This window comes from Amblyomma americanum, chromosome 6 (assembly GCF_052857255.1).
Source record: "Amblyomma americanum isolate KBUSLIRL-KWMA chromosome 6, ASM5285725v1, whole genome shotgun sequence".
NCBI lineage: Eukaryota > Metazoa > Arthropoda > Arachnida > Ixodida > Ixodidae > Amblyomma > Amblyomma americanum.
This window is the reverse complement of record NC_135502.1, coordinates 114,874,354-114,996,249: the sequence shown is the minus strand read 5'-3', so window position 1 is coordinate 114,996,249 and position 121,896 is coordinate 114,874,354. Positions and strand designations below refer to the sequence as shown.

Here is a 121,896-nt window from a genome sequence, read left to right as displayed (position 1 = left end):
GGATGCCTTTACGACTACATTAATGCAACTGGAAGGTTACCGTGTTCATTCCATTCAAAACTCTTCCGCATGTCTAAAGCTATGTATTTTTAGTTCCTTGTGCTTCAAAATTGTCATATTTTTATTTTCATTCTATTATTTTTTTCAATTTTAATTCATTTCACTATTCTAATTCTCCGGCTCATGCCTTCCTTTTTCTTGTATTTGCCGATGTGATTTTCATTGGAATTACCCCCAAACCTTGATCAAACCCTCCGCGTGGATATGTGCCATGTTTACTGCGGTCAACAACAACAAGATATTAACCAATGGTAGTTGGTTGCCATCCTTTTCTGACGGTATCCGCGTAGTCGAGGACTCCGTTGGCGGTCGCTATCCTGCGCGCTGACTCTATGAGCCGCTGCTGGCCTTGTGGGTCTGTGCTGGACAGAGCAGCCTCTCAAGGAGAGAACGTGTGGTGAAGGATAGATGGATGGTGCCCCAGTGGGTCGGGATCAACATTGGCCCGGGTCGACACACGCCGTGGCGCAGACAGAGACTTTTTTGGGGCCCTTTCTTAGTCGATGGCACTGTAGTCTTCGGCGTAGGATGTCGCACCATAAGCCTGCCGTGTCGATCTTGGGGCCAACCAGAATGTTATCCAAGTGTTCAGAAACCATGTGCTCTAGGAAGTGGGCGTTATCAAGAAGGGGGAATTTGTGGCCAATGCAGGCCCGTGGGCTTGGTCCATGGACGATTAGAGGAGGTGACCGTTTTGTTTGGGATGGGCAGAAGGAGAAACAGAGGTTGCAGCGCCGCTATTGCTCTCACTTCTTCACCGCGGTAAGGGGCAGATATCTGGTAGCTTTATATTCGCTTTTGTTGAGCATGCACGCTTATTTGTTCCGCTCACACTGAGAAGGCGTAATTTGCAAGGAACTTCATCTCTGGGAGGCACGATTGTTTCCTCTCAAAGAATACTAAAGTGGCCAAGATTACGTACCGTGGCCCAGATTGCATAGTCAGGGCCGGATCAGACACGAGTCGACTGGAGACGAACTAATGGTGAATTCCAGTCGCATGCCTTGAGCGGTCTGCACGCTCTGTGACAGAGCGCCTGAATCCGGCGCAGAGCGCGCGACCTGAAATTGCGATTGGAGTACACTTGCTCTGGCCAGAGCATGTAGGTGGCGCTTGCGAACTGCTGGCGGAAGTACCCGTCATTCCTTGCGCTTGCCCGCGCTTTTCGCGCGCGTCGTCGTCTGCTTTTCGAGCGTAGCTGCAAGAGAGATGGAGGCGACGCCTGAAGTTTATGCTGTGCTGTCAGCCATGTTTGCACTGCCGAGCGCGGACACGCACGGTAAGAGTTCTTTGACACTCTTATTGTACAAAACAGTCGTGGTTCACCATTTTCAGTGTTCCTGAGCAGAGCTGTAACTGCACGATTTTGAGTTTGTGATAAGATCCATGCACATTGCATGTTTTTACGAGTAGTTTACTCGTCGTCATTCAGTCCACTACCTCATTTGTATCAGGAAGTCGTACTACGGCTTCATTAAAATCGCGTTGTACATTTCAGCTCACGAAAGCAGCTGTAGTGAGGGCGACAAAAGAGAAAGGCTTCCCAGACAAGGTAATTTCGGCGCGCTTTTTTAATCAATGAAACAATATACGCAGTTAAGTTTGCAAATACACTCTTGCTTTGTATGAGAAATATAAGTGTATTGAATTCTTCACAGAAGCGCTGGGGGAAGTAAAAAAATACAGTAATCGCGGTGAGTACACACACATTATTTCGCACGAAAAGAAAAGGCTACAAAGCGTTTCCTAATTACCCTCGCAACCTGTCCTTGGAAGCCGATCCGGCTCTTTTAGGAAAGGTTTCAAAACATGTATATCCTGGTGCCGCTTTCTTTTATTTCGTTCCTTTTAACTGTCTAGCTTGCATTGTTTTATTGGTTCTTGCGGTTAAGCCGCACTCTTTCCGTGCAGCATTCGTACAAAGGTGATTCGTTCGTTTCGGGTAAGTGAAAATATACGCACAGACTTTACCAACTAATTTAATCAGTGTATTTTAGACCTAACAAAACTCGAGATTGAGCTGTAAAAAAAAAAACTGGGAGGTGCAATATCCCGGCCCGAAGCGACACATAGGCTATGACGGACGCATAGTGCAGGGCTCCGAATTAATTTAGACCACTTGGCGTTCTGTAACGTGCGCTGACACCGCACAGCACACAGGCGTTTTTGCATTTCGCCTTCATCAGAATGCGAGGCTGGGATAGAGCTCGTGACCTTGGGATCAGTAGCTGTAAGGCCGCGCTTCATCGACGCGTAAATGTTTTGTGTTATTCCTTTGGCTTGCGGTCACTGAGGACCTGCAGCCTACGCGGAGAGCCCTCAGTGAAGCTCCGAGCTCCCCACCACCCGCGTGTACCCTCCCCCCCCTCCCCCCGCAAACAGTAACAAAGGCGCAGGAGTCACTGTCCGCTTGACAGCACCGCTGTGACGGCCGAAGGCTGCTGGCTTTGTTAAGCGCACCAAGAAAGCACGCGAGGCGCACACAATGAGCACATGGCGCCGCTTGGTCTTAGGCAGCATTCCCACGGAAATATGCAAACCGCCTCGCATTCCGCGATGGGTCTTTTTTTTTTTTTTGCGGGCAGTCTCGATGACGCGGAAACGTCGCGGGCCTCCGCCATTCACATTCCTGCTACGAGCCAGTGGGTGTTAGTCGTCCCGCCAATTAGTTGAAAAAAAAAACAACTTGTCATCCTTCTAGAGGCGACGCGAGGGTGCGGCAGGGAAGGGGAAAGGGAAAGCATCACACGATAAGGGTGAGAACTCCCGCGGGGAGAGGGTTTTAAAACTGCTTTCGTTATGTGTTTCTTTTTCTTTTTAACCGAGCCCTGGGCTCAAAGCTGGGCCCAACCTTCAGGGGCTGTGGCTGCCTTCATTGGTTATCGAAGCTTAGGGTGGGCCTCGAAATATGACCGCCCTATAACTTCTTTGTTTGCAAAAGCTTTAAAATTCCATGTAAAATCATTGGAGAGCAGTCCTGGCTAGTTGAGCTAGAGGCTCCGTGCAGTGGCACGCAAATCTACAGACCTAGACTTTAACCTCGGGTCGTTAAGTAAGGTCTTGTAGAGAGTTTTTCCTTGTGTGACTCAGCTCCTGTAACTAACAGTTTGCCCTTGTACATGCTGTAAATACATTTTCTCTTTGTCTCTATCATCTTGCATCAATCGTCGTCTGCTCCTTCAACACCGACGAATTCACGTTTGGAGAGGCCCTGAGCCACTCCGAAGAAACGCAATGAACCATCTTGAATTTACTGTAGCACACCGGCAAAGGCACTCGGTCACTGAGAGAGAAATGGCAAGCAAGACAGCTCGTTAAGGCGCCGTCTCGCAGGCGAGAAGTGGGGATACATCCCCCCCACCCCCCCACCCACCTTTTTTTTTTGGTATCGGTTACTTGGGGGCAGTTTTCTCTCTTGCTTGCAGGGCTAACGACACGGTTCAGACGGAGAGGCCCGGGCACATTGTCAAATAAACCGCAAACTCCTGACCGGGGGGCAGCGAGAGCGCTTTAGGACCAGGGTGTGCCATTCTCGCACCCTCTGCTTGGCACGGATGTCCGCGTTTTTGCTTTGTTTGCTCTTTCCCTCTTGGTGACGGCATACTAGATTTCAGCCTTCCAGGAACAGACGCGGCCATAAAAAAAAAATGGCATTATTGAAACGCATGCTTGGAGTTCAGGAGGAAGACATATAGGGAAGGGAAATAAAATTTTTGTAAAAAGAAGTAGAGAGTGTTACGATGCATGATACAAAAGTTGCTGCCTTTGATCAAATTGAAAATCGAAGACGCTATGTACGAATGAAAATCTTTTAATGGGCGTCTAAAATGCTTTTACACGAAAAAAAATCTAAAAAAGTGCATTAACTGCGCTTTTATACCGATGAGTCCACTTTTATCTTGGCGTTTGGGCTAGATTAGGACATCTTGTTCTCGGCATGCAGCGCCTCACTTTCTGCCTCATCAGTTCTTCGAAGACTTTCTCGCGCTTAAGTTCTCTTAACTTGCGTAAGGCCGTTTCTTCAGCACTTTCCTCTTCGCTGTCAGCATCATATGCTGCGCGCATCCACTGCACATACGCGGGAAAGTCTTTTGGCTCATGTGGCAGTATGTCTCCAGAGTCAATGCGCAAGTTATGGAGGATGCAGCACATCGTAATGAATTTCTTCAGCCAGCTCACAGTGCGAAGCTCCAGATAAATTAATTGCCGGAATCGTTTTTTTAGAATTCCGAAAGCATTTTCAATTAGAACCCTGGTTGCTGAAGACTTGGCGTTAAAATCCCTGTGCTGCTTCGAAAGTCCCCCATCATCGCGGAATGGTGTCAGCAAGTACTGACGTACCGGGTATGCTGCGTCCCCCAAAACATGATACTTGCCCGCTAGACATACTGCCGGCAGCTTTCTGAGGAACGTAGATTTTCTGAACACCCTCAAGTCATGGGTATTGCTAGAACAACCCACACAAGTGTCAACAAACCGACGCTTGTTGTCGCAGACTGCCTGCAGCGTCAGCGATAACGGCCGATTCACACGACGGACTGTTCGCCCGCGGCCCGCGCATCACGTGTTCGTGCGTCACCAAATCGAGAGGCGTGCTGTCGGCCCGCGGACTGGACAACCGAGAAAGTTCAAGCGCCCAAAGGGCAATGGTGCAGCACGCAAGCGAAGCAGCGCGACTCAGTGGAGCCCTGGACTAGGGGCCGAACCCTCCTTTGAAGGTCAAGAGTCTGCAGCGATGCAGACTAAAACCGAACGCTAAACACTTAATGGACCAAATAAAGTTTTTTCTTTCTCTCTCAAGTGCCTCTACCCTCGCGGGAATTAGCGGCGGCCCGCGAAGTAGCGCGCGGCAGCTCTGGCAACCACCGCTCTTGCCATGATTTCGGCTGCCGCATTTCGCTGAGTGGCGTTGAGCTGACGCGCTGTTTTCACAAGCTGCACTGCGTTCGCTACCATGACAAATTGATCGACTCGGCTTGCAAGACGACCCAGGCCACTGAGGAATTGGACGACCTGCGCCATTCAATCGCAGTCATGGGTCGGGAGGAAAAACTAGTTTGACCAGCGTTTCCAAACGCTTTAAAATAATATGGAAACATTGGTTCACCCAGCGCGTCGTCTGCTCTTTTGGTCCGTCGCATCCGCTTGACGTCATCGGATCGCAGGCCAGTTTTTAGTGGCGCATGAACACGTGATGCGCGGGCCGCGGGCGAACGGACCGTCGTGTGAATCGGCCATAAGTGGTGGTGCCTGTTGCAGTAGGTTGCTGCTACTTTGTTGCTGGGGCACTGAATTTCAACGCAAGACCCATCCAGACAGCCGACTACGCCGGGAACTCACGAAACCTGCGCAAAAATGGAGTAAATGACAGAAGTTTCGACTGAACTAAACGCAAACAAAAATGCAAAAAGGGCATGATTAGTCATGTAGCGCCTTTTATACAATAGCACACAGGAAATACCACACCAAACGAATAACAGCTGCAGAGAACAACGCAACTGCTATCCATTGTTATGCCCGCTCCCCTCCCACTTTCTTAATTGTATAAGCAGGCCTTCGTAAGACCCCCTTCTTTTAATAATGAATTACTACGGTTCATGCAGTACGTACTACTGACATATATATGTGAAGGAAGCCAACAGTCACCGTAACCAAGGTGCATAGGGGAATGTTTTTATTAATTTTTTTTTAATTTGTGGTGCTGACCAATGAGAGAATAATACGTCAATTAATCTGTTGTAAAGGAAATTAATTATAAACCAGTAGAAATATATCAAGAGGAAAAACCGGGAACCAAACAAAGCAAGCAGAACTTGAAGCAACAACATCATTTTGAAAATATGCCCATCACTGACCTTCTCAAAGTCTTGCGACAGTTTGTTGAGGTCGGAGGGGAAAGTTATCACAGTTGGTCCCAACGTTAGTATGTAGTCCGCCACCCTAACTTGCATTCGGTGCACAGAGCTTTCTGCAACGTCAAAAAGTGTTGGTACTTCCCTCATGGATGTTCTGTTTGCTGCATACCTGCGCAGTAATAAAAAAAAACCGATTGGAAAGAAAACAATCAAATGTACCTCCGATCCGTCCTTGTCGTTCATGCGCTACAACTTGCAACCATGAACCAGCAATTGCGAATATCAACGTTAGTGCAGTATGAACGGATGTACGAAATATCCCCGTTACTTTAATTTCGCTCATCGTTGAATGCGCATTGGAAGCATCCAAAAATATGCACAAAGCAAACGGGAACAATTAACTCACCAAATGAAGCACAGCATGTGCACTTCACTTGACTTTGCTGGCACGCCGGCCTGGGTGGGTGATGGGCAGAAGACGGAAGTGGCAAAACCAGCAGTTAGCCAGGAAACAACCGATAGTGGCGATCTGAAGTGCCTCCGGAACTGTAATTTTGCATAATAACGAAACAGTTACACATCATTCTTCTTAAAAGGTAGCATTCAATTATTCATGCGGTATATGGCCTACCCCTACCGGTGAATACTTAGGCACAACGTCTTCAATGAATCCGGTAGCTTTCGGACGTTTCTCGGAAATGCTAAATGTGTGCTGGAAAGCGGCCTTGCAGGCGAAGGTTTCCGTATCACTTTCCCAGCTGGAATCTTCAAAAGAAGAATCTGCACTGCTAATGCTCTCCGGCTATGTACATTGCGGTGTAACCTTTGCAACAAACATGAAAACAAAGCACGAAGAAAGATGCAAACTACAAAATAAGCCAGCAAGTCAGTGGTAAAAAAGCTGCTATTTACGGTGTGGTCTAACATTTAAAGCAAAGTACTGTACGGCAAGTTCACACCAGCCACAGTCTTGCTGTCATAACCGTCGTCTAAATCATCCGGCTCGTTTAGCCAGCGGAGGTAGATACGCAGTCGCATGACAACAAAACGGCACATCAGTTTTCTCATAACGCTTGGGTGGTCAGCGAACTCACTAGGTGGCAGAGAAACTGATCGCTCAATAAGGCTCGTCAATGTATTGATTGGGTGAGCCAAATGACAAATATCATTTTCCTCTGAAAATTTCTTAGACACATTCACAGGAAGAAACAAAGCGCAGTACCGTATGGCTTACATACCCCAAATTTTTAGAACCTTGATTGTACTACTTGAGCTGCACAAGAGCATGCTCATCGGAAGCGTCATCAGCAATGAGGGTCTCAGTACAGGAAGAGCATGGTTGGTTAGTAGAGATATAAGACTTCACCAAATACCTGCCAAGTGCGCAATGATGTCATTTTCTACAAGAGACAATGGCTCGCCCTCTGTGAATTCATCATTGTACGAGGGTTCTTGAAATTCTTTCTGCACTTCTTGAATCTCTGCACAGAAGAAATCTACTAAGTAGTTGCTGTCGTCATCGTCATAACCAGAGTTCTTAGGTGGCCCCGCCGCGGTGGCTCAGTGGTTAGGGCGCTCGACTACTGATCCGGAGTTCCCGGGTTCGAACCCGACCGCGGCGGCTGCGTTTTTATGGAGGAAAAACGCTAAGGCGCCCGTGTGCTGTGCGATGTCAGTGCACGTTAAAGATCCCCAGGTGGTCGAAATTATTCCGGAGCCCTCCACTACGGCACCTATTCTTCCTTTCCTCTTTCACTCCCTCCCTTATCCCTTCCCTTACGGCGCGGTTCAGGTGTCCAACGATATATGAGACAGATAGTGCGCCATTTCCTTTCCCGAAAAAACCAATTATTATTATTATTATTACCTTGAAGAACTGGCTGACACAGTTCTGAGCGCATCTTTGACATCATATGCACTGGGCACGGGAGAAATCATCCGGAAAACCGAAAACAAGCTTTCCAGGTAATCTTGGGCCAATCGTCCTGTCAAGAAGAATGCGTAGAAACATTTCTTTAACATAAATTCATGCAGTTGAAGCACTGCAGCAGTGGACATTAGCACCCCTGCTTGGCATGGTTTTCAGACCTTTTTGATGTCAATGCCTAAGCTCTCAATGACTTCAACAGCGAGTTCCAGCGTTGCAATAGCCTCTTCATATTTACTTTCATTTAATAAGCTCAGAGCAACAACAGGGTACCGTGCAGTCATGTCTGTGTACCATTTGAAAATGGCTTCACAAACCCAGGCTGTTGTTCCAGCCTCGGGCGGCAGCTTCGTGCGCTCTACAAAGTACCTTATAGCTGCAGGTGCTTCCCGGAATAACTGAACAGCTACCCCTACCTTCATCTTCGTGAAGTGGCCGTTTGAAATGTGCACGGTACTCAGGTTAGGTGCCACCTTCAGTTGTTCTGTGCCCATCTTTAGGACTGCTTCTATGTACTCAATCGACTCATCACTGCTTCGTAAATTTTACTTTGCCACTGTTTCTTCACTAAGTTTCATGGGACCTTTTTGCACGAGGTGCCCTCTAATATTTTTTAGTACATGTGAAGGATCCTGACATGGAATTGTCGCATGGGTGGGGAATAGTGCATGTAGTGACAGAGTAGCGAAGCTTGACAGGTTTAAGCTCCGCCACATCGCACGGTTGGAGCTCGCCATGTCGCATGTCACGCACAGCACACGCAAAAAAATGTCTACACACAGGTTGATTAAGTGGAAGACAAAGTCTCTCAGCTTCTCTCCATTGACAAAAGCACATGTGTAGTGATAAGCAATGACCTGCTTCCAGCGTGTGTTTAGGCCTCCAACTATAAAGACGAGTACATGGCTTGCTGCTCGGTCGGTTTCAGGGAGCGTCACCTTGCCAAGGAAGCCGTCACAACTGCGGTCAAGCTGACACCCTTCCGAATATCCATTTCATCAAGAAATATGACACAGTCTTTTTCAATGTTTGACATTGCCGCCACTTTCACTTTCATCATATTTACTATATCAATCAAAACGCCGGGCTTAAATGACAGGTGCTGCAGTCGTCTGCAGAGTGTTGTTCGTGAGGGAAGAGAGTTGCCCTGTTCTAAAGGTAAGTCGTAGCCTGCAGAGCCACAAGCAAATTTGAGCTGCAGCGCTTTCTTTGTGGTTTCTGCACTCCATGTACTACCTTTCCGGCTCTTTCTCTTCAAGTCAGCCTTCTGGTTCTCGTTCAAGAAATCCAAATTTTTGTTCAGCGCAGAGAGATCTTTTCTAGCAGCTTTGTTTTTCTGGCAGCAGTCTTCAACTTCTTTTTTGCTGTCGACAAGTTTTCATGCAAATCAGTGTTTTTCTTTGTCGGATGTTGCAGAGCCTTTCGTAGCTCACATGCAAAGAGCGAGGAAATACCTTCATTGCTCTCATGCTCGACTGCACTTTCTTCGAAACAATAGGTACTGTCTCGACTCAGTTCTGCGGAGTGTTCTTGGTCAGCGCCTGTAGCAACCCGCCCTTTTCATATTCCTGTGCTGCCACCTCGCGTACAACGCTGGAAGCTCGCTGGAATGGTACTGTGCGCCCAACCCGGCCGGACTTAGTGCCGCTGCGGAGCACGTTTTGTTGGAATCTGTCGACGATGGCGTGTCCTGGGTAGCACCTGGAGGATTTCTAGGGTTGACTGATGGCTTGGTGCGAAGTCCGAAGCAGGCGGCTGCGCCCACCGAAGAGCAAATTCTTCAGTATCTCCGGTCAACCGACATGCGATGCGAACGCCAGCTGAACAAGGGCTGCCGCTTCAGAGATCAAGGCTACATTCGGAACGTAATGTTCAATGAAATATCCCCGATCAGTGAGGTTGGTGTTTTCCGCTGTGCATGCCTGCCATCCATTAAAAGGTGGATACTACATCGTGCACACCGTAGCACAGAAAACTACTGGGGACAACAGTTTTCACAAGCAATCGTTGTGCTCAAGCGCTGCCGAATACCTACACGAGCTATAAAAGCACAAGCGTACTCGCAAGCTCTGCTAGAATTTCACTTTATTTTCCCACAGCACACCGCTGCATAGGTTAAACAAGCATGCGCGTCCAGAAAGACAAGCGCGAGGGGGCGCACATTGAGTTATTCCGGCGATACCACGCAGCGCTCTTCATCATGGATATGATGCGAGCACACGCATAACGCACCTTCTTCTTCTTCTGCCTCTTAATACATGGCACATACCCACACCGGGGGATTGGCCCGGGTGTAGTGGCATAAACAAGGGAATTTCAATAGGAGATTATGACAAAATTCTAGCACCATGCGTGAATGCTCTCGTAGCTTCTTTTTCTTTGTCCGCTCCATCGCGCGTTGAAAGCGGCTCACAGCACTTGCCCATTCGGCCTTCTTGCTTGAGAAAGCAAAAAGCGTCGGAACGAAGTCTAAATGCCGCGGTGACATTCGAGGCCTTCCTGGCCATGAATAAAAGAATTCGTGATAGACTGCACACGCATTTAAACGCAGTACCTCGTCCGTACCTGTCACAAAGTGATTCTCGCACAGTCTAATTGATCTGCTTGACGGTGCCCAAGGGCGGCCACGATCGTCGAGCCGGCGAACTGCTTTTATCCACGCTTCGCGTCGAAGGCGGTCCCGGGAAGCGTTCGGAAAGCGAAAAAATCCGAGTTTGCTTCCCTTTACATATTCGGCATTGCAGCCGTATGTAACACATGTCGTATGCATCACCAAATGCGTCGCGCTGAACGCCCGACGGCTGCAGTAACGCACCCCGCGTAAGGAGCCGGTTTGTTTACACTTACACGGCCGGTCTCGAGTGGAGCGCGCGACCCTTCCAATATGTTTCGCGACACCGCCGCCAGGGGATGGGCGCATGCGCAGTAGTGTCGTGAAAAAGGCGGACTGTTGAGGACGATTTGATGCCTTCCGCGCCAGCAGGTCCACATTCGGCAGGCCGTCTCGTAGGCAGTTTCCTTCGCTTAGGTTGAGCTGAATTAATAATAACAATAAAAAAGACGTCTCAATGCTTATTGAAATAACTGCAAGTCGCGTAAAAAATGCGCTCCAGTATAATTATTACTCACGTCTGAAGTCAAACAGCCTGGGCAGAGCTGTAGACTTTAACAGGCGGCGTCCATCCTGTCGATTTCTCTCAAACTGGTCCTCTTCAAAGTGGAGCTAATAAATAAATAAAACACCGAATGTGATTATCCACGTTTGTTTGGACTGATACAAAAATACTTGTAAATATAACCAGTTATTTAACGGGCTTAACACAAAAAGTTCAGAAAAAATGTTGCTGTATTACCAAACCTCGCACGTTTCCAAACAACGCACAGGCTCCGACGGACGCCGAGCCAGAAAGCTCAGGAAAAATTCCACCCATAATATGCGTTAGCTGCACGTTTACATGAGCACATCGTGCTAACGCATTTAGCTCTGTCACAGAATAGTAACCACAATCGGGTATGAACATGCAACGATAAGGTCTGCTTACGAACAGCGTAGCGCAAATATGCCCTGCGACCATAACATCGGCTACGTCGCTTTCGAATAGTACGAGGCAATTATATACCAATAAAAAAAAATCCTGTATGCACTTTGACATGAGAGCCGCAGTATATCTACTGAGACCTCGGGGAAAACCGCAGGGCTTCGATTTTTTGCTGGCGTTAAAGTATTCCGCGAATAAAAAACATCCTCGTGCGACTCTATAACCTGGGCACTACTCGCACAGAGAAGCGAGGTTCAAAACGAAAAATACGCTCGCGCCCGTACGTATGCGCGTACCTATACGCTGCCTACGCAGCAGCGGCGTAGACGTACACGTTTGCTTTAATTGCAAAATACGGGTCGATAAGACCGAACTGTTTCGCAACTCACCTCGCAGATATATGAGCTGTCAGTCACGCTCCACCGATCCCGCTTTACTTGAGCTTCGCATTTCCTTCTCCGCTCCGAGTCCCGGGGGAAGCGAAAACAACGCAGGCCTTTACGTGTTGACCCGGAGCACATTGGCACACAACCGCCCGTCATGATGGCTCAGTGGACTTGACAAGCTCATCAATCATGCGGTCGAGCACTCTCGAACAAGTGAAACCACCAGCGAGTAATCCGCAGCCACTGTGCCTGGAACAACGCAAGCACAGCTGCTTGCACCGAGCAACAGCGCCCGCTCGCTGTGATTCAAAATGGTGTCGCAGCGGGAAAAGGCGGCGTGGGTGCGGTCAAAGGATGGCACCACCCTTAACGGCGGCGCTGGCATCGAGGCACCCTATCTGCTACGAAGCGCGGAGAGGAGCCGGTGCGGCGGACGCGACAAGCCGCCGGAAATGGAGGGTGCGGCTTGCTCCGCTGAAAAAGAACTTCACGCAAACTTCCAGTCAACTCCGCGGAGCAGTCCGGACTGCTCCACGGAGCAATCTCGGCTCGGCAACCGCTCCCTGTCGACGATTGGAAGACGCGATCCGTGGCTCAGATCTGCGTTTGGAATACAGTTGCTCCGAAAAGAGCAGAAAACGTTGCTCCCGAAGCGCTCCAACTCTGCGTTTGGAAGTCACCATAAGGCGGAAGCCAATGGATGCTGGAGGAGACTGAACAAATTATTCTACATATTTGCAGCTTAGACAGCAGTACCTCGGGAACACATCATCTTTCCATCAAGCATCGCTGGTGTTCCCCAGATCCCTGACTGGGCAATAATGCTCTGTGAAAGCTTCCCAATCAGGTGAACGGTTGTGGACACTGGGGTGCCACCCATGGCAGAAGACGGTGCTTTCGCAGGAGACGGTACTTTCGCAGCTCGGTCGATGGCGAAGGGAAAAGACCGATCACCGAATACTGTTCTTCGGAAATGACGTGGGAACGAAATTTCAACCGGTCGCCTTTCATGAAGGGAAGATCAGCCACCTCGTCCTACCTCGCAGGATATTGGAAACAGAAGATCTCTGCCATTTGATGCCGCCGCTGCCGCCGCTTTCACCGCCAGCACTCTTTGCCGCCTTGTTGCGAGAATTTTTTTTTTCAGGCTCTAGTTCGCCTTTCTGAACACCGCCAGTAGAGGGGGGAGGCCCCCGCTTTCAGGGGTTCGCGCTGCGTCGTCACGCGTCTGATTATCGGCATCATTGCCAGCTCACGGGCCCCGTGATCTGGCCGGCGTTGTGAGTAGCACGATCACAACGTTACCGGGACACTGGAGTTATCACTTAACCTCGGCAGCGTTGTAAAATCCACCAAGAAGCATAGTAGTTCCTTGACTTTGAGCGAAATTTCCTAACTGCTTTAAGGCAATGTTTTCTTTTTCACGCTGTTTCTTTCTCGTAACGAAAGCTTGCAGAACGTATTCAGAGCATCGAAAACGTGCCTACTGCTACCATTGACAATGCCTGATCTCTTCTCACAAACGCACGACCACTTGGGCTTCATAAAAAGGAAGCTATTTTCCTGCGCACTACTCTTCGCTAGTGGGAGTGACTTGCTAATAATTAAACGATCCTCAGAAGAGTCATTTTCCAAGCAGCAACTTCTCGTGCCTCTTCCTGGAGGCAACCATATTGTTTATACAAAGCGGTTCGTTCTTCACACTCATGTAGGCCGTGTTACTTTTTACTGCAAATTCACGTTTGGTTACCTTTTTAGTTCAGCTCTCGATTTCCCAGGAGCGAGCTGATTTTGCCAATACGTTTTCTCCCATCGCCTCTTAAAATGTAAAGCTAGTGATGGAGTATCCAGAAACTCAGAGGATGGGAAATGACCCAGCCTTAGTGAAATTATATACGTCGGTTTAGCATGGCGGAAGTTCGCATCCATCTTGCTGAGCAAAGCAGAGCTCACTTCTTCTAGGCCGACCTTTCTAAGAAACGCTGCCACTACGGCGATTCTGAATCCGAGAAAGTGGAAATGCCTTCAAACTCTCCTACGTACTATTTTCCTTCCATCTGGCGGTTGTGCTCGTATGAGCACAATGACCACGTGACGGTCTCAATCGCAACCCCTCCCCTTCGGGTGACAAAGGGTAAAATACTCAAATGGCTAGCGCACCCATCGGCAGTCCTGAAGGCTTGCGAATAACTGTTTCCATTCTTCATAGCGCCATATTTGTGCGAAAGAATGACTTTCCAGCATGCGCATTCTTGTCTAAAGTCCTTTCCCTTTTATATTCCTCTCTTCCCTTTCTCTCAATGCAGGGTAGCCAACAGGAACATCCTTGCCTCTTCCTCTCTCTCGCTCTGAAGGTTGCTTCTTCCGAGAAGAACTGGCAGTTGTGCAAAATTTCCTTCAAGAAACGCAGCGACTCCGACTGTAATTATTTTTTTCTTCTTTTTTCCGCTCTCAGTCAGTACGAAATTAAAACATTACAGGCATTGTATACTATTATGCACATTAAGCCATTGTGTCGCAGCGGTGGCTGAGTGGTTATGGCGCTCGACTGCTGGCCCGAAATACGCGGGTTCGATCCCGGCCGCGGCGGTCGAATTTCGATAGAGGTGGAATTCTAGAGGCCCGTGTACTGTGCGATGTCAGTGCACGTTAAAGAGCCCCAGGTGGTCGAAATTTCCGGAGTCCTTCACTACGGCGTCCCTCATAGCCTGAGTCGCTTTGGGACGTTAAACCCCCATAAACCAAACCAACCAAGTCATTGTCCCGTCTTCGATCTCCAAGTTAACAGGACCCCAGCCTTTGCGTCTTCCAATCGGTCAGCCTATACACTATTACTACTCCTTTTCAAACCAGAACGTTCCTGTATCCAGGAATTAACCGCCAGTGTCTTGGCCACTTCCCCGTAGCGGGCATGTGCCAGCTTTATTTGAGACCAACCAACCGACCGACCGACCGACCGACCGACCGACCGACTGATCAGCCAGGTTACGTGATACCTTACTAAATACCACTGATTACCACCACTTAGCATATAATTGGAACATCCGTTCGTGTAAAATCAGCCTGTGTGATGTATCAATGACGCGGTTGCGGTGCAGGATTTCCAGTTTAAATTTATACCTATGCAGGTGTGGGTCGACACCGACAAACCTATAGATATGTGGCGCATGCGGGGAAGTTGTATCTGTAGACCATTTCTCTTCTACTGGCCAAAGTGTGCAGATCAGCGAAAGATTTACCTGGAGGTCCCTCTCTCCAGGTTAGGGCTCCCGCTATGTCTGCCAGTGTTATTTCGTTCGGTACGAGCGCCAAGGGTTTGCACTGGGTTCAATTTGTGGGATTCTCCATGATTACATAATTTCAACTGGTAGGTTGATTTGCTAACTCTTCTAAAATTCTTTGAGCTCTTTTTTCACCAAAATGCTGTCTGCTATTTTACTTTAAATATTCTTCTGTAGTTTTTTACTGATACTTCTTTTTTTCAAAATTCAAGCTTGGTGCTAAAATTTTGCCGTAACCTCCTATAGAAATTTCTTTCTTTATGCCACTATACCTTGGCCAATCCCCCCATGTAGGTATGTGCTATGTTTTAAGAGGAAGAAGAAGAAGAAGACCACTCGTGGAGGCGCGCGCTTGGTCCGCGAGGAAGTGATCTTCCGCAGCTCTGTTCCGCTGGTCCCCACTCCTGCTGCTGTTATCTCCTAAAGGATGATTCTCGATCGCTACTGCAGGGTTCTTCCAGTCTTCTGCTGCATCTTCTTGCAAGCGGCTGTCCAGGGTACGTCGTCGATCTGCAGCTACGTCTGCCAGTTCTTTCCTGAACTTGATTCTTCTTTGCCAACCCGTGCCTGATTAATAGACTCAGTTACTTCTCAGCGTTCCCTCGCACGAGCGCACAACAACAACGAGCTCCCACGCGCAGTCATCAATTGGAATGACACTAAATTCTGCTCCGGTCTTCTCTGTCGCCAAGTTCCCCGAGAGGTCTTCAGCACTTGACCATATGCTAAAAAATAGGTCAAAGGTGAAATGTAACTCACTGCTACTGGCTCCACAAAATGGTGTAGCGGTCGGATTTGGACACGAGCGCAGAACCATGCAACAGGCACCCAGATATTGTCTGTCCTTGAGTTAAGAGCGAAATCACTATTGCACAGCTGAGCGTCAGTTGCCATATGGAGCGGACATTCCATACGTCGCCCACCGTGTTGAAAGGTAAACTGCTTCGATGTGGCGCGCCTCGGTCACGCTGAAAATACCTTTTCGCGTCTATTCGAGCCTGTTACATGCATAGCGAGTACAGCTGTACGGCAGCGAACGCTTGGCCGCACACGCAGCCCGAAGGCTCAACTCGTTCGTGCGCCACTTCGAGCCTCTGTCGTACGAGCCACGTCGAGTGCACAGGGACCACGTGCGCTTCAAGCGCTCCCTGGGCCAAAGCCAGCAACAGCAGCACCACCACCAGCAGCAGCAGCAGCAGCCAGGCCACGTCTACGTGCGCTTCCAGGGCTTCGACAGGCAAGTCCGGGATGCACCCGCTCACTCGGTTGATACTGTAGAAACCGAACAGTCACGTTCTCGCTCATGCTACATCGCAATCAAGAACATTTATAACACGCGCAACACTTCCTGCAGCCCACTTTGCTATTTATTCACTCCTGATCGAGTCGCCTCTTGACCGTTGTCTTTTTCAACCTGCGCCAGAGTTAGTTCAACTTACTGCTACGGTTGAAGAAAGCCGTGCGCCAGTTAACACGAAACGGGAGCCGTTGCTCACATATGTTGCCCTTGCGACGGGTCCAGATGCATGATGCAGGCTTCGCCGCGAATGAGCCATAAAGCCTAATATACTATGCAACAGCATGAAATGCTTTTGTAATAAACTGGCGTTCGCGTGCAATACTGAAATATTCTGTTATGACCTCTCTAGGTGCAGTCAGTGCATAGTGCGCGCTTTTGTCGGGGGTTCACGCAAGATCACAGGTGATGCAGTGCTGGCGAGACGGAAAGGCGAAAAACTCCACCCGCACGTAGGCGCTAGATTTTTCTCTTCAGAATTTATACTCTCTCCCACCAGCCGCTTGCAGCGCTTTGAAGGCCGCGCTCATCTGAGCCAGTCCGAAAGGCGTGCGCTGTAAAACGTGTTACTCCTAATCCCCCAACCCGCCACAGGTGGCTCCATCACTGGGAAAGAAATAGCTCTAGTGTTCACTGCTGCGCACAGGAGACCCGGCAGACGCCAGGCCGTTTCGGCAGACGCCATGTTTACGAATGGCAGCGAACCACGTCTCAGCAGGTCTTCGCAATGCTGTTACTTTAGTGCTAATTTAACGAGCGAATGAAGCACTCGCAGTACTTTCGAAATCCCATCCTGAACTACTTTTTCAATTCGTGAAATGTATAAAAAATAGTGGCAACACTGCTAAAATATTTGACGGACTCTGTTGTCTTCCTTGGCCCTGATAGAACAGGAAAGCACCGCCTTTCTCTGTGCTGCAAACATCTTGTAAGATGAAGCATAAGCCCTACTCACTACTCGTTCAAAAGTTGACGTGTAGACCGCCAATCAGTGCTCAAGAGGTGGCGACAGTGCCACGGAGACACCGTGGGGAGATTCACTACATTTCCCTTATTCCCCCATTTTTCTGGAACCATAAGAAGAAATGCATGTTTTTGACCATGATAACTTGTGGTGAGAATGTTCGCTTCAGTGCATGACGCTTATTACCTGCAGCAGTTGCTCAGAGTTGACATTCAGAGCCGAACCTGAGGCCGCGGCAGCCGCGTTTTGATGGACGCAAAATGCAAAATCACCTGTGTGACGGACGACATGTCAATGCGCGTTAAAGAATCCTGCGAGGTGTAAACTAATCAGGAGCCATCCAATACAGCTTCCCTCATATCCCATGTGCAGTTTCACTGGGTTAGAACTACGTCCGCTATTGTAAAATCAGCCATATACCGCTGCAATGGCAACAAACAGTTTTAGATTCAAGTACGTAGAACCTTCCCGTACTATTGGCGTAAAATGAAACGCGAACAGCGGAGCGCCTGGCAAACCGCCTAGTTTAAGCCGTCTGCCTGTCGTAGTCTAAGATAGGCGCACTCACCTGGTCTGCGATAGTTTCGCTCCTGTTTTCTTTGACGTTCTTCTTCTCGCTTTGCCGCTGGAGCACCAAATTCATGCTTTCCAGCAATCATCGCGGTTTAGCTGGCGGCAGCGGCTGTGGCACGCGTGGTTGAAGCGAGCGCTCTTAGCTTCCTTGCGTGAAGCGCTTTGATTTTGCTTCTAGCGTCACTGTGTTGTCAGCGTTTGGTTGCCATGCCAGCAGTTAAAATGCCCGATAGGGTTGCGGTCTGTGCGAAATGCGAATGTGGCGCTCCAGTGGCGAAGCGAAAAGCGAACGTGAAAGAAAACAAAATATTGAAAACAGGATGAGTGCGCCTATCTTGGATTACGACGGGCAGACGGCGTAAACTATATAGACCGTTTGTCACGCGCTCCGCTGTTCCCATTTAATTTGACGCAGATAGTACGTAGAGCTCTTACGGGTGACCAGTGCGCATGCGCAGAACGCCAAGGGTCTGCGTGAGTCTCGCGGACGTACGTGAGATTCGGATTTTTACGTTCCGGTCTTTGCGTTGCTTGCGTATACCTAGCGTTGACAACATGTCGGAGCCCTGCCCGCACGCTTCACAGCGATAACAGCTTCCCTCGACGCTAATCCCTAAACACGATATTGCGTCCTAAACTGTTGTATTCGCCTTCAGTTTGCCCATTCTTACCCTGGCAAAAAGTTTGAAAGTGACAAATACTACGTTTTTCAGGTAGAAGGGCGATTTTTCATCTGTTAAGCCTGACAAAGTAGCGTTTGTTGTCGTCATATCAATGCTCCGACGAGTTTTTACTGGCTTGGGTTTGACTCGTCTTGTATTAGAGTGGCTACAGCAGTGTCTGTATCTGCTAGTAGATGGAGCTAGGAACAACGCGCGGCGTGCGTCACGTACGTGCAGCTGCAAGTATAAGGGTTTCAAACGACATGCGCGAAGGCTATAAAGACTTCTCACGTTTGCGTACGTGAACTCTGTACGTAACTGAAACTAACACGGCCTAATTGTTATATGTACGTAGTGTTGCTTCCGTGGCTTTCGTTCTGTGGCGCTGGCATTTTAAGCAGCGTCGCCGACCTGTACTTGTTCGGCACCGTACGTGATGTCTTCGCCATTTTCTGCATTGCAACATCGCGACAGACAGCAGACAACCTATCTATCTCTGTTCGGTTCTGCAGTGTCCTATAGTTTCTAACGTGCAGCAGTTTTCCTTTGCAGACTGTTCCACCTCAAGTTGAAGCCGGACACGTCCGTATTCCACAAGGACCTCGTGGTCGAGACTACGAGGTTCGGTCGCGTCAAGCCGGACATCGGCCACATCTACAGCGGCAAACTTATCGGTAACAAGCATAACCGCCTATTGTTTCATTACGTTCGCAGTCTTCGTAGTTGCTTTCTGTGGCACGCACGATGAAGGTGACTTTGCAAAGTCGCTGCGGTCCTACGTTGTGAACTCTGCTGATTTTTCACACGAGAAGAGTTTAAAGCTTAACTGAAGATATATTGCCACTACTTTTATATTTCTGTGTTAGCTGCAAAGGTGCAGCGCTGCCCCTCTGTACTGTACAGACACAACAGTAGCATGCACTAAAAATAACCCAGCCTGCCCCAGGCATATCCAAAAACAGGGGTGACTGAAATGGTTCTTAAGAAGAAATTACGACGATTTCGTCCCAGTAATGCACCAGCACCCGCTGAACAGAATATGGCTGCTGTGATTGAAGCTGGCATGATGCACAACTCTGATAAGGAACAATTATAATGTGTACTCCAACACCGTCGGCCCTTGGAAGTGTTACTTTGCAGGCGGTATTCACGGACTCTTATCAGTCATGTGACCTAGCATCGAGTTCCCAGAACCTGCAGTTTTGACCAAAGCCGAAGATTCCGTAGAGTCTCAAAACGAAGAGAGCAACATGAACACCATACACCTCTCATCGTCGTGTAGTGTCTCATCGGCGCGTCGTGTATAGTGTCGCATTGCACCTGCGTAGTTAAGGCTATCGTCTCAAAGGAAACCTAGTTTCGAAACAGGGGCCCTCATCATTCAGCAAGTCCAATGTCTTGCCTCGCTCTTATCGCAGCACTTGTTGCAATTTGTCTAGGGCACACAAAATTCCAACTCAGAGGACACAAAACAATTTTTGCGCCGGCCTTAAAACGAACATGCAGCTCCGCCAGAATACCGCCCAAGGGGCTTGCTTCTAAGCTCTTTAGCGGGGATCCTTAGCATATCTAGCAGTCCAAAGTTTGGGAGGATTGAGGACGCGAAGCCATTTCTCTTTCTAGAGGTTACGGTCGCTGAGAATGCATAACGAGGCATACACAGGCGTCACAAGCAAACCCCTCGGGCCGTATACTTTTGACGGGGGGTTCCTTTCAGCGTCAGGTTGGCTGCGCGATCGAAAAATAAACAGGCTTGGAGAAGTCAGATTCGGCCGCAGGCCTGGCGCCTAACCGCGTCTTGAATACTATAGTATACTGTATGCGCCTCGAGCTATATTGGTTCTTACAGCATAAATTTGAGCAGATGCCGTACGAATGACCTGATGTTTGGCTTATGAGAACATGCTAATTACCAAAGACCTTACAGGGACTCCCGATTCGCGGCTCATGATGTTTCGTCCCGCGCTGATTATTGTGCATCATGTGCGACATATCGTGGCGCGAGCGCTATAATACCGAAATTCGTCCTTTATTCTTCATAGACGCTGGTTGCTTAATAACGCAGCCTCTCACACTCATTTATCTGATTTTCAAACTGTACTTCCGCTACACCTCGGTTCCATAAATGATCGTAGTATTTTTTAACGCAGTGCTGTTCACATGAACTGAAATCTGCATATATGATGTGTAACTGATTAAATGCCGCTTCTGTGTATTTTAGTGCTTAAACTATGACCGCGTTCTGATGTATATTTTTTTATCTGCCACACCCTGTTAATGATATCTTTCCTGTCTGCCTAAAATGTGCCTAACATTCGGCCAGAGCTGCACTCGTCTAGGCAGCGCGAAGTTCTTGAGCAAACAAGTTGACAGTTTTATCGATGGTTTACTATGCCTTTATTCCCTGTAGTCCACTCCAGCTTTCACATTACTTCCAACTTTGCACTTTTCCCAAGCATTGCATAAATCATTCTGAATTTTTAGCAGGCATTCTACTAGACCCCATGCCTTGTTAGTTTTGGCTGCAGGTTTTACGCACACTTACCATTAACGCATATAGAAGACCTGACTTGACTGTTACCATCCTTCTTAGCGCTTTTTGGCCACAGGAGCCTTTGTGGCAAAGAATCCATTATCACAACCATTTTGCTGCTCGCTAGCCCCACACTTCCCCTCACACCTGCAGTGGATTTTTGTGCCTTTAAGATACTTAAATGGTCATCCCGGGCCATGGCCATTCGCGCAGGCGAGCCTTCGAGCCGTGTGTTTGGCGCCCTGCACGACGGCGTGTTCGAAGGGTCCATCCAGTCTCGCGGCGACCGCTTCTACGTGGAAGCGGCGCACAAGTTTTTCGCGCGGCCCACTCCTTTCCACTCAGTGATGTACGCCGCCGGGGACGTGCAGATGCCTGGAGGACCCAACGGTTGGTGCGGCGTCCGCGGGGAGGCCGCGCGCTGGATGCAACAGCTGGTTGCTGCCATCAAGCGCCCTGACCCTCCTCCCCGGGTGAGAGCATTGCTCCCGTGCGCCACACTGGAGTGTAGTGTATCAAAGGGACACTAAATAGAAACGTCGAACTAAACACGACGGATAGATTATTACTCTGGAACACTACCAACGTTTTTATGCGCTGAAAGGCGCGGCTGCGTTACTGAGACAACCGCAAATGAAAGTTCCTGAAGTCTTCCACATTCAAAGCGCCCGCGAAAAAACTGGAGGAGACACTTAAGCTCCATCTTAAGGGTATGACGCGATGGCGATAATGGGTTAATGCCCGTATATGCGGAAATGGCATTGTGCGGAAATGGGAAATTGAAAGCGGAATGGGAAATTGGAAATGGAATGAGAGTATGGAGGCCGAGGGTTCAGGACCGGGGAAACGCGGCTGGCATCTTCGGAACTGATTGAGCACACCGGTTTCAGACCCAGATTCGCGAATTCTTGCCGGACGACGGCTTGAATAAGGAAGACTGAAGTTGCCTGGTCGAGTGCCAGAGGCAGAAAAGCAGCAGGTGACATCGTCTCCATTTCGCGACCCACAATACGCTTCAGGCTCTCTGATGTTGGCGGGGTGCAAGGTGGGGCCGGGTCAACGCACGGTGACGTTGCAGCTGTATTCGGCAGCCGCGTGAACTAGTGGGTGATGCGGCGGCTCTTCGCTTGTTCTAAACAGCGGCATTCCTGAATGATCCCATCAACCATCGCACAGTTCTTATGAACAAGGAGGTTAAAGGCGTCATCCGCAATTCCTTTAAGGACGTGACCCACTTTGTCACTCTCGGACATCGTGACGTCGACTTGCAAGCACAGCGCTAACACGTCCTGGACACATCCTGGATGCACGATACGTAAGACTCCGTGGATGTCCGCACGCGGCAGACGAGCTCCTGTTTAGCAGCAAGCTGTCGGCCCATCGGCTTACCGAACAGGTCAGGGAGCTTTTGCTTGCAAGTCTCCCAACTGGTGAGGTCGTCCTCATGGGTCTCGAACCACACCCGCGCTGTGCCCTTGAGGTAGAAGATCACGTTGGCCAGCTTAAGGGCAGGATCCCGCCCGTCATGTGTGCTGACGCGCTCGTACATCGCGAGCCAGACCTCCACGTCAACACCGTCTGCTCCGCAGAAGACCCCGGGGTCGCGTGGGTAAGCTATGATGAAAGGGGGGGGGGGGGGGGGGCGGCAGGCGCCGGGGTGTCATCCCGTTCTAATGGCATATCGGAACAACTTGAAAGAAGGAGTCCGCTGCGGTGTTCCGTCTTGGCTGTTGCGGTACCCAGCAACTCCACCAATATTGTAACGGGTAGAAATATATATTTACAGAAGGGGATTAATATATACAGAAAGAGAGAGCAGAGGAGCCATAGAATAAGATCCAGCTTCCGAGTACACTTCGTCCTCCTCGGACACCCCACCCCAAAGAACCATGCGTCGTCATTATCTTTGTCCAAGCCTACGGCCGTAACAATACTTTATATTCGTAGACCGCTAGGAGGCTTCATACCAGTCTTCGTTCAGTGGTTTAGGCGATGCTCACTTACACGGCAGGTGGCTGTTTCAAACACAGCTACTGGTGGCGCTTGAGAGGCCCAGTTCTTCTCGACACACCTCTGGTGACTAATCATTAATTTGCACCTGCCATAATGGGCACTTAGTTAACAATTCATTACCCCGTCACGGCAGGTAGTTTGGGATGACTCGCATGGTCACGTGACTGAGGTGGTCTGCTTTTAGCTCACGACGCCGACAACGGCAACGCCGGGTTTCTTCCTGAACGGAACCCTAAAATTTTTCGGGTTAAAATGAGCTGCCATGACGTCATTTTTATCAGAATCACTTACAAATACCGGAAACGCGGCCAGAAACCGAACAAGCCCGCCGGTCCCAAGACAGGTTGAGTCGGCCTTCACGGCTGCGAGATGCAAGTGCAGGCCGTCTCAGCCGCCCCGCCCCATTTACCCCTACCCCCTCCGAAAGGCAGATGCTTTCCGCTGCATCGAATGAGCGCCTGCTGTCTGGTTGCAACGCGTGCGCATGGTTGAAACAGGCTCCATGGAGGCGAAAGAAACCACGTGAAGTTACCGATGGCAGCCGCAGACGCCAGACACACTGCCGATTGCGCTCAAGCACGTATAGACATTGGCAACGGTGGCGCGGGCGTATGGCCATCGGCGCGTTGTGCGCCGTTGTGAAGATAGGCGTAACTTCAAGGGATCCTCAAAAGTTTTCGAGCAGCAGTCGCGCTCTAACGTATTTCATTCAACATCATATCTGAGTGAGAAACTACATGCCTAGTTGCTCATCGAACGGCGCACTGTGCTGTCGATTATAGCCTTTTTATTGGCGAACTACGCAGAAAGCATGATCGTAGACGACCCTTTTCCCAGGATGGCGCTGTGTCTAAGAAGTAGTCATATATCGCAACATAAAGCGCCGAAGAAAAGATTGCAATGTGGGCTGTTTGAGGCATATGGGCAGCAGTTATACCTTCGACGCCAGTCAACGCAGCACTAAAGCTTCTAACATTCAGATGCGATGAATTGTGGCACCCCCACCGGACGGCTTCTTAAGCGCTGTCGTGTGAACACCTGCGCGTCGCTATTGGCCGATATGCCGACGGCTGCGAAGCGCTCCTCTCGTTTCGCACTCGGCTGTCGATCTTTGCCAGAGGGGCCGAAAGCCGCCGCCATATTTTAAACTTAACTGTGGGAGGAGCCTGCCAGTAAGTTCTCGTAGAGATACACCCGGATACAACTCAAGAACGAAGTGGCAAATGCCCCATGCAGGATGCGCTCCAACCCAATATGTGTGCTCAGAAGCACGGGGGGGGGGGGGGGGGGATGACATCCTTTTACAGTAATTTGCCGTTTCGTTCTTGCTTTCTATCCAACTGTAGAAAAGGTGAGAAATGGAGATACAGCGCGATCTCCCACTGTTCACAGACCACCTGCCCCGTGAATCGTGAACAGGTCGATAAATAGGTTAAGGGACGAATTTGCAGGCCCCGCGGACGAGGCGTCGCGGTGCGCGTCTCGAGCGCTGGATCGGCCGGCGGCCCCTGGCGCAAGAAGGTGATGCCGAGCAGGACTACTACAACGGCGAGGAGGAGGAGGAGAGCCACGGCGTCGACGGGACCGACCGCGAGGGCCGCCGTCGACAGGGCGGCCGCCGGCGGCGCACGTACCGCGTGTGCGGCCTGTTCATCGCCATCGACCACCTGCTGTACGCCAAGTTCAGCGAACGGGACAACGACGCCGTGCGCACGCGCGAACGCCTCGCCACGCTCATCGCGGGCCACGTGGCGCGAGCCTCCGAGGTCTACCGGCGCACCAACTTCGGGGGAATCGAGGACGTCAGCTTCAACGTGCACAAAATCAAGGTGCAGTACACAGGGCCCGCCTTCTTGACCGAACAGGCAGGGTCAGCGAAGCACGTACTCATGCAGCGCACCTATATTTCGAAGTTTTGGGTGTAAACGTGATTGCATGCAGGGTACGAGCTGTATTCAACACATTCACTGCGTCGTGGGTCATGAGGGCAGGTTACGTCAATTATCTATGCTGTGCAGCCTTGAACACTGGGTCACATAATGAAACCATTGGTCAGATTTTGTTGCGAGGTCAAGGAGGAGGACCTCAATATAAAATCTGTCCCACGGCCTCATCGTGGGACCCAGTATTCGTGGCCGCACAGCAAAAAAAAAAATTGAAAGAATGACGAGACTCACCGGTGACCCACGACGCAGTTTCAGGCGCACTATTTAACTCAAGGTAAAACGAGGTATAAAGATAGTGGGGACAGACAGGTATACCCGAACCATGTGCAAGCCGACTATCCTTCGTCGTGATCTGCTTGTAATGGATGCCTGCGTAACCTTCTGGTCAAGTACGCGTCCAAGGACAACTATGGGCACTACAATAAAACAAAGGCTTCTGCCATATTCCTTCAATTAACCCTATACCCTGCCTGATCTTTCTAGCTGCAAATTCGGTCCTTTGTACGTACGTCACGCATGCTCTTAGGCGAGTTTAATGAAAGCATTTCGGGCTCGGCAGTAAGTTTGGACGGAGCCCTGAACTTCCGCGACTGCGAGGGCTGGAAAGTGTAAACGACGACGCCTCGTGAATAAACGTGACAGAGGAATAACCTGAAATAGACGTTAACTTGTTTCATCCCGAAATGGACTTTTGATATTCTTCTGAAGACAGGCGGTCGCCCGAATTGCTTTTTAGCATGCTGCCAGGGCCACAATATATTTTTATACCCTAGGCCGGACACACGAGCGTCGCTGCTGTGATTTGCCTCATGTTTGTGCTTCTTTATTGGCGCCTACTCTATCCCTGGCGCCTTTTTGTGATATAAACGAAGCTTATGTTGAAAAGTGGCGTCTCCTTCGCGTCGGCGAATCAAGAGGCTAAATAGCAGCCGCCCCCTTGTCCGCACGCAGTCCTAAAATACCTACTAGAGGTCCGTTTACGACTACCGTAATAACGAAACCATTCAGAAGGCATGAGTCAAAATAACGGCGTCAGTGTTCGCCGACAGATCTCATTCGTGAAGCTTGGGCCCCATATGTTTTATTTCTGCATGCATATTAACGGCGTCCAATGAGCTGTCACGATCACTGAGCGCAATTTCCTGCATCTGATTATTTCAACGCGAATATGCGCTGATTTAAAAGGCATTAAAATATATTGAGGTGTTTTCCACTCACCTTTCAGAGTATGGGCACTTTAAGCCTCAATATTTTAGCAGGGCAAATAGAAAAATTACGATTTAGCGTGGTTAGGCCTGATGCGAGTTGGGTGTGCCAGCACTTCGGATATGACTTCGGTCCGAGGCTCGGTTTAAGACGGCAATGCTATTGCAGTGTGTTCTGGATCCATTGCATACGGACAGAACTTGATGAAGACTGCGTAAAAAGCAGAGCATCGGAGACTAGCAGATAAACACGCAAGATGTTCGGCTGCGGCGATGACGCAGAGGCATTATGTCGTGGCCTGCGAAGCATATCTGTTCGCGCCGCCGCGGATTCGAAAGCCACTGGCGGCCGTAGTGTTTTTTTTTTTTCACTTTAAAGTTTTTGCATAGTGGCCATTAAGCATGCTGGCAGGTTGTCCACAACCCAGTGGGCAGGTGGCAACCTGCCAGAGGCTTCGGACAAACACCAGCGAAATTGAAGATTGGTGGTTTTATAGCGCTCTAAAAGAATGTCGCATCCTTGGTACGGACGCCGCAGTCTTGCTACCAGAGGGACTGACTGCACCATTTTCTAAACCCCTACAGATTAACGATACGAAAAGCTGTTCAGCCGGTAGCAACCCCTTCTGCGAGGCGAACATGGACCCCACCCTGTTTCTGCTGATGACGGCTAAGTCCGCAAACTTCGACGAATACTGCCTCGCTTACACGTGGACCTACCGAGACTTCGACGACGGCGTCCTCGGGCTGGCCTACGTGGGAAACGCGTCGGGTGAGCGGAGTCCCGCGCGGGAAAGAAGTCCCGCCTCCTTATGGGGCCTTCAGTCGAAGCCACATTTGCACCAGCGACGCATTTTGTTAGAGACAATCTTCTTTTCTTTCACTCTGATGGTACCCGCGCGGCTCGGAGTCACCAAGCGCTAGAATTCAGAAGACGTCAGTGGCATGAAAGCACCACTGTGAATGAGAGCGGAGGCTAGAATAATGAAGCAAAAATTGTCCAATAAACCATTACAGTACAATTAGATGTCGTTACGCGCTGCCTATATGACTGGGGCGGTCCGTTTTGAATCACGTATTTGAACTTTTTTTCACCGATAAATGGGGTTCAGCAGGATTTTTCTCGGCAAAATCTCCTCCTCTCCTCCGCTTCCCCACAAACACGCCCCTGTCTGCGCGACATGATTGATTGGGTCCAAACGGCCGCTACTGCTGTGTGAACTGATGAAGGGCGGTAATTTTGGCCTGTTGGTTCATCACAGAAGAGGAAAATATGCAGCGCAAGAAACGCATGGACGACAAAAGAAAAGTAAGCGCTTGTGTTTGTCTTTCTTCGGTCGTCCATGACTTTTTTGCGCTGCATATTTTCCTCTTCTGCTGTGTGAACAAAAGCAGTTGGCTGGGACACGCCAGGCGGCACTCATAGCGTTTTCTCACTAGCAGGTCTCGAAGTCTGCGTATTTTAGTTCTTTCATGCTAACGGGCACGCATCTCGTTTCGCCACATTTAGATGCACTATGGAAAGGCATCGCGTCATTTACTATGTATACGACTCGGTGTATCTCTGATAAAGACGTAAGTCGAAGCCAAAGCCTAATAGCACCAGGAGGACGTCCCCATTTGCTCATGACATTTACTCACACAAGAGGACGAGTAAGCGAGTTGCATGTGTGACATCGACGCTGTTGCAGTGTGCGACCCATTTCAGCAGTATTGGTATTCTTGCCGCCGAATACCCATCGGTTCGCAACGGGTACAATCTTTCCCCTGGCCTGACGTTGAGCTCATGGGGGTGAATTGATCAGAGAAAGGGGACTTTGACCCCTCCTTGTGTAAAGGAAAATGCCTTGTGTCATGGCACTCTTTGGCTGCAGAGTTGTCCTTGCGGCATTAAAATTCATCATCATAATCAAAAGTACTGGCCATCAGTAACCGTTGTGTTGTGCGCGCATCAGAAATCATGGACAGTTGTAGGCCCCGTAGTGAGAAACTATTAATTTATTCAAACGACCAACTTTTTACACGGGCATCGAGACCATGAGGTTAATATTAGAGTGTTTTAGTTTCACGTACGTAGAGGGTTCACGTACGCAAACGTGAGAAGTCTACGTAGCCTGCACGCAGGTCGTTTGAAACCCTTATAGTTACACGTACGCGAAACACGCCGCGCGTTACGCCTAGCGCCATCTACTAAGAAACACAGACACTGGTTGTAGCGTAAATCATCCCAGACAAGTCTTTAAGCCAAGCCATTCATAGCGAGACCGTTGCTATGACGACAACCAACGCTACTTCGTCAGGCTTAACAGCTGAAAAATCGCCCCTCTGTCTGAAAAACAAAAGCTATTTGTCGCTTGAAACCTTATGCGAGGGTAAGAATGGGCAAATCGAAGGCGAATACAACAGTTTAGAACACAATATCACCTCGAGGGATTAGCGACGAAGCTGCTATCGCTGTGAAGCGGCGGGCAGGGCGCCGCCATGTTTGTCACCGCTACGTACGCAAGCGACGCAAAGACCGCAACGTAAAAAACCGAATCTCACGTACGTACGTGAGACTCGCGCATACCCTTTGCGTTCTGCGCATGCGCACTGGTCACCCGTAAGAGCTCTACGTACGTGAAGCCTCTACGTACGTGAAACTAAAACTCTCTATTGTACCTAAATGGTTATAATATTCACACCAGCGGTCTACAGAATCCCTTGTGAAACAAAATACTGCCCGTCATTTGACCGATTGATTGGCATTAAATGTAAATAGTTAAATTTGACCATGAGTAATCTGCATATAATTGGATCAGTCAGTCAAGTTAGCGTTCGCCGCAGTGTGAATGTTGCCCCACGAACCCTTCCAGCAAGCATGTTGGGAGTGTGCGACAAGAACCGGCTGGCACCGGAGGACCCGTCAAAACCTCAGCACGGCCTGTCCCGCCTCAGCTTCAACACGGGCATGATAACGTTCATCAACTACGGCCAGTACGTGTCCCAGGCGGCCAGCGAGATCACGCTGTGCCACGAGATAGGCCACAACTTCGGGTCACCCGTGAGTATGTCAACCCGCAACGATTAGGCATTAGCGACAGCACATACCGCATTTGCAGCAACCTTGAGCCTCTAGGCAACCTTCGTGTTCAGCTTTGCCCACTTAATTACCACTGCGCCATTTCTGATCGCTCAGTTTGGCGGCACGAAATAAAATACGGAAGAGCGGCATTATCGACTGTTCAGGTCACGACATCGTCCTGTGCAGTTGCATTGGATAGGAAGGCTACTTCACTTAGATACGTTGAAGATTAATGTCCACACCAGAGGTCTACGCAATCCTTTGGGAAACAAAATGGCGCTTTCCAACCGAGCAGTGATTGTCACCACACAACAGCAGGCATGGGAACGACGACAACCAATAAAATCTGCCCGCCACCGCAGTTTAGTGGCGCCTTCTTCCTGATGGTGCGGGAACCCTCTTTTGTGGGGTGGTTTACGGGAAATTTCGGTTGCGAAGTGATGTTATACAGTTGCACTGCTTTGAAATAGCATATTTTTTTTCAACTTGAAGGCGCATACGATGCACGATGCGACGATGGCAGTCACAATGCTGAAAACCAACAGCTGAAGTTTCGCAAAATGTATGTGCATCGAGATCTTTCGTACCAGGAACGCCTAATTTCTCAGCCCAGGCCAGACATCTCACGTCGTCATACGCGAAGTGTGTGTCCACTAGATGTTCTTTAACCTTGGGAACCTTAGGCTGTAAGGTTGATGAGGCAAAACATCCGCCCTCATATCGCAGCGGCGATCTAGATTCTGCTAGTCCTCATGCCGTGAGTGGCATGGCTGTGCTTTTTCTCAGCTATCTGTTTCCACCTCAGCCACGTTCCACGTCGAACATGCCGTCCATTAATACGCACCACGCCTGCCGCTGTGGTTTGGTATGCCTCTGATGGACACTGCGAATGTTACTGTCCAGCACAGAGCTCTTTGATCACACTTGTTGCGATCACACAGGTCCCATGTACATAAATGCGGTGGTGTCCAGCAGATTGCCGTGGAATCCTGCAGGGTTCAAACTCCCCGGCGCTTTTCCGAACTTGAATATAGAAAATAAATGAAAGTTCCAGAGCCCCACCGATGATAGGCAGCCCTACTCATACGCGGCGCCATTGCCACTTAACCACTGCGAAGTGGCCCCAGGGAACAGCCGGGTTTCGAAACACAGTTTCAAGACTGGTGTGATGAAGTACCTGTGGTAGAGGGAAATCGATGGGCCTTCGAATGCCATAGAGGGAGAGAGCCGCCGTCGTATACCTCGGCTGGCAGCGTCATATGCAGCGTATAGAGAGGACGTGCGCTTTGGACGAGGGAAGCTCGCTGGATAAATTCTACGGTTCCGATCCTCGTTTCCAACTGCACGGCGCTGCAGCACGACCAGCCGGACAGCAGCCCCTGCGTGCCGGGCAAAAAGAAGGGCGGCAACTACATCATGTACCCCCAGGCGAGCCAGGGCACCGAGCCCAACAACCGCGACTTCTCCAACTGCAGCATCGGCAACATCACCGAAGTCATTAAGCCCATGGTGAACGGACAGTCGAGTCGCGAGAACTGCTTCGAAGGCAAGTCACCTCAACGGCTGCCCACTCTTGTTTTGGATGGGCCGACGTCCTTAAAAAATGAAATGGTTCGCTGGGTTACTTGGTGATCTGTGTTTCATAAGGAACAGCGAGCCAAGCTGTGGTCAAGAAAGGGCATAGTGACGAAGAGCTTGTCAGGTCTACTACTTGTCTCTTGTTCTCTTTCTCCCTCTTTTAAGAAGTAACCAGGAATTCGCCACAACGCTCTAGGCCACTGGCTTTCCTACCGCATGGCGCATGACAAGAAGCTAAGGGCTTTATTTTTTCTTGCAAAAAGAAAAGTACTCAGCGCAAGCTGGGGTTCGATCAGAGAACCTCTCTATCTCTGTGTGTAACCTTGGACCACTTGACTGCGGGGCGACGTATACGTGCCTGTGGGCGCATTAGCTTATAGCTCCATAACGTGAGATGGGGTAAGCTTGTGGTGAAAATGTGAAATTTGGACAATTTTTCTTTCCGTTCCCAGTCGGAAAAGACAACCGAAAATCATCTGTCGTCACAACAGACCTTTTATGATCTTTTCTGCCCTCAAACGTGCAGTAATAATGGCAAAATATTCGGTGCATTTTAATACGAGTCTGTCGTGTTTTTTACCGCGTTTCGACACACCCAGCATTCAAGAGTGGAAAGCCCACTCCCCGTTCTTTTGCTTAAAGGCAACGGGAAAAAATGATTCGAGCTCTAGAGTGACGTCCAAATCCAGACCACAAGGCACTTAAAGCGCGTTCAGTTGACCCCTAAGCATGCTCACCTCATTTTGTGTGTGACTTTGGAAAGCGCCGGTTCTAGTTTTGACAGCCGTACCCGTACTCGCTGTGCACTGCGGGCTTCAGCTCGGAGCTTCCACCATTCTGGGGGATTTCATATTGCAGGAACACTACTGCCAGCGCGGAGACATTGCTGCATAATTACCCGGGAATCGAGACCAGCACTTCTAGTTGGCTGCTACCAGATAGTGCACGGATTTGAACATTGAAAACATAAAAATTGGTTGGTTTTAAAGGAAATGGCGCAGTAACTGCGTCACATATCTCGGTGGACACCCGGATCTCGCCGTAAGGGGAGGGATAAACGAGGGACTGAGAGAAGAAATGAAGAAAGAGGTGCCGTAGTGGAGGGCTCTTGGATAATTTCGACCACCTGGGGATCTTTAACGTGCACCGACATCGCACAGCACACGGACGCCTTTGCGTTTCACCTCCATCGAAATGAGGCCGCTGCGGCCGGGTTCGAACCCCGTGACGTAGGAAAAGGACAAGGACCGAGCGGCTGCAGAACCATGGAGGAAAAAAAAACTCATGAGGGAGCACGACGCCAAGCGGCCAGCGCCTTGCCAAGCCAAGTGCTCGTGAAGCCGTTCCCTCTCCGTTTTTCGCTCTCCCAATAGGTCTTTTATGTTTAGGTGCTGGTGCATTTTAGTGCGTGGGTGTGCGCGGCCCATGGCGCGGGCATCTACAGCAAAGAGGTTGATCGACAGACAATTTGCTGCGCTGATCTGCGCATGCGCGTGCGCAGCGGGGCTATACATATCTCGCCGCACTCTATCACGTGGCGTGGTGACGGGAGGACAGACTCTCTCCTTTTTTCTTCTTTTTTTACTAGGCTTCAAGGCTATCGCCGAACATTCCCTCCTTTTTTTATCCTGCATGTGCAGAAGAGAACGTGACAGTTCGTTAGGCTTAGCGGTGCTGGCTGAGAGCTCTCCCGAATTTTTGTTAAGGAGTGAAAAACAGAGGTCGCACACTGAACTGTCGCACAGTATCTCACAGAGGCGGCCCTCAAAAGACGGCGTCAGTGTTTTCCGGAGCTAGGAGCGCTTCCCTGTAAATATCTGTGGGCGCTGAGTAGTGCCGCTTCCGCGCAGAGGAGAGTAAGCCCATCTGCGGCAACGAGTTGGTCGAAGGGCGGGAGGCGTGCGACTGCGGCTACACCGAGGCCGACTGCAAGGAGAAGTGCTGCTACGCACGCCACAACGCTGTCCGGGCCGAGGGGTGCACGCTGCAGCCGGGCAAGCAGTGCAGGTGAGGGTCCTTGAAGGGCCGCTAAGGACCACAACACCCAATCTTTTTTTCTTAGTTAAACTCGATTGTTTGGTTCGGTGTTGTCATGTAGGTGTTAACGTTCCAGCAAAAGATGCATTTATAGCTGAGAAAATTTTTTTTAATGAGGTAATTTTTTCGCTCGCCATTGGATTCGAACTCAGGATGCCAACAGAGAAATGGACTCCAAGATCACAGTCTAGAAGTAAATGGCGTTGTAACATAGGCTCAGGGATCCGTACTAAGAATTTGTTTAGCGGTCCACAGACTGCGACATATTTCTAGCGTTAAAATACAAAGGACAAAGAGCAGAAACAAACAGGACAGACGCTGTTTAGCGGTCACCGCAATTCGCCTGCGAAAGCAGCCGTTGGCGCCAATACCTCTGTATAATTTGTGCCGTATCTCTCTTTTTTTTTTTTTTTTTGAACGCGGTAACCTGTAGATATAGGCGAGCTCGAGTTTGTCGCTTTAAAGGTCTGGGGACACCAGATTTTCGTTCCGTGGTTTCTCGTTAAGATTGACGCGAATACATTAGTTAACATAGATCACTACGTCGACCTCTCCTACACACCAGGGTTGATTCGCAATAAACAATTTCTAATTCAGTTTCGTTTCCAATTTGGTTATTTAGGTCTCAGCGACCTAAATGTGGCTGTGACGTCACAAATAAGCTTGATGTCACGGGAAGCACGCAATAACTACGGCATAATCGCTGCTTCGACCGCCTTTTGAGCTCGCTCACGCTAGCCTGTCATAGCGAAGGAAAAAACAGCGATTGTGCCGTAGTTTTAAAGGGATAGCCTTAAGGGTCTTGTTCAGCGGAAAACCCGGCGTCATCATCGTCGTCGGCTACGGCGTCAGCGAAAATTTCCCAGAGAAACAGGTGGCCCATCTGCTACCTATGTCACGTGACCTTGTGATGTCATCACAACCTAGACTGGCCGTGAGAGGTTGCTTGGGAAGAGCAACCTGGGTCTCACAAGCCTCATCGATCATTGTATTCGAAACAGCCGCCTGCCGTGACAGGGGCGCATCGCTTAAACGCTGCACCCCAGCCAGGAGTGGCATGAGAACTCCCCGCAATCTATGAATGTAACACAGTAAATGACCAATCCTGCATATATGAGCATGCAGGCAGAACCTTGGTGGCAGAGAAGGCGTTCTTGAGCAGGAGGAATCTCTAATGCTATCGCTTTGAACACTTAAGGGTAGGTTAAGCGTTATGGGATGGTGAAATAAAGAACAGCGTCCTTGTCTGCGAAGTGACACGAAGAGAGTACCCCCGACCGCTGAAAGGCCCCATTAACGCTATCGCGCCATACTCTCCCTCAACTTTTTGCATGCATCACATGACTGAAAGTCCACGTGTGACGTCATGGTAACCGTTTGTTGTACATGCAAAGCAGCATAACACGGTACAGTGCGTATATATACTTCTGCAGTACTGTCGAGCTCTGTAGGCAAAGTGGAAATTTTGTTACCGCAATGAACAGCGAGCGAAAGAAGACGCATGCATAAATTAATGCATTAGTTAATTTTTTTACTCCCCTAAAGATCCTCTTGCGAGGGTATTACATAAAGGGGGAGGGGTGTAGTACACAGTATCTAACTTCAGGAACTAGAAGCATGTACAGCACGTACGTCCAGAGGAAGACAAGTCCTCTTGTCGAAACGTTGGCAAGCACCTTGAGGCTTTCCCTTCCTGCGTTCACCTTGTGTTGCCAAGAAACCCATCCACCTGTCTTCTCTCTATACCATGGGCTGCAATCAACAGGCTAGTTAAAGCACGGTAACTTAATATACACACCTGCAAATACAAACATGCGAGAGTGGAGTGAGATCATTGTAATATCAATCCAAGGCAGCGAAAAAATAAGGCATACTGAGAGAGTAGTGAAACGGAGTGCGTTTTTAGGCTCGAAAAAGAAACAAGAAGCAATCGTAATATTGCAAAAAAGAAAAAAGCATCAAGAAAAATATTTTAATGCCAAAGTCATCACGTACTAGATCCTGAAATTTCGATGCGTAAAGTTCGATGGCTATGCGAGATGGCAAGTTCCACTCGATGATAGTGCGTGGTAATAATGACTTCGCAAATGCAGACGAACGACACGCGATGCGCTTAACTTTGTGTGCATGGTCGAGAAGCGCAAAGTAGGCTGATTGATGGTGAGTGGAAAAAAATCGTGGTGAAATGATGGTACTTATGGAAGACCGCTAATCGTGAAAGTTATGACAGTGAAAGAAGTCTCCAAATTCGGCGCACTTTTCTAAGACAGTGGCACTGGAAGCATGTTGATAGTCTCAACAAATGAAATGCACAGTACGGTTTTGCAAGGACTCAGTAATATTTCATCATCATCATCATCATCATCATCATCATTTATTGACCCTTCAAGACCCCTTGGTCGCGGGACATTACATAAGGAGGGGGCGTTACATCGCAAGAATACAATAGGTCAAAATCACTACCATGTACATATACTGGTCTGGTAAGCTTGGTCTGGATCCGGAATGGCTGAAGCATATTTAATTTCTCGTATGAGTGTGATGAAAGTAAGTTTTCTTAGGTACGAAGGAGCCTGTTCGAGGTTATGTGCGGAGCTTGATTCATCGTAAAGCGAGAGAACGAAGCTGCGAATGCGGCTGCCCGAGCACTTATCTTCCGGGCACCTACTTCCGCGTCCTACCCAACCGATGAGCCTAGCCGACCGCTTCTGCGGTTTCGAGAACTCGTCGACTATTATTGCAAAGACAGGCATCGCCAGTTCCCTCCACCGGCAAAGGGGCTGTCGAAAGCAGACGAACGCATTCTGCGACATCCACTGACTGGTGTCCCACCATGGCTGCTCGCTATGACCCGAGAGTGAATTCTTTGTGCCCACACTGTGACGAGCTCTGTTCTCTATCCCACATGGTGGGGGCCTGTCAACACAGTCCCCACTTCCCTCCCCACCCCCACTAAAGAGGCTTGGGGACCTTCCTCCTCAAATGCGACGGCACAAGCTGCCCTCTCATGCCGGGCTCGCGAGGAAGCGGGATCCTGCGGCATCCCGGACTAGGGACGCGGACCAAGAAGAGGGCATTCACCAACTGCGCCGGCTAATCCTCTCTATATCCTTAACAAAGCTTTGCTCTCTCTCTCTCTCTCTCTCTCGCGCGCGCTTTGACCGGCGCAGCCAGTGGCTATAGAGTCGACTCTGCACACTTCATGCCAATGCGGCGTTCCTCGAAGATTAGATATCTTTGTCTACATGCCAGGTGAAATTGCAATTATATTCAAATTTTACTCTAATTCATTTGGCCTGTCGCCGGATTCCTAAGCGAGTCATGCTTTCGATGTCGCCCAGTTAGGCCACTCGGCGCTATGGGTAATAAAATAAAGCAGTAGGGTAGAAATAAGAAACTTTTTTTTTGTTATACCTCGTTGGTTTTGACTCAAAGCAAGAAGATCGTTCGAAGAATCCCGGTGGTTTCTGAAATCACCTAAAGCAAGCTGCCGTTACCCAAAAGGTATTCAGGGAGATACTGAATTCCATGGTGTGTGTACAATGAACGATCAGCACGAAAACATACCCAGCAATTCTGGACAAAAGCACTTTTAAGCTGGAAACCATTGATCAACGCAATTTTTTCACATAACGTAAGATTTCAATCTAAAAATCAAGATATCCGCACATCACCCGACGGCAGTCGAATTTTTTTTCCATTAACTTTTTTGTTACCGTCAAAAAGCGTTCCCCGTTGGTTTTCTATGGCAGTGTTAACTCTTCGATGCGATCAATGGAAACAGTTTAAAAGAAAGATGTTACTACTCATCAGGAGAATGGACCATTACCTTTAGTATTTCCATAAAAGTATCTTATGATTTTCCAAATTTCAATAGTTTTATCCGAATGTTGGACATGAAACATGACAAGACGAACCTCAGCGCATTGCGCGCTTTGGTAAGCGAAATCTGTGGCAGGTGTGCCTTTATTGTTGCGATACGGTGTTGATAAAGACATTTCTGTATGCGCATGACAAAGCGAGTCTTAATTCTTGCTGTCACTTCTGCATTCGTTGATTTGTACCTTTACGAATGCACCAAGTGTGGCTGGCGTGTGATAATGACGCACCAAAAAATGTTCACATTTATGTATACATAGCTGCCATTTCCACGCAGCCACGTGTCTTTAGTCGGGCCAACCTGTTAACAAAGCGGCTGAAGATATGTTTGCATGCACCCACCTTCAGGAGCCGCCCGAATCACGTCACTAAATGTGGCGCTCTCACAAGGAAGTGCTAGGCCTGCTACGATACGTAAAATCAATAGAATTTTTACCTCCTGAAAAATGACGAATGTATAAATAATAGCATTGAATATGACGGAATGGTTAGAGAAATATAGCGAAAAAGAATACTGAGCATTATGCCACCTGCCGCCGCCCCGTTTCAAAGGGGACGCTTCTAACATCCATCCATCCATCCGTGTACCCAACCCCCTAGCTCCGAGTGCCCCCACTTTACCAGGAATTCTGTACAGAGCCCAGACAGTGTTGCTTATCTTTGTGGCCTACAGCTCTTCAAAGGCAGCCCACTGGGTCATTCTTTTTCTTTCTTACGTCACGAGTGATGTGAAATCGACATTTTGTTTTATGTTCAAAGCCACGCGCCATGGGATGGCAGCAAAGTGAACTCTCAGCGCTTTTCGCGATTTCCTGGCAATGACTGCAAAGAAACCTTGATGCACATAATTTTGCGAACCATGTGCGTCCGTCCAAAAATGTGTCTATGGGGCGCCGTTAAATCCATACTTGCCTTACCGCCAAGAATTTAGTTCCTGGCAGTTTGTGGGCACAATGTATAATTTGATTATTAGTTAGCTTATAAGCTAACGACTCTCAGTACTGAGTGCTGTGGTTTGATATCGCATTGAGTTTTCTAACCGTAATTACAGCCAGTACACCTGCAACTGCTGGTGTATTCTTTCGAGAAAATTACTATTATAGTTATGGTCCAGTGTCGTTATCAAGCGCAATGTTAAGATTTAATTTCATTTCTTTTACATTTCACAAATTTCATTTTAGTATGCAGTATCTCTTCCTCTCAACTTATTTTGCGTAGAATGTCCCCATGTAGACACCGCTATGCAGCCTCACGTAAGGACCCTCCGTACATCAGCTGATTTCGTAAATAGTTGACCATAATTTTAAAATGCTGTGATATTTCATCATGCGCTGATACTTAATTCTTCGCCAGCATAATGTACAGCTTATTTATTTATTTTATAACCACAAAGACCCCGAAAAAGGGACATTACGTGAGGGGTGGGTTGTACAGAAAAAACAAAAAAGGACCATATTCTGCACGATTCCAACATCAAGGTGCAAAGCACAAATGAAACTTGAAAACAGCTTACAAAATCAAAATTCAAAACGCTCAAATGCTTTCATCGTTTAAAAAGAAAAACAAAACACAAGAATAAAAAGAGTCGCAGAACGACGGGTAAGAATTCCATCATGGATTAGAGAACAATAAAAACCGCATACTAAAACAAAGTACAAATGGTCAACGTTTGGGTGGAAAGGTACAAGAAAACTTAAAATGCGTCTAAATGTTTCAGTACATTTCGAATATAACCACATATTTTATTATTACAGTGCCATTGCGAAAGCCGTTCCAATGTTTTGCTGTTCGGATGAAGAAATGCTTCGCAAATATTTCTGTTTATGGGCAAGAGTGTGACACCTGTTGACTGTTTTTGTGACGAGCTGAAAACAGGAAGTGTTTTTTGAAGGAGGTCTTTGACGGAAGTGAATATTAAAAATAGTGAAAGAGGGCTAAAGTGGCTAGCTTTCGACGGTGCTTTTTATAAGGTTAACTTTGATCGGTTCTTTAGTTCGGTTACAGTAAATATAACCTCAAAGAGGTTTATGCCTTTGAGTCGTTTTGTGGAGCTTCCTAGGACCTCTGGAAGTCCTGAGCTTCGGGTATAGAGAGCATACCGAAGAAGTTGGCGCGGAAAAACGAGGACAAGCGAGACAAACAAAGACGAGCGCTACTCACAACTGAAGGTTTATTCCAGACAATGCTCGAATAAATAGTGATACCAACAAGAACAAAAACAAACAAACGTCATGAACACCACAAGTTACCCCGTGAATCCCAATGATTTGGTTAGGAACAGATACTCCCTATCAGAGAATCGGACGGAAGTCTGACTAATGCACTTATCGCCACAGATGCGCATATGAAAGGCTTCCATGAGCTCCCGCGTGAGTTGCTCCCTGTGCCTGAATAGGATGGTCGTTTTTTCAAAAAGCGGTTTACACTGGATTTTGTTTTCCTTGTCGTTTGTAATGCACGTGCGGCAATGTTTAGGGAGGTAATCAAGAGAATCTCCCCCGAGCAATCTTCGGTGCTCTCCTAATCTCTCGTTCACGCATCGTCCAGTTTGGCCGATGTATAGAGCGCCACACGACAACGGCAATCTGTACACAACCCCCTGGCACAGGTAACGAACGGGGCTTTGTGTTTGATGTTGCATTCATTTCTTGTTTTTCTTGTTTTTCGTACCGTTCTTTCGCCTCCTTCTTCCATCCGTTTGTGCACCTGTGAACAGATTGCTCCCAACTTCCGAGGGGCGGAAAACACAATCGGAATTTGATAACGCCCGGCAACATTTTTCAGTCCATGCGCCAATCTGTGCACATATGGTATGACGGCAAAATTTTTTTGACGCTCTTTTTCCCGGAGTTTAGGTCGCGACCCATCCTTGACCCACCTTACCAATCTTCCACAAGCTTCCACAATTATATGCTGAGGGTACCCGCTTTCTTTCAGCCTCTTCACCTGGGACTCGAAGCTTTCCATGATAGCATGTGAGCAAGACTTGGTGATGGCCGCTTTTAGACAGGAAGTGACTATCCCGTTCTTTATGACTTTGGAGTGACCGGATGAATAATAAAGCAACGCTTTTTTGGCCCTAGGGTGGTATGCCCAACAAACATGTTTGGGGCGAAAATGCAAAGACAGATCTAGGAACTGAAGCCTTCCATCTCTTGGTACTTCTACTGTGAAATTGAGACCAGGGCCGCACTCCTTGAAAAGTTTTAGCACATTGACGACGGTGCGTTGCAGGTTGGGTTCAGAAGACAACACTAAGTAGTCATCAACATACCTACATGCCTTCCAAATTATCCCTCCTGATTTCTTTTCTATGGCTCTGTCCACCTTAGCCAGAAAAATGTTGCTAAGGATAGGGGCTATGCGAGACCCGATACAAACACCAGTTCGCTGTACGAAAAATTTCCCGTTCCACCCTATGACCGTTGATTTGAGATAAAACGTGAGTATCTCCAAAAAAGACCCAACAGATACACCACATCGGGACACGAATGCGGCCTCGTCGTTGTGCTCCATAATGCATTCCTGGACACTTTTTATCATCTCGTTACTTGGCATTGAATAGTACAAGTCCTCAATGTCCACGCTGAAAGAGGTACACTGTCCTGGGTTGCTGTTGCTGAGTAGACTCACCACTGCCTCAGAATTTGCCACCATGAAAGGGTCCTTCTTCAGTATGCATTTCAACCAACTAGCCCAACTTTCCGCTCTCCTAAGGGTATAGAGAGGACACGAGTTTCTCTGAAGTTGAGGGATTTAAAGCGGTGACGACATATAGCGTGTTTCACTGCTGCATGGCCCCAAACCCATGGGCTGGGGGCAGTGCATTTTCTACGGATGACGTCCATGCGTGTGTTTTCACCCTCTCGCCGGTGAATTTCGCATCCTTTCTTTACCGGCTATAGGACTCGGCAAATAACTCCCAAGACCGCATTCATTGTACCGCGTGTCTAGGATCGTCTGACGCTGGCGCGTGTCTGGATTTCCTGTGCAGCCCATCTTCCGGGCCATGTTGCGACAAGAACTGCAAACTGATGCCCTCCAGCACTGTCTGCCACCCAGCCACGGAGTGCCGGGAAGCAGCGTTATGCATGTATCCTTCCTGTTTACTTTATACAATACTCGTACTACTCAGCGACTTATAACACCAAAGATTACCGGCATTGTACCAGTGCAGCGTTTGTGTTTGCGTCTGCCTATAGACATCCCCATACCTTAATTCACCTAAACCCACACATAGCCCTGCCCCCCCCCCGGCCCCAATTATCACAAACGTAAAGACACACACGAAATATACTTATTTTTTTCTTGATCTGTTCGGTCGACTATATGGCACCCGCGGCATCTCCTGGTTGCGTTTCTGCTCTCTAAACACTGATACACTTGTATGGGAGCAAAAAAGAAAGTAAGCTGTCTCTAGTGCACTGCTTTTTATAAAAAGGAGTTACTAGATGACAGCGTACTCCTTTCTGGTTAGAGTGTAGAGTGCTGTTTCTGTTCCGATGCGTTACCAGCTCGACCGTATATACGTGCACATATGTCCACTCTAGTTAACGCCGTTCATTCTGTTTCTAAAGCGTGCGATTAAAACGACGCAGAAATGAGTACGAAAAGCCGCGTTAGCGGCATGTGCCTTTTTTTTCGTTCCTTTCGTGCTGCATTCACCTTAAGTCGTGTCAGAACATGAGTGCAAGAGCAGTACATGCAAGCTATGTACACTCTAAACAGAAAGGAGTTGAAAGGATAGTGAGCTGTCCTTTCTTTCATGAAAGGGAGTATGCTAGAGGACATCTTACTCCCATGTAGCCCTATTCGCGTTTAGAGTGTAGGCTTCCTTGACCCGTGGACGCCCGCAGTAACCAGAACGCCACTTGCCCGCACGGGAAGCCCAAGGCCAACCTGACCTCATGCAACAAGGGTTCCCAGGTGTGCTTGAACGGCGAATGCGAGGGGTCGGCGTGCCTCAAGTACAACATGAACGAGTGCACGCTCACCGGCCCGGAGTATAACCTCGACCAGAAGTGCCTCATAGCGTGCGAGAGCGAAGGTACGGCAACGCACCACGTTTCAAAGGTAAAAGAGCAGCATGGGCGTGCGCCTCGCAATCGGAGCCATATGGCAAAAAGCTGTGGCTTATCAGCATCCCGGCTTTGGAATGAAGGGTATTCACATGACGTCAGCAGACCCTTTTTAGCGCCAGAGGAATACGAGGGATATTTTAAGATTTTTCAGGAACAGATAAAAGACATAACCGAAAAAATGCAAGCATTCTCGGCTGCGCTCAACAGTATCGGGACAAGCCTCGGGGCCAAAATTGTCCGAATAGAGGAATTTTTAAACGAGCAAAATGGCAGGGAAACCCAATCACAGTAATCCCAAGGAAAGCCCGGAGCTTAAAGCTCTGTGGCAGTGGAACTGCAGAGGCTTTGCCAGAAAACGAGCGCTACTGCAACAGTACATAACGATGTGCGGTGTCGAACCCATAGCCGTGGCCCTGCAGGAAACATCGAAAACAGGGGCGACAATAGCCGGCTATAAGTTTTACGGGAACGGGAAGACGGACTCCAGGGTGGCAACTTTGGTTAAAAAGAATCTGGCCGTCATAAAACATGACATAGAGTCCGAAGGACCAGACTCCGTCTTTGTTGAAATAATCACCGGAAGGAGGGAATCTAACAGCATTTTTCTTCTTAACGTTTACAGCAACCCAAGGCAGAAATTCAACTTAGAAGCCACCTTTAAGGAGGCAATCAAAATCGCAGGCAGATGTCTCTTAGTTATTATGGGTGATTTCAACGCGGCCCATCCGGAGTGGGGCTACAAGCAGGCAAATTCCAAGGGTCGGCAATTGCTAGAATGCATTCAAGACCTAGGAATCACACTGCATAACGATCCCTGCAAGCCAACGAGAGAAGGATCAGGAGGAAAGGTGGATACTTCTCTGGACCTCACCCTCAGCAGAAACATTACTAAGGCAACCTGGGCCACCACAGGGCAGAACCTAGGTAGCGACCACATCATCATATCCCTTACTTTAGGAAAGGGCATCGCGGTGAGAAAATATAAGAAGCCAACCATCATGTAGTGGGATAAATTTAGGGCCATAAGAGAAGCAGAACACATGGGCAGCATAACCGACATATGCGAGTGGACCACCCTGCTGAAAAAACACGTAGAGGACACTACAGTTGAGGTAGAGGACAAGGACGCCCCACAAAACGTGGACAGCAGGCTTCTCAGTCTTTTTCGGCAGAAAACGACCCTCGAGGAAAGGAAAAAGAAAAATAAGAACAACAGGCGGATAACGAGGGACCTAAGCTAACTCAACAGGGAAATAGAAAAGCATGCCTTTCAGGTATGCGAGCAAAATTGGCTAAGCGCTTGCGATCAGATGGAAAAGGGAATGAGTCTGACAAAGACGTGGAATATAATCAGACACTTATTGGACCCAGATAAAACCAAATCAGAGGCAAGAGTTAGACAAACGAAAGTCAGGCGCAGTTTCAACGGCACAGATGAAAAACTATGCGAGCGTCTGGCAGAAGTATATATCAACCAGGAACCGGCTGGGCCTCTACCAGAATATGGTGGTGAGGACAACCCGGAGCTGGATGCATCAATCACGGAAGCGGAGGTGCGTGCTGCGTTATGCAATCTAAAAACTAAGTCGGCACCCGGCTCAGATGGCATTGGCAACAAGGTACTTAAAAACCTTGATGATGTATCCGTCACCAACCTCACGGCCTACATTGGGAAAGTATGGGAAACCGGAAATATTCCCAAAGCCTGGAAACAGGCAGAAGTTGTATTTATACCAAAACCGGGGAAACCCGAGGAACTCAATAGTTTGCGACCAATCTCACTTACATCCTGTGTAGGAAAGGTAATGGAGCATGTAGTGCTCAACAGACTTTCCAGGCATATGGAGGACAATAACAAATGGCCACACGAGATGGTTGGCTTCAGACCAGGGTTAAGCACTCAGGATATAATGCTAAGACTATAGCAGGATATAATCAGGAACCGTTCACAAGAGTTGAAAGTTATATTAGGCCTAGACCTAACTAAGGCATTCGATAATGTTAGGCATGAAGCTATACTTAGAAGCATACAGAAGCAAACCTGGGCCTAGGAACATACAACTACATAAAGGACTTTCTCGCCAACAGAGAAGCGATACTGAGGTTTCAGGATGCAAAGTCGGAACCAATAAAGATAGGGGGGTCCGGCACGCCACAAGGGGCAGTACTATCCTCATTTCTTTTCAATATAGCAATGAGAGACTCCCACCCCTGCTCAACAGAATTAGCAACCTCAAATTCAGCTTGTACGCCGATGATATAAATCTTTGGATCAGCGAACCTGGTACGTTCGAAGCCAGAGATAAGCTACAACAGGCTGCGGACATCATTGTTAAATATGCCAAAGAGAGAGGGCTGGCCTGCTCCCCTAACAATCAGAGGTTCTAGTGTACGTCAAAGGAATATACGGACCTAAGCCAGACATCAACATCATAGTTGAGGGCCGCAAGGTTCCCAGAGTTGAGGAAATCAGAATCCTTGGTTTCTTCATCAATTCCAAAGGCTAGAACGCTAGCACAATAAAGAAACTAGAACAGTATACAGATAAGATAGCAGGGTTAATTAGAAGAATAGCTACCAAAGGAAGGGGTTTGAAGGAGCGGAACCTGCTCAGGCTCACGCAGGCTTTCATCACAAGCAGGATCTGCTACGCCACCCCCTTCATGGAACTTAACAAAGGGGAGGTAGACAGACTGAATATAATCATTAGGAAAAGTGTACAAAGAGCCCTAAGTTTACCTGTAAATACATCCACTGAAGAACTATAAAAAATGGGGGTTCATAACACATGGGCGGAGCTTAAGGAAGCAGTTAGAATTTCACAGCTTGAACGACGTAGCAAAACCCGGACAGGCAAGAAAATTATGGAACGGGTGGGGGTTCAGCCTGATAGCAATATAGAAGGCAAGGTAGATATACCTCTCGACATCAGGTCCAAAATAAAAATTCCTCCCATACCGAAAAACATGCACCCTCAGTTCAACAAAGATAGACGAAAACATAGGGCCAAGGCTATGGCAAAAAAGTTCAGAGAGCTGCCTGCAGAGGAGGTAGCATACGTAGACGCTGCTGGGGGTCTGGAGGGGGCTGCGGTTTCGGCCGTTGTAGACGGTCAGGGAAAACCCCTGATCACAGCCTCAGTCAGAACCCAGAACACGGAAACTGCTGAAGAAGTGGCGGTGGCGCTCGCCTTGGCAGGATCTAATGCAGGGTACATTCTTTGCGACAGTAAATCCACTGTCAGAAATTTTAGTAAGGGCTTGGTCTCTTGGGAAGCCAAACGCATTCTGGAAAGCATGCCAAAACATAGGTCTGCTGCACTATTCTGGATACCAGCACATGGAGAAATAGCTGGTAACGAGGCCGCTCATCTGCTAGCCCGAGTAACCTACATCCGGGCAGCAGCGAAGCAACCGGTCTGCACAAATCTTAAGGATGCCCCAATCACGTACAAGGAAATTACGGATGGTTACAAATTAGTAAGAAGAATATACCCTCCTCCAGACGTATCCCTTACTCACAAAGAGGCGTATATCTGGAGGAGGATCCAAGCAGGGGTATACATATCGCCAGTCAAAATTGCTAAGAACCCAGGTGACGAAAAATGTATCGACTGTGGGGAAAGGGGTACACTAAACCACATTACTTGGGAATGTCTTAGCTCACCAGGGGCTAAGGAAGAAATAAATAGTCTTGAAGCCTGGGAGGCGCTGCTGCGGAGCGAGGACCCCAACGCGCAGCGCAAACCCACCCGCGTGGCGGCTGAGGCCGTGAAGCATCAGCTACACCGTCCTCAGCCGACGGCCTCTTCTCCTAATCGGGCTTAGGCTTCGGCCGAGCCTGAGAGGGGGTAGGGAGACCACCATCTGCCGGAAATAAAGTTTTTCTGAACTGAACTGAACGCCAGAGTATGGCGCAAGGGGCGGAACGTTATGGGGACGATGCCGCAGCAACCACCAGACATTGTATCCAGACGTGAGCGATTATTCAAGCACAACTTGAGGAATCATCCGACCGATAGGCGCTCTTCACCTGTTTTCTCTTTATGCTGAGGGTATCTAGAGTTGCAAACGATAACATTCTACTCAAACTCTTCTGACAGCTCACGCCCAGTCGGAATTCTGGTTTGGACGAGTCGGTTCATGCTCTCTGGTTTTTTGTTTTTTTAAGCACGGTGATGTCCTCTCTGAAGCGTTCCTTCTTCGTACGGTCCTTTTGGCGGTGTTCTAGAAAAACCTAAGTAATTGCCACACCATGGCGTTCCCTTCGCGTCAGAGGCTCGATGTGGAGGTTGTTTTGTGCTGTGAGCTTTAGCATACATTGATCAGAACTTGGAATTTGCTCTCAACCGGACAAATAATCTGTTATCGAATTTCTTCAGTTTCGGTTTCAACAGGCGAACTATGGCCGTGGCGTAAAATGGTAGTATAGGTTAGGTGAGCCATGTTAACACTGCAGTATAATCGCTGCTTCTACATTCATTTTCATTCCGGCTCCTGAGCCATGTTTCCATGAGCGCTGTAGTGAACTAAAAACGACGAATCTGCGATTGCATCGCAATTTTTTTACACCTAACGCGGTCCTCAAAGTTGACGTCACAACTAACGTTCGGCCGTTAAAACCTAAATTGATTCTGCACGAGAGAAGAAATTTGAATGAACTATTTACATGTCGCAATAGAATACTATACGTTGACATTCATGTAGACGCCTGTAAATGATGTCTTACGCATCATTACAAGGAAGAAAAAACGCAGCCAAAATTTGGTGTCCATACTCCTTTAAAAACGTCACTATCTTGGTAGCGCTGAGATGCATAGCATAGAGTTTTGCAGAACTCTCTTTCGCCAGTGGATACACCAGGAATTGAACGAGACTCGCGGACGTTGAGGTCGGGAGGTTTATAGCTGAGAAAAACAGGGACAGCGACCCACGTTGTCGCTGAGCCGGATGAAGCTTCGCTGCGCGTTTCGTCAAGCAAGCAACTTCGATTCAAATAGCAGGAGAGAATCTTCGTTTCGTATGCGAAGTGGTTTTTAAGGCGAAAGCCTTTAATGCCTCATATCCGCGGCCACGACACCTGTCCGTACGATGTCACGCTCTTCAGCAAGTCGATAAGAAAAAATCTTTGTACATGATGGGATTCGAACCATCATCCTTCCGTTCCGCAGCTGAGCGTGCTAACGACTACGCTACTTCCTGAAAACGCGTATGTTGTTCTCCTTGTCAAGGATGCTGGAGAGTGTTTGCGGAAAGGCGTCGAATCAGACGGATGCCTCCCAAACGCCCTCCAGTTTTTCCAGGATATAAGATTCACGAACAATTGTGTGCTTAATTAACATCTTATCCCCACATCATTGGCACAAGCAGAAACTCCACGCTAAAGGCTTTCGCCTCACCGCACTTCAGGTCAACAAAGTGCCCCCTGAATTGTTCGTCTTTTCTGGAGCAACGACAACTGTTAGTCGCCGAACACAGGGCAGCGAAGAGACTAACCGCAGCATGAGGCAGCCCTCTGCTAATTTCAACGACTAAATGCTTAGCTCTTAGAGAGACGATCGGAATCGACGAACATCGTTTTAGGCCCCCCTCTACCTATGCTCTTCTATAAGTCAGCAAATTTGATGACATGTTAGCTGCTTATGAAACAGTGGCCCGTGTTCTTTGCGACGTCAGTGCGCGTTAAAGATCCCCAGGTGGTCGAAATTATGCGGAGCCTTCCACTATACGGCGTCCCTCATATATCCAGAGTCGCTTTGGGACGTTAAAACCCGTAAACCAAACCAAACGAAGAAATGAGAAAAACTGCACAGCGATAAGGATGTTCATTGCAAGAGCATAGGCGATATCTTTGCCGAGGCTAAGACCGCTGCTTCAAAAAAGGCTAAAATGCTCAATTGCCTATTCTCAGGCAACATATTATTTTGCAATCGATATTTCACCCGCGATGCAGCAGTGATGAGGGAGATCCAAATGTTCTTATTCACATAGCGCGCCTCGAAGTAGTCTGAAAGTATATCATTCTTTATTGTCTGAAAAGAAGCGGGGCTCTGAAGGAGCAAACGACCGGTCGCCGTCACGGCGTCGTGCATTCGACGCAGCCCGGAGCACTGCAGCATCATCGTGCTCGGCGGAAAGAAGAGGTCACATACCTGCTGCTGCGACGGCGGGGAAAGGCTGCGCCAATACGGTGCCGGGGTGGCACCATGTGAATGTGTCCGCGTGGTCATGGCTGCGCCGGCTATACGAAGCACACGGCTCGATCACATTTTCTGCGTGAAGAACGCCGTTAAACGCGCACCGTCTATATTTTAAAGCTTATCAAAGCCTGCTGCGCACGCGTATAATAAAAAACATAGACACACTACACGAGTACGGTCGATAAATTCCGACTGACCTATATTTAGCTCTTCCATGCTTCATGTACAATCCCCGTGTTCGGAAGGCTGAATCAGTTGTAGCGGTGGTGTAGAGGATAGCAGGCCCCAGTCTGAACGGACGGGACAGCGCTTGGTTCGATTGCAGAAGAGAACGGTTGCACCGCTTCGTTGCTCGCACAGGACGGACAGTTGCTTCCTGACGAATGGCTCGTAAGAGACTAACGGTTCATCTCCTGTACATTTACTCCACAAAAAGACTAATGGTTGTTGCAACGCGGTTCGTCCCCAAAAGGACAAAAAATCTATTGTGCAAGGTACTGCTTTCGAATATTACGCCAAGAACACACCAGTTCGAAGCTCTTGTGCGTCCACGGCCTGGTTCTCAACTTCTCATCTTGCCAGGTAAAGTGCCAGGGGCGTTTAATCCTCCGTGCAAATGGTTCTTTGCAAGCAGTTGCTTAGCAGTGCTGAACCACAGCACTATAGAGACTCATGGAATTATTGTTCACGTTCGAGATATCGACTAAGGCCATACAACCATATTTTGTAGTTGTACGTATCTTTTTTTTTCATATGCAGTGCGAAAGACGGGAGAAGGAAAGACCGCCCTAGTGTACTATCTTCTTCTCTCGTCCGGTAGTGAACGCTATTTGCAAAGATGATGTGCTTTCAGTAACTACGGTTTGTTATGATGCACGATCGGGGTACCCTGTAGAGGAGCATTGAAAACGGCCGTGAGTCCACCCAGCCGCCGTGCGTCGGATGACCACCATCGGGACTTGAATCGGGTCGCGCAGGGCACTGCAAGCCCGCGTGCCATTACCCGGCCTTGAAGTCGCTGTGCGGGGCCAAGATGCAGCCGGGCGCCATGTGCGACGGCACCCGCGGCTACTGCGACGTCTTCCACAAGTGCCGCCGCTCCGACGAGCAGGGCCCGCTCACGAGGCTGGAGCAGGCGCTCTTCGGCGGGAAGACCATCAAGTCCGTCGAGGACTACATCTGGGTTAGCTGGCCCCGCTTTCTTCCCTCGCGGTGCGGCGGACTCCGCCAGAGCTAGGCGCCGAAGCATTCGACTTTCGGAGCAAGTCCGCACTCTAAACAGAAAGGAGTAAAAGCGACGGAGCTGTCCTCTAGCACACATGCTTTTATAAAAGGGTGCGTGCTAGAGGGCAGCTTGCTACCTTTTTTGCTCCCATAAAGGCATATCTGTGTTTATAGTGTAGCATCCGAGGCGCGAATCTCTAATGCAGGCGCGGGCGCGCGTGTTCTTTTTTTTTCCGCGTTTCGTATAAGGTGGAAAGAAATTTCAGGAGAAGAGAAATGGATGCAGATTGCACATACGCTGTGCTCACTAGAGGATTTTCAGCTGCAGGGCGAGAATAATGATGGAACTAAAATCGTTTTCTTCCTAATATTTTCCTGAGTTGCGCAGCGGATTAGTTCCAGCACTAAGACTAGCTTTGTCTTGTGCCTATACACAGCGTAACCTATCTGACACATAGCCTCCTACCCATGAACGCAGATCCCAGAACACTGTTACTTCTCAGCAAAAAGCTCAACGACTGACCAGAACATTCCTATAGAGAATATCTTGATAAGCCATATTCGAAAGAGGACAGGGTTGATAAATAATGTTAATAGGGCCAGGGCTAGTTAAGAACTCCACACTGAACACCCGCGCAGTGCTGGTGCCTCGTCAGGCTTACGATAAGAGGACTTAGTAAGACTTATGCTATGACACTGGTAAGGTCCTTCCAATAGTCGGTGTTTAAGTTACACTTCCGGCGTGGACATCAGGGTGGAGTTATTTTTTAAAACCCCGTGTGGTAATAAGAAACGACAGCCAGCGGAAATAGTTTCACTCGCTCAATCTAAACAGAAAGGAGTACAAATAAAGTAACCTGTCCTCTAATGCACTACCTTTTATAAAAGGGAGTACCCCAGAGGACAGCTTACTTCATTTGTACTCCCATACAGGCGTATAGTGTTTAGAGTGCGGTTCGTGTGGATGCCGTGCATTCCTTTTCCTTGTAACATGGATCGTGTCTAGTCCGGCTGCGATTGGAAACGCGAGAATAGTAGTGACATACAATGTACGCAAGTGTATAGATTGACTGTCCAGAGACTTGCCACCAAAGTAGTACAAATTTATTTCAGGAATATTCCGCATTTATCGCGTTTCCTTTTATATCCAAAATGGAAGAGTGAGGTAGCCTGCACTACAATAGGGACCATACGTGCCAGGAGCCACGGACCGAACTTCATTGAGCATTTTTGTTGTAGCTGCAGTGGTGCGCGTAGGAGAATGTTAATGGCAAGTGTTTCTTATTGAATTCTTTCAAAACCACTGAACACTTGCTCACTACTGATATGCGTCAACGTAGATCACAAAAATAGATAAAACTATGCGATGCTTCATTCCTTATTTTGGTGTTGGTTCTATAAATTCTATAATTATGTGCCGCAGGGTCTCCAATGGTTTTCATCGTTCCGGCCGCAAAAAGTTACACTGCTAACACCGACTCGACCCTGCTGGTGATATTTTAAGTTAGATTTCTCTCAAAACGCCGGACACTCTATGCCTCAGACAAGTGCAACGCTGTAGGCATCGGCATCCATGGACGTATTTCGTAAAGATTATTTTCCTTTTTAATTTCTCCCCTTCTAAGCCATTGATAGCTATCACTTGTGACGCTACTACAGCAATTAAACAATCAACACCATTCCCTGGCTCCGACATAAGACTGCAGGCGACAAACTGTGAGGAAGAAAAAGAATGGATAGGAAAATTGTTTTTATTTATTTATTTATTTATTTATTTATTTATTTATTTATTTATTTATTTGTGTAGTGTAGCCTCATGGGGGCTATTGCAGGAGGGTAGATATAAAATAGATATGAAACGCGTGCACACATACGTTCGTTTTTTCATACATACATACATACATACATACATACATACATACATACATACATACATACATACATACATACATACATACATACATACATACATACATACATACATACATACATACATACATACATACATACATACATACATACATACATACATACATACATACATACATACATACATACATACATACATACATACATACATACATACATACATACATACATACATACATACATACATACATACATACATACATACATACATACATACATACATACATACATACATACATACATACATACATACATACATACATACATACATACATACATACATACATACATACATACATACATACATGCAATGAAAAGGGGAAAAGCAGCTGGGGAGGATCAGGTAACAGCAGATCTGTTGAAGGATGGAGGGGACATCGTGCTAGAAAAACTAGCCACCCTGTATACGCAATGCCTTATGACCTCGACTGTACCAGAAGCTTGGAAGAATGCAAACATTATCTTAATTCATAAGAAGGGAGACGCCAAGGACTTGAAAAATTACAGGCCGATCAGCTTACTATCCGTTGCCTATAAAGTACTTACTAAGGTAATCGCTAATAGAGTCAGGGCAACGTTAGACTTTAATCAACCAAATGATCAGGCAGGCTTTCGTAAAGGATATTCTACAATAGATCATATTCACGCCATCAATCAGGTGATAGAGAAATGCGCAGAATATAACCAACCTCTATATATAGCTTTCATTGATTACGAGAAAGCATTCGACTCAGTGGAAACCTCAGCAGTCATACAGGCATTGCGTAATTAGGGGGTAGAAGAGCCTTATGTCAAAATACTGGAAGATATATATAGCAACTGCACAGCTACTATAGTCCTCCATAAAGTCAGCAATAAAATTCCAATAAGGAAGGGCGCCAGGCAAGGAGACACGATCTCGCCAATGCTGTTCACCGCATGTTTGCAGGAGGTATTTCGAGGCCTGAATTGGGAACAGTTGGGAATAAGAATAAATGGAGAATACCTAAATAATCTGAGATTTGCTGATGACATTGCCTTGCTGAGTCACTCAGGAGGTGAACTGCAAATCATGATCAACGAGTTAGACAGGCAGAGCAGATCGATGGGTCTAAAAATTAACATGCAGAAAACCAAGGTAATGTTCAACAGCCTAGCAAGGGAACAACAGTTCACAATTGGCAGCGAGGGCCTAGAAATTGTGCCGGAATACGTCTACTTAGGGCAGGTAGTGACAGCTGACCGGATCATGAGAGGGAGATAACTAGAAGGATAAGAATGGGGTGGAGCGCATATGGCAAATTCTCGCAGATCATGAGTGGCAGTTTACCAATTTCCCTCAAGAGGAAAGCGTACAACAGCATGATCTTACCGGTACTCACCTACGGGGCAGAAACGTGGAGGCTAACGAAAAGAGTTCAGCTTAAGTTAAGGACAACGCAGCGAGCCATGGAAAGAAAAATGATAGGTGTAACGTTAAGAGATCGGAAGCGGGCAGAGTGGGTGAGGGAACAAACACGGGTTAATGACATCCTAGTCGAAATCAAGAGAAAGAAATGGGCTTGGGCAGGGCATGTAATGCGAAGGCAGGATAACCGCTGGTCTTTAAGGGTAACGGAGTGGGTTCCAAGAGAAAGTAAGCGTAGCAGGGGGCGGCAGAAGGTTAGGTGGGCGGATGAGATTAAGAAGTTTGCAGGCAAAGGGTGGATGCAGCTGGCAAAGGATAGGGTTAATTGGAGAGACATGGGAGAGGCCTTTGCCCTGCAGTGGGTGTAGTAAGGCTGATGATGATGATGACTGTAGAGCGGTTTATTGGCACGTTGGAAGCGCCGGCGACGAAGACTTAGTACACGCAATCGAAGAGCCAGCGAGGCGAGAGACTGGGACACAAGCGGCAACGTTCCAACACGAGCAACCGACGGACATCTATATCTCAGTAAACGATGGCGCAAGCGCTTCGTCGTCGTTGGCGTCGGTGCTGTACCATGTTCTTCGTTCCAATACATACATACATACATACATACATACATACATACATACATACATACATACATACATACATACATACATACATACATACATACATACATACATACATACATACATACATACATACATACATACATACATACATACATACATACATACATACATACATACATACATACATACATACATACATACATACATACATACATACATACATACATACATACATACATACATACATACATACATACATACATACATACATACATATATGCATACATACATTTATTTATTTATTTATTTGTACATACCCTGCAATAGCCCTATTGGGCTATTTCAGGGGTGGGTGTAAACAAAACAACGTAGAGAAATAAGGAGCCCAACAATGGCGAACAGCAGAGACAATGTGAGTAGAGAAAAAAACATATGCAAGAATAGGCAATACTATTCAATAGCCTCTGAAAACAGTTTTAAGGTACGAGAGCGCGTACAACCAGGTAAAGAATTCCAGCATTCGATTACACGCGGAAAGAAACTGCACTTTAAAGTGTTCGTACGGGCTAAATAAGGAGTGATATTTAGGCGGTGGTGACTTCTAGTTTTAGATGGCTTAGCTGGGATTAGATAATCATTTGAAGAGGTCCGGCAAGAAGAGTTAGCAATACAATGCAGAAATTTTAAAGACTCAGCTCTTCGTCGAGCTGAGAGCAGTTGCAGGCCCAGTGATAAAAGTGCTGTTGAAGGCGAGAAATCCCTATCAAACCTGTGGTATATAAAGCGAATGGCTTTTTTCTGGACTGCCTCGATTTGCTTAATTTTGCGTTATTTATGTGGGTTCCAGATAGGAGAGGCGTATTCAAGTAGCGGACGGATGAGCCACTTGTACATTAGTAGTTTAGTATCTCTAGGAGCAGCTTTTATTGCGCGACGCAGGTATCCTAACTTTTTATGAGCCTTTGAGGTTATTAAATCTACATGTTTGGACCATGACATGTTCGGTGTAAAAAGAAGACCAAGGTATTTGTATTCATTCACGCTCTGGATAGGGGTATTGTTTGTTTTGTAAGTAAATACGGAAGGTGCTGTTCTGTTAGTGAAAGTCATAACAACGGTTTTGCGGATGTTAATCATTTTCCATGTGTCGCACCAAGAGCTAAATTCTGAGAATGATTTCTGAAGGTGTAAGTGGTCATCGAGGCATGTAATTTTGTGATATAACACGCAGTCATCAGCATACAGACGTAGGTTAGAGATCTCGAGATGTCACAAGGTAAGTCGTTAATAAAAATCAAGAAAAGCAAGGGATCCAATACAGAACCCTGTGGAAGTCCAGAGGGCACGTCTGCTATTCTATAATTACTTCCGTTTAAAGGCACAAATTGAGAACGATTAGAAAGAAAATTTGAAATCCCGTTGAGAAGGCGAAGGTTGTTCAGGATGGCGTTAAGTTTATACATTAGTTTCGAGTGGATCACTGTATCGCGCGCCTTCGAAAAATCAATGAATATTGCGTCTATTTGATTGTCCGCATAGAGGTTATTGCAAATATCATGAGTGAATTCATTAAGTTGTGTCAAAGTGCAGAAACCGCGTCTGAAGCCATGCTGAGCATTCGTTAATAAATGGTGTGATTCCAAGTATTCCATAATGTGTTCGTAGATGATGTGCTCTAAAATTTTACATGCTTGAGAGGTTAGAGAGATTGGTCTATAATTGGATATTGTTTGCTTGTCACCGCTCTTGAATAAAAGGACAACTTGAGCCATTTTCCAGGATGAAGGAACGGTACAGGAAGCTAGAGACACGCGAAATATGACACCAAGGTATCGACAGGTCCATAATGAGTAGCGTACCAAAAACAAGTTCGGGGTGCCATCAGGTCCAGCAGACTTCTTCGTGTCAAGTTTCAATATTAGGTTCAAAACACCTTCTTCACTAATATTAATAACGTCGATTGGCACGGCACTACGAGCAGTGATGACTGGCTGGATGACATACATACATACATACATACATACATACATACATACATACATACATACATACATACATACATACATACATACATACATACATACATACATACATACATACATACATACATACATACATACATACATACATACATACATACATACATACATACATACATACATACATACATACATACATACATACATACATACATACATACATACATACATACATACATACATACATACATACATACATACATACATACATACATACATACATACATACATACATACATACATACATACATACATACATGCAGTGGCACTACAAGCAGTGATGACTGGCTGGATGACATACATACATACATACATACATACATACATACATACATACATACATACATACATACATACATACATACATACATACATACATACATACATACATACATACATACATACATACATACATACATACATACATACATACATACATACATACATACATACATACATACATACATACATACATACATACAGTGGTGCCTAGAAAAATACGATAAGAATTCACAGGCATCACCGACTCTTGGCAACCAAAAATTGCTGAAATAGAAGAATTTCACCGGGCAAGAAGTTGCAGCCTTAGGTGTCTCGTGGGGAAAATGTATTTATATCACTCAGTGCTTAAGTAAATTTGTGCGAATAGTTACAATGTAGGGCCCCTGTACAACTACTTACACGTGCGGCTATTTACCTCATTTCGGCAAATTCTAAGTCCTATCGCAATTTGCCCCAGAGTTCCGTGATCATACCAGCTGTAAAGCTACCCATAATGTCCATGAATTAAAATCTATTGCTCAAATTTGTGCAAAAATCTAAGATAAGCTAAATGTCGCGTCGCCTGTTCGCAGCAAAAGGACTCTGCACGCGTAACTGACGTGGCGGCGCCCGACAACAAATTAGAAGCAAGCGTAACAGCGTGCGGCAGAAGGTTAGGTGAACGGATGAGATTATGAAGTTTGCAGGCATGTGGTGGGCGCAGCTGGCAAAGGAGAGATTGGCGAAACATGGGAAGGCCTTTGCCCTGCAGTGGGTGTAGTCAGGCTGGTGGTGGTTATGATTATGAAACAGCTGGTAAAAAATCCGCCAGGTCAATCAATCGCTAAGACGGTGAACACATTTCGAAGCTTCTGTAGTCAATAACGACGAAAAGTGGCAGCTTTTATTTGCCGCTGCCACCTTACTCCTAAGACCGCTAACCTCCGCGAAGTGGTCAGGTTTTGAACCGAAGTACCGCGAGGGCTATTGTCAAAGAGCCCCGCGTGATTTCCCATCTGACCCGCGTCCCTTGTGTGCAGGCGCACCCGTTCTTGTCAGCCATCTATCTGCTCGTCTTCGTGGCCCTGATGGCGCTCTTCTTCCGCTGCTTCTCGCTCCACACGCCGAGCAACAACCCGCACAAGCCGCACCGGAAGTTCAGGGAGACCCTGCGGAATCCCAAGAGCTTCTTCGTAAGTGACTCCCCTGAATAGGGTGTGGCAGGGTGCTAATATATATATATATATATATATATATATATATATATATATATATATATATATATATATATATATATATATCAAAAGTGATTTCTGGCAGCTGATTTGGTCAATATAATATAAAATCACCAAAAATTGAAGAAACATAACAGGATTCAATTCACGACGTTTCGGCTGGAGGACCAGCCTTTTTCGCGGGACTCGAAAAAGGCTGGTCCTCCAGCCGAAACGTCGTGAATTAAATCCTGTTATGTTTCTTCAGTTTTTGGTGATTTATATATATATATATATATATATATATATATATATATATATATATATATATATATATCCGAAATGAAAAGACGGTATGTAGCTTATAAGAAGAGGGCACAGGCGAAAAGCACTTTATTGCTAACGTTTCGGTCGGGGTCCGGCCTTCGTCAGAGTGAACAATATCGTTGTTGGCAGGAGGCTTTTAAGGCAGCAACTTTCAGAATATCAAAGCCTTATCGCGACTAGGAACAAAGTACAGAAACCATGTAAATGCGTGGATACAATCAGGAATGACATTGAAAGATACAGAAAACAGCGGTAATTTAAAACGTGGCACACACATGTGGTCAGCAATATTGTTAGCGGGGCAGACAATATAGTACACCAGGTCTTTCGTTTAAACCAGCAGAAACAGTATCAAATTTGTAAATGAGATATGACTCACGGGTTTCTCTATCATGGTGTGTCCTAAAACCTGATTGTAAAATGGTAACTCTTATTTTGACGAATGAGTGACCGAAAATTCTGACGTGTTTAGATAGCGGAAGGTTGGGGAGAGAGGGGCAGTGAGCCCTGTGTTTATTGAAGCGTAAACGGAATGCATTTTCTATTTGCCCTATGTACTGCTTGTTGCACACAGAGCACTCCAAGGGATAGATTACGTTTGAAGTGTCGCAGCAAAAAGTGCCATTAATTCTCATCTGATAGTTAGACGTGGTGCTGGTAACTGTTGCTGAGGTAGTCATATGTGCGCAGATTCTCCATCTTGGCTTATTACATGCTGTGAAATTCCTGAAGAAGTTAGAAAGTCACGTAGATTTTTTGACCGTCTCTAGACTACTCGGGGTGGGTCTGAGAATATCATTTTAAGGCGTTGGCTTTGCCCGATGATGTTATGATGTTTGCGAAAAATGCCAGTGACGTTAGGAATAGAAGCTGAATGAGTCAGAATCAAGTTCGTTTGCTTAACTAAGTCAGGGCTCTTCGGACATGCTGGTCCGCACCTGCAGACGCGTCGTCGATTAGTGAAGCGGGGTACTTTTGTTGCTTTCGCTGTTTGACACGCTGTAGCGCTTTCCCGCACTTAATCAGTCTTGGCGACACGTTTGGCCGCCTTCTCACATTTGTGCGCGGCTACATAAATCTTGCAAGGGTGGTCGAACGGGCTAGTTGGTAATTCATATTTGGAAAAAAACAGCGCACCTTAAGACAATGATTGAGGACTGAGTCCTTGTCTTAAGGTGTGCTGTTCTTTTTCCAAATGCATAAATCTGTCAGTGGCGAAAAAGTCGAGCCTTTCTCTTTGCTAAACCGGTTCAGTTGCCATAGTGGCAGAACCATTGGCTTCAAGTGTTCAGAAGCGCATGCAGATGGAACGGATGAAATTTGAGAGAGACGACGATTTTCAACACGTAGTGCAAGGCTATTGCAGTTAGAACACACACTGCCCAAGATGCTTCCGCTTTGGCAGAGTGCTTCATTAAAAAACGAAGCTGCTGTTTACGCCAGCAATGAAATACATTGAACAGTATCGGCACTTTGGGCGAAGGAACGCCCAGAAAACACGACCCTCTTTAAAGGGTCCTGAAACACCTTCTGAGGAGGGTACATAGACTATAGCTCAATCACTAAATTGCGTTGTCATGAATACGCTAGCCAAATAATGCACTTCTACGCGCAGCAGAGAAATTGCAGCTGCGCTCAAAAGTTGGCAAGCCGTTTCCGGCGACTTTTTCACACTCGCACCCTCCTCCATTTCTCGCCCTTGCGCATATATGTCGTTAAGAGATGGATATCGGTATCGGTAACATTCTTTCAGACTTCACGCAGCTATCATTGCTCCGGCTAATAAGCAGCGTAGCTCAGACTGGTCAGAAAGCTCCTCCTCCTCTTTCTCCAGAAAATTCCGGCGCGCATCGGTAGCCCTTGGTAGGGACAAGTGAGTGAGACCGGCCAACGAGCGCCGTCCAGCAGCGGGCAAAGAGCGACGAGATATTCAAAGGCGCTAAGACGCTGAAGTTTTGACTACAAATAACTCAGCTGTTAATAAATGCATTAAAATATGTTTACTGAGGATATTCCTGAAAGGGCGGCCTTTATTATCACAGGGGTTCCGAAACTTCATTGAGAGCCCGTTTTAGAACCTCTATAGTGACCCGCGACTTAGCAGCGAGGTTCGGCTCCCAGCGTCCTTGCCTTCAAAGCGGCCGCAGCTGTGAGCGGGAGGCCATGCCTACCGCTGTACACTGTCCGAAAGGGGATACCCTGCCAGGAACCCGTACGAGGGCTTAGGGGAGATAGAGAGTTCGGGAGGGAAAAGGGAGGAGTTAATTTGCATTTGTGATCTATGGTGGTGTTCTCGATGTTTCCTGAGGGTTCGGTGATCCGGAGACACGTTGCAGAACAGACCACTTCGAGACACTGTGCACATTTTATTACACGAGGTTGACCGCCAAACACCGGCCTAGCTAAGCGAATTTCCTTTCGGAGTCTTTCCGCGTCTCCTCTCCAAAATCGATCTGCCCAGGTCCGATATGCCTTCCGATCTCTCTTCTTTCGAGCCAAAAAGTCGCCCTTAAATCCATTTGCCCGGCTTTCTGGAGACCTTTTTTAGTAGCCGATACGCAATGCGCTTGTCAGAGCCAATCTCAAGAGTTTTGTCCGAACTGAAGTAGCCAATAGCACGCCGGTGCTCACAGTGTTGTTAACTCGCGAGAACCGGGTGAACTCCATGAAGACATTGCGCATTTCCGTTTTGTTGTTACGGCACACAGATACAAGCACACAAAAACGCCAGTGGAAGCACAAGGAAGGTGAACACAGCCTGAACCGCACGCACTACACTATAGTCGCGCTCCCACCCTTGGCTACCCGTCTTTGGAACATCCGGCCCGTCACGCGGTGTGCCGTCTAAAACGATAACTCAAGCGCGACCCCCTCGAAACCCCAGGGGTCCGCGCGCTGGCTGCGTTTTGAGGCCCGAACGCAACCTAGCAAGGCCACGTCTTTACGCAGCAGGCCATGGTGCAGTCGGCTAACCGCCGTTCTCGCATGCACTTTACCACGTTTGTTTCAAAAACAAACAAATTCGAACGACGCCGGGGTGGCGGCTGGTCTAGAAGCCCCAACAAAGAGCTACAAAGAAAACATAGAAGGGCCAAGCTGCGGATGCTGAGTGTGAGCCGTCCGATGGCCCCCTGAGCAACAGCCCGGGATATTACCATGGGGGTTGAGCTGGCATCGAAAGAAGACTTTCGCAACAATTTCAGAGCTCATTCCCCCGCTATCTCAGTCCCCGCTCGCTGGCTTTAGCAGAATACGGATATACCGAGGGCGTGAAACTTGCAGCAAGGCCGTACTAGCCTGCATTAGTGGTATCGGCGATGAATAAATGTGATTGAAACGTGAATGTGTCTCCATAGCTAGTTTTCACCATCCGCATCTTTTAATCACCTTTTTTTTTCTTTTTGCCCGTCTACCATTCTGACGGGAAAAGGTTCGTAAGTTTTCGAATAAGTTCGCCTCCAGGTTCGGCCTCAGGTTGGCCGCGGAGTCGGGGCGATTTCTGCCTGGATTTGCCAAGAATTGAAGGGAAAAGCATGTCATGCCTAAAACCATAGGAAGAAGTGTGTGTTCACAGGAGACTGATACACACAAGGACGATGCTGGAAACCAACTGGCCCAGAAAATGTCCCCGTAAAAGCCAGGCTTCATCAGCACCCATGTGTGACACCGAAAAAGAAGAAACGTTTTGCGGATGACGTTGAGCATCCGCCCTCTCTCCATGGTTTGGGATTTTGATTTTGCTTGTTTCGTCCTATCACGTGGGTAGGACGCTGGATATAATTACTTACTCTCTTCATGAAAATACTTTTTGGAGCTTAAGCACCCGTTTTTCGGTTGTATCGCTGTTAGACCTCGTCTAGTTCGCCCTGCTTCATTCTAGCAAACAGGCTGTAGCTTTGCCGATGACAGATATCCTCCTTTTTAAACAGCCTCCTCTACCAACAACATATACTGAACAGCAACTCGGGCTTGTTGGTCATTCTTCTTCAAATGACAGCTCAAAATACACAGACGGGACGCAAGAGCAAGAACACGCAACGAGCGCTGCTCTTGTGTCCCGTCTGTGTTTTTTGCTCTGTCACTTGGAAACTTACACTGTCTGGTCTTCTCGTTCGAGCTGTACAGCTTTGGATATACCGCCTATATTTTCTACACTTATTTCCCACATTTTAGCTCTACCTCCGTAGAGCTAGCTGCCACTTTTGCAGGTTTTAGAGGCTTCGCTACCACTAAAACGTAGTGGTAGCTAATATATTAGGGAGAACTTATTTTCTGTATTTAAACGATGATCATTCCATATGCAGGTACCTGCTTTGTCCGTAAACTTCTGAGACATAGTCTATTAAAAAAATGCGTTTAACATTAAAATCTTTCGTGCAGCACCCCTTAGAAATAGTCTCCCTTGCAGTCTATACACAGCTTCCAACGCTTCTTGAGGTCTTGAAATAAGTTGGAAGACGCTTATTTTGGCAGGGCTGTCAGCTCCTTTGTCGTGGCGTCTTGAATGGCCTCCACGCTCCCCATCCAGCGACCTTTTAGGGCTCTCTTCACACGAGGAAACGGGAAAAAAATCGCATGGGGAGAGGTCAGGTGACTATGGCGGATGGAACGTACAGTAATGTTGTGCTTGGTGAGAAACTTTGTCACACTGAGAACAGTGCGCGGCCTTGCGTTATCCTGGAGAAGGCTCTATCGTCCAGATGCCCATAAGTCAGGGCGACGGCATCGCAGTGCATCACGCATGTGTTGGAGCACGCGGATATAAAACTCCCGATTCACCATCTGCCCTTGTGGGACGAACTGATGATGTATGACACCTCTGGAATCGAAAAAAACTATCAGCATCGTCTTTGTTTTGGTATTCTGTCGCCACACCTTCCTCGACGCCGGAGAGTTTGTGGACCGCCATACGGTGCTCTGCCTCTTTGGTTGAGGATCGTGTTGAAAACACCATGTTTCTTCTTCAGCAATGATGCTGTCGACGAAAGCAGCACCCTTCTCTGCCTCGGAGAGCAAATCAGCGCTGACTGATGCCCGCGTGTCCTTCTGGTCCTATGTGAGGGAGTGCGGCACAAGTCCGATGTTCAGCTTTCGTTTCCCCTAGTTCTCACGCAAAATTTGGTGATGGCATATTGTCTTACTAATGCCGAGAGCATCTGATAGCATGCGGACTGTAATGGTGATGTCTTGCTGTAGAAGTTCCCTGATCCGAGCCGCGTTGTTTTCATTCCGTGGGGTCGAAAGGCGCCCCTGCGTTCTGTCGTCTTCCACCGACGCTCTCCCCGAAACGATTCTCTTGTGCCGCTCGAAAACTGACACCCGCGATAATGTCTCGTTGCCGTAAGCGTCACGAAGGAGCTCGAACGTCTGTGTGGATGTCTTGCCAAGCTTCACACAGAATTTTATGCTTACACCCTGTTCGAGGTGGACGTCCATCTCTCCACATTCACTCACAGTGGAATAAGCAGACGACTAGTGAAAACGTATTTTTCTACATGTAGTGTCATCTAGCGGCTGCTACAGCAATTAACATAAATAGGTCAGGTAAGCCCGATAAGATGCCGCTACACATATGCACCAACATTTGGTTTGGGGAATCACTTCTTGAGAAGAAAATAAATCAGTCTCGAAACTTTACGGACAAAGTTTGTATGTGCGAAAACCATACTTTTCCTTCGTTCTAAATACTTCAGCCCCATAAATGGATAACACCAAAATGACACATTTTCAGCTTCTGTGTAGAAGCAAAACAGAATTTGTTTAAGTGTTAACTTACTGCTGTCTTTCATATTGGAGCTGTGCATATACTCATTGGCCTCTGCTGGCCCATCCGGTCCAGGATATGTTCGACGGATGCGTGTTGGATTTATCAAGGGCCCCGGAAATCGGAACTTTGTGCGCAAAAAACAAAAATTCTTCCCTTTTTCCTGCAATCCAGCTGCCTTGTTGCACTAATGAATTAAACTGCTTTCAGCGTGCTCTCCCTTTTTTGGCTTCAGCGCAGTGTGTGGGAGGTAAAGAGACTTGCTTCGCCTATGGCAGCCCCCTCCGGGACTTGATGTCAGCAACTTGCAATCTTTCGACATGTGTCTACGCATGTTTACTGCGATTATTTGTTTTCAATATGCAGCTACCGCGGGCCTGAACTTCGGCAAGGCGACGAGAAGCTCGAGCAGGAGTTGAGCGACCAGCCGAAGATCGTGCGGGCCGTTGCCTCCTCTCAGGGATTCAACGGCCATTTCTATAATAAAGGTTCCATCAATTTGAAATGTCTAAAACTGCTGAGCCACTTGTGTGCTTTGTATTTCTATTGTTAGGGTACCGCTCCTGCAGCGAAACCGCACCGCATCCCCAGTGGTCGTGTCTAGACGCAGGGAACAAGGAGCGGCAGAGGCCTGTCGACTGGCACTATAACTGGACCACTTATCTCACTGCCGTAGGCAGAATAAGAGCCAAAAGGCCAAGAACAAATCAGATAATCGTCGCAGCCACCATAGCGAGAACGGCAACTGCACCCGAGTCTTCCAACCAGAAGTGGGAGCCTCCAAAGCGCGTCAGCTTTGAGCATTGTCTTGGCGACCATGTGGTAGCGACTCATCCATTCGGTTGTTTATAGACTGGCAGGGATTCCAGACTTGCGACACTCTGCCTACTCCAGTCATGGTCGTTACGCAGTTTCTGAGCTGTCTTCGAAGCAGAAAAAAAACGCGGTAACGTACAGCGCCCTATAGATGAGAGTGCCTGGAAAAAAACGAAAAAAGTTAAGGGGAAAACGCTTTTAATTGTTTTATTGCCCAGAAGGAAAAAATGGAGGCGACACTTAAGCTCCGCCTTAAGTGTGTAACACGATAGCGTTGACTGGTTAATGCCCACATATGCAGAATTGGTCATTCACTTATAATTCATAGATCCCTGGCAGTCCTCAGGCCACTCCTGGTGCAGCAGTTCAGCGATGCGCCACCGCCCTGCTACGGCAGGTGCTGCCATCGGCTGGAGATTGGGCGACCCAGGTTGCTCTCTCCGAAAAACCTCTTGCGTCCAATCATTAAGTGCCTCCTGCAATGGTAATTAGTTGGCTCACAATCTGGTGGCCAAGTTGTGACGACGCAACTAGGTCACGTGAGCGGCCAGTTGCTTCAGCCGCTCCGGCTGCGAGGCTTCAAACGGTTAACGCCGACGCCGGACAGTTTTTTCCGACATGGAGGTGCTAACGCTCTAGTGTTAAAGAACTGCCAAAATTTCAGAACCGAGTTGTCTTCACAGTATCTCCTCACTATGCACTGTAGAAGTCGGTCTAAATGAGCTGTTTGGCAGTCTAAAGCATCTGGAACCATCCACATGGTGATAAGGTTTTGGTATAGCAACCAACTGCTGACGTCAGTCCCAGGTGGGCTACTCCGAATTCCTCCATTGTCTGCTTCATGAGAAAAACTGGTCGAAGCTCGGTAACGTGCATATGAACCTACGGGACTGGCTTGCGGAAAAGCGCGCAAGAACTAGTGCACACCAGCCTCAACGTGCATTAAGGCGCCCAAGTAAGCATTTTCTAAGCATGCAGTGGCGAGTCAGGATGATGCATTGCTTTGCGTCGATTAGGCTGTATGTCGTATTTCACCAACTTTTCCTGAAAAGGCTTTGCAGCACCTACGTTTGCACGCAAAAATATGGTCCCTTACTTATTTCTGAGTTACAACGCAAATATGCTAATGAAATGCGTTCTCGTTTATTTAAGAAATGTCGCATTTTTGGGGAAAAAGAAAAAAATGTTTTTTTTTTTTCAGAGCTTGAAAACTTTCCTAAAATTTTGCATCTCTAGCAGCCTCAAAACACGATGCATTGGAAATATTTTGCCGGGGTGCCTGCGTCAACGGCGCAGTACAGGGTGTGCACTGTGCCTTACGCAGCTGCTGAGGTAAAGAAGACGTGTGATCTAAATAATAGAGATTTTTTTTTCCTGTTTGGATCTGCACCAAATCCTGGCCAATCCCCCACCGTGGGTATGTGCCATCGTTTTTGAGGCAACAACAACAATAATGACATCTGTGGTAGAAATCTCTAAGCAATCGTGCAGCTTTACCGAAAACTGCTGTTTTACGTAGCTTAAGCCAGAAGATGTCGCTGTCGCCTTTCACCCGACACCAACGCCCGTTATGTTCTCCCACCTTTCATTCTCCTTCTCAGCTCATCATGGACGGCTATAATTAAACTGAAATAAATGTTTTTGACACCACCGTTATAATCTATAGTACGGACCGGGGCACTTTTCCATTTCTCTCCTTCCATCCTGACATGGCATTTGCCAGCCAACTCCACTATCGCGCTTGTGCGGTGTACACAAGACGACATGTGAAATGATACCAAAGCGGGTGTAAGCACGGGCAGGCCTCCAGTGGGACAGCATTACTGATATGCCAAACTATAGTCAGGTAAAACTCAAGAACGAAGCGGCTGTTCCCCGTCAAAGAACCCCATTCCAGCCAATAGCATCGGCCGATTCTCATGACCTTGCTAGCGTGTCAGTGCAGTGAGCGGTCCGACAAAACAGGGAGCTCGGAACTATCCCCTACCAAGCAAGAGATCCCCAACCATGTAGGGAGGGGACTATCCCCTTCCATCTGCCACTCTGCATTTTCACTCTAGCAGGGTCATCATGAGAATCGGCCGATGCCAGTGGCTGGAAGGGGGTGCTTTGACGGGGAAACGCAGCTTTGTTCTTGAGTTTTATCCGACTATAGTATGTTACCGAATTTAGGTGAGCCTCACTTGCCCTCTCCGCTACCAAGACATAAAAATGCACACTAAACTCTCGTCACGTGGTTGTTAACAACGCAGTTCCATTTAACATAGAAGTTCAGCGGAAGAGATAGCGGCCGGTACATCTGTGCAACAGCCAGCTGTTTGCGTGTACAAAGAGAGACTTCTTTGATAGATCCCGCTGCTTGCTATCAGTGACGACATACTTCTCTCGGCGGCCACTGATCGTCTGTGCAAAAGTACATGACATATTCCAGGCCACGTAAAAGCACGCAGTTCCGCCCTTGGTCGCTTGGACGCTCTTACACCAGGCAGTCTGACGCCTTCGTGCTTTGCCACGTCCTCCTTCATCGAGTTTCCCTTCCCGCCGTCGCTGCAAGGCACGTTCATGCTTCCCGGGGCTTCAACCACACTCCTGGCAAGACGCCTCGCCCTCGGCTGTGTGCTGGTACCACCGCGTCTACAGTAGCTCTGCCCTCAAGCGCACCCGCCCGTGAGTCTGGTCGGAAAGCATTGTGGCCAGCCACATTGACGGCGGCAAATTGTGTTTTTTTTATCGCGACAGTGTGCCTGCTGGCACAACGTATTATCTACAAATATAGGTGCACGCTGGACTCTCGAAGGAAGTCAAGTAACGTCCGGTGGTTGTAGGCCGCACCAATAGACGTTACTGGACTGCCTTCGAGAGTCCAGTGTGTATCTGCTTGCAGATAATACTTTATGCCAGCAGGCACACTGTCGAAATAAAAAACAAAGTGGTAGTTGTCAATGGACTCGCCGTCCTTTCTATACGCAACTATCAAATTCACTGGCGCTAGTTTCCCCATCGACACCGGAGAACAAATGTTTTGCCTGCGCTGGCTGAGTTCTCCTCGCTTCAAGCAGGAATCCTAGAGCGGAACAAATTGGGTTGCGCTGTGGCTAACCCCGACAGGCGGGAACGACACACTAAGGACATAATAGATAGTAATGCGACTACCCTGGAAGGGTGTAGTGGTTTCGAAGGTGACATTCACAAACGCAGTAATGTGCTCAAAATCAGATCCATGGAATGTCAACCTGTGAAACTGTGCAGTAGGATTAGGGTTGGTCGCTTTTTGAAGCACGGGAAGCACGGAGGAAAATATCGCTTGAAGAGGGGCTGGGAAAAAGTGTTGAGAGAAGATGGGCAGCTAAGGTCTTCAGGCTTTTGTGCAGTACAAGCGTGGACACGCGGTGGAAGAAAAAATGATATGCATTATATGCGGAATTGGTCATTCTCGACTTTACATTCGTAGATCGCTCGGAACCTTCATACTACTCCTGGCGGAGTGGTGCAGCGGTTAAGCGATGCGCCATTGCTCCGGCAGGTGGCTGTTTCAAACACAGCCGCCTGTAAGGCTTGTGAGACCGAAAAGTAGTATAGAAAACTGGCACCAGCCAGCATAAATATAAAAAAATACAACTTAAAACAAAGGAATTAGAATCCAGAATTCCAAAGAATCAAAATTTGACTAAAAATTTAAAGAGTACGAGTAATTAAAAAGTGTGGCTCCAATGCACGCTGTGAATGTAGTTGGACAGCGAAGCTATGCTGTTTGAATTGAATTTTTAGCCTGGTGTTTTTTTTTTTTGCTTACGACAACGACACGAAAAAACAACCTTAATTTTTACCGGGAAACACGCCTGGCAATGGAATATGCCTCGCATTGTTTGTAGCCGCCGTTATCATACATTATGCGCTTTGCACTACACACGAAGGCTTCGAATGACGTCAACCTCTTTCGAATCAGCCGCTAACCTCATGTTGCCGGAACGCGTAGCTGTAATTGTCGGCACGGCGTGGTTTGGGTGTCCACCGAGATATATGAAACAGGCGTCATTTCCTTTCCTTAAAACATATTTTAATTTCATTTTCCTTGCCTTACAGCGCGGTTCGAGTGTCCAACAAGATATGTGCGACAGGTGTCATTTCTTTAAAGGGAAGCTGAAGCACTTTTCGAAAAAAATGAGTTCTCTACGTCATTTTGTAGCTTTTAGTCCGCAGAAACAGAATATCTCATTCAAAAACAGCGGAAATAAACGCAAAAAGCTGTTTTTAGAAGAAAACGCGCCCCATCGCATCAGGGCGCCAAGCGAACGCCGCTCTTGCCCGCGATTGGTCGGGACCGTCGTGACGTCATCCACGGGGATCTCCGGCCGGCACCGACGGCTTTGCTGCGTAGCGCGTTGCTTCAGTGGGCTTTTAAGGACTACGTTTTAGAAATTATGGATAATCCAAGCAGTGTTGAACAGTTTGGACTTTCACCATGCATGTTCGAGCCATCAGCAGCTTCAGAAAACGGAGGAACCAACGATCGACGCCGCGGAGTGCGCCGGCAGCGAAGGTCAATTCGCGGCATTTTCAGGTGTTGGAAATCTCGACTGGATGGATGGGTGGATGACAGCTTTCATTTCCACTGGAAATGGAGACCCCTTACTACTCACCGCCCCCGGCACGCAGGCCTGGAGGGCGGGGGCCGGAGCCTCCGTGACTAAAGACTAACAAATAGATTTTGTACCTTCGCGGCGTGAGCCGCCAGGCGGATTGGCTTGTTTCTGCCGAGCGGGTTCTTCGCTGTGCAGCAGGGCTTCCCAGCTTTCTCTGCTATCAATATCTTCGTCGACTCCGGTGTAGACAGCGCATTCCCATAGTCTTTGTTTCCGGGTAACTGTGGAACCGCCGGACTGTCTGAATTTGGACGAGCGCGCGCAAACCTATTCCGAAATTGTTAATAATAATAATAATAATAATAATTGGTTTTTTGGGGAAAGGAAATGGCGCAGTATCTGTCTCATATATCGTTGGACACCTGGACCGCGCCGTAAGGGAAGGGATAAAGGAGGGAGTGAAAGAAGAAAGGAAGAATGAAGTCCCGTAGTGGAGGGCTCCGGAATAATTTCGACCACCTGGGGATTGTTGAGAACTACAGGCTAAGCTGAAAACTGGTGCCACCGCCTGATAAGAAGCTAAGCAAGCCGGAAATTTCGGAGCTCGCAGTGCTGCTCATCAAAACTAGTATGCTGCGAGATATAGTTGCTGCTGCTGTGCATGGAGATAACCAGCAGAATTACTTGTGGCAGATATATGCATACCGCTGCTCGACCACTTTGCCGTTCTGACTCAAGGACAAATTTGTATGAATTCTGACGCCATTGCCGATCGTCAGCCATGACCAAGCGCTCATGAATGAAAATCTTTGCTTTGCTCAAGTGTACTAAGCTTATATAATCGGTTTTTTGTTCAGTTAGGTGCAGCTGCCTGTGCTGCGCGCTGATGAAAGATTAAGAGAATTACTTATACTGCCATGAGGTGCAAGCAATCAGGAAAAAGCAAAAAGGCACACAGCGCGTAACGACCTCAAAAAAGTTCGAGACTGTGTGCCTTAAAGACAGGGCTGGAAGTGGCCTTAGCTCAGCGTGGATGTGAACCAGCTGGAAAAGGCAGAGTCTACAAACAGGTAAGAAAGTAATATAACGAAAAGAGAAATATTGCAGCACATATTTTGTACAGGCAGTTTCGGCATGCTGCGTATCACCACATTGTTTGGTTAACGTGGAAGAGGCTGGGGAAGAACAACCGACGGATTCTACCAGGCTGTGTGCTGAGCGCTGTTAGAAACGAGCACCATACCAAAACTGGTTTATATGCAGGCTTCTTACACGGAACGCTGGAACGAGAGAAAGCAAACGGCACTGGCAGAAGGTTGCGTTGATTTGTCGTTCGCCAAAGCGTGGGCCGCAGCGGAGCAAGCGCAGCCGGACGGCCGGCCAACTCTGCGTGAATGGCGTCACTTCCGCCAGTTCTCCCTCTCTGCCGTCCCCCCACCCGGCGCTTCCGGAAGCGAAGAGGGCGTGCCGGCGGCGGGTGTTTAAGAAGCGATTGCAGCTCTGTTTGCGGATAGAATCGAGAAAGAATTTACACACATGATTTTCAAGGTCCTTTGTTCTCAACCATAGCGTTTCATGAGATTTGAAAACCGTTTCAGCTTCCCTTTAAACTGTCCAACGGGCAAGGCGTCGCGCCGAACGGACGATGGCGTTCCGAGAACTCTTTGGCAACGCTGCAACGCGCTGTCGCGTCCCGCTCTTAAAGCAGCTGAAGTGTTGTTTTATTTTTTATTTGTTAGAATTTTTCTTCTTTCCTTTTTATATTGCGACTCCTTTATTGATCAGTATGATATACGATTTCTATGCTGTTGGGTAATTTTTCACTCCTTGTTTTTCTTTTTTTTTGTTTTTTTGCTGACGACGCCGACGACACGAAAATTTCCTTGGGCGGTAGAGGTATACAGCTTCGCTCTAATAGTCACTTTATTCCAAGGCAAGACGGCGATCTTCACCGCCCAGATCCAAAGCGGCTACCAATAAAATCCTTCCATTGGGGTAACGCTTGTCGAGAGAACAAAATCGAACAATAAAAACGCTCCCTGTCCGCACAGATAGAATGGGGAAATCCAGAGGAACATTGAGAGGCACCATAGTATACGTCTGGTGCAAAACGTGGCATTCACATGGGGCAGCAAATATCTAATCTTGTCGAGCCTTTAAGGTTCCAAAAGGCAGTCGGTGCAGAGTGTGCCGCTTAAAGCTGCGGTACCGATGGAATGGCGCAGAACAAATGTATCTTTAAAATACGTAGAAACATTGATACTGTACAGTGATGCTAATTCCCTGTGAGAACACAATGTTCTTTTTTTTCTTTATTGCCGTGCTTTCGACAAACAGAACAAAATAAAACATACAGGGAGATGTACGCACACATCCGCACAAGTAGCCTACAGCCCCGTGAGGGCAGGCTTCGTGACGTTAAAATTCCTTGAGCTCCGTCAAGGGCTCCAGTCTTGGTAACCACTAGGGGATCAGAGCACAATATTCGTTACTGTCTTATCAGATTCTTGAGACTGATATCCTGCAGGCAGCAGCACGCAACTAGAGGAACAAATGTTTTCCTCAAAGAACACATGCATTCTGTCCCTAAAAATGGGGACAGGAATGCCTAACTGCGTTCTGATTATTCTACTCGTGCAGCACTGGAAAGCCTGCGCACGCGTCAGCGCACTCACGGTTCACACACACTAGGACCTTCCAGGCTGGCGCTTCCAAGCACAATGTTTCGGAAATCAGGGGCACGTGAAAGCACCAGGAACACGATGAGTCTAGCGGATATGTTTGTTGACTAATGCAATAAAATTCAATGAAGATTAATATAACACGCGATTGCATAACGGGCTACATGCATCTATGTACGTACTCGCACATTTTCTTTCAAGCGAATAGTACTGCGAACAAAAACAGCAGCTTGCAAGCACTAGATTTTATAAGACGAAACATCCGAACAGTCGCTATACTATAAAGTTCTGAGTTAAGGTTCGTGAGATAACATTTCAGCTCCACTAGAGAATTGTCTCTGCAATTGCAACGCCGGTACTTCCTGGGAAGTGCAAATCTTCACTTCGAACAGGCAAGTGCACTTCGAATAGCTGCTTTCTGAATTTTCACCTTGCAATCGGTTCAACAGACACGCGTACGCCTGAAATAGATTCTGCATTTTCAGTTCGTTCATGACAGTCTGAAGGCCGATGAGCTACTTCGAGAATTGTCATTCTGGAGACGTCGGAGAAATCGCGCCACAGATCGTCAGAGATAAATATTTTAAGAAGAGTCCCGTTAATTTCATTTACACAACACGCACTTGTATACGCTTAGGCAGGCAAAAACTTGGACGCGATTGTAAAAGAAAATTATGGTTTTTCTCCGCCAATGTTTCACATGAAAAAGTGTCCAGGAAATGTTTTTCAGTGTCACAAAAGTCATCGTTATAACAACACCTTATTTGCCGCAGTCGAAGATAACTTCACTCGGCAGTCGCCAGTTCCTAAGCATTGCACTTTTGATGCGACGACATGAACGAGCCCTGCGGACAGTTGAACACCTGGACGAAAGCAGGGTTCTCGGCCAGTGGCCAAATGCACTTGTTGCGCGCGCTCACTGCTGTGGCGGTCGACGACTCGCAAGCCGTGAGGCAGAAGCGCAGGAAGAACTGCTTCTGCACCGCGGTCCACGACTTGCCTTTGTGGAGAGAGTCATAAAAGTCGTTTCTGAGCGCGTCGTATGCCACCCGGGCACTCGTCAACCAGAGAAAGAGCTCCAACTTGAAGTCGGTAGCGTTCCCCACGCGCTGGGAGACGCCGGCGCCCACGTAGCAAATCATGCTCTTCAAGAACGACTGCGTGGCTTCTTGGGACCACAGCGGCTCATCCTGGTTGATGCGGGCGACAGGAGAGACGGATTTCACCAGCTCCCTGGCCACCAAAGCGCCGAGGGTGCCGTAGTTGAGCAGGTGCTCGGGTTCTTCCCAGTAGAAGACGTGGGGGATCTGAAGCGCCGTGGAGACGTACAGGGAAGCTGTTTCATCTCTGTAGGAGGCACTCGCCTCCATCTCCAGAATCGAGGCTATGTCCCAGAAGACGTTCGGCGGCCATATCAGCGACTGGGATCGGGTTTGATGGCGAACGGCTACGTAGTTGCGGATGAACTTCTCGGTCGGCGACGACATAGAACCGCTCTTCAACATGAGGTTGCGCTGAATTTCTAAGAGCTCTCCATTGGACACGAATGAAATACCACCGAGTGTCTCCTGTATCCTGTCAAAGGTGGTGTTGTCCACGAAGTTTATGAAGTAGCTCTGATTGGAAGCGAGCGTCGATTTGATGATCTCGAAGATGTCAGAGACGTGGTCGCGGCTCGTTTTGTTCAGCATCAGCTGCTTGCTCAGGGAGGACCACACGTTTGTCACCGCCTTGTTCACGGCCCCAGAGCAGGCGCGCATCACGTGCCACTTGTCGTTCAGCTCGAACCTGGTTATGTAGTCAAAGAGCAGAAGGTCAGCCAGCATTTGAACGACGAGGTACCACGAGACGTCCGCATGCGACGCGGTTTCGAAGAAACGAATCACGTCCAGGGTGTTCTCATAGTCGCGGACGAGCAGGAAGCCACTGGCCAGGGTAGACATGGCAGCCAGGCGCTTCATGGGCACCTCAGTGAGCGACCACAGCGCCGGCCATTTTTGCTGAAGCTCTGCTGCGGGGATCTTCTTGTGCGCGGACTTCTGGCGATGCTTATGCGCGACAACGATGCCGTCAAGCGCCACCACAGCGGTCGCGAGGCTCGGAGCCCTTGGCGCGCTAACGGCCTCAAGGATGATCCTGACATAGTGCTGCAAATCGGCCATAGCCGGGAACGACGTCTGTAGGGCGCTGCCCTTGAATGCGTACACCACTGCGGCAGCGTCGAGCCGCTGAGGGCGCAGGGTCAGAAGTCCATTGAGGCCGAACGTGAACGATATCTCCGCGCCCACCTTCAATGCATCGTGCGGCGTACTGCTGTCGGTTATTCTACTCACAAGGAACTTGTGCAAGAAGAAAAACATGTCTTCCTCCAGAGTGAGCGACCTGCTCTCCATAGCAGCCAGACATTGCGAGTAGAGGCCGCCGCCGGCCCGCAGGCCACTGGCGAGCCCCGCTCCCGTGGCGTTGGCGCTGGGAGTCTCGAAGATGGCGCGCATCTGAACGAGGTAGTTGTCCAGGGACTCCTGGAGGAACCCCACGTGCTCCCGGTTCCAGGTCCACCGGCTGCACACGTGTTCGTAGATGTCGTCGCAGGGTTTTACGGTGTGGTTCAGAAGGCTTTCCAGAGCTTCGTACGGGTCGTCGCACGCCAGGCCCTCGCAGCGATGAACCGTTACCGGCGGTTTGCCTCCCCACCTGGTCACGAGCAGATATATGATACCGCACGCAAGCAAAGCGGCGACAACGGCTACGAGCAGCGTCGATTTGCACAATGCGTCGATTCCAGTGTCATAGCCACTGGTCATGAAACCTGCACGAAAAGAAAAATTAGAGCATTTACTACCACCCTTTTTCGATCAGAATCCGGCCGGTTCACTGCCAAATTGCGATAGTCTCAGAGAATTATAATGTTTGCTTTTTAAATAGCGTGCTTTGTTTATCGCTGCCAGGGTTCGGCCTTGTCATTATTTTGTTTCCCACGCGGGGCAGGCTATGCGCTGTAAGGTCGTTAGTCCTTAAGCCGGCCAAGGCCGGAAGCTAACGGTAAGCAAGCCGCAGAATACTCAAAGTGGATGGCATAAAATCCGCTGCCTGCTGCTGTGAGGGAAAGCCAGCATAACTTTTTAAAATAAATATCGCTGTACTTTCCAACCAAATATGCGCAACTAAAACATTTTACCAGCCAGAAATTAAAATTGTTTTTAAATGCTTATAAATCACAAATATGTCATCATCACCGTCATCATCATCAGCCTGACTACGGCAACTGAAGGACAAAGGCATCTCCCATTTCTATCCAATTAACCCTGTCCCGTGCCAGCTGCGGCCAACCTATCCACTCAAAGTTTTTTAATATCATCTGCCCAACTAACTTTATGCTGCCTCATCAACTCATGTTGGTAATTCCGCACCATTTAGGACTTTCGAAGAAAAAGCACGCCGATTGTCCAGACGTTCTGAGTCATGTTTATATGGAGCGCGGCCAAAAAACTCAGTCATTCTGGCGGCTGCCATGTGCGCGTCGCTACAGCCGCCGTCGAGGTCAGCTCCTTTCGAGGCGACTAAACCTGCCGCGGATGCTCAGAGGCTCCGACTTTCCCTTTCTGAGCTCAAAGTCGCGGGATCGAATTCCTGCTGCGGTGGCCACAATTCGATAAAAGACAGCGAAAGCACCCGTTATGCGTTTTCAGCGCTCAGTAAAGAACCCCAGGTGATGGCGGTGATATTCCGCTGCACTCCAAAAGGGCGTTCCTCACAGTCAATTCCCATATCGCCCAATAAACAGCTTGCTCTTCGGTGCATCTGCGTGCCCGACTGCCATATATACAAAGATAACTATTTCTCTCAGTTGAAATAAAAAATAACTGGTCATATGCAGGGATTCTAAAGCGAAGGCAAGATATCCGTCCTAAACAGAAACGGAGTGGATTCCATGGGAAGGCTAGCATAGCAAGACGGGGCACAAAGTCAGGTGTACTGGTGAGATTATGATGTATGTTGGCATAAGGTGGCCGCCGTTGACACAGAACAGAAGTGATTAGACGAATATATGGAAGAAACATTTGCCCTGCAGTGGGCGTAGTTAGGAGGAAGATAATGATTATGATGAATGCATCAAATCACACATTAGACAAAATTGTTTCGAGCGCCATAATAGGTTCATTCTTTTTTTTTCTCCCTCTCGGTTAACAAAACGCATTAAAACACGAGAACAACGGGCGCAACGCCTGCTCCGAACGTGCTGACCTCTGCACTCTGCCGCAGTCATAGATACTATACCAGGATGGCTAAGAGAATGCTCACTTTCTATCACCTAGAACGTTTCAGAAATAAATGAGGCAAAAGGGGCTCTCAAACGCAAATGACCAAGATGCCTGAGAGAAGGTAGTGCTGCAACGAAAATTTATACAATTGGATTAAGCCTCACTCGGGTCAAGCAGAAAGGTCTCGGACCATTTTACAAATGTAGCAGCGTTGGTAAATTTGAACATTGATCAGCCCGAGAAGTTAAGGTACTGTGGAAATCGTCAATACGTTAGAAACAAGAAATATCCAAGATCTGATCCCAGTGTTGAATGGCCCTGGTTCAAAACAGATACCCACTACAATACTTGAAGAAACTCAGACTTCTATAACTACTCGGATGCCAACAAGTCACAACAGATGCACCGTCTGTACCATCTGCCACTGGCTGTCTTGCACATCTCTCCGGCGCATATAGAGGTGGTGTTTAAACTCTCATCGTGGCCATTGAGTTCTACCGCTGACACAAGTGTAGAACAAAAGGCGACTCTTGTCTGCAAGGTTACAGAGGTGCCCAGCTTCACAAATTGAGGTACGCCGTTGGCTGTTCGTAGAACGGTCATTTGTCTAAGGAACAGGCCCAGCTCGGCATGCACGTTTATGTGCGGATCAATGATGAAACAACTGCCAAAATCCGTCATGTTTGAGACAGCCTTCATGTTGGACAATATCAGCAATCTCGCGTACTTGTTTCTACGCGAATTTAGCGCTGCACTTTATGTCCCGATACCTTCTTGTAAGAAGCTCCTATTACTTCAAGTCTCATAGCATGAATCGGTAGTACTGAAAAGAAGCACTTGTACATTCTGGGACAAAATTCTTTGGAACGCGTGCTACGTAAATTAAACCCTTAGGTCTATTATTGACTGCCGGCGGGCGACCACAGTTGCAGAACTGAAAGAACAACATTTTTACTTTCACCTCAATAAGTGTTGTCTCCAGCCTACGGCTAAAGTAGAACTACCGGTTTCGTTTGCGGAACACATGGTTTTGGCATTACTTTTGTCCCCGACCTTAATCTGCAACTGCACTTCCAGTGACTGCAGTGACAAAACTCATAGGAAAAATTTTACTTGAGGTGGTTTTTCCTACCCCCGGGGCAAGAAGCGAGAGTGGGAAGAGTACTGTCGCACCGCTCGCGGCGGTGGCTCAGTGGTTATGGTGCTCGGCTGCTGACCCGAAAGACGCGAGTTCCATCCCGGCCGCGGCGGTCGAATTTCTATGGAGGCGAAATTCTAGAGGCCCGTGTGCTGTGCGATGTCAGAACGCCATGAGGTCGAAATTTCCTGAGCCTTCACTACGGCGTCCCTCATATCATGAGTCGCTTTAGGACGTTAAACCGCGAGAAACAATGAACGGTCGTACCGCACCTCATGATCCCGTTTGCGCAAGAGAACACATACCGAATGGCCGCCTAGGCCACAACACACCAGGGGGCACCCTTTCCAGGGCACCCACTCCGAATGCCTTGTCTGCGTTAGGCCTAAGGCCCACCAAGGCGACGTGTGCAACTAACACCTCGTTGTTAACGGACTGCCAAGTAATTTTCTGGGTCCACCCGTGCCGATACTCCCAGTACGCGACGGAACGCAAGGTGCTAAAGCTCCGAATTATACGTCGCCTCGTAGCGGCGGGTTGCCTTCGTGGCATAACGCGACGTTGCAGCCACTCTACAGCTCCTCCGCTGAGAGTTGCACAACTTGCGCAGCGTACCTGAGAGGAAGTGAGCAGGGCTGGCTCCGAATCTTCGGCTTCTGCTTCCTCCGCTGGCGGCAGAAGCGAGCCGGGCGTTCATTGTGCCTGCCTTGCGCCGGGCGTAGCTTCTTCTTCGTGTTCGATCTTTCTTCTGCGCGCTGGAGGCTCGAGCGTGCGCGTGCCCCGTGATCGCAAGCTATAGTTCGTGGAAAAGAAGGTTAAAGCTCTGTTTTATTACCGTGCGCTTGGAAATACTAAGAACGAGGAAAAGGTGAAACTGTCAGGGGAAATGCACCTTTTTGCTGAGTTGCTGAAAATAAAAGGTCGAAACTTGTCTAGTAGCTGTCGATAAGAGAGCATGTTCATGCATGCGCGTTCGGCATAGCATGGTGGCAGGCGCGAAGCAGTACAACGTTTTGCAAGGAGAGGATCGTCCGTTCATTAGTTGTTGTTGTCGTCTCTGAAGCGACGACACATATTCACGGTGGGGGATTGGCTAGGGTTAGGTGCAAAACCAAACAGGGGAAAATACATTCAGACTTATCTCGATACCCGCCGCGGTGGCTCAGTGGTTAGGGCGCTCGGCTACTGATCCGGAGTTCCCGGGTTCGAACCCGACCGCGGCGGCCGCGTTTTTATAGAGGCAAAACGCTAAGGCGCCCGTGTGCTGTGCGATGTCAGTGCACGTTAAAGATCCCCAGGTGGTCGAAATATGTTGTTGTTGTTATTTGCCTTTCAAAAGATGGCACATACCCACACTGGGGGATCGGCCAAGAATCGGGTGGCTATTCACCTGAACGCAATTAATAAAAAGGAAAAGCACGTGGGAGCGCAACACCGGTGAATTCTTCCTCATGAACAGAAAAAAGATGAGAGCTTTGAATTCAAAATTATAAGAATAATAATAAGGTAAGGGATTAAATAATAATGATTAAGTCAAAATATAACCCAGAAATATAACCCAGAGAGGTCGAAATATCTTCCTTCCTTCTTTCACTCCCTCCTTTATCCCTACCTTAAGGCGCAGTTCAGGTGTTACGCCATTTCCTTTCCCCAGAAACTAATTTTATTATTGTTGTTGTTGTTGTTTTTGTTGTTGTTGTTGTTGTTGTTGTTGTTGTTGTTGTTGTTGTTGTCATCACGAGCGGTTCATTTATAAAAGGTGGGGAATCTGGGATAACGAGTAACGAATTATGGGAGATTTTGTGGAGATTGGTGTGGAAACCCAGGAAACAGAGAGGTGAGGGTTGAAATAAATAAACTAAAAAGTAATACTAACAAATCACTAAACTTTGAGACGAAAGTAAAGTGAAAGAAAAGTTAACACAAAAATCTCCCGGCCTCCATAACATACCTGTGAGGAAGCTCACACACGGGCTTAAGGGCATGCCCTTTGACGGTTGCACCGAAGGACAGGAGGACGGGAAGAGTAAACGGGAGCCATAATTGAGCGAGAGGATTTTGCAGAAACTGAATTCTCTGCCGTGCAAATCATCGGCAGGAGAGGATGAAATGATCTAAGGCTGCAACGTCCCCGCATGACGCAGAAATATTCGACGGCGTGAACCCAGAGCGGCATAAATAAAGATTGAGACGAAGAATCCTGCAGCGCAACAGCGTCATTGGAAACCGCACATCATTGCATGGTGCAGCACACCCCACATCTGCCTCCACTTCCTTTCCTCAAGCGACTGCTTTCGCGTGGCACAGAAGTCATATTGCTTAATTTGAAAGGCCACGGACCATGCAATGTATTATGTACGCTGAAAATTGCAAGAATGGTAGCTAAGAACATGAGCAACGTGTTATGTGTTCAAATTTTTTGTAATCAATTCCTGGCTCAGTGCCGCGGATTTTGTTTTGCTTGTAATCTTTTTTTCTGTTCCCAGCATATATTTAACCAATAACATTTCGAAAAGTTTTGCACACACAACTCTGGGGTTTTCTCGATCAGAAGTGTAATTAATAAGCTAGTTTAATGTATTACAATATGCGGTGCATTTAGCACATATCTGTAAGAAAGAATTTTTATTTTAAAACACTCAGAATCGGTCTTTTTTTTCGCGGTTATAAGGAAAGAGTTAACGAGACATCCTCGAAGCCTTGCGCAGGAGATGTGACCTGCGCACGTCCACCTGTTACCTTCGTTTGCCTGTGAATGTCTGCTGTGTACTTGCAACTACTTGCCTGCTGAGTGACAGCGATGGTGAGCCTAGAATAACCTATGTGTCGGTAGTGTATAACGCTTCCCAGGTTTCCTTAATCCTTGATTTTTGCAGTTTCCACGCGCCTATATTTATTTGCTCACAAATAGTTGCATATATGTGCCTTCCTCATTTATCGGCCAGGTCTCCTGGTGCACTTATTCATTCACATTTGTTGTGTAGTCACAACAGCACCATTCCTGAACAAGTTCCCCTGCTGCATAAACGAGGCTAATTTAAATTATTTGAAATGTACTAAACACTGTCGCATTCTGGTTGGCTCTGCAATGCCGACGTTGCCTCGTTTATGAAAGTCCTTTGGTATCGATGGAACCATTGACCTGTCGAGGCAGAGACCGCATTTAATTTTAACCCATTCTCTTACTGCTTCGACTGAATGAAATCCTTGTTGCTGCTTGCATTCGCAGCTTTCCCGCTTTCCACCGGCGCCAAGTTCTGTCCCTGCGTGCTACGAATGCCTGAAGCCAGAGCGTTATATGGTTCTTTTATCTTTCAGATTGCCCCGTTTAAAAAGTGCTAACTTAGCGTTGTGGGCCGCGGAAAGGCATCTGTGATGTTATAAATGTTATAATGAAGCAAACGGCTCTGTTCGTTCAAGGCTGCGACCGTGCCGATATCTTGAGATTTCCGAGGTGCGACCGTTTGGGCCAAAGAGGAATTTTGTGCAAATCAGCTCTCTGGATTGTGTTGCAGGCTTGCTGCGGTGCATATCTTTCGTCTCACTCCCGGTGAAAGCGTTTATTCCTGAGAAACTTGCCTGCGTAAAAGGAATAATCAGCGGTGTGGATCTCTCTGCTACGCCAAGAGAAATTCCTGAAGACTTCCATGATGCCGGTGTTGCCATCCTCTCAGTTTACCGCGGCGACAGAGAGGCTGGAGGATCTCTCGAATACCACCTGAATCAGTTATCGCAACTTTTTCAGGGTCCTCTTGCCCATGTGAGATCAAAGTTTGGCCTATAGTACACCGTGCTGACTCACTGCAGCTTTGACCATTGCAATGTAAAAATTGCTGGTAGTACGGTCACAATGGCAATTCTTGCAAGTCGGCAACGCGATGCCGCGTTTGCGGCGGTGATCATGCTTCAGATATTTGTACTTCTGGGTCGTTTAGCTGCTGCCTTTGCCACTCTGATCACACAGCTGACGATCCCACCTGTCCGAAGCGTGCGTTAAGCCTGTTATACGTAGTAGCACAGGCAGGGGCTTAATTGTTTACATTCTTTTTAGGCTACCCCACCATACTTTTTGTCCGAAGCGTGCCGATGAAAAGAATGTCTTGGACATTATTCCGCGTGACAGCTGCTCGCGCGCGGATGTTTACGCCCTACTTGACAGAAGACATCTCGTACGCAAGTATTGTCCGCACGACCGCTACTGCTGTGGAGGCAAGCTTAACAGAGTAGGTTGTTGCTGCGGTAGAGAAGGCTATTGCTGGTGTTGCGACGAAGAATATTGAATTCAAGGGCGGGTTCGATCACGGCCGCGACGGTCGAATTTCGATGGAGGCGAAATTCTAGAGGCCCGTGTACTGTGCGATGTCAGTGCACGTTAAAGAACCCCAGGTGGTCGAAATTTCCGGAGCCCTTCACTACGGCGTCCCTCATAGCCTGAGTCGCTTTGGGACGTTAAACCCTCATAAACCATAAACCAAGAATTCAAGTGAAAGGGGAATAATTTCAGAGTCGGTGATTGGTTTATTGAGTCAAGTTTCAACAAGAATGGTTAGGTTAAATTCGGGAATCTCATGTAAACATTACGAAAACCACCGGGTTTAGACAAAAAGCTTCTGATATTAGTGTATATGAACGACAAGTTGCCGCAGCAACATGTATATTGAGAAGGACAAGTTCTCAATAACACTAGTTCGTAATGTTTCAGCCTAGAAATATTCAGGAGTGCACATAATATGTGACACTGCTTGCATCAGATCGAGTAAAAATTAGCAACTGGGCAAACCGTCAACTCTGCAATATTTTAAATGCACCTTGCTGTGGTTAAACCACAAGTGTACCGGATATTAGTTCGACCTAAACTGATTATGCTTCATATATCTGAGACCTTTCCCTTTCGACACTAATTGCTCCCGAATAACTCAGCAGTCTTCGACATTAAACGTACAAACAGCGCCTCATCTATGAAAACAAAAAAAAATATTTTATACGCTTTTCACGAGCACCAAAGCAAACTAGCTTTTGTTTCTTTCACACCATCAACCATCACCTCCACCTGAGTCGTCAATTCATTACTAGCCCCTCGTATTTCTTGCCGTGCTTCGACCGACAAAAAGCTACATTGTCACTTGCAGCAGTGGAGAGAGAGGGGGGGGGGGGTATTGACGGGAAAGGCAGAGAGGAATAAACTTTCTTTTATTCGTTCATAATTAGTACAGAACCCGACTGGAAGTGCTTTTCATAATAGGTCTTATCAAATACTGGCCCTGTTGCTAACCCCATTTTTTGCGACAACCTGTTCTCGATCACTTGGATATTTTTGTCCGAATTTTATTCGCGGCTCTTTCTTTTTGTCGCTTTAGTATTAGTTCGCCTCTCAGTCTGCAAGTGTTTGCTATTGTGAGTAAATATTCAGAACACAACTGTATTTATTTCGCCCTATATAGATACACTCTCAACAGAAAGGAGTAGAAAGGGAATAAACTGTTCTATAATGCACACCCTTTTAAAAGTACTTCGTTTTCACCCATACAGGCGTATTAACGTTTAGAGTGGTATACAATATGCCCTCCGAGTGAGGCAAAAGGCAGCAGGCAGAGAACGCCTCCTGAAGAGGCCTAAACCCCTGCTTAGACATCATAACACCGGTGACTAAGCAGAAAAAAAAAGAAACGAAACTTTGTTTAGAAGAAAAATAAAGCGCTTTCCAATATGAATGCACACACGACAGTAACAAATTAGCAAACACATTAGGTCCCAGAGAAAAGACACCAATCATGAAATACAGACGATAGCGACCAAAATGGTATAATTAAGCACAAAATTAGCAATTTTTCACATTGAAGAAAAATAATGCAGCAGGAAAACGCACCATAACTACTTTCTTGCTGAGAAAAAACACTTGGGCATTATAGAGCACTTGCAAAACGAGTGCGGTGACGGCTGGCTCAGTCGGTCTGTCGGCCGCCCCTGCGCACATAGTCTAGGTTGCAGGCGTCGCTTCCGCAGACTTCCTCCGCCATAGCTTTGGCATTTTCGCAGGTCTCCTCGGTGTCGTAAAACTTGAAGCCCACCTCATCCGTTGCCTTGTTGCCTGGAAGAGAGCAAAGCATCCGCCTGCTGCAACTGTCGTCCTCCGCCTTTCCATTCCTCCAAGTTTTTTCTTCCTCTCCCTCGTGCCTCCTGTTGCTCGCCGAGGGAGGCCCGTAGGTCCCAACCGCGGTGGCTCAGTCGTTACTAGAGCGCTCGCCTACTTAGGAGTTCCCGGGTTCGAACCCGGCCGGCGTGGACGGGTTTCGGTGGAGGCAGAACGCAAAAGCCGCCAGTGTGCTGTGCAGTGTCGGTGCATGGTTTAAGATCCCCAGGCGGTCGAAATTATTCCGGAGCCCACCACTACGGCACCTCTTCCTCTCTTTCTTCTTTTCTTCTATCACTCCCTGCGTTCGTCACCGCGATGGCTGAGTGGTTATGGCGCTGAGCTGTTGACCCTAAAGACGCGAGTTCGATCCCGGCCGTGGCGGCTGAATTTCGATGGAGGCGAAATTCTAGAGGCCCGTGTGCAGTGCGATGTCAGTGCGCGGTAAAGAACCCCCGGTGGTTGAAATTTCTGAGCCCTTCACTACGGCGTCCCTCATAGCCAAAGTCACTTTGGGACGCTAAACCCCCATAAACCAAATCAAACATTTCTCCGTTCCCTCGCGGAGCAGTTGAGGTATCCTCTGAGAAGTGAGTCAGTCGCCGCGCCTTTCATTTCCTGATGACTAAATATTATTTATTACTATTAGGCCCGTAGCCCCCCACCCTCCCCCCTGTGGACTGCCATGAGTCCAGCAAGGCACGCGCCAGTGCCACGCGAATAAGCGCCGCATTGTCAGCGGCCGTCGTCGTGCAAAATAAAACGATCCGATTTGATTTGGTGCCACGAGAACTTTGCGAGTTGGCGAGCGTATAAGCTGTAAGAGCGTAGCTGTGGCATGCACCGTATTTGCTCACTACGCTCTAAACAGAAAGGAGTAAAAAAGGAGTAAGCTGTTCGTGTTTACAGCAAAGCCCTTGCGGCAAGGACGAGAAGCCCTTGGAAGGTGGAGACAAGGATTCTCCTTACCTTACTGAGATTCAAAGCTTGAGGTGTGCATAAACTGCGCCAGTATAGACTGAGACGCAATCCATGCCGGCTGGTTACTTTTGGCAAATATGGTTCAGGTTAACTTGCACGTATGTACGTACCATATTTTCTAGGTTAATGAACGCGAATCTCGTAATGAGCAGACCCCATACCTTGGCTGTCAAAAAGTACCTTTTTTTTTTCTCCTACGCGTAATAAACTCGCCCCATTCTTCTGGCGCGTCCTTTGGTGCTGATGATATTGAATGCTTTCAGGCATACTTTTTTTTTTTGGCGTCGAAAAAACGGATCGATGGAAGTTAGGAGCGTCCCTTTTGAAACGGGATGATGGTAGTTTCCACCATGCTCAGCTTTTTTTTTTTATTTCTACAGGTTATCGGCCGAGCTTAGCGCTATTATCTATAATTTCGCCATTTTTCTTTAAATACAATTTTTATCCTAGAACTTGCAACATTGCGGCACCGCTCTGTTTCTGAGCTACCAGTCTTCCAATCGCTTTTAGAGCGATAGCTCTACTCAATGCAAAACTCGAGTTTCAGTCTGGTTTAGTATATGACATTATTGAAATGACCTGCGGACTTAGTTTCATAGCGACAGCCTGAAGTCAGATGCCGAAGCATACTCTGAATGTATCCAATGCGATGGTGTCTTCAAATTAGACCCGGGTCGTTTCCAAAAAGTTGCCCACCCCACCCCCCAGATTTTGACCTTCATCGATATGAATAAAAATCGATGTCCAGGCTCATTTGAATGTGCTCTACGCGATAGTGGTCTCCAAATTTTACCCGGGGCATACCAAAGTTTGGCACACCTCCGAAATAAATTTAGACCAAAGTCGATGTCCAGGCTAACGTGAATGCGCTAAAAACGATGGTATAGCCTTCAAATTTGACCCGGGCCGCTCCCAAATTTTGGTCTGCCCCACCCCGAAAACTTCACCTTCATCGATTTAGACCAAAATCGATGTCCAGGCTAATTTGAATGTGCTCGACACAACGGTAGTCCCCAAATTTGACAATTCGAGCCAAAACACACACATAACAGCCGCAAGCAACAAGTCAAGCCTAAAGAGGTAAGAAACAGCCAAATCATAGTAGGAGCAAGAACAGCTATCGCTAGATCATTCGGTGTAACATAGTTAAACCACTACTGGCTTTTTTTTTGTTGCTAACTTCTACCGCAGATTTATTCGCATTAAATTTGTTATCTCTAAGCCCTAGGGCAACAGGAAGAGTGGATGTGCCTGCATCGACATCCCGATGGATACTGCCACATTTATATAGGATCAGGTGTTCAGTTGTTTTTAAAGATTAATCACACACTGCACATGCGTCATCTTCTTGGTTAAGTTTCTCTCTATAGCGTCGCGTTCTAAGACATCTTGATCTAGCTACAAAAGGTACAGCGCTGCCTCTCGAGTTAACATAGAACGATTCTTTCCTCATTTTCCTTTTCCAATTTCTATCTAGTTATAGTTTGCTTCTTTACCACTGCATTATTACAATTCTTCCCTTCTACGTTTTTACCTCTCATTTAAAGCTCTTTATTTCTCCGTCGTTGTTTCCTGCACACTTGTTGGTTAGTTTCTACAGTCCATTTCTGCCATTGTGACTTGGCTCTCTTTCTGTATATGTATTTAAATACCTCAGCTGCCCCCTTGTTATCGCCCAATGTTCTCACGCGTTCTTAATATAACATTTTACTCTGAGCGTCCCGTACTTAGAACGATGCCCAGCCCATGTCTCCCTGTACTTCCTCATTTGTGGTTTTGCCGTGGGCACATAGTGGTAATCTTAGAGCAGCTCTGATTTATTTCTAGTCCCGACTCAACTTCTGCATAATTCCCAAAAGTAAGCTCTGGCACCGTCATTCCTTTCCAAATGACTCTCAGTACTTTATGCTTGTTGTACCCCATATTGCCGTACGTTCGTTATCACATCTCTTCGGCCTTTCGCCCTAATTGTCTGTTCGTGCTTTTCCATGTATACCTGTCCTTTGTTTACCCATACCCCAAAATATTTGTACTCTGCCACTCTGGGTATCTCCTGACCTAGTAGTGTAAGCACCTGATGAATTTAATCGTTGAAAATCATCAGAACTGACTTAATTGCGCTAAAAGTGAAGCCTAGAGCGCCTCCTTCGTCTCCACATGAATTAAACACAGTCTGCAAATCTTCCGGGATAGCAATACCATCGGGCATGCATTAAATACAGGAACCACTCTTCAACGATCGTTCCACCTGATATGTACAACAGATTATAACCTGGATTACTTTATTGTAGCCTTCCTTCCAAATTTGACAACCTTGCCTTAATGATTTGCGTGCCTATACCGTTGTCGCACTTCTTATCCCTTCCCGTATGAAACTTCACGTTTATTATTTCGGTATACCTTCCCTTAAGAATTCATTTATCTCATTACCGGTAACTTCATCCTTGCGCATGTTTCACAGGAGTTCTATATTTGCGCTGTCGAAAGCACTGCTTACGTCCAAGCAGGCTAAATACAGAAGTTTGTTGTCCGCCGTAGCTATTTCTATGCATTAGGTAACCACAAACAAGGCATCACCTAAGCGCACAGCGCTTCTGAACCCGTTCTGAAGTTCTCCTAGTACTTAATATTTTCTATCCATGTCTAAATTGTGCACGTTAAAGAAGCCCAGGTGGTCGAAATTTCCGGAGACCTTCACTACGGCGTCTCTCATAGCTTGAGTCGCTTTGGGACGTTAAACCCCCATAAACCCATAAACCAAAAACCATGTCTAAATTTTTAATTTTGCCGCCTGCATTGTCAGCCTTTGTGCAACAGATGTTGTTGCAATCGGTTTGAGGTATGTTATGCCCGTTTTACACCCTTTTTCTTTATAAATCGAGTTCATTCTAATCTGTCGTCAGCTGTCTCGAATTTGCTTATTTGATATGACTATTTCAAATACTTTTAACAACGCTTACTTGCTTCTTGGAACCCGTTCATTATTCAGCTTGATTGGAATTTCGTCTTTCTTTTCAGTTTGGGTGGATCAGTTCGAAGATCCTTTCCGTTATGCTGTCCTGTGCTGCTTCTCTATACGGGGAGATTAACATATATCATCGCTCCTAAATGACTCAGCTATAACTGATGTAATGTATTTCACAGCGTCTTTTTCCTCTAAACATTTTCCTTCAGCATTATAAATCAGTTCCTACTTCTTTATTTCTTTTTACCTAGTCAGCTTACATGGTTCCAAATTTTCTTGGCCCACTTTTCGTTGCATGTTAAACTTAAGCCATCCAGCGATCCGTGCACTGCTTTATTTTACTCTAGACGAGGATGTCTACTTCCACTTCCTTTCGTCAATAAGATTCCCATTTTTGGTCGATTTCCTCTTGAGAAAACTGCGCCTTCTTTACCTCTCTCCGTTCCCTTGAGGCCACCCTATACGTTGCTCGATGGCCTTCTGAGTTTCCTTATTCCACTAGCTTCGTGGCTTCCTCTTTTCTTTACAGAGGTTGTTCACTTTTACTTGCTTCATTTTCGTACCAATTTGTCGTTCCGATTATAATCCAACTTTTCCATCGCGCGCTTTTATATTGCTTCCTCATCGCCTGCTGCTATTAGAGCCCTTTCTTCGTCGTTTAAATTTGCGTTCCTTTTTTAGCGAATAAGCACTAATCCGATGGGCACCAACTCCGAGCAAAATCGTCCGTTTTATGTTCCCTTGTCTGTGCGCAGCTGGCCTAGCACGAGCGCTCAGTCCCGCGGCACTGCCCGCTCATCGTCATCTCCAACGTAGCATAAATCAGTGCGAAATGCAGTAAACATTCTCTGTGGTCTTTGTGTGTCCTTCCTTTCTCTTTTGATCAGGGCTCCCATCTGCAAACTAATACGTTTACGGTCACTTCCCAAACTTCCTTTCTCCTTCTCGTCTATTTCTATTTTTGCGAGCTTGCTATAGATTTCCTACGACACTAGGCAGTAGTCAATGGTCGTCCGCCTGTTCCGAAACTCCCTTGCGATTTGCCCCTCACGTTAAGTTTCTCTATTTACAATAACTAGGTCGCTCTGTCCGCAGAGTTCTAGCATTGCGTTACCGTTGCAATCTGTGTATCCATCCTGATCCACGATGTGGCCATTCATGTCCCCAATAATACATAATGTAAATGATCTAAAGTACCATCTGCGAATGTCAAAACTTCTGCACCTCACCTACGGGACGGCGGCGAAGTTCTAGAGGCCCGTGTGCTGTGCGATGTCAGTGCACGTTAAAGACCCCCAGGCGGTCGAAATTTCCGGAGCCCTTCACTTTACAACGTCTCTAATAGCCTGAGTAGCTTTGGGACGTTAAACCCCCATAAACCGTATGCCATAAAACAGCCAATAAGCATATTCATAAAAATTTCGAGGGCTAATAGGCTTGCCGCAAAGGATATCTCTGTTTGGCCTGCCTCTCGTGGATAGTAGGAACTTGTTTTGGTTGGGCTTCGCTCTCAGTGCTGTGAGTTTCACCCTAAACACAAATACGCCTGTGAGGGAGTAAAAAGGGTGTAAGCTGCCCTCTAGCGCACTCCCATTTATACAGTGCAGACTGTATGGTAGAGAACTCAAGGTGCGCTCCTTTCACAATTCGTTGTAGGCAGCTAAGCGAGTTATACATGCGGGTTGTTGACTACGCTTTCGAGCACTGAAATCGTGCTAAATATTGCGGTTTATTACACTTTTAACGTAAGCCGTACCCAATGAAGTATTTATTCTACCGGCCTACTTTTTGTGGCGTTTTTACCGCTTCAGTTTTCTTAATATTTTACTCCGCGTAATGAGCATACCTCCCAAATTTTCTACCTTCTGGAAAAAAAATAACGTTCAATACCCTACTAATTATGGTACACGCAAGCAAAATAGTGCTTTGTTCTGAGCTAAAAAATTACCGGGGAGGCACTTCAATATACCTGTAATGAAATCAGCACAGGTGTTTCTGATACTGAGCTCCATTAAAAATTTTTAAAAACACTTTCACAGTTTTTTCGCGAAAGGGGAGCTTTTTTAGCATGTGTGCCAGTGTACTCGATTGAAAAGTACAGAACGACACCACTGAGCGGTTTTCCACTCTGAAAAGGCGCCAAGATTAGAACTGTAGGAGTTGCTTGCCCATTGAAATAAATAAGAAAAATGAAATGATGTGCCCCACCCCTAAGCCTTTTGAAGGTCGAAAGATGTAAGCAGTGAGGGATGTTCGTGATTAGTACTGGAGCGAGGAACTTACGCTGCTTGAAGAAGTAGCCTTTCTGGTTGTATGGTTGGAGTGGCATGTAAAGCACGACCGACGTGCCTGCAAGCAGTAGAAGAAACAAGGCAGCATTCGGGCATGCGAGTAGAAAAAAACTGCAAGACTTTTTTACCACTGTCTACATTCACATTATGTTATCTTTATTTTCACATACTGAAACGCCAACTTCTGTCCGGCGACAGTCTGTGTGCGTCTTCCTCTGGTCTTGCGTCTTTTCTCGCTGGTTTTTTTTTTTTCACGTAAACGCCAACGTGCCCGGCAGTATACTCTAAACACCAATATACGTAAATATGGGAGTAAGCAGGGAGTAAGCTGTCCTTTAGGGCATTCCCTTTTTATAAAAAAGGAATCGCGCTAGAGGACAACTTACTCTCTTTTTACTCACTTCTGTTTAGAGTGCATATTCTTCTGCGGGATGTGTCATCGAGGAAAGCAGTGTCGCATAATTTTTGCGCTCGCCTTGCGCCTACTTGGTGCCTTAATGTTGTTGTTGTTGTTGTTGTTGTTGTTGTTGTTGTTGTTGTTGTTGTTGTTGTTGTTGTTGTTGTTGTTGTTGTTGTTGTTGTTGTTGTTGTTGTTGTTGTTGTTGTTGTTGTTGTTGTTGTTGTTGTTGTTGTTGTTGTTGTTGTTGTTGTTGTTGTTGTTGTTGTTGTTGTTGTTGTTGTTGTTGTTGTTGTTGTTGTTAGCCTATCAAAAGATGGCACATACCCACACTGGGGATCAGCCAAGAATCGGGTGGCTATTCACCTGTACTCAGGTAATTAATTCACACTACCTAACATGCCGAGCCTTCTTCCTCTTTTTGAGTAGGTGAGGTGAATTTTTGCTTTAATGCATAAATTCATTCCAGCGTTTGGATGCCACATTTCCCCGCTGCAAATGTTTTGAGTCCACACTCCAGCGCTCACACGGATGGCCTTGAAGATAGCCCATGCCATTACAAGCGTAGACTTTGTGCATGTGAGTAACACGCATACATGAACCCGTAGCTGGGAGGACAGGTTATTCATGTTATACAAATGACTTCACAAGAGCTTAACAGGTGCTTGCTTGGATAACACGGATAACCATCATCGATATTTTATCGCTTGCGGAAGAAAATACAGAGGAAGGAGAAGTAGACGAAGAAGACAGGCTTGCAAAAGAAACTTCCCTTCCTTGTTAGCTTTACTTGTTTATGCCGCTATACACCTAAGCAAATCTCCCCACGTGGGTATGTGCCATGTTTCAAAAGGAAGAAGAAGAAAAGAAGCTCCCGCGATAGGAACAACAAGACGATAAGAAAAGCAGAGGAACAGAGCAGTGATCCGGCACCAATTGCAAAATTGTGCACAGGATGCACTTCTGCAGCAGTTATGCACCGCCGAGTGTTTCGTGGGCGCGTCTACAATACGGTCTTTTTTTTCTCAGAGAAAAGTACAAGCATGAGATAATTTCTGCAAAACATACTTTTTTGAACCGCGCAATTAAACGGCACGGTTCGCATTTCTAGACGCCCGATCAGACACGTAAGTGACTGTGCCCATGAATGAGCTTGTTCCACAAAATGCCTTCGCGATACTTTCGTACACCGAGAACCGAAAAGTTGTGCCAGTTAGAATAACCTTCCCCGTGGCATGTACCCGTAACCCCAGACAACGCTGCATTTCCTGAAGTTAATAATTCTTTTTTCTAGGTGAGTCCCTGGTACTATGAATGCAATTATTTTATTTGCCCTCATGTTTCGCTTATGAATTGACCCCACTCCCGGACGAAATACCTTAGGGCTCTGAGCGTAAAAAAATGAACTCCATTCGCGCGACTAAAAAGCAGTTCAGCCGAGTATACATACGTCGTGAAACCGGTACGACAGTGAACTTTCAACTCACCTTCGGTTACCGCGGTCACACTGTCGCTCTCCTCATCGTACGTGGCTGTGACAAAGACTCTGAAAGGAAAGACTGATATAGCATGGAAGGGTCTTTGTCTTACAGAGGTTAGCGTAATAAAGTGAGACGTATAAGAATATAGAACACGAGCGCTTCTTGTATTTTTTTCTTAACTGTCGATATTAAAACGTGCAAAACACTGCATTGATCTCAGAATGACAACATTCACAGCGCAAGACGAACACGGACACGAGGGGAGACACCACAGGCTGGGACTAGTCGATTTTCTTTAACCGCGAGATCTCCAAGCAGCCCACAGACTCTATGAATGGCCCTGCAAAACAAAAACAAAAAACAAAATGATGGTCGATTCGCGTAGTTAGCCAAATGCGAATTAGATACGCTAGCATTTCGGTTTTCGCTTCGGTTCCGTTGTTCAGATCGAGTGTTCACGGATGACAGTTGTTCGGATAGCGATAATGAGTTAATGTTCACATGTGCGGAATTGGTCATTCTCGAAATTCATGGATCCCTGAGAGTATTCTTATACTCCTGGTGCAGTGGTGCAGCAGTAAAGAGATGCACAACTGCCCTACGGTGGCAGGTGCTGCCATTGGTGGGTTGCTTGGGTTGGGTTGCGATCCAGGCTGCTCTGCCCGAGCAGCCTCTCACGATTAATTGAGCTGCCGCTCAAATCATCTGGCTAAATCAGCAAGTGGCTAAATCATCTCATAATCAGACCCGTTGAGAATTGTACCATGAAGCGAATGATGAGTACATTTCCGCTGGGGGGAGAGCAAAATATACTTTGCTGAAAACACACTACCTAAGAAATTACTTCAAAACTGTAAAGAATTTTGGAAGATTATTAACCCGAAAGAAACTGAACGCATTGAATTAACAGGTTATGATGATGAATCCGTAACTGATAATAATTGCGCGAGTGTTCTGAATAATGTGTTTTCAAGCTGTTTCTCGACTCCTTCCTTTGATGAGGTTCCTACCTTTTACGGTTACATTTATTTACCAAGGTATCTGGTGGCGGTTCAGTCTGACGGTGTAGCTGAAATTATTAACAACCTGAAATTATTTTCAGCTGCTGACGTCGACAATATTAATGCCAAGTTTTTAAAAAGCACCAAACTGTATTCATATATAATATTAGCTTAAATATTCCAGCGGTCATTCCGTGGCCACAGCAGCCGACTGCCCTCAAAGCATACAAGGCACTCTGCCTACTTGAGAACGACTGGATTGAGTGACAAATTGTGACAGCGTTGTGCGTGTGTGTGTGTGTTGTGCCCTTTTTCCCTTCTCTCTTCCTCCTTTTAGTCCCCTAATCCCTCTTCCCCAGTGCAGGGTAGCCAACCGGAACACATTTCTGGTTAACATCCCTGCCTTTCCCTCCTCCTCTTTGTCTATCTATCTATCCAGCGGTCATAGACAACGGTGAATTACCGTCAGATGGGAAGATAGGGAAGGTGGTTCAAGCGCAGAAATCTGGATCCAAACACTCTCCGCGTAACTACAGGCATATATTAGTAACAAACGTACCTAGTAAGGTATTAGAACACGTCCTCTCCTAGCAAATCGTCACGTTTCTGGAATCTAACTCTTTTTTTTTCCCACGGTCAACACGGCTTTCGCATGATATACTCATGTAAAACGCAGCTTCTTTTGTTCGTCCATAAATAAACCACATGCCAGTCTCGACTGTCGGTTCATTGCCGATTGCATATTTTTAGACTTCGCTAAATCATTTGATAAGGTATGTCACCAGCTACTGCTGATAAAATCACGCATTGTAGAACTTGATACTAACGTACTAAAATGGCTCTAGTGCTTTCTTACCTCCTGTCAGCAGTTCGTTACTGCCAACGATGTTACCCCCCCCCCCCCTGCATCCTGTTATCTCCGGTGTTCCTCAAGGTACAGTGCTTGGGCCTATACTTTTTTGAATCTGTATTAATGACCTTCCTGGCTGTGTTCCATCATCCATCCAACTATTTGCCGATTATTGCGTCATTTCCCGTGAAATAACGCCTAACAATGACACCCGCGCTTTACATAGCAGGTCGACATTTACAACAGCGACCTTTGGTGCAGAAAATGGCATATCGCGTTAAACGTAAACAAATGTAAACTCATGCGCGTTTCCCACTCACCCAGAAACTTATCAACATAGTATCACTTAGAGGGTAACCCTTTAGAAGCAGTCCAGTCATAAGTACCTCGGCACTTACATCACTTCCACTCTTTCTTGGAAAACACACACAGAATACGCCGTCAACAAAGCTAGTTGCATGCTCAGGTACCTCAAACGCAACTTTTTTTCAGCCCCTACTAAGACGAAGGTGTTCTTTACAAAGCCGTCATCCGCTCGCAATTAGAATACGCATCGGTAGTATGGGACTCAGGTGTTGAAATCCTTACAAACCAGATAGAAATGTTCCAGAATAAATCCGCGCGTTTCACTTTACCAAAATTTCACCGCGCTGCCAGCGTACCAACCATGAAATCAAATCTCGACTTACCGCTGCTAGCAACGCGCCGCAACCATGCGGTCCTGTTCCTCTGTCACAAACGGTATTTTATCACGAAACACTGCACGAAGAATTGTTCGTGTGCTCTCCACATATATATATATATATATATATATATATATATATATATATATCCTCACGCTTCGATCACGTACACAAATTGGCTTAATTTCATGCAACACCAAAGTATTTTCTGACTCATTTACACCTTTGATACCTGTGGACTGGAACCATCTCCCCTCTTCATTGGCAACAATTGGACGGCTATCACTGTTTCAATTCGCACTGTCCATTGTTATTCGGTTACGCTGTATGTCAGAGTGCTTTACACTGTATTGTATTCATGTTTTCGCAGTAGACGTCATTAGGAACATGTTTCTCCTTAGTTTTGTTTCCTGTTTCATAATATACTGTGTTTTCTTTTCCCCTTTTTTATGTTCGAAATTACTGAAGTGACACCTACTCCCCTCTGTCTAGTGTTCTACCTTGAGGGTGCGAATAAATAAAGAAATAATAACTAATATGAGTAGGCTGCCACAAAACAGGCTTCGGACAGACAGACACAAAGCGGCTAAATGCGGGGAATGGCCACTATAAGCGCGAGCGCATGAAAAAGAAAAGGGGGTGGGGGGAATGTGGGCGCTATTAGACGCACCACTGAGGTGGCACGTGGCGCGTCGCTTCCAGGTACTGAACCACCCCCAGGATCCCGAGAAGCGTTCTGTGTCCTCACTAACCCTTCCGACTTCCTGAGCTCGTAATAGAACGTGCCTGAATGCTAGTTGTTTCGTGCAGGCAGTCGAAATTACGTAAGCCCTCCACTAAGGAGTCCCTTGTTGCCTGTTTCGCTATGGGACGTTAAACCCCACAAAACCAAAACCAAGCCAACATATGTTTCTCGCGCTGTCTACTTCGCATCCGCTTGCCTTTCTTAACTTCGCCAACTAGTCTTGCATCACATCGCATACCTCTTCGGTTCGCCAGTCTTCAGGCACGTCGACGTGACAGTGACGTTTGTCTGCCAGTCGGGTTGAGCCCTGCCGTCGATGAAGGCAGTCACGTCCACAGAGTCGACGTCCTCAAAGTTAGTCACGTTCCTGAGGCACTGGTGCAGCAAGACGGCCTTGTCGTGGATGTTCTGGGGAAAAAGACAGGAGAGCCCTTGAAATAGTTGACTGAGTTCTACGCGACAGCGTAAGGGTCCCGTGTCGCAGAAAAGCCGGCGTCGGCATCGTTGGCACTCAGCGAAAAATCCTGATTGGTCAACAGCATCATGGCGTCACAGCCGCATGACAACGCGCGGGGATTTCAAGCACTCCACAACGCCTACGTTAAACGCGAAATCATGCGTGTAATGAAAGTAATTGAAACATGACATGTAACGCGAATTAAAGGTCACCGAATGTCTCAAATCAATCAATTTTACAAAGTAAATAATTTCCCCGAAAGGAAATTTTTCAAGAATTTTAGGTCTTAGGGTGGATTCTAACCCACAAAAATTTGGGTTATGAGCCAGACACACTGGCGACTAGCGCACGCAAGGCACCCTTGTTAGGCTCGGGAACAAGCGGGGATTTATATGTACGTCGTGTGGTTTTTACCAAAATGGTATCTTAAGACTGTGTGCTAATGAGTACCAGTGTACTTAGAAAGGACCACAGGACGCTATCGAGTCATACCCTTAAAGCGGAGCTTAAGTGTTCCCTTATTTTTGTTTCATCTTGCGATGCCGACGAACGTCTTTATCCACGCTCAGGACAACATGCGAAGGCTACCTAAGTTCACAGCGTGAGAAAAAACGCGCGAAAAAAAGATGGCAGGTAAGCCTGACGACGGCATCGTGCTGCAAGTCATCCTGCCGCACGTTCCCTCATCCCTCAACGAAAGCTGACCGATCAGGGGAAGATCGCTGTGAAGAGGCGAAAGGGGAACGTCCAACGTGTTTAATACTCGTGATATGAGTATTTGTCATGCGGCACAAGGATGCAACCAGCGTCTCGCTATGCGTCGTACAACAGACGAGAGTATTTGTGTTTGTAATAGCGGCTTCCAAAGTTCCTCTGAAATCCCCATTTTCTCTTTATTCCGTACAGGACTTCCCAAGCTGAGTTTCTTGGAATAATCGGGGCAGCTTTCTGTGGCTATGATACAGAAGCGAGTCGACAGTTTAGACAGCTGCACTGTTGTTGGCTTGTGAAACCCGTCGAGAACTTTTGTAAGCCTGCGCCTCGTGGCGTTGTCGCCGCCGTGGAGGTTTTCAATGGTCATGGAGTTCGGCTGCCAAACACGAGGATGCGGGATCAGATCCCGACCGCGGCGGCCCAGTTTTGATGTTGGCGACATGTTACGAGCAGCGCGCTCCCGTATTCTGTGTGATGTCATTTCGACATTTAAAAAAAAATCGCTGGTGTTTGAAATTTATACAGAGTCTTCCTACAGGGTGCCTATTTATGTTTCTTCTTTCACTCCGTTCTACGTACCTTCCCTCCCAGCGCGAGAATGAGGCCTTTATTACTCATTTACTGTCCTCGTGAAACAGTCATATTTTGTACAGAGAGTTGACCTTCTCGTCATCGGCTGAGTAGCTTGTAAAGCCAACATGTTTTGAATATTAGTGTTTGGCGTGAAAATTAATTACTGAATAATCCAACTTTGACAGAATTTATGGTACTCATCTCGAAAGCAGCAGTATCGTCAACTGCCCTAACGATTAATATCGCTAAACATATTCGCACAGACCGAGTTTGTCACCGCTATATTTGGGGCGTCCAGCTGGACAAGCGTTCCAAATACCGCATGCAAAAGAATTAAGCATCTTACGATTATTACTAATATGAAATACTTGTCATTATTAAGGCCTAAACGTACGCAGGCCAGTCGCTTGTTTTTTTTTTTTATTCATCTTCGTGTCTCTAGGCAACTGCATCATTTCATGCGGTCTGACCACTCTCTACAAGATAATACCACTTCAACGCATATCAAATCAAATCATACGTATCACCCGTTGAAGTCGTCGCGATGCTAGTATTGTCCCACTGTACCTGGTCTCAATTTTTGTTTTTTCATTAAGGAGCCTAATCTGAATTGACGCTGTCACATCTGCGTCCCAGGACAACAATTTTCCTGACCATGTTCGGACTCACCTAGATCGCCAGTTCTTGCCAGACTATATTTTCATCACAACACAATCGGCTACTCTCTAAATAGGGGTTAGACTTTTCGACTTCATGGCGTTAGCGTGGCTCAAGTGCGCGCCTCTACTCAATCACTCGCTATACAATGGAACTTTGCGTACTTCAGTGCGAACGCAAGCGCAAGCGGCCACTACGTGAGCATCCGGAGTTTCGCGCCCGTGGAACCGGAACGAAGACGTCAGCGCCAAGAAGATCGATCTTGACAGCCGATATTGATAAGACAACAGCACCGAGATTAGGAAGTGTGCGCCGCCACAGCCTCGAGATGCAAGAGAGGAACGAAGCAAGGCGGTGTCGTTTGGACATTTCAGCCTCAATTCAAAAGGGAGCAGAGTAGCTGCCACATCAGGGCTTATTGTGTATTCATTGATTTTAACATTCATTTTATCTAGCTCCTCCGGTCCTGCTTGCACATTTGTTCGTTTGCTTTCTCAACGGTATAGCGTTAAGAGTAGCGCTCCTCCTCCGTATGGAGATCATAAGAGATTTCTTGGCTGTCTCACACTTCAGAGCGTCATGTTGTAATACCTCTATTGTATACATATATAAAATTGTATTCTTGATGACGTAACTAGTATGAAGCGAATATTTTTAAACCAGCGTTGGTCGAATGCACCCTGCCGGTTGGAAACGCCGATTTATATTGTAGAACACAAGAATCGGCACGCACTTTTGCCAACAGCAGTCGTTTGCAGAGGATATGCCTGTAAAGTAATATTTACTCTGCGAAGAGCATAGACGTTGCCAGTTCCTGTCGCACATTAATGATCCCTTCTGGCACCGGTTGCTCCTGTTATAAAACTGTGATATTTACGTATGTAAAAAGATCCAAGTGATGTACAGAATAATTCTCGAAAAACTAAACAAATGCACATAATCAATACCACACAAAGGGCACCGCAACTTGGTCTTAGTTAAGATGTCAGAACAAATGAGTAACGTCTATACAGTTAGTACAATGTATTGTGACGAAGAAGATGACGAACCGTACAGTGGCGCGGGCAGGAGCGCTGGCGCTAGGCCAGCGGCCATTAAAATCGCCTCATTGCCATCGATCATCGTGTCTCTTTCTTCGGCTGGCCGCCACGTAACAGTATTATGCACAAGTAAATAGTACCCTATAATTTCCTCCTCTTCAGGCAAGCTAATGGCAAAATTTATGCAGGAGCAATCCCATTGGTGAACATCTGAAAGCTTAAAATGGAGGCTTTCGCGTTCGGTTATGCTGGTCAAAGGAATATTAAGGTTGAATCATTTAAATTACAGCCGAGCAAAAGAATTCAATCATGTCCTGCATCCTCGGACAAAAATTTTGAATATTGGAATATTGTAAGGTACAGTTATGAAAATATTGGAGGCAATGGTACATTCTTCCGATGCGTAGCGAAATCTTTCTTTTAAACTTTGTCACAATCAAAGTTCATTCGCGCATTCACTTAACCTTTTTCCGTAGCTCGCATCCAGCAGTTAGAATTGCCATAGAAAGCCAATGGGGAACGTTTTTGACGATAGCAAAAACGCTATTAGCAAAAAAAAAATCAGCTCTGCGAACGGGAGGTCTGCGGATATATTGAGTAAATCTTTCAATATATGAAAAATTGCGTACATAAAAAAAATCCCGTTGAAAAATGTTTTTGTCCAGGATTGTTGAGTATGCCACCATTAGCGAAATCAACAACGCTCACACGGCTCAATTAATCGACACTAAGTAAACCTGGCTCAGACAGACTCGCTCTTATTTTCACAACTGACTCTGACACAATCACTCTAACTCTGAGTCATTAAGGCTTTCGGGGATTCACGGTCCGCGATTTGAGACATGCACGCTCAAAACATTCGAGGTGGCCCCTGGCTACAGCACTGTTCCTTTGAAAAACCTCACGGTGTTCGTGTTACTCTCAGATTACGGAGCCTCCACAAACAAGCGCAGTGTACCCAGTTGCCCAATATTTTGATGCAGGCGTACAGTCCACGTTGCCTTATTAGCATGTGAGATTACAAAGCAGCACAGTGTGAAGAAATGCCCAACGGCGAAAAGTACCTGGTAGAATTCTTGCAAAGGTGTACTGCAGCAGCCACATCCAATAAAACCGACGGCTGACGCCCAAGCTAGCCAAACGTTACTTCTCATGTTGGCAGAGTAAAGCACGGCTCTCACAACGATCTATGCAGGAAGAGAATAAATACGGTAGTAAAGCCGGTGAAAACAAGCCAAAGAGCTTCTCGGTTGTTCCCAAGAAAAGCCAGCGACCCGTAATTAAAAAAAAAAGCGTTTTCTTGGCCCATACCAGGCAACCCTTATGCTCTAAATCTGTGTAAGGTAAGGAAAACACTCGTCCTCACCTTTCGGGATTTTTTGGTCCGTAGGAGAGCCGTAAGGGATCTGCAATATGACTGAGAAGCGAACACCGTTGCTCGCTTAGGTTTGACAAATGGAGTACATTCACCATAGACAAACGCTATGAAATGATGACACACGCCGGCAATGATGCTCAAAGAGTGGAGGTTAAAAATGTCTGCTCAGGGGGTATTTAGAGGAGACGGCACAGTAGAAAACGAACTGCGGTTCTATAAGACTCTCAAGGGTTGTCAAACGGGTTAGTTGGTAGCTCATATTTGGAAAAAACAGCGCACCTTTAGACACGGACAGAGGCAGATATAACGACACAGCGCTGTGTCGTTATATCTGCCTCTGTCCGTGTCTAAAGGTGCGCTGTTTTTTCCAAATATAAGACTCTGTCGGGGTATGCAGCATGTCCGAACAGAAGAATATGCCCAAATGGAGTGCTGCTATGGTGGCCCTGCGCCACAAGGGGTAAATAGAAGGAACGTGGTTTATTTAATCCCCAATTCCGGTGCCCTTGTTGCCTGCTCCAGACAAGTATTCATGGAAGGACTATGTGATTTAAACCACGCATTTCTTGGACTTCTGCAAACAAATAGAAATGGGGTTCAGCATGGTTTTTCTACGCACAATTTCTCGCTTGGAATTCTCCCCCCCCCCATAAATCCTACCCCTCTCTCCAGTTCCAGCCTATCACAAATAGGCTATGCTCGGAATGACCACAAGATCTGTTGGGCACACTCTGGGGAAGTAGCCCACTCTGCGGGTTGTGAGGTCCGTTGGAATGGGAGATCAAGTTCGTGCAGCCTGTGCCTGAGAAACGGGCAGTTCCTTAGTTGATGCTCGTTGTTGGAGCACCCATGGCAGACTGAACATATAGGCGGTGACAGCCGACCCGCAGTGTTTAATATGCAATATAAGCAGTGTTTGTGTTTGAAGCCCGGTCGTTTGAGGGCAGCTTGCGGTGATGGGAGCAGAGTTGCATTAAGTCCAACATTTCGGAGCGCCTTTTGTTTTTGATTTGTGCTTGTTTGCGACAAATCTTGGGCTTAAAGTCTTCTGGACATAGGATAGGAGCTTTCTTGTTGCCAATTTGTCGTGGAAGTTCATGAGATCTTAAATACCCTATCATTTCTTAGTGGTGTGGAACATAATATCTACGTGCAGCTGCACGTAGGTATTGTGGCTAGTATTGTTGCATTACTTGCGGAATATACGCTGGTAAGTTGTATTGAAACACCCGACAGGCTTTATGTCTACCAGTGTGATTAACATTGCGTTGCGTGGGTGACGGTGTGTTCGATGGCATCACCACAGACCGCTATCTATTCGCATATCTCCATGTTACGGACCTACATTCTCCCACGAAGCCTGCTTCGAGGCTTGCGTCAGCCTCGTGTACTGTATTACATATTGCTGGAGTCGACTTCTGCAGCCATTGCAATCTATGTTTTCTCCTGCCTTAGTGCCATTCTGGTTACATGTTGCTTGGGGCGACGCTTGGCAGATGGGCAGACTGCGCTGATATCCTCAGTGACCGTAAGTGACATACATGTGGTCCATTGAGATTTCCAGTATGGAAGAGGGGGAGGGTAGCTGCGATGCAGCGAATGCTATCGCTTCTTGCTGTTCACGGGCGTCAGTGTTATTCAAGGGCGCACGTAAGAAAGGATGGAAGCCTCACGGGGCAACCATGCAGTGGAAACAGCAGGCCGCTTTGTATTCTGCTGGTTCCTAGTGCATGCACTGTCGTGATGAGGAAGTACAATAGGACACTTTGTCTTGGCTGACTCCATAAGCATAGTATTGTGTGGTGCCTGTTCTTAAGACGTGCATTGTCTTAAGTGCAACGCGCTGACGGTTACTCAACGTTTGCTTTGTACGGGTCAAAAGGATTTGCTTTCTGGAGGTACAGCTATACACGTTAAGAAGGTTATCGCTCTTCTTACTTCGATAACACGCTTGTTTCATTGTTCATGTCACAGCATTACCAGGCCATTATCGAAGGTTTGTAATGTTTTTTCACGCTCAAACCGCCGGCACGTGGATTTGGCTGCGATTAGAGATGCGCCGAGATGTACCTGGAATGTATGTAGCTCTGCACAACAGGTTTTATGTAGTTCGAGATTATCGTATGTGCTTCACGCGTCTTAACTCGAAACTTCTTTGACATCTTTAAGTTCAGCGCGGCCAACAGCGGCGGTGTTGTTCTGTTCTTCGACGACCGTCAAGCACGTTTGTTGTTACCGCCGCTGCCGAGTTATTCAGTTTCTTGCGGACGCAAGTCAGCCCAATTAAGAGCTTCCTTTGAAAGCCTTTCACTCTCTTCCTGACTTCTGAACTGCCTTCACCGCTACGTGACAAAATAGTGAATTTTTTCGACTCCCTGAAAACAAGGACTAACATGCGACTGAAATTCTACTGTAATAGAAATTTTAGCAGCTAACTTACCTTAGCGGATCGACGAAGGAAAAATCGGCCACAGAGGCGACTACAAACAGGTGTGACAGATACTTTAAAGAGACGTTAAAGATGGGCCCCTTATATACCTACTACCTCTGCGTGACGACACAATAAGCGCACCATCCGTTCACGGCGCCTCACTAGAAGCCATGATTACGCCGTTAATAATTCACGCTAGGCACGATATTCGTCATCATTCGTGATCCAGCACAGAGTAGATTAATGAGCTCGCTTCTCCCATATATAGAAGCAGCGGCGCGAAGCCGTCACGGTGGGGACCAAGAAAACCACACCGCCACAGCGCAGTATACCTAGTCGCTTGTCTAAAGTGCGCGTTAGCGTGACGAGGCTATGTACCACTATAGAGACGCCATCGCGGTGTCCTTGCGGAGGGGGATATTATGTTTCTGGAGATGTTTCGGATGCTGGTGCTTCGGATGAGAAAAATAAGGATGACACGCAAACAACGCAAGCTCACAAACTTAAAAGGCGCTAACAAGGTACGTCGGCGAAATTATGAGAAAGTGTCAGACTGCGATTTAATGGTTTACAGCTCTCAATTAATGAGGAAGCTTCTTTGTGACGCAAACTGACTGGCATGTGCACATGATGTGCTCGAGGCCCTCTCGCACACTGTCTGCCGGTCACAGCGTGTCCTTTATTGGTAAATTTTAAATGGGAAGCGTGACATACGATCAGGGTGTAGACAGACGTTGCAGTTCTGCAAAGCTGGCGTTGATTACGAAAGACGGTGAAAAGCCCCGTTTTTTTTCTCTCTAGAGCCCTGCACGGGCTCGGGTCGGCCCGGGCAGCGGGCAGGACCAAGCCGACGTGCTTGGGTCGGGTTTAAAGTCGCAGTGCCCGGGCCGTGCTCGCGCCCGTACATGGAGGGACTGCGTGCGGCTTTTGATTCATTATTGCAGGGTGAAGTGCACTTGGGGTGTTCTAGTAGCGACACGGATGAAATAGGGTCATGTTGATTATTGAGAAAAAAAATTATTCAGAGCTTATTTACACATTTTTTGACGTCTCTTACAGCTGCATGCTCCTCACACGAGAAAAAAATACAAGTAATGCTGATCTCTTTTTCGACGGTTGCCTGAAACATCTCGGAAATGTAAGTATCCCGGAGATAAAATTTTTACAGAGGTTTATCAATAAACTATTATTTTTTTTACTGACACGGAATGAGCGAAAGCTCATTTGTTGTCCGACCTTAATCAGCGTCACTCACTCTACTATGTCCAAGTAATTTCGGGCGCACTAGCCTGGCCGCGTTGAACGATAGTAGAGTAGAAGTTAAAATAGAAAATGCGCAAAATCCGGCAGCGAGCTACACTGGAGAGCATGGATCATTTGCACGAGTGCGTTCGATTACTAAAGTATACACAGCAACGCTGACTTGCGTGTTCCAGCTGTCAGCAGCACACGCCGTCAGATCTGCCACAAGGCGCTCCGCATCTGCTCGGTTTTCTGTTGCCGCTAACGAATGGAGATTTGAAGCCTCATAAGAACCGCCAAAGAAGGGCCTTCATTCGCTCGACGCGCAGCAGTCTGTTCCATGATAGACTTTGACTAGAGCGTCGCCTCCCAAAGACGCATCTCTACGCTACAAGAAACCCCATTAGAAAAGAGCGTATTGGTTTGAGGCACTACGGGTCTTCAAACTAGGATGTCCAATCGGAACCGAACCTGAACCCGAAACCGGAACAGAATCCGTAGTTTTGTCCGGAACCGGAACCGAACCGAACCCAAATTTTTTTTCGCCATCTTGGAAGTGATCCCGAATCGGAGCGATTCAAAGGAAGCGTTCCGAACCGGTTCAGCACTTGGTTCAGCCACAATTTTTTGCTACTCGGTATATTTGTCTTTTCTCTATTTTTTCAGACAAAATTAGATGAGCTAGCACGCAGATTTACCCACTGAAAGCTGTCTGCGCTAGCCATGCTAAATAGCAGCTGGTTTATGAGGCAATAAAATTGAAGGAAGTCTCGTGTCTCGGAAGTTGGCACTTCCGTAACGTTCTTTCGGCAATTCTAAAGCATTGTACGCCACATTGATGTGAAATGTTTAGTTTATTTGAGTTTTTCCCTTATACTTCTTTGCGCATGGTTTTAATCGAATTTTTAGCACTAATCTAACTCGTAAAGCACCGAGTAAGAATGGCTTCCCTATCTATCGGCAATGCATGATAAAAATGTGAAACATAAGCGCAACGACCAAGCCGAATTGTGTAACATTTACTTTCGGATACATTCGTCGTCTCATACAGCAGGTGCTAAACAAGACACCTCACGATGGCTCAGCGGCTGTGGCCCTTGCCGGCTGATCCAAGGTCGCTGGTTCGATCCGGACCGCGGGGGCCACATTTCGATGGCTGGGAAATGCTAAAACGAGCGTGTGCTATGCGATGTCGGCGCAGGTTAAAGAACCACAGCTGGCCTACGCTAATCCGGAGTCCTCCACTATAGAGTCCCCGATAGCCCCCTTGTCGCTTCGGCGCGCCAAATCCCGGGAATTACTACTAGTATTACAAATTCAAGGACGCTTAAATTCCAGCACTTCTTTTTCAATATCAGAATATATTTTGTTGCGCGTGGCGGAAATAAGTACGGAAAGAAAGCAGTAGATATACTTAAGAAAAATAAATTAAATACCGATTACACAAAGGGGTGACGCCGAAATGCATGCGCTCGTTAGCATGCGATAATGATTACGCCCAGAAAGGTGCTGCTCCAATGAAATATAACTGCGAAGAAATGATTTTGTTTTATGCCGGTGCACTGAAATTATTCTGTTTATAGGAAAAATAGGTGCCAATCGATAACGGACGGCTTCCTCACACTGTTCTCGGTCTGCTGGGTGGTAAATTCTCTTTCGGGCGGCTCATATCTGCCTCTCACTGTCGCACTTCGGGTTCTTGTCGTCTGAGACGAGAGGCTTATTATTGGTGGCGTTCTTTCGGACAACGCTGGGGCGATGGCGTACGTAGTGCACTCACAGCAATCCGCCTCGGCTACATCGGTTACAGGTGGGTGGAGGGTGAAGAAGCGTTTTTACTGAGTGCCCGGGTGTGCGCCCACCGAAGCGCGCCCGTCCACACACAGGCGCACGCACGCACGCACAGGCGGCTCATTTACTTATTTATTAAATACTGGAGGCCCTTGTCAGGGTCCAAGCAAGACAGGCATATATCGATAAGAGTATTGCAGAAAGATACGGAACACAGTCAAGAAAAAAGTGAGGTGTGTTATTAAACTAAGACAACGCCATAACATGATTCCAGTCGGATATTTCCTGGAAAAAAAAACAATATTTAAAACAGCCGGTTTTTACTAAACACGGTGTTAGTGAATGAGATGATGTCCAGTATGCGGGGTGGATAAATGGGGTATTTACTGAGAAGCCATGAGCTCAGTGGGGGAGGCGGTGATTTTAAGCTTGGAATAAATAAACCGAACAGCTTTTCCTGAACCCTTTCTATTTTGTTAATGTTCAGTTTAGTAAATGGATACCATAGTATCGATGCAAAACAGGCTTTGGCACTTCGACAGAGGCGAAACGCAAAAAAAAAATTGCTGGTGGTTTAGCTCTGGTTAACCCTGGTCGAAAGCGAAAAGCTGCTTCTCCCTGGCTACATTTGTGGTCAAGCGACTGGCGGTTTCCATAGATAGCCATACTGACACACACATAGTAGTAGCCATTTTCTTATTTGTTAAACATCTTCCTTTCTTCGAAACGACATAAACTTCGCGACCATGGCTCCTCGGCGCGCGGCTACGGCAGAATGTTCATCTTCCTCCATCGACCCTGGTGTCTGGCAGTGAGCACGCACACACGCGCTTATATCCCCTCGACTTCTTGCTCCTCCTCTTTTATATGACGTCAGCTACAGCAGCCACACCAACGGCCATTACACCAACTATCTCGACTTTGACCTTTGACTTTGACCTTATGGACCACCTTGGTGTCGAGCCCACCATGGTTTGACCTATAGCTACATTCAAGGTCAAACTTGCGGCTCGAAAAGCTGGCGTAGTGATGCTTTTCGCTTCAAAAGGCGGCCGTGTGCTGTGCGATGTCAGTACACGGTAAAGATCGCCAGGTGCTCGAAATCAGTCCGACCGCAGCGGTGGCCAAGTGGTTGAGCATCCGCCTCGCATGCGGGAGGCGCGGGGTTCGACCTCCAGTGCCGCCGGGTACCCACCTGTGATACAATGGGTACAAGCTTTCCCCTGGTCTGGTGCTCGGTTTCTTTAGGGTGAAATGCTTGGGAAATGGGTATTCGACCCCGCCTTGAGAATTTAAAAATACTTTCTGCCATGGCGCTCTTCAGCCATAGATGCCTTTGTGCCATAAAAATCCATCATCATCGAAATCATTCCGGAGACCTCCAATACGGCACCTGTTTCTTTCGTATTTCACTCCCCCCCCCCCCTTCCCTGACGGCCCGGTTCGGGTGTCCGTCGATATGTGAGACAATTACTGCACCATTTCCTTTCCTCAAAAACCAACCAACCAAAACGCATGCGTTATATGTCAATAGTTTTGGGTTGGAAGGGGAATTTCTAGGATTATGCCATAGAAAAAATAGCTTCTAAACGCGTACAAGCATACGCTATGTGCGAATTCCAAGAAATATTTTTAGTTATTGTTACACCCAAATATTTGTAGCTCTTAACTTGCTTCAGAGGCGATACACGTGGCTTAGTGGATTATTTCTATCTGTTATTCGGAGCGAAACTGTTTCTTTTTTTAAGTGTTAAGAACTATAGCGAACTCACTGCACCAATCAAGCACATTTTGTTTGGCTCAGAACCTCAGATGAAGTTCATTTTGATCCTCAGTACACATAATTTGAAGAAATACTGCACAGTCGTCAGCAAACATCCGTATATGTGTTCCTGGGGTATCATATTAGCAATATCATTTATATAGAGCTGAAAAATAAAAGTCCCAAAGACACTTTCTTGGGCACACCAGAGGTGACTGGGAGATAACAGGAACTGTGCCCATCGATAGAAACAAACTGCACTCTACTTGTAAGGTAGTCTGCAACCCATGATAAAACAATGTCTGGAAGATTATTTTTTTTTAGTTTTTGAATAAATTGTCCGTGATAAGCTTTATCAAATGATTTGCTAAAGTCCATAAATATGGTGTCTATTTGAGTACTGATATATACTATTTTAGCAAAAGTATTTACTATGTAGCTATTGTGTCACTGTCGAATATCCCTTTCTTAACCCAAGCCGAAAATCACTTAATGCAGAGCGTTCTTGAAGAAAACTATTAGTATGTTTTGCAATAATGTGCTCTAACATCTTACAGCATGCAGAAGAAAGCGGACGGTAATTTGGTATTAATGAGCAGTCGCTTTTTAAAAGATGGGAACAACTCGAGCGGTATTCCATTCAATCGGCAGTTTTAGATGACAGCAGAGCTTTTCTAAACAGCACAAAAAGAAACTTCTCGGCGATTTCGGCATAGCGCCGCAAAAGCACATTTGGTAAATTATCAGGACCAGGAGATGTTTAAAGTTTCAATTCCAAAAGCAAAGTAAATAAACCAGGGGGGCTAATAAAGTCCACTTCAGACACTGCAAAGCATGACGCGTTCAACACACATTGTAAGCCTTTTTTGGGGAACAAGCTGTGAAAATAATTAAGCATTAAAATTCCGTGTAATGTAAATCGGATCAGTCGTTGTATCTCTCTTCAAAGTTATTTTTTCAATATTGCTCTTGCTATCGCTCAAAAAAATTCCAAAATTTACTCGGGTGATCTTTAACAAAACTAAGTAAAGTTGTAGTAATTAAACTACAAATCCTTTGATTCACGGACCGCGCACTCCAGATTATTTTTAAACGTAAGAATAAGACTTGACTTGGGGTTATTTTTCTTGGCTCGTTTTAATTTCCGCTTCACTTGAGTAATATTACGCCTCATCCAAGGTGTGTTTTGTGCACTTTTTGAACTTATTTGGCACGAAGGCATTTAGACAGTATTGACACATTTCAGCATATCTCTCCCACAGCTGACGGATGTCATCACTTTCATCAAAAGCGGATAAGCAAGTTTTGGAATCAATATTCCATAGTTAACTCTTACTAATACTATTATTCTCCTTATTTACTTCGGGCCTTGTAGCCCACGGTAAGCAATATCAATATCAGTTTTTAGACTTTAGAAAACGCAGTTACCCTCGGCACTCTGGCCCAACAAATGTTGGCTGTTTCGATGAGTTACGTTCCCTGAGAAGGGTTCCTTTGCCTGCAACATTTTCAAAAACGCACGCATTTCGGAGCGATGTGGGGAAAATTTATTTGGCCGCAGCGCTGAGGGTAGCTGGGTTTTCGAGATTCCAAAAACTGATATGGATATTATTTACGGTGGGCTACACGTATGCCTCTGGATAAATAAAGTGACTAACAATAATACTTACAACATTAACTATTCAACATTAATTAGCCAGCCTACTATTAGCACGTCTTAGCTGTATTCTGATGCGCTGTAGCGCTGACAATGCTATGCCGAAGAAAGCTCTCTTCTAGTTCAAGAAGCGTCTCTTCAAAAATTGCAGAACATCTTAGGTGAGCCATCCAGTATACCTTTCGCGCTAAACAGCGACCTTTTCCAATCAATCAATCAATCAATCAATAAACAATCAATAAGTGTTTTATTTTCTCTGTAATAGAGAAGGAGACAGGACTAAAAGCTCGAAAACTTGACAGAGGTCCTGCCCCCTTTTTCAACTTGGCGGTACAGATATCATTTTTTTTTTCACAGAAACAGAAAGTAGAGACAAGAAAAAAATAGAAAACACTAAGTAAAAAGCAGCGCTGTCATTGCAACACACACACACAAATAACATGCTATGGGAAAAAGAACAACAGTGTGATTCTAAAATGCGTGCAATTTCATCTCATACACTTGTTTAGAAAAAAAAGTTAAAGGGGCTCTGAAATGCCTTTCGAGGAGAGCACATTAACTCAAACACTGCACTGTGTTTCCATGAAAACCAGAGCCAAATAATACTCTTCTACACGCAGCAGACGACCACAATCACGCGTCAAAGTTGGCGAGCCCTTCCCGGCGACTTTTTCATGTTCGCACCCTCCTCCGTCGCCGCACCTGCGTAGACAAGGTGAGAGGTGGCCATTGGTTAGATTCTTTCAGACGTCAGGCAGCTACCGTGGCCGCAGCCAATAAGCCGCATAGCTCCGGCGTGTCTGGAAGCTCCGCTCCCAGAGGTGGGTCGGCGAAGGAGCGCCTACCTTCCAGCGTGCAAAAAGTGACGAGAGGAGAGGGAAAGGCGCGAAGACGCTGAAATTCAAATTTCAACTGCAGATAACGCAGCTTCTACAAAGCGCATTTAAAAAATCCTTGTTGGACACTATTAGTGAAGCGGCGTGTTTTAATATCCATGCATGCCGCAACTTTAATAGAGCCCCCTTCACAGCCCCTTTAATAACATCCTTTGAATACTCGAAAGGGTCACACAGTTCTTGCTTTAACTTGTTTAATAATACTGGCAGAGTGCGGCAGATAGAGTGTTCGATGTAGTATGTTCTAGGAGTCGGCACTAACTACATTTATTTATGTCTTGTGTGGGGAATGTGGGTATTTGTCACAAATTCCGCCAAATAACCAGTATAATTTTCGTCACTGCGTGAAAAACATTTGTACCTTGTTAAAAGTCTGTAACCGTATAAAGCAAAAACTGGAAGGATTTCATATTTTAAAAAGAGACCATGTGTGGGGGAACAGTATGGTTCACCAACAATGCATCTTACAGCTCTTTTTTGAAGAGGGTGCAGCTTCGACAAGTGGCGGTTCTGCCTGTTTATTCATCATGCGGCTTTTCCACTCGTTAAACAGCCCCATTAACATGCAAAGTTCACACGGAATTCCAGAGTACTTCATCACAGGCAGAAATCTTATCAACCGCGCAAAAGGAAACCTCCCCGCTGTATACGAACAGGGACTTCGCTCTGCAGCTGCCCAAAGAAGAAAAGTGTCCACTGACCGTCACCGCACAGTCCAACAATGTGGCTCACTACAGTTTGACTACGTCGAGATGTTTTGAACAAAAAGATTTTTTTTAAGAAAAACCCCTGCAAGCTGTAGTCAACAATGCAGTTGACGCTCTTGCAGAACATGGAGCACTGAAATGTGAGCTTGCTTGCAATGACCACCACGGCCAACTTCTGAAACCCATCTGTAGAAAGTTTTTCCGGCCTGTTTTTGCAAACTATGCCTTCTCAGTGACTGACAGGAACAACGTAGTGAAGCCGTTCACATTAAAGCCTTGATCCAGAAATTGTTAAAGTTATGAAAACTTTTTGTGCATATATATATTACAGTAGAATTTTTTTCCATTCACTCATCGCTCACAAAAATACTTTAATGTTTCTGCTTATATATTGGATCAGATACCACTTGTGCTGAGCATGCATGTTTTGAACAGAGAAGCACACTAATAAGTATCGTCCATAAAGCTGAAAACTGAGCAATTCATCTCGGTACTGCAGCAACGTTCGATCTGTATGCCCGGCCGCCGCTTTCCGAATTTGCTTGATCAGCAGCTTTTATTAAAGTACGTGTGCCTGAACAAAAAGAACTTAGCAGGTTATCACTTTCACGATCACGCCGGCATATCATGCATGCTTTACTAAAAGAAAAGGAGAATACACGGTAGCAGAATTAAGCGCCTCGTTTTACGCTCCTGCCGCGTCGTCTGCCCCATAGAGTTTCTTACTATTATATAGAGGGAAAGCTGGCGCCCCGCCCCGTCTATGGGAGTTTGCATGGAGCTTCCTCGAGACCACCTCAGCCACCACGGGCGCTCAAAGCATCATGGGACGGAGAGCTACCGACTGCAGAACCACAACTTTTGGCCAAAAAATAATGCAAAAATAAACGTTGTTCGATAATCAAGAATGCCCTAACATTCAATATCCTGTCTATAAATTGCAACAACCGAGCAGAAAAGCATGCAAATGTAAAGTTTGCCCAAAATAAGCGATGGCTTGCTCTCCTAATGGCCAAGTATTGCACACCACAGAATGTAATGTTTCGTGTGCTACTGTGGCTTTTGCGCACTACGTTCGCGCCAAAGTCGTCCGCGCGCGGGGCGCACCATGTACGCAATGGGACATCTCAGTAACGCCACTCTGTGTTCCCGAAAAAATCCGACTGTCTCGCACCAAGTAGCTCACCGGTCATGATACTTTGAGCGTCCATGGTGCGGCGCCGCCAGCTTTCCCTCTAGTTAATGGTAGGAAACTCTCGTCTGCCTCTCCTCAAGTCCCTAGATCAACTTCTAGCAAAGCTTATCTACCTAGGGGCTTTAGCTCCACCAAGGGCTGCGCGCGCCCCACGTCGGCAGCTTCGCGTACTAGCGCGTACGCCTAACAACGGCGTTGCCGGCGGTTTAGCGGGCATTAAACAAATAAAGCAGGCTACGGGAGAGAGAAACGTGCGAAAACGCGGAAATTCAAGGTTTACCTACAAGTAACCGAGCTTCCACAAAACGCAATAAAAATTCTTGCCGGAGGATATTTATGACGCGACGTCTTTTAAAATTGTATAGGCATACAGCAACATTATTCACAGCCCCTTACAGAGCCCTTTAAGGGTGCGACGCGATAGCGTTAATGTGAGCTTTAATTGTTATAATGTGAGATGGAGTAAAGTGTTGAGTAGCCTATGGCCCACCGCACGAGGGCAAAGGAGTTGTCCGCGAATACAGGGTGAACTCGCAGGTGACTGGCAAGTGCTTCCATGGAATGGGATTAACCGCGACGTCACGACAATTGGTCGACTCCGTTGACTGGAGGGCCTCCTTTGAGGGGTGTTTGCCGCTGCCGCCTTGACTTCATCATCATCATCATCAGCCTGACTACGCCCAGTGCAGGGCAAAGACCTCTCCCATGTCTCTGCAATTAACCCCCTGTCTTTTGCCAGCTGCGCCCACCGTATTCCCGCAAACTTCTAATCTCATCCGCCCACCTAACTTTCTGCCGCCCCCTGCTACGTTTTCTTGACTTATGTTCTACTATGAGTGGCCCATCTAGGTCACGTGGCCTTGTGACACCACAACGTGCCCACCAGATTGTGAGCAAACTGACCACCCTGGCAAATGGCAGAAAAATTAATGATTGGTCGCGAAAGGTTGCTCGGGAAGAGCAACCTTCATCGGTCTCACAAGCACCACCGATGGCAGCACCTGCCATTACAGTGCAGTGGCGTATCGCTTAACCAAGCACCATTGCGCCAGGAGTGCTATGAGGACTGCCAGGTATCTATGAATGTAAAATAAGAAATGTCCAATGTCGCGGCGTTAAAACATGACGATAACGAACACGAAGAGACGCCAAGAACGAAAAATAAATGAAATTAAAACGAAATCGATATGTGGTCAATGAACGTAGTCCGTAACGGCGACCGCTCACACATTTCTGTCGTGTTACCCAAGCGAGCGGCATTGAGTCTTTTGAAGCAATGTGCAGCTAAGTATCGCTAACGTTCCAGTTGTCGATTGTAGGAATACATTCACAACGCTCTTCAAATTTTGGGTGCTCCGTAGCACAGGCCGCAATTTTCTGAGAGCTTATCTGGCAAGTTCATGTTTACTTCTGTGAGTGCAAAACGCCTATGAGCTGCTGCACCAAAACAGGCAGTTATCACAAACTCCAAGTGCCGGCAGTATATAAAGGTATATGAATGCAAGAACTAACTGGTGACCTTCACATGTACAGCAGTGATGTGTTGGCGCCGTTGTATTGTCGCCACGTTACGCAGTATATTAAAAATATTATTTTCCCGGCTATTAGTGAAACAGGTTCATAATGATGTCCTCGTACGAAGAAGGCAGATAACTTTGTGCATATGCCTGTAACCTTGATCACTTTCAATGACACTGATCCAATACATCAAATCATCGATGCTTTCAGCACTAAGCATATGCACGGGATCACGGCGACAATTTTCATTATAGAATTTTGCATATTTCAGTTCATTACCGCGGACTAATATGCGAGTCTTGAACTCAGACCGACGCAGCAGTTTGAAGACTTCCTTTCTCCAGGGCACAGCTCAGTGCCTGAACCGACCTTTGAGCAAACTGGATGGTCTTCCTTTGGACGCCGCAACATTAATACAATGTAAAATATCTGGGCAACTTGCGGATTGCCACACGCACTTGTACGTTGTTTTCAGTGTTGTAGGCATTACCGAAAAAAAGTAACTAAATGCGTTACTCGTAACGTTAAAAAAGAAACGCGTTACCGCCCTACGTTACCTACAAAAAAAAGGTAACGCGTTATCGTTACCGAAAAACAGTACTGCACGTTACCTTGCCGTCACTTCATGGCCATAAATTTTAAGTTCTCGTCACCTTAAGAACTTACGATAACAATTTTATTAAGCTCACATTTCACACATAACATCTAGCCCAAACGATTTTACGCGATATCCTGATTTAACGAGAATGCGTGGCACATGATGAAGCCATCTTCTGAATGTGGCATTAAACACAAAATGACACTCCATCATCAATTCTAACTTCACAAAGAAAACATCGCTGAACTCTCAACAAATTTAGAGTAATTCTGAAAAATGCGATGTTCCAAAATGCTCGGCATGCTTCCACTCTGTAGAGAGCTGTGTGTGAGTGGTTTGGGAAGGGGAGGTAGGTGAAGGCAAGTGTGTGAATGCGTGTTCGTGCAGGTGTTTCGTGCTTTATGGCTATTGTTTTTTTTTTAGTTGGGTGCGTTGTCAAGGGCAGCTTTTTTTCTGGCATGCATGCGAGCCCCAACAAGGGTTGTCGGGAGCACCTGTCCATTTTGTTTATTTACATCACTGTAGGTGCTCTAATAATAATTGGTTTTTTGGGGAAAGGAAATGGCGCAGTATCTGTCTCAATTATCGGCGGACACCTGAACCGCGCCGTAAGGGAAGGGAGAAAGGTGGGAGTGAAAGGAGGAAAGCTAGGTGCTTTGCGCTTTTCTTTGTCTAAAAAAGGGGGCGAAGTGGGTCACAACTGGAACAAAAAGTAACTGGTAACGTGGCATCTCACGTGACCGAAAAATGTTAACGTAAGTACGTTACCCGTTACAGTTCCGAATTGGTAACGAGTACGTTACCAATGGTGTCTTCGGCTGAGCCGCACTGCCTCCGTGCCGGTGCTTAGGAAGTGACGTCAAATACTATACGAGTGGCACGTCCACTTGCACCTCAGCCGAACGTGCAAAACATTCTGTGAGTGCCGTAGCTCTTTCTGCCCTCTGTTCACCGTGGTCTCTGAGACTCTTACGGACCTCAGAGGCCATTTTTACGAGCGGCCGACGCCAACAACTGCAGTCAGCAATTTGTATAGTTAGCAACAACCTATTCAGTAACAGCGCGCAGGGCCGGCGTTCATAGCGACGGTGGGCAATGCTGGAACCACGACTATGCTCATGAAATACTGCGACTGCGTTTGTGCAGGTTTGTCAGACACACCATGGCGTTATGCTCGCTAGTTTTGATGCATACGCTTTAGAGCAGCTAGAGTGACTTCCGAAAATATCTGCCGACGATTGTCAATCCAATCTCAGCTCCCCACATTGTCACTGTATTGATATATCTTTTAACCTATGCTCACGTTGACAAAAAGTATGATGTCATAAAGTGCAGGCGTGCCAGATGAACCGCATTTGCCGTTCGCCGCACTAAAAATATTGACGAACCTTTATTTTTTTCAAACGGTCAAGGCACAGCGCTCGCCGGCCGGTGGCTGCATGATTGCAGCCGCTACAATATTCAACATTTCTTTAAAATATGCCCACTTGTGATGCTTCGTGTTTTTTCCATTTCGTCGATGCTTCCTATTGGCCACTGTGTAGTGATAGTCTGCGCCAACAGCATCGTCCGCCCGCGACGTCTGCTAGCGCGAGCTGCACGACGGGATTGCACCGCGCTCCACCGTCGGTCTCCACGGTGGCGCGCACTCGTGTCGTGCTCGTCCCAGCCGAACGTTAGGCACTGCACGAGTGGAATCCAGCCGAACGTGGAGCACCGCACGAGTGCGTGGAAAACCCCACGAGTGCCGTCAGCCGAAGACACCATATGAGAACCTAAGCACCTTTTTTTGTGTGTGTGACAAAGAGCGCGCAGCCCATCCACCAAGCACGCTTGCTCACTCTCCGGCGAAGCTAGAGCTCCTCTTAGCACTGCCTACGTCCGTGCCAGGAAAGTAATTCGTCATACGTCCAACGTACGGGCAAGGACCTATCGTTGTGACTGCTCTAATACCCGTGACTGGCAACACCCCGCACTCCGTTTTGCTTCTTACCATGTTTCCGTCCACCCCATCACCGAAACACCGCAGAATGTGCGAGACATGCGGCGGAGTGATACACTGCTGGCACGCCTAATCGCACTGCGTCCACGACCAAAAAAAAAAAAGAGGCCGCTATCAATAAAAGTTACGAGAGGGTACAATAACGCAGTGCCTACCCGCCTTGTCCATGATTTGCAATTCCATGCACGTCATCTCATACCCTTCCGTGTTTTCGTCAAAACCCCCATTCAGGCTTGCGCGATCTCCGGCTGTGATCCGACACCACACAACAGATGGCGGCACAGAATGCCAAAAACTAGGGAGCCTACATGTCGCGCCCCCTCCCGGCTTACAGGCGGCATGTAGGCTCCCTACCAAAAACCAGGCGGAAGCGCTCAATAGATAACCCTAACAGTGCTGTCAGCGTATTGTCACGTGGGCCTGGTATCGGCACAGTTCGGCGGGATTAGGCTTCGCGAGCGCGCCGTTGCTTTTCTTGGTGTCAGTTGTTAGAGCGAAAGCCGTACTCCTCCTGTTCTTCAAGGTCATGTCGGTATGCAAAACGATCCTGGGAGGCAGCGGAGCGCAAATTAAAATAGAAACTGAAAAGAAAATGAAAACAATAAAAGCAAAATAAAACGATGATGGGAAAATAAGAACAAAAATGAAATTTAAAAAATCACTAGATAACAGAGGAGGCAGCTTAACTCACAATTCTTTCGCATTTCCACATGTAAGGAGACTGAAGAGTACCTTTAATTTTTTACAGCCCTAATGGAAGTCGGCATGTTTGTCAAATGAAATGTAATATTTAGGTTATGTATGTTATTTCTCTTCCAGGTATCACTACGGGAGGTGGGGGTCCTGTCAGAGTCTTTGAATTTAGGCACAATCTTCTCCCTCGCGCCCACCAACTTTGGCCATGGCAATCGTGAAAAAGAAAAAAGGGGTGCTTGTAATCCAGTAAATACGGTATCTTGACTCAATTCTCACTAACTGCACTTCTCCTCACACAAAACAACCGCCCCACTTTCCCCTGTCCCATGTTCTTAGACAGGATTAGACAGCCAACTTCACTGGACATTCATGCCATCCCCTGGCCCCTCCTCACACAATACACCTCCCATACATGCCACCCAATGATTCCCACACTCCTTTGTAGCTCACCACATTTTGTTGCAGAATCTATGTCTGAGTTGTATGCTGCGCTTCAACGCACGACTGCACCACATAGTTGAGATTGTAAAGTTTACTCTGCCAGCCACAAAAGCGAGTAAATTAAATATTACTGCACAACCTATGTCGTTATCAAGAAAGTGCCGTTTCACTTACTCTACAATGGTGCAGTGGCTGTCAAAGTAAGCGATTCAATCTCGGCTATGCAGTGCAGTGTTTCATTGAAGCACACCTTTCAACAATTTTCCAAGCTGACGATATTCAAGCAACTGGCACCAAGACAAAGAATACCAACTTGGCCAACAGCATATTATATGCCGACAATACTAAGTAACTGGTAGGCAGCTCTCAGCGACTTCAATCTCTCTTGGATGTCAGCCCACAATCGGCTCAACTTCAATATAAGCAGGTCTGCTGCAAGTCAGTTTGACACTGCAACTGCAACTCAGGAGTGCAAAGAACTTGAACAGCAAAGCAAGCTGACTGTCTCGATGTGGAACCATACAGCTGCACCCAACTGCACGTAAGGTACAAGGGAGAATTGCAGACAAAGGCACGCTGGGCTTTCCTTGGATAATGGGTCCCATGGTCCTTCAACTCCTTTTGAAGTCACCAGAGCTAGGAAAAGCATGGAACTGCCAGTCCTTATCTTTGGTAATGCTGTGACAGGCTTATCGTCCTTTACCTGAGCGAGGGAAGTAGGGTTCACCACATAATAAAGCAGCTTGCGATGACCTCAGCAGATAGTCCTTCGAGGCACGTGATGCTGTAACCAAGCTTGCTAATGAATGGTGCCCGAGTGAAGCGTTAGCCGACAGCTGTGGTCAGGACATGTACAAGTGAATACAGTTATGCACGGTAAATATGAATCTGGTGACACAGACCAAAGAGGTTGGCTAAAGATATGGCAGTGCCGTTGTTTGTCTCCTTTCTTTCCCCAGTATGATGATTGAACACAAAGTCCAGATTTAAAAACGCAAGGCTACGGAAGACAACAGTAGTGTACTGCGCCAGCAAGAACACCATTCACCAGGAAAACTTCTGCAACTTCATATGTAGGAATCTGCCGTATGAGGCTCACAGTGCCTGAGGCTCACAATGTCATCTGTGCAGCAGTCTCCCCATTTCTTTTCTACTTTTCTTGAAGCCTCTGGAGCAAGTGGAAATTGGCTTCTGCGCACAAATCACCACGATCATCAAAGAGCATGTGACACTAGGTACAGCGACAGATTTCACAGGAACATCCAGAAGTGCCTACAATTAGCATCGAACGAAACGAATTAGACATTAGCACACATATGAAGTCACTAACCTTGTGTTATATACACATATATATTTTCTGCCTTAGGACTGCTTCATTTGCTTAGTTGCGACTTGACACACAAGCTGATTACATCTGCAAATCCGGGCTGGTAGCAGTCGCCTCACAGAGTTCGCCGCCAGACTGCATTTGTAGGCTCTCAGCAAGTCCAAGCGGTGGCCGCTCAGCCAGCACCTGCGCCATCTGAACCACTGTTGAACCGTCTTCATTCCTTTGCACAATCTGCACCAACTTGATCGGCTGCTCTGATGCTTCATCTGGGGAACCCTCAGTGCCTGATTCCACCAGCATTACTGGCACAGATGCACTGGCCAGAACGCCAGGTTCGGATAAGGTGTTCACAGTATCAGCGCTCATTTCTTTCGGAATAACTTCGTTCGCCTGGGCAAGTTCGATGCTCTCGTAACGAAACGTCTGCACTGTGAAAATGTTGTCCTTGTTGCAGGTGTAGGCGAAGCGCGTGTGGCCAGGTGGCCACTGGAACCGGTGCTGCGAGACCAGGTGCCGTGACAGCGAGTTCCCTTTGGCGTACTGCTTCTGGCAGATGTGACACATGTAGACGCTCTTGGGGCACTTCAGGTGTTCGGCGCGGATGTGGTTGCGCAGCAGGTAGCTGCTACGCTCGACGAATTCGCAATCCGGGTACGGGCACGGCTTGCCACTATCTGCATGCCACTCGAGATGCTTCCTCAGGTCGCTCGGCTGCTTCGCGGCGTAGTCGCACTGGTCACAGGCGTACGGCCGCAGGGACGAGTGACGCCACTGCACGTGGTACCGGACCGCCGACGGCGCCGGGAAGGTCATATCGCAGAGCGGGCATTTGTACTGGTTCACGTGGTGCCTCATGTGATCGCGCAGAAGGCGCTCCGAACTGAACCCGCGGCTACAGTACGTGCACGTCAGGCTGGTCTGCTCGTCCTGCCGCGCAAAGTGGTCGAGCAGCTTCGTGCGCGACCAGAACACGCCGCCGCAGTTTGGGCACGCCAGCCTCTTCTCCTGCGTGTGCGTGCGAAGGTGCTCTTTCAGTTTGTACACCGTCGCAAAGGTGGCGTCGCAAGAGCTCCAGCCGCACTGTTGCGACGGCTTCCCCGACGACCGCGCCGCGTCGCGAGCCCCTTCGGCGTGCGCGTTGACGTGCTCGTAGAATGCGTCCGGGTTCTCGAAACGGTCGTCGCAGTCCGTCCACTGGCATTCGTACTGCTCCGGCGTGTCTGCGATGATGTTGCGCGACTGTTTGTCCACAAGACAGCGCAGTGGGGTCTTTTGTCTATCCAAGAAATTCTGGCCGTAGCACTTGATTTTGGAATGAAAGGCGTGATAAAGCACGTGCGTCCGCAACTCCTCGGTACTCTTCAGCGACGCAGCGCAGTCTGTCCACGGACACACGTTGGATTCGACAAAGGCCAGGTCTTTGTCGAGGTGCTTCCGTACGTGCTGGTAATACTGGGGGCTGTCCTGGCAAGAGAAGTCACACTGGTCCCACTCACAGCGAAGCAAGAGCTGCTCCTCTTTGAATGCAACGACGGATGTTGCCGCGGAGCGCTTCATTCCTTCGCGAACGAAAGAACTCGGCAGCTGCAGCGGTGCTTGAATCCTTGGTTTGAACTACAAGGCCTGCCTGACGTTTCCCACCAAATTCATCCTTCCTTCAGGATCGGTTTGGCTTGGCTTGCAGTATACAGTTAACAAACTTTCTATTGAAGTTATTCGATCATTTGCAGTCTGCATTGATTTGTTAAAATAAAAATCAACTTTTTTTAGTGTAATTTTTACTCGCGTTTGAATAATGTCTCACATTTGTTGTCTTTATAACGCAACTATCATCGTCAGTAGTCTTCGCCCATTAATTTACACCGCGCCACTTTCGAAATTTCGAAAATGCACGCACCGCATTACCTACATTTCGGAAGTCATGCACAAACCATAATTAACCAACCGTATCTGCGCAGGCTCGTACCGTTCCTCGGGCAGTACAGAGTCTGGTCCACGTCAGAAAATCTATGAGCAGTCAACTGTTTACGGGAGTCATCAGGAAGCTCACATGGCGCTCACTGCAGCAATGCTGCAAAGGTCAACCATGCTTCTGATATGCAAGTTGGCAATACCACCCATCCACCCGGAAATCAGCGGCCTTTCATATGGAAAGCAGCTTGCTCTCAGTATGCACACCAAATCGTTGGACACAACAGGCAAGACTCTTTATTACATATTTTGCATTATCCCATTTATTATCTACATATGAAGCAAGACACAGGGCAGACTGTCACATTCTTGTACACATTCCCGGAATGAATTTCGATCTTTTTCCCAAGAACAAAAACAAAGCGATAAACAGCCATAATTAGCATAACCAGAGGTCATTACTTTGAGGTACTGTCAAGAGGAGAGAAGCGATATGTCTCATTAAGCAGAGCAGACACTCAACGTCGAGTCTTTGGATCCATTAAAGCATACAACGAGGATGACATTTATATCTCTCAAGTAGAACTTAAAGAGCCGGTCATTCCATTGATCGTTGTTCTTTTCTGTTCTTTATAAACTGCAAGAGTCAAAATGACGGCACCATGCAGTTAGAGATCACCGGCTTGAGACGCCAAGCTCTATATACACACACAATGTAGCACCCATAAAAAGAAATCAAAGTATAAAATCGTATAAAAAGCTGCTAAACAGAACGTGCCCACTGCACAAAACAACGTCACCGTAATGTTGTGGATCTTCTCTTGACTAGAATGGTGAGACAACTCACAAAAACATGAGGCATTCACAAGACACATGGACTAAAAAAATGAAATAAGGAAGAAAAGAAAGCACCAAAACATGAGCTGGGCTAAAAAAATAAAAAAGAATTAATCAAAATTTGCCAACACATTCAATGGAACTTGCGCGATACAGAGAGCCGCCAACCTACAAATCACATAACTCATTGCATCTTCCAAAAAATGTACATCCTCTCAAGATCCACAGACAACAATGCAAAATGGCTGCCGGGAATACCATTGCACATGCTGCTACTTTGTAAATGTATGCACAAAAAGAAATCAACAGTCTAGGTCATCAGCAGCATCCTCATTAGAGGTTCAACAAGGGTATACATATACTTATCTGTGCCATTCTATGTTGTGAGAAGCCCCATCTTAACATTGATAACTACAAGTTCCTCGAAGAATACACGCCACACGCTTACTAATCACTTGAAAAATTACTCTCAATTATATTAAAAAGAAACTGTTTCAGCCAAAGTCATTCAATATGTCCTTTTTTTTTTCTTTCTGACCTCTAGTAATTCACAAATACTCCACTAAAATTCTCTACCATGAGCAGAGAGAGCTGGACTGGCAGATTTCAGCATTTCCGCACCACCCCGCCAGCAGTTAGCAAATGCACCAACAGACCCACGAAAGATCTGCATGTGTTATCACTATGCACTGTGCTACACAAAAAAGCCTCTTGGGAGGTGTTGTCTGCCTGGCTACCTATTTATCCAAGTCAAAAACAGCTCAGCACCTTTAAATAATTGTGCAAGACATTCAAGGGACCTCAACATGGTTGATTTCCAGCACAACTAAGAACGCAGCATCAACAAATAAATCAGAAATCGTAACCCAATAATAATATTAGCGTAACAATATTGTGCTGGGCACTCAAAAACCAGCAACTGCTGCTAGATTCCAATTAGTTTTCCAAACATCAGGAACATCATGCAGTTGCACCATACTGGCTGTAAGTGCCCACCTGTGTAGTAGCTGGCTTTTTTTGAGGTAACACAAGGCAAAGAAAACTGAACATAATCACAATGCCTCCATTGAGGCAGCATTAGCTGCAAAAGTTGTCCGAGTGTGATCGCACTTGGTGTGTGCCTGAGTACTTTAACTAAAGGCTTAATACTTCAGATGCTGCCATCAATGCAGGCTGCACCAAACATATAAGCATGACAGAAACAGTAAAAGATGTGTCACCGGTGCCTTGTGGCCAGCAAAGCAGAACACAGAAGCCCTGAACCCTTCTATTCTTTGAAAGATAACTCCCTCATTCCATTACTCTGCTGCTAAAGCCCAATTTTAAAATACACAAATAGTAGCCGCTGTTTATATTTACGTTCAAATATACTATAGCTGCTGGCAATGAGGCTACAAATTTGAGTCCCTACAGGAGTTTAGCACTTCCTGGTAGTCGCGTTCAAGAACTCTGTCTAGCAGGAGGAAGTCAATCTGCCGGTCGTCCAGAGTGCCGCCAGTTCCTGTGCTCAACAGGCTGTCGGTGTCCGAGCCTTCCTCGACGGTCTGCAGCCGCTGAGAAGCACCATCCAGGGTGAGCCTTCGTGCCGCCTTTGCTAGCGATGCCTCAATGTCCAAGGCGACCACCGGCGAAAGATCTTCCAAAGTGGCCAGGGGCACACTGGCAGCAGCGCTGTGGGGGTAGGGAAAAACAAGCAGTTTAGCCGTTGGTAACAGATTACTTTGTTTCTTTAATACAAGCAAAACGACTCTTAAAGACGGTGGACTGTTGAAAATTCAAGCTCAAAGGGGACTGAAAATGTGTTCAAACTAAGCAGAACCATTTTAATGCACTCGATGTTAGCAGGACCGCAGCATCAGTTTGACAAATCCACTTCTGTGAATTAAGTGAATTATAATTAATAAGAGCACACTGTACTGCGAAAAGCAGAACACATTGCAAAATGTAGTCGAGTTCTCACTACGGCAGTGTTTCTTTGTCCTTCCCCCTGTAGTGTTGTCTCCCTTCTGTAGAAATTGCATTCATGTGCTATGCACACGAAAGCAACACGAGTACTACTACCAAAAAATAACAAAAAGCTACAAACAACCCAACAACAACAAACAAGAAAAATGAAATGATTTCTCCTCAAAAGCAGCCAGCAGATCTAGTTTGCATTTCTTGCAATACCTCTGCGAGACACCACAGTGCTTTTGTCCCTGGCAGCAGTGCTTTAAAGTTTCCAGTTGTGGAGACAAAAGTTAATAATCATATTATGAAA

At 47.1% G+C, this 121,896-nt stretch overlaps 5 protein-coding genes and 1 long non-coding RNA gene across 7 annotated transcripts in view; 1 reads left to right on the top strand and 5 right to left on the bottom strand.

Moving 5' to 3' along the window:
- Positions 1-4,485: 4,485 nt before the first annotated feature.
- LOC144094941 (uncharacterized) lies at positions 4,486-6,603 on the bottom strand. The gene is made up of 3 exons (XR_013306623.1): positions 6,322-6,603; positions 5,916-6,084; positions 4,486-5,405 (listed from the first exon to the last, which is right to left on the bottom strand). It is a non-coding gene; the product is annotated as an uncharacterized LOC144094941 (long non-coding RNA).
- An 8,832-nt stretch (positions 6,604-15,435) lies between these two features.
- On the top strand, positions 15,436-63,281 carry LOC144095471 (disintegrin and metalloproteinase domain-containing protein 10-like). Its single transcript, XM_077629199.1, has 14 exons — positions 15,436-15,545; positions 16,105-16,285; positions 19,097-19,218; positions 21,291-21,550; positions 24,542-24,919; positions 26,827-27,013; positions 29,097-29,284; positions 30,662-30,851; positions 32,734-32,890; positions 40,794-40,892; positions 41,656-41,846; positions 49,057-49,262; positions 56,535-56,687; positions 63,166-63,281. The coding sequence occupies exons 1-14, from the start codon at positions 15,476-15,478 to the stop codon at positions 63,178-63,180; spliced, it is 2,397 nt and encodes a 798-aa protein (XP_077485325.1). The 5' UTR covers positions 15,436-15,475; the 3' UTR covers positions 63,181-63,281.
- Positions 63,282-71,158: 7,877 nt separating this feature from the next.
- LOC144095469 (uncharacterized) lies at positions 71,159-76,976 on the bottom strand. Its single transcript, XM_077629198.1, has 2 exons — positions 76,895-76,976; positions 71,159-73,688 (listed from the first exon to the last, which is right to left on the bottom strand). Exons 1-2 carry the CDS (start codon positions 76,974-76,976, stop codon positions 71,686-71,688), a joined length of 2,085 nt encoding a protein of 694 aa, XP_077485324.1. The 3' UTR covers positions 71,159-71,685.
- Positions 76,977-81,495: 4,519 nt separating this feature from the next.
- LOC144094939 (uncharacterized) lies at positions 81,496-101,097 on the bottom strand. Its single transcript, XM_077628808.1, has 7 exons — positions 101,063-101,097; positions 98,611-98,661; positions 98,309-98,431; positions 94,042-94,211; positions 90,531-90,589; positions 88,639-88,704; positions 81,496-82,367 (listed from the first exon to the last, which is right to left on the bottom strand). The coding sequence occupies exons 3-7, from the start codon at positions 98,396-98,398 to the stop codon at positions 82,222-82,224; spliced, it is 531 nt and encodes a 176-aa protein (XP_077484934.1). The 5' UTR covers positions 98,399-98,431; positions 98,611-98,661; positions 101,063-101,097; the 3' UTR covers positions 81,496-82,221.
- Positions 101,098-115,047: 13,950 nt separating this feature from the next.
- Positions 115,048-118,533, bottom strand: Hinfp (Histone H4 transcription factor). Its single transcript, XM_077627879.1, has one exon. The coding sequence runs from the start codon at positions 118,443-118,445 to the stop codon at positions 116,967-116,969; it is 1,479 nt and encodes a 492-aa protein (XP_077484005.1). The 5' UTR covers positions 118,446-118,533; the 3' UTR covers positions 115,048-116,966.
- Positions 118,534-119,070: 537 nt separating this feature from the next.
- The window catches only part of LOC144094029 (uncharacterized), a 32,830-nt gene continuing 30,004 nt past the window's right edge, over positions 119,071-121,896 (bottom strand). For both annotated transcript variants that reach the window (XM_077627878.1, XM_077627877.1), the window contains one exon: positions 119,071-121,307. In XM_077627878.1, coding sequence (XP_077484004.1) covers positions 121,028-121,307 — 280 coding nt within the window. In that variant the 3' untranslated portion in view covers positions 119,071-121,027. The remainder of the gene's footprint in view (positions 121,308-121,896) is intronic.

Coding starts and splice junctions, on each gene's coding strand:
- LOC144095471 (XM_077629199.1), top strand. CDS start 15,476: ATGATTCTCGATCGCTACTGCAGGGTTCTTCCAGTCTTCTGCTGCATC. Junction 30,852..32,733: donor TCGCGAGAACTGCTTCGAAG/GCAAGTCACCTC, acceptor GCTTCCGCGCAG/AGGAGAGTAAGCCCATCTGC. Junction 41,847..49,056: donor CATAGCGTGCGAGAGCGAAG/GTACGGCAACGC, acceptor CGGGTCGCGCAG/GGCACTGCAAGCCCGCGTGC.
- LOC144095469 (XM_077629198.1), bottom strand. CDS start 76,976: ATGAACGCCCGGCTCGCTTCTGCCGCCAGCGGAGGAAGCAGAAGCCGA. Junction 73,689..76,894: donor CCCTGCTCACTTCCTCTCAG/GTACGCTGCGCA, acceptor CTTTTCGTGCAG/GTTTCATGACCAGTGGCTAT.
- LOC144094939 (XM_077628808.1), bottom strand. CDS start 98,398: ATGAGAAGTAACGTTTGGCTAGCTTGGGCGTCAGCCGTCGGTTTTATT. Junction 88,705..90,530: donor TGTGACCGCGGTAACCGAAG/GTGAGTTGAAAG, acceptor TACTGCTTGCAG/GCACGTCGGTCGTGCTTTAC. Junction 82,368..88,638: donor AGGCTACTTCTTCAAGCAGC/GTAAGTTCCTCG, acceptor GCTCTCTTCCAG/GCAACAAGGCAACGGATGAG.
- Hinfp (XM_077627879.1), bottom strand. CDS start 118,445: ATGAAGCGCTCCGCGGCAACATCCGTCGTTGCATTCAAAGAGGAGCAG.